At 44.4% G+C, this 133,658-nt stretch overlaps 4 protein-coding genes, 2 long non-coding RNA genes and 1 pseudogene across 10 annotated transcripts; 2 read left to right on the top strand and 5 right to left on the bottom strand.

The window, feature by feature from the left end:
* Positions 1-14,628: 14,628 nt before the first annotated feature.
* Positions 14,629-20,688, bottom strand: LOC124048009. The gene is made up of 3 exons (XR_006841160.1): positions 20,428-20,688; positions 20,184-20,288; positions 14,629-14,922 (listed from the first exon to the last, which is right to left on the bottom strand). It is a non-coding gene; the product is annotated as an uncharacterized LOC124048009 (long non-coding RNA).
* A 431-nt stretch (positions 20,689-21,119) lies between these two features.
* LOC124048201 (ubiquitin domain-containing protein 1-like) lies at positions 21,120-37,847 on the bottom strand. The gene is made up of 3 exons (XM_046368731.1): positions 37,050-37,847; positions 24,561-24,788; positions 21,120-24,299 (listed from the first exon to the last, which is right to left on the bottom strand). The coding sequence occupies exons 1-3, from the start codon at positions 37,135-37,137 to the stop codon at positions 23,917-23,919; spliced, it is 699 nt and encodes a 232-aa protein (XP_046224687.1). The 5' UTR covers positions 37,138-37,847; the 3' UTR covers positions 21,120-23,916.
* Positions 37,848-38,138: 291 nt separating this feature from the next.
* LOC124048199 (MMS19 nucleotide excision repair protein homolog) lies at positions 38,139-63,450 on the top strand. 2 transcript variants are annotated; one of them, XM_046368726.1, is made up of 31 exons: positions 38,139-38,312; positions 38,781-38,829; positions 38,944-39,044; positions 39,142-39,227; positions 39,357-39,431; positions 39,557-39,626; positions 39,732-39,860; positions 40,824-40,885; positions 41,302-41,388; positions 41,614-41,688; positions 41,788-41,865; positions 42,001-42,139; positions 47,479-47,633; positions 47,954-48,023; positions 48,803-48,928; positions 49,166-49,247; positions 49,521-49,618; positions 49,746-49,907; positions 50,383-50,538; positions 50,733-50,826; positions 51,139-51,241; positions 56,933-57,007; positions 57,215-57,341; positions 57,433-57,539; positions 57,870-57,926; positions 58,060-58,246; positions 58,376-58,458; positions 60,784-60,948; positions 62,292-62,351; positions 62,468-62,568; positions 62,772-63,450. In XM_046368726.1, exons 1-31 carry the CDS (start codon positions 38,225-38,227, stop codon positions 62,800-62,802), a joined length of 3,078 nt encoding a protein of 1,025 aa, XP_046224682.1. In that variant the 5' UTR covers positions 38,139-38,224; the 3' UTR covers positions 62,803-63,450. The 2 variants fall into 2 exon arrangements, with proteins under 2 accessions (XP_046224682.1, XP_046224681.1); XM_046368725.1 differs by having other exon boundaries at positions 38,145-38,312; positions 56,930-57,007.
* LOC124048200 (palmitoyltransferase ZDHHC16B-like) lies at positions 63,446-78,804 on the bottom strand. Of its 3 annotated transcripts, none has more exons than XM_046368728.1 (10): positions 78,668-78,804; positions 74,854-75,107; positions 74,257-74,451; positions 74,044-74,132; positions 73,895-73,923; positions 73,550-73,683; positions 67,780-67,865; positions 65,973-66,096; positions 65,812-65,882; positions 63,446-65,734 (listed from the first exon to the last, which is right to left on the bottom strand). In XM_046368728.1, exons 1-10 carry the CDS (start codon positions 78,681-78,683, stop codon positions 65,626-65,628), a joined length of 1,107 nt encoding a protein of 368 aa, XP_046224684.1. In that variant the 5' UTR covers positions 78,684-78,804; the 3' UTR covers positions 63,446-65,625. The 3 variants fall into 3 exon arrangements, with proteins under 3 accessions (XP_046224684.1, XP_046224685.1, XP_046224686.1); XM_046368729.1 differs by lacking the exon at positions 78,668-78,804 and adding an exon at positions 78,106-78,646; XM_046368730.1 differs by lacking the exons at positions 65,812-65,882; positions 78,668-78,804.
* Positions 78,805-82,385: 3,581 nt separating this feature from the next.
* On the top strand, positions 82,386-85,477 carry LOC124047568. Of its 2 annotated transcripts, none has more exons than XR_006841109.1 (3): positions 82,386-82,651; positions 83,115-83,192; positions 85,094-85,477. It is a non-coding gene; the product is annotated as an uncharacterized LOC124047568 (long non-coding RNA). The 2 variants fall into 2 exon arrangements; XR_006841110.1 differs by lacking the exon at positions 82,386-82,651 and adding an exon at positions 82,928-82,973.
* A 1,591-nt stretch (positions 85,478-87,068) lies between these two features.
* On the bottom strand, positions 87,069-91,959 carry LOC124048198 (Golgi to ER traffic protein 4 homolog). The gene is made up of 9 exons (XM_046368724.1): positions 91,456-91,959; positions 90,428-90,506; positions 90,212-90,293; positions 89,958-90,107; positions 89,722-89,860; positions 89,473-89,613; positions 89,295-89,370; positions 89,102-89,174; positions 87,069-88,959 (listed from the first exon to the last, which is right to left on the bottom strand). The coding sequence occupies exons 1-9, from the start codon at positions 91,596-91,598 to the stop codon at positions 88,865-88,867; spliced, it is 978 nt and encodes a 325-aa protein (XP_046224680.1). The 5' UTR covers positions 91,599-91,959; the 3' UTR covers positions 87,069-88,864.
* Positions 91,960-105,546: 13,587 nt separating this feature from the next.
* Positions 105,547-116,587, bottom strand: LOC124048193 (annotated as a pseudogene).
* Between the last annotated feature and the right edge of the window lie 17,071 nt (positions 116,588-133,658).

Below are 133,658 nucleotides of genomic sequence, written 5' to 3'. Positions count from 1 at the left end.
TCGATGATGCTCCTCGGTGGTCCTCACCCGCCTGTCGATGGTGGGGTGAAAGGGAGAGCTGTCCACCTGGGCCAGGATCTGTAGGGTGGCTGTGGCTGCCCTCCTCACCTCACAGACAGAGGAGCTCAGACAGGCCAGCAGGGAGAGCAGCACTATGGAGGGAAGAAACATTTACAACTTTGTTACTGATACACCAGTAATACTACAGACACTTGTCTTGTCTGTGAGTTGTATTACGTCACAAACAGAGCAGGCAATAAGCTCAACGTACCACAATACTGTAGACAGTTCTCTCACCCCAGACAAATGACACATATAGGATCATTCTCAGACTGTGCCAACAAACTCTATGTAAAGCACAATGAAATACAGCAAGCCTTTAAATGATGGGAATTATGAGAGGCTCTGTGTTGTAAAAGAAGCAGTCACTGACCCCATTTGAACACGCTCTTTGGTGCTCCACCCAGAACATTTGGATAGGAGACATCTGTAAAGAGAGGCAGGCCTCCCCAGGGACTGGCCCACCCTCTACTTCTGTCACACACACACACACATTCAGCAGCTTCTGTTGTCATGTTTTGTCATTGATTATCATGCCTTGTCCCTGTTCTTCTCCTTCTATTCGTTTCCCTCTGCTGGTCTTATTAGGTTCTTTCCCTCTTTCTATCCCTCTCTCTCCCCCTCCCTCTCTCACTCTCCCGCTCTCTCTTCTCTCTATCGTTCCGTTCCTGCTCCCAGCTGTTCCTATTCCCCTAATCAATCATTTAGTCTTCCCACACCTGTTCCCGATCCTTTTCCCTGATTAGATTCCCTATTTCTCTCCTTGTTATTCGTTTCTGCCCTGTCGGTTCCTTGTCTAGAATTCACCGTGCTGTGTTTGTGTATCGCCCTGTCGTGTCGTGTTTTCCTCAGATGCTGCGTGGTGAGCAGGTGTCTGAGTCTGTTTGGTTCAAGTGCCTTCCCGAGGCAACCTGCTGTTCACCTGCTGTTCAAGATCGAGTCTCCAGTTTGTCCTCGTCATTTCGAGTGAAAGTTGTGTTTTTTGATTGTATTTACTTTACTGGATTAAAGACTCTGTTTTCGCCAAGTCGCTTTTGGGTCCTCTTTCACCTGCATGACAGAAGGAACCGACCAAGGAATGGACCCAGCGACTTCAGACGCTCGTTACACTGCCGTCAAGATCCAAGGAGCCATGCTCGGCAGACACGAGCAGGAATTGTCTGCTGCTCGCCATGCCGTGGAGAACCTGGCCGCTCAGGTTTCCGACCTCTCTGGACAGTTCCAGAGTCTTCGTCTCGTGCCACCTGTTACTTCCTGGCCTGCCGAGCCTCCAGAACCTAGGGTTAATAACCCACCTTGCTACTCCGGGCAGCCCACTGAGTGCCGCTCCTTTCTCACGCAGTGTGAGATTGTGTTCTCTCTCCAACCCAACACATACTCTAGAGAGAGAGCTTGGGTTGCTTACGTCATTTCACTCCTTACTGGCCGGGCTCGAGAATGGGGCACAGCTATCTGGGAGGCAAGGGCTGATTGCTCTAACAAGTACCAGAACTTTAAGGAGGAGATGATTCGGGTTTTTGACCGTTCAGTTTTTGGTAGGGAGGCTTCTAGGGCCCTGGCTTCCCTATGCCAAGGTGAACGGTCCATAACGGATTATTCTATTGAGTTTCGCACTCTTGCTGCCTCTAGTGAGTGGAACGAGCCGGCGCTGCTCGCTCGTTTTCTGGAGGGACTCCACGCAGTGGTTAAGGATGAGATTCTCTCCCGGGAGGTTCCTTCAGATGTGGACTCTTTGATTGCTCTCGCCATCCGCATAGAACGACGGGTAGATCTTCGTCACCGGGCTCGTGGAAGAGAGCTCGCATCAACGGTGTTTCCCTGCTCCGCATCGCAACCATCTCCCTCCTCTGGCTCAGAGACTGAGCCCATGCAGCTGGGAGGGATTCGCATCTCGACTAAGGAGAGGGAACGGAGGATCACCAACCGCCTGTGCCTCTATTGCGGAGTTGCTGGACATTTTGTTAATTCATGTCCAGTAAAAGCCAGAGCTCATCTGTAAGCGGAGGGCTACAGGTGAGCGCAACTACTCAAGTCTCTCCATCAAAATCCTGTACTACTTTGTCGGTCCATCTACGCTGGACCGGTTCGGGTGCTACATGTAGTGCCTTGATAGACTCTGGGGCTGAGGGTTGTTTCATGGACGAAGCATGGGTTCGGAAACATGACATTCCTTTCAGAGAGTTAGAGAAGCCTACGCCCATGTTCGCCTTAGATGGTAGTCATCTTCCCAGTATCAGATTTGAGACACTACCTTTAACCCTCACAGTATCTGGTAACCACAGTGAGACTATTTATTTTTTGATTTTTCGTTCACCGTTTACACCTGTTGTTTTGGGTCATCCCTGGCTAGTATGTCATAATCCTTCTATTAATTGGTCTAGTAATTCTATCCTATCCTGGAACGTTTCTTGTCATGTGAAGTGTTTAATGTCTGCCATCCCTCCCGTTTCTTCTGTCCCTACTTCTCAGGAGGAACCTGGCGATTTGACAGGAGTGCCGGAGGAATATCATGATCTGCGCACGGTCTTCAGTCGGTCCCGAGCCAACTCCCTTCCTCCTCACCGGTCGTATGATTGTAGTATTGATCTCCTTCCGGGGACCACTCCTCCTCGGGGTAGACTATACTCTCTGTCGGCTCCCGAACGTAAGGCTCTCGAGGATTATTTGTCTGTGTCTATTGACGCCGGTACCATAGTGCCTTCTTCCTCTCCGGCCGGGGCGGGGTTCTTTTTTGTTAAGAAGAAGGACGGTACTCTGCGCCCCTGCGTGGATTATCGAGGGCTGAATGACATAACGGTTAAGAATCGTTATCCGCTTCCCCTTATGTCATCAGCCTTCGAGATTCTGCAGGGAGCCAGGTGCTTTACTAAGTTGGACCTTCGTAACGCTTACCATCTCGTGCGCATCAGAGAGGGGGACGAGTGGAAAACGGCGTTTAACACTCCGTTAGGGCATTTTGAGTACCGGGTTCTGCCGTTTGGTCTCGCCAATGCGCCAGCTGTTTTTCAGGCATTAGTTAATGATGTTCTGAGAGACATGCTGAACATCTTTGTTTTTGTCTATCTTGACGATATCCTGATTTTTTCTCCGTCACTCGAGATTCATGTTCAGCACGTTCGACGTGTTCTACAGCGCCTTTTAGAGAATTGTCTCTACGTAAAGGCTGAGAAGTGCTCTTTTCATGTCTCCTCCGTTACTTTTCTCGGTTCCGTTATTTCCGCTGAAGGCATTCAGATGGATTCCGCTAAGGTCCAAGCTGTCAGTGATTGGCCCGTTCCAAGGTCACGTGTCGAGTTGCAGCGCTTTTTAGGTTTCGCTAATTTCTATCGGCGTTTCATTCGTAATTTCGGTCAAGTTGCTGCCCCTCTCACAGCTCTTACTTCTGTCAAGACGTGTTTTAAGTGGTCCGGTTCCGCCCAGGGAGCTTTTGATCTTCTAAAAGAACGTTTTACGTCCGCTCCTATCCTCGTTACTCCTGACGTCACTAGACAATTCATTGTCGAGGTTGACGCTTCAGAGGTAGGTGTGGGAGCCATTCTATCCCAGCGCTTCCAGTCTGACGATAAGGTTCATCCTTGCGCTTATTTTTCTCATCGCCTGTCGCCATCTGAGCGCAACTATGATGTGGGTAACCGTGAACTGCTCGCCATCCGCTTAGCCCTAGGCGAATGGCGACAGTGGTTGGAGGGGGCGACCGTTCCTTTTGTCGTTTGGACAGACCATAAGAACCTTGAGTACATCCGTTCTGCCAAACGACTTAATGCCCGTCAAGCTCGTTGGGCGTTGTTTTTCGCTCGTTTCGAGTTTGTGATTTCTTACCGTCCGGGTAGCAAGAACACCAAGCCTGATGCCTTATCCCGTCTGTTTAGTTCTTCTGTGGCTTCTACTGATCCCGAGGGGATTCTTCCTTATGGGCGTGTTGTCGGGTTAACAGTCTGGGGAATTGAGAGACAGGTTAAGCAAGCACTCACGCACACTGCGTCGCCGCGCGCTTGTCCTAGTAACCTCCTTTTCGTTCCTGTTTCCACTCGTCTGGCTGTTCTTCAGTGGGCTCACTCTGCCAAGTTAGCTGGTCATCCCGGTGTTCGAGGCACTCTTGTGTCTATTCGCCAGCGCTTTTGGTGGCCGACTCAGGAGCGTGACACGCGCCGTTTCGTGGCTGCTTGTTCGGACTGCGCGCAGACTAAGTCGGGTAACTCTCCTCCTGCCGGTCGTCTCAGACCGCTCCCCATTCCTTCTCGACCATGGTCTCACATCGCCCTAGACTTCATTACCGGTCTGCCTTTGTCTGCGGGGAAGACTGTGATTCTTACGGTTGTCGATAGGTTCTCTAAGGCGGCACATTTCATTCCCCTCGCTAAACTTCCTTCCGCTAAGGAGACGGCACAAATCATTATCGAGAATGTATTCAGAATTCATGGCCTCCCGTTAGACGCCGTTTCAGACAGAGGCCCGCAATTCACGTCACAGTTTTGGAGGGAGTTCTGTCGTTTGATTGGTGCGTCCGTCAGTCTCTCTTCCGGGTTTCATCCCCAGTCTAACGGTCAAGCAGAGAGGGCCAATCAGACGATTGGTCGCATACTACGCAGCCTTTCTTTCAGAAACCCTGCGTCTTGGGCAGAACAGCTCCCCTGGGCAGAATACGCTCACAATTCGCTTCCTTCGTCTGCTACCGGGTTATCTCCGTTTCAGAGTAGTCTGGGTTACCAGCCTCCTCTGTTCTCATCCCAGCTTGCCGAGTCCAGCGTTCCCTCCGCTCAAGCGTTTGTCCAACGTTGTGAGCGCACCTGGAGGAGGGTGAGGTCTGCACTTTGCCGTTACAGGGCACAGACTGTGAGAGCCGCCAATAAACGCAGGATTAAGAGTCCAAGGTATTGTTGCGGCCAGAGAGTGTGGCTTTCCACTCGCAACCTTCCTCTTACGACAGCTTCTCGTAAGTTGACTCCGCGGTTCATTGGTCCGTTCCGTGTCTCCCAGGTCGTCAATCCTGTCGCTGTGCGACTGCTTCTTCCGCGACATCTTCGTCGCGTCCATCCTGTCTTCCATGTCTCCTGTGTCAAGCCCTTTCTTCGCACTCCCGTTCGTCTTCCCTCCCCCCTCCCGTCCTTGTCGAGAGCGCACCTATTTACAAGGTACATAAGATCATGGACATGCGTTCTCGGGGACGGGGTCACCAATACTTAGTGGATTGGGAGGGTTACGGTCCTGAGGAGAGGAGTTGGGTTCCGTCTCGGGACGTGCTGGACCGTTCACTCATTGATGATTTCCTCCGTTGCCGCCAGGATTCCTCCTCGAGTGCGCCAGGAGGCGCTCGGTGAGTGGGGGGTACTGTCATGTTTTGTCATTGATTATCATGCCTTGTCCCTGTTCTTCTCCTTCTATTCGTTTCCCTCTGCTGGTCTTATTAGGTTCTTTCCCTCTTTCTATCCCTCTCTCTCCCCCTCCCTCTCTCACTCTCCCGCTCTCTCTTCTCTCTATCGTTCCGTTCCTGCTCCCAGCTGTTCCTATTCCCCTAATCAATCATTTAGTCTTCCCACACCTGTTCCCGATCCTTTTCCCTGATTAGAGTCCCTATTTCTCTCCTTGTTATTCGTTTCTGCCCTGTCGGTTCCTTGTCTAGAATTCACCGTGCTGTGTTTGTGTATCGCCCTGTGGTGTCGTGTTTTCCTCAGATGCTGCGTGGTGAGCAGGTGTCTGAGTCTGTTTGGTTCAAGTGCCTTCCCGAGGCAACCTGCTGTTCACCTGCTGTTCAAGATCGAGTCTCCAGTTTGTCCTCGTCATTTCGAGTGAAAGTTGTGTTTTTTGATTGTATTTACTTTACTGGATTAAAGACTCTGTTTTCGCCAAGTCGCTTTTGGGTCCTCTTTCACCTGCATGACATCTGTATGATCCACTATGTCATTTAGATAACTATGATATGGAGTTGTGGTCACTTCACATGTCACATTCACAGGGCCCAAAGAGGTTGTTTGTGTAACCTTGGAACATCTAATTTGTCAAGGACCACATATTCATTCAGGGCTTCAATTGTATACCAACAATAATGATAATTTCCACCCAACTTTAACCAAGCAATGTGCTGTCCAACTTTGTTTACATGTGTAATTGTACTTCCAGCTAATTACACAATTATTCTTTTCTCATGAAGATCAGAAGACATTTCGGAGCAGAAAACGTATTGTTCATGCTGGTCTACGACTATGGGAATATTCATCATCAAAATGAAATCTCCCTTCTTGGGAATATTGAGCAATAAGAAGTTACAGCTATATAATTGCATTATAGTCTCACAAAACACTTGGGGCTCCCGGGTGGCGCAGTGGTCTAAAACACTACATCTCAGTGCAAGAGGTGTCACTGCAGTACCTGGTTCAAATCCAGGCTGCATTACATCGGGCCGTGATTGGGTGGCACACAATTGGCCCAGTGTTATCTGGGTTTGGCCATTGTTGGAAATAAGAATTTGTCCTTAACTGACTTGCCTGGTTAAATATATACATTTTTTTTTAACTACAGGAGATGTGGAAGAGGGTGCAGGCCAGGGCCGTGCCCCTCCTTTCCCGGGGGTGAGAGAACGCATTGCTGATAAGGGATGAGGTTTTGGCCGGAGGCCTTTATCAGCATAAATCACAGTCTAGCCCCACTCACTGTGGTGAAGCTGTCCTCACAGCCCAAAGCCAAAACATTATGGCCAGGATGTACATGGTGAGAGGAACGTGATGGATGAGGACCACTAGGATGTGTATTACACTGAACAAAAATAAATTCAACAATTGAGTTACTGAGTTAAAGTTCATATAAGGAAATTAGTCAATTGAAATCAATTCATTAGGCCCTAATCTATGGATTTCACATGACTGGTAATACAGATATGCATTTGTTGATCACAGATACCTTTAAAAAAAGATGGATCAGAAAACCAGTCAGTATCTGGTGTGGCCACCATTTGGCTCATGCAGCGAGACATCTCCTTCACATAGAGTTGATCAGACTGTTGAATGTGGCCTGTGGAATGTTGTCTCACTCCCCTTCAATGGCTGTGCGAAGTTGCTGGATATTGGCGGGAACTGGAACACGCTGTCGTACACATTGATACAGAGCATCCCAAACATGGTCAATGGATAACATCTCTGGTGAGTATGCAGGTCATGGAAGAACTGGGACATTTTCAGCTCCTTGCGACATTGCGCTGTGCATTATCATGCTGAAACATGAGGTGATGGCGGCGGATGAACGGCATGACTTTGGCCTCAGGATCTCGTCACAGTATCTCTGTGCATTCAAATTGCAATCGATAAAATGCAATAGTGTTCGTTGTCCATAGATCATGCCTGCCCATGCCATAACCCCACTGCCACCATTGGACACTGTTCACAACGTTGAAATCAGCAAACCGCTCACCCACATGACGCCATACATGCCGTGTGCCATCTGCCGGTACAGTTGAAACCGGGATTAATCCGTGAAGAACACACTTCTCCAGCGTGCCAGTAGCCATTGAAGGTGAGCATTTCCCCACTGAAGTCGGTTCCGATGCCGAACTGCAGTCAGGTCAAGACCCTGGTGAGGACAACGAGCGTGCAGATGAGCTTCCCTGAGACGGTTTCTGACAGTTTTTGCAGAGATTCTTTGGTTGTGCAAACCCACAGTTTAATCAGCTGTCCGGGTGGCTGATCTCAGGTGATCCTGAAGGTGTAGAAGCCGGATGTGGAGGTCCTGGGCTGGCGTGGGTACACGAGGTCTGTGGTTGTGATGCGGATTATGGTAGAGAAATGAACATTCAATTCCCTGGAAACAGCTCTGGTGGACATTCCTGCAGTCAGCATGCTAATTGCACGCTTCCTCAAAACTTGAGACATCTGTGGCATTGTGTTGTGACAAAATGACACATTTTAGAGTGGCGTTTTATTGTCCCCAGCACAAGGTGCACCTGTCTAATGATCATGCTGTTTAATCATCTTATTGATATGCCACACCTGTCAGGTGGATGGATTATCTTGGCAATTGAGAAATGCTCACTAACAGAGGTGTAAACAAATTTGAGAGAAATAAGCTTTTTTGTGCATGTGGAACATTTCTTGAATCTTTCATTTCACCTCATGAAACACGGGACCAGCACTTTACATTTTGCGTTTATATTTTCGTTCAGTGTAAAATAAAATACCCTGTGAAACTATCATGGACTTTCTTTTGGTAAAATATCCTCAAATAGCTGCCCAGTATTCCCAAAAAGGTTTCTGAGATAGCTTTCTCATTGTGAATTTGGCTGCCCTTTGTCTGGAAAAATACTGCATTCGAAAAACTATTCCCATTTCCTGTTTATTCCCTGTTATGCCTGATATCAGAGTGTTTTAAACGGATTACCATAATTACCTGACAAGGTGATGAAACTGTGGTAATTTATCCCTGAGGGTTGGAGATTACAGACCCTCAACCCCAACCAACCTCTCTTGTTGGACCAGTAAATCCCCTGGCTTTTTGTTTATGCATCAAGACCAAGCTGAGAAACCACGTACATGAACAGTTAGTGGTCTTTTTTTTGCAGTCTAACCCCAGGCTGAGAGGAATGTGCTGATGATTCTGTTTTTTCTTCAGCGTCTCACATTACAGCCCAGACTGAAGACTGAACCTCCCTGACCCAATCCTTATTCCTGCCTCCTTCCCTGCGCTAGTATTGTCATTAACCCTCTATTTCGATGCCCTTGTATCCAGGGCAACTTCACACTGCAAACAGAAGAAGGATAGCTGTCGAGTAAGCAGCCCACTGAACACAGATGTCAGTTCAATGTCAGTTCAATGTCTTGGTTTAACGGTCAAATAACGTGAATTCAACGTAAAAAAAATATGTGTACTAATCATCACCATGTGATTGGATTTAGGTTCAAAGTTGAGTGAAAAAAAATGAATTTCCCTCACATTGATTACTTTTTGGAAATCCATTCAGTTTCCCACATTCATTCAACATCATCACGTTTCATTTTTTGGTTGAAATGATGTGGAAACACGGTTAATTCAACCAGTGAGAGAGCACAGTAGGCTTTGCATTCAAATCAGTGTTTAAAACGGCCAAAGTTAGTGTTCATTCTCTATGTTAACATGTGAAGAAGGAAATGCTTGGGCAGTAGACTACATTAAAAAGTTGTTATTCTCTTGTCAAATAAATCTTTCTTCAAAACATCTTATTTTTGACAAAGTTATGTGCCCTCACTCTGATTTAACACCAAAGCATTTCAAACTTCCAAGATTTCAATATGCTGGGAATGAACTGTTTTTGCTTGTGTCTTGCTGTTTAGTGCGGTAGATTGGAAAGTAGATTGAAGCTGAATTTCATTGAATAGAGTAATGATGGAATCTTTGGGTTTTGAATTCCCTGAATTCACTACTGTCTGGCAACTCTTCTCAGAATATATTGTTTCATCCTTTTTTCTTCAAAATAGCATGACTTAATCATGAGGTTTTGGGCATCATCAGTTGGAAAAACCCAAATACTTCAAGGCCACAGCCAAGTCAAGCATGTGGTTCCTACCACACCTCTTTCTACTCTCTCTCTCTTTCTCCTCTCTACTTCTTTATACTCTCTTCCTCTTTCTACTTTCTCCTTCTTTCTACTCTCTGTCTTTCTCCTCTCTCCCTCTCTCCTCTCTTTCTCCTCTCTCCCTCTTCTTACTATTGCTCTCGCTCTCTGTCTGAAACAGCAGCCACCTCTGAGTAAATGCACAGTCTTGGGTGATTTGTGTTTTGTCCTATAGAAAAGCGTGAGCAACAGTGCAGACACTGTTCCATTCCCACGAGTGGTAGGTCTGGGCCTAATGTTATTGAATGTTGGAATTATAATGTTTTTCTTCTCTCTCTTAGCTTGAATGAATAAGAGTCTTTCTGGTCGGTGGGTTTATACATTGAGCGTTTAGTAACGAGCAGGATTCCTCAGATTAAAAGTTAGGCAGCAAAAATGCCAGCTTGGCTGTGAATAGTATTACAGTACTGTGATGCAAACGTGGCACCCACATCTGCCCCCAGCCCCCCTCTCCCACTCCCCCTTTCACCCTCTCCTCTCTGCCAAAGGGCTGAGAGAGAAAGAGAGAGAAAGAGAGAGAGAGTGAGTGACTGAGACAGAGAGAGAAAGAAAGAAAGAAAGAAAGAGCACACCGGCTCCTGCTGGTAGAACTGGGATATGCTCTACAAAGTCACACGCACAGTTTATGTTCCACCCTCTCCTCCCTTGTCCACTGACAGAACAGGACAGGAGAAACAGAAAACAGAGATAGATAATGTAAGAGGGGATACTAGCTGGGGAAACTAATTGGAAGTAGGCGCAGAACCGTGCCTCGGACGGCTCTGGCTAAGCTAGACTGGTTATGTTGACTCAAACGGTTGTCAGACATTTTGTCAAATGGCCGCCGCCGCTGCCTGCTGGGTTAGACTGACTTTTTTTTCTCTGAGAAAAACAACCACAAGACTGCAGAAATAATTTTGGCATGGTAGGACTTTACTGAATAACTCTGAAAACACACACACACACACACACACACACACACACACACACACACACACACACACACACACACACACACACACACACACACACACACACACACACTGAATTAAATGAAATGCTGTGCACAAATGTGGATACTGCCCATTGGGAGTAAAGAGGTCCACTGGGGAAGCCATCAATATCCAGGACTCCAACAGAAACATATGCTGCTATTTCCCGTCCTTACACAACCTAACATAACAGACTGCATGTAGAGAAACATTCAAAACAAAGCACCATATAAAATGGTGATGGAATAGACCCTTAAAGCAAGCATCAATCAAATTCAATCCCTCACCACAGTCTAAAAAACACTCAAAATGAAAATGAATGCGATCTGATACTTTGAAATGTTGACACAAACCTACAGGTAACTGCCAAAATAAAGGAAACGCCTGAGGCAAAGTATACTGAAAGAAGGTACTTCCTCACAGGTGTGGTTCCTCAGTTAATTAAGCAATTAATATCCCATCATGCTTAGCGTCATGTTCCAGACACTTGTAGAATCTATGCCAAGGCGCATTGAAGCTGTTCTGGCGGCTCGGGATGGCACAAAGCCCTATTAAGACGCTTTATGTTGGTGTTTCCTTTATTTGGGCAGTTACCTGGACATTTTCCACTATCTCCATCATGCGGTCTGCGGAGAAATATTTAGGCCAGTTGCAATTATGTTGTTTTCCCCTCAAGAATGTAACCCTCTACGGGCCCATTCTACCCAATGGTCTCGCAGTATCCTGGAAACAGCAGCACATCCCCAACCACAGCACTCTGAGCGTCCCAAATGACATCCTATTCCTACTTTCGGCCAGGCTCAGGTAAAAAAGTAGAGCACTACATAGGGAATAGGGTATCATTTGGGATGCAGGCCTACCTTAATTCTACAGACAAATACACCGTCACCCTATTAAAAACAATCGCATTAACAGATTAGCTGGCAGAGTTTTAGCAAATGAATGGACCTCAGGATTCTCCTAAGCCTCTGGCTATCAGTAGCTCAGAGGGTGTTGGAGTTGGTTAGGGTTGGCGTCAGAGCAGGAGCCAATACGTAGCGTCCTCATTGGTCCATAGGGCCGGGATAGAGGGTGAGGAGAAGCTTTATTTGGCCTGGGGCAAGTGTTTCATTACGGGGGATGTTATTAATGTTGTTTGTGTTGTTGGTTGTTGGGAGTGCTTGCAGGGCAGGGGGCTCAAGACTTAGACAGGGAGCTGGTGCCACAGCCTTAAGGGGAAAGGATATCTGGCTCTAAGATGGAACTAGGCCACATCGAACTCAATAGCTTTACTACAGTAAGGTGAGATGGACACCCTGTTCTGGCTCCTGTCCCTGTCCCCTGTAATCCAGTAGGGACACAATGTGTGTCAGTGAAATATATGTTAAGTTCACAGGTGTTGATTCCTGTAATTGGCTAATTGGGATTGACTTGTGACTTTTGATGGTGTGATATTGTAATATGTTGCATAGTGAGGGTGGATGGTTTACTTTAAAACTCTGTATGCTAATTTCATTGCTATATTCAAAGACATCTGTGTAGAGAGGTTAGGGAGTTTAAACCCATTTAGGACCGGGGTTTGGTCATTGGGTCCACAGCCCACTTCCTGGAAAGATAAGGTGTCCGGCATCTGCTGTTGTCCTCCCCTGGAGTCACTGAGACCATGTGACATCATATAAGCCCATGGAATCCTCAACACAGGTTTATGCACATTTTTTATTTATTTTTAAATTTAACTAGGCAAGTCAGTTAAGAACAAATTCTTATTTTCAATGACGGCCTAGGAACAGTGGGTTAACTGCCTGTTCAGGGGCAGAACGACAGATTTGTACCTTGTCAGCTCGGGGGTTTGAACTTGCAACCGTCCGGTTACTAGTCCAACGCTCTAACCACTCGGCTACCCTGCCGCCCCAAAATTGTGTTGAGGTGAGCAGCATTATGAGGTGAGGAGCATTAGTTAAGCATTTAGTGAGCGGTGGGGGAACGTTTCAGGCAGCTGGCCACGAGGAGATGGCAGCAGATTAGCATTAAAGCCCCACTAACTCCCCGGGCCTCCAACCCCACACACACTGACTCACATGAACTGTGTTCTGCAAGATATGCTGCCCTGACAGGATTGCTTCTTCTATTCTGGTCAGAAGGCTCTGAAGGCCTTCTGTTATTCTGGACAAAGAGCTGCCCAGTTTGCACAAGATCATAGAGCAACCCTACATGCCCTGCTCCATAGCCCTCCGCCGCGAACAGCTGTGACCTTAAAATCCTTCTTCCTCGTTGACGATGCATACCGATGCCATTTGCTGTAAATCAGCCCAAGCACAGAAGGGATTTACACAAGGAGTAAAACATGAATTGGTTGTTCGCCCGATAAACAGAACCTGTCCACCATTATCTAATATGTTTTGAATCACTCAAATCCTTCATGTATGTTCTTCAACATGCCTACAAGCTATCCCACAAGATTCAGTCAGAGCTCTTTCTCAGAAACGGCAGAAATGTTTATCCCTCTCCCTTAGTATGTTGATACTGCTCGTTCTGAGAAGCTGAGAAATTAGCCCATTTCTAATGGGGTAATTAGGGTAAATTACAGTCAAAGACGCCTACGCAGACTCCAGATTGCTCAGCTGAGCACCTCAACACATTGAAAACTGTTTTGAGCACGTTTGTGCATATTTGATAGGCTCATTCTGGGTCTGTAATGGCACCACAGTGTAGAATGGCCTGATTCCACTCAGGTCCTGGCTGGGCAGCCAACCACAAACTCCTCTTGAGAAATTCCATCAATAGGGCCTTTTTTCAGGGAATTTCATCCGCCCTGTAGTTTGTATTTGCTTTAAGAGGGAGAGAGAGAGAGTACTGTGTATAGTGTGTGTGTGTGTGTGTGTGTGTGTGTGTGTGTGTGTGTGTGTGTGTGTGTGTGTGTGTGTGTGTGTGTGTGTGTGTGTGTGTGTGTGTGTGTGTGTGTGTGTGTGTGTGTGTGTGTGTGTGTGTGTGTGTGTGTGTGTGTGTTTTCTTGTGCATATGTACATGGGAGTCATACATTGGGAAAAATATGAAAAAACCTCAGTCGACTTGTGAAGAAATGTACCATTACTGTATGGTGTTACAGTATAGTTTACTGAAGCATCTTTCAAAAATCTCAATGATCTCTCACGTCCGGGTCAAACACTATCTGTTGGAGTACTTGTGGGACTGTGTCGTGACATTAGGATATTATGTGTGACAGTAGGTTGAGTGGAGGCAGCCAAGCGGCAGATTTGGGGACAGCAGAAATCACAGATGTCCTTGGCTGACCACCTCTGGTACTGTCCTCAGGCCAATTCCAATTCAATACTGGGAATAATATTATATTAATTCATTGTCCATCAGCCTCATGTTACATAAATGGTGAAAACAGTAATGGAAAAAATCTAAACACTTTTGAGTCGATGACTAAATCTGAACATGGTGTATGTTCCTAATACGTTTTATCTCCATGGAACACTTCAAATATAAGCTCTCTCATTTGAAGGAATCGGCCTGCAGCCTATTACTGTACACCGGTTTCCAAGCCAAAAATCCTCCTTGTTCTAACATCTTGTGCACAGTGCCATCTAGTGGTGATGACAAACTAGTGACTGTTTATGAGTCAGGCTGTCTGTTGTGCATGCTACACTGGCTATAACGCTGAACAGAAATATAAAGCCAACATGTAAAGTGTTGGTCCCATGTTTCATGAGCTGAAATTAAAGATCCCAGACATTTTCCACATGCACCAAAAGCGTATTGCTCTCAAATTTGGTGCACAAATTTGTTTACATCCCTGTTAGTGAGCATTTCTCCTTCGCCAAGATAATCCATCCACCTGACAGGTGTGACATATGAAGAAGCTGATTAAACAGTATGATCATTACACAGGTGAACCTTGTGCTGGGGACAATATAAGGCCACTCTAAAATGTGCAGTTTTGTCACACAACACAATGTCACAGTTTTGAGGAAGCGTGCAATGGGCATGCTGACTGCAGGAATGTCCACCAGAGCTGTTGGCGCCTCCAACGTTGTTTTAGAGAATTTGGCAGTACGTGCAACATGCCTCACAAATGCAGACGACATGTAACCACGCCAGCCCAGGACCTGGTGAGCACATGTGGCTTCTTCACCTGGGGGAGTGTCTGAGGCCAGCCACCCGAACATTTGATTAAACTGTGGGTCTACACAACCGAAGCATTTCTGCACAAACTGTCAGAAACCGTCTCAGGGAAGCTCATCTGCGTGCTCGTCGTCCTCACCAGGGTCTTGACCTGACTGCAGTTTGGCGTTGTAACCGACTTCAGTGGGGAAATGCTCACCATCATGGCCACTGAAAACAGCAAGATGACAACGATCTTTAAGTCATTGAGAGAGTACATTAATTCTGTATGTGAATCCATGATAACAATGACAATGAAATCAGATTATTTCGAGGGACAATCAAGGCAGAACAATATCGATGTAGACGGAATTGCAGAATCTCCATGATACCTGGATGGAGTCTGAGGACAAAGTGAGGCAAATTATCTTGGAGAAACTGAAGATAGATCACAGGAAGATTGAGATGGAGAGCGCCCACAGGAAAACCCACCACCGGCCCAGGTGACAGGCCCAGGCCGATAGTAGCTGTTCCTGAGGTTCAAGGACAAGGTAGAGGTTCTGGAAAGAGCCAAGAACTTGAGGGGAACGTACATCTTCCTCAACAAGGACTATACTGAAGCCAGAATAGAAAAGAACTTATCCCGGCCATAAAAGCTGCAAAAGTGTGGGGACATTGCTTACATCCGATGTAAAAGGCTCTTTGTCCACCCTCCCTCCCAAAAGCCTGGAAGGGACAAGAGAGCCAAGCGTATGGGTTCATAGCTTTAACCCCGCACACACACACACTTGTTTGTTATTTTCCATATTATGTCTATCTCTGAGTTACCCAGGAAAGGGCTGAAAATAGCCCATATTAATAAATGTAGACTTAGAAATAAGGTTAATGAAATCCATAACTTGCTAATATCAGAAAACATAAATATATTAGCAATTTCTGAGACTCACTTAGATAATTCCTTTGATGATACAACAGTAGCAGTACAAGGACATAACATCTGTAGAAGAAACAGGAATGCTTATGGGGGAGGTGTTGGTATATATTCACACACTACATGACCAAAAGTATTGAACACCTGCTTGTCAAACATCTCATTCAAAAATAATGGGCATTCATTTGGAGTTGGTCCCCCCTTTTCTACTATAACAGCCTCCACTCTTCTGGGAAGGCTTTCCACTAGATGTTGGAATATTGCTGCGGGGACTTTCTCCCATTCAGCCACAAGAGCATTAGTGAGTTGAGGCACTGATGTTGGGCGATCAGCGGTCCCGTTATGTGAGCTTGTGTGGCCTACCACTTTACGGCTTAGTCGCTCCTAGACGTTTCCACTTCACAATAACAGCACTTATAGTTGACCAGGGCAGGTGGCATCCTATGACGGTGCCACATTGAAAGTCACTGACCTCTTCAGTAAGGCCATTCTACTGCCAATGTTCGTCTATGGAGATTGCATGGCTGTGTGCTCAAATTTATACACCTGTCAGCAACAGGTGTGGCTGAAATAGCTGAATCCACTAATTTGACATGGTGTCCACATACTTTTGTATATAGAATATATTCAGAGCCATATCCCAATAATTCTTAGAGAAGATCTCATGTCAAGTGTTATTGAAGAACCGTGGCTGTAGGTTCACTTTCCTCATCGAAAGCCTATTCTTTTATGGTGTTGCTATAGGCCACAAAGTTCTAACAGTCCGTATATAAATAATGTGTGTGAAATGGTTGATAGTGTATGTGATGTAAACAGAGGTCTACTTTCCTGGGGACATGTATAGTGACTGGTTTTCATCCAGCTTTCCGCTCAAAAGGAAGCTTCTCACTGTAACCTACACCTGTAAACACTACAGGAACAAGATCACCCACCTGTATTGATCACATTTTTACTAATACTGTAGAACTGTGTTCTACAGTGGTTTCCGTAACCATGGTTTCCGTAACCATTGGATGTAGTAATTAGATGCTATATCTAGGAGAACCAAGGATTCAAAAGCTGGGCCTAAAATATAATCATAGAAAAAAAAATTTGCTGTGACTCTTGTGGCTGACGTTGGTCTGATGTGATTAATAAGGAGCATCCAGACGCTGCACTTGATGAATTTATGACATAGCTTCTTCCAATTTTTTTACATACAAGCCACCTGTTAAGAAATGTATTGTTCGAACTGTTAAGGTTCCATGGATCGATGAGGAATTGAAAAACTGTCTGGTTGAAAGAGATGGGCCAGAAGGAGTGGCTAATATGTCTGGCTACAGATCTGACTGGCTGATTTACTGCAAATTGAGAAATTAAGAGCCAGAAACTGTATTATGAAGCCAAGAGCAATGATATAAAGGATTCCGTAGAAAAACAACTTGAGTACTTCACATGAAATTACGGGCAGAAAGACCAATTCAACGACATATTTCATCGATGGCTTACTCATCACAAAACCTTTTGATGTTGCCAAGTATTTGTATTATTACTTCATTGGCAAAGTGGGCAAACTTAAGCAGGAAATGCTAACAACGAATACTGAGCCATCGTATTCATGCATAAAAGAAACAAATGAAAGAAAAGCATTGCAAGTTTGAACTTTGTAAAGTTATTTTGGGACAGGTGTAAAAAAGTATTGTTTTTGATCAATAACAATCCTCCTGGCATTGACAACTGAAACCGAAAGCTACTGAGGATGGTAGCCGACTATGGCCACTCCTGTCTTTCATCTGAGTCTAGAGGAAGGTGTTGGTCCTCAGGCCTGGAGAGAAGCTAAAGTCATTCCGCTACCTAAGAGTGGTAAAGCGGTCTTTACTTGTTCTAACAGCAGACCAATCAGCTTGTTGCCAGTTCTTAGCAAACTTCTTTCACCCAATCTTATGATTGGGTGAAAGAAATGGATAAGCAGATTGTGGGAGCTAAACTGTTAGATTTCACTGCAGTCTGACATTGACCATAACCTGTTGTTGAGAAAACACACACTACCGTTCAAAGTTTGAGGTCACTTAGAAATGTCCTTGTTTTTGAAAGAAAAGCAACTTTTTTGTCCATTAAAATAACAAATTGATCAGAAATACAATGTAGACATTGTTAATGACCATTGTAGCTGGAAACCGCTGGATTTTTTAAATACATAGAGCGACGGTTGCTGATAATGGGCCTATCAGGTACCAAGGTAAGTCCCAAGTGCAGACTGTGTGAAGTAACAATGTCTATTGTAACAGGGGCAGGCAATTGACAGGTCAAGGCAGGCAGGGGTTCGACAATGCAGAATAGAGGCCAATGTACAGGACGGTAGGCAGGTTCAGGTCACGCGGAGGTCGGAAATCCAGAGATGGAACAAAGGACGGCAGGCAGGCTCAGGCTGAGTGGTCAGGCAGGCTCAGGCTGAGTGGTCAGGCAGGCTCAGGCTGAGTGGTCAGGCAGGCTCAGGCTGAGTGGTCAGGCAGGCTCAGGCTGAGTGGTCAGGCAGGCAGGTACAGGGTCAGGACATGCAAGGGTCAAAAACCAAGAGGATGAGGAAGAGAAAACGTCAGGAGGAGCTGAGACAAAAGGCTGGTAGGCTTGAACAAAGAACTGGCAACAGACAGAAAATACACAGGGGATAATGGGGAAGATGGGCGACACCTGGGGGGTGGAGACAATCATAAAGAGAGGTGAAACAGATCAAGGCGTGACAGTAGCTCCCCCCCTCTAGGGACGCCACCCGGAGTTCCATCTGGCAGATACCTGGTTGACTGGGGTGCTGGGGGTGAAATTCGGCGATGAGGGCCGGGTCCAGGATGTCTTTAGCGAGAACCCAGCACCTCTCCTCCAGGCCATAACCCTCCCAGTCAACCAGGTACTGGAAACCCCTGCCCCGTGGTCGAACCCTCAGGAGGAGTCTCACCATGTACGCTGGCCGGCCATCGATGACACAGGGGTTTTGAGACTGCACTTGAAGAAACTCGACATTTTCCGTATTGACTGACCTTCATGTCTTCAAATAATGATGGACTGTAATTTCTCCTTGCTTATTTGAGCTGTTCTTGCCATAATATGGACTTAGTATTTTAACAAATAGGGCTATCTTCTGTATACCTCCCTACCTCGTCACAACACAGCTGGTTGGCTCAAACACATTAAGAAGGAGAGAAATTCCACAAATTAACTTTAAACAAAATAAAAATACAGAAAAACCCTTCAATTAGATGTTCTAAAACATTAGACTGGTAGTGTATATGTATATGTATATGTTTCCAAAATCATGGAAACACTTTTTATTTTACCTTTATTTAACAAGGTAGGCCAGTTGAGAACAAGTTCTCATTTACAATTGCGACCTGGCCAAGATAAAGCAAAGCAGTGCGACAAATAGAAAAGAAATAGAACAACCTATGTACAGTGTGTGCAAATGTAGAAGAGTAGGAAGGTAGGCAATAAATAGGCTATAGAGGCAAAATCATTTACTTTAACGCTAAATTGTAATTAAGGAGGCAAAGTATATTGAAAGCAGGTGCTTCCACACAGGTGTAGTTCCTGGGCAATTCACATCCCCATCGCACTTAAAGTCATCTATTAAAATGCTGGGCAGGCCCAGTTGGCCATTATTTTGGCCACCATTGCTATGCCCCCAGCCCATAGGATGACAATACCCCATCCACAGGGCACAAGTGGTCCCTGAAGGGTTTTATGAACATGAAAACGATCTAAGCCGTATGCCATGGCCGACTTAGTCACCAGGTCTAAACCCAATTTAAACCATTATGGGAGCTTCTGGGGAGGAGCCTGAGACAGCGGTTCCCACCACCATCAATAAAACACCAAATTATGGAATTTCTCGAGGAAGAATGGTTTCGAATCCCTCTAATAGAGTTCCGGCCACTTAGAATCTATGCCAAGGCTCATTGAAGCTTTTCTGGCAGCTCGTGGTGGCCCAACACTTAATGTTTACCACGATAACTACAAATACCTAGGTGTCTGGTTAGTGTAAACTCTCCTTCCAGACTCAGATTAAGCATCTCCAATGCAAAATAAAATCTAGAATCGGCTTCCTATTTCGCAACAAAGCATCCTTCAGTCATGCTGTCAAAACATACCCTCGTAAAACTGACTATCCTACCGATTCTTGACTTCGGCAATGTCATTTACAAAGCAGCTTGCTGTCCTCTGGCTACACCATGGTGCTACCCTACAGAGTGCTGCTGAGGCTACTGTAGACCAGTGTGTTTTAATCAATTATTTGGTGACATGAATATATTTAGTATAGTTTTATCTAAAAAAATATCAACTTTAATGTTTCACAATTATTATTCAATTAACCGAGGATGGTGGACTGAATGCTGCATATCCTGTAACTCAGCACAACCTAATCTGGGCGTAGTGGAGGATCGAGGAAGAGGTCAACTAACGTGGATGGTATTTCCTTCTGGATCAGACAAGCCCAGCCAAACACACAAGACCAGACCAGAGCCTGCTCAGCAGTCATACCTTCTCACTGGGCGAGGCTCACTGGACTCATCAGGGACTCCAAACATACCTTGTTTGAGCCAGAAAGCCCAGTAACACACCAACATCCTTCGCTCATTGTGTCCCATCAAAGTTCAATTTGTTGAAGATATGATCACAATTAAGTGTTCCGGTTCTGGAAAACAAAATGACTGACAAGTAAATTACATAATGTAAGAGAATAGTATATTCAAATAAGTCAGAGATAATGCAGGGGTTTGTAAACTCTTCAACACAGGGTCAGGGAAATCAGAGCCTTTTCAGCAAAAACATACCCATGGTCTTTAGGGTAACAGCATGGTCTCTCATTCATGTTACAGACAGGGAGTACAGCTGAATGGTGGGGATCTGAGCAATAAGCCTGGAAATACTTCAATTAGTGGGAGTAGAATAGATTGCTTAGTCGCCCCACGGGGGGCATATGCCATCATCAACGACTCTACAGAGTACTCAACTTCATACTCTCCGGTCTTCTGCATTATAGTCCAGGACTAGCCGATCTTTCTGCGTCGGTGTCACGTCTCCATGTGCTTTTCGCTCACCCTCTCTTCCTTTATCTTATTTCTATAGAAGAAAGGAAGTGCTCATGTTTCTTTAGTGCACCACAAGAGAATTTCAGTCAATAATCAATACACGAAATTATACTGTATATCCACAAGATGGCAGTATGACCTAAATCAATTACCTGATCTTGCACTGTGTGGGACGAGTCCAGGAAGGTTCATTCAATAAGTATTGAACTTTAAAAAATGGATTACCAAAGGAACACAAACATTTAAACTAATAAAAATTCACTTTGGTTGTTATTCAGAGGTTAGTTAGGATATTCTGGTCCAAGGCCACATACAGATTTGGCTACAGGATAAAATGAAGAGAGATTTCCTTTAACAATAATTGTAATTATGTTACAGCTAAAAACAAGGTTGAAAATCAGCTTATAAAATGTACACGTCACTTGTAAAACGAGTTGTTGTAAGCATTTTTAATTATCAGAAATCTCATATAATAATCACTTATATTTTTCCAAATGACTAAATATATATATATATATCTTTATACATCCTTGTGGACATCAACAAAAACACAATTTGCATGTTTCTGCTTTGAGCAAGGCCTCTTGATCCACCCTGGTGAAATTGCTTGATTAAAATGCAATGGCTTATTGGTATCTGATGTCCGAGAGGAACGTAAAGCAGTGTACATGGTGTCCTAAAGTAACTCAAATAAATATCCATGGCCATATTACCAGCTTTAGTCTACTGCATGACTGAGTCCACCTGCGTACCATGACTAATATATGACTTTACAGAAACATACAAATGAAACTCCTGATCTGACCCCCATATGTTCTAACACGTATCATGCATACAAAACATACTTGTACATTCTTACTAAAACAGAAAGCGTGTCTGATTAATTGCCTGCATAAGGGATCTTTCCTAGACTTGAAATCTCTCCCAACTACTGTGATGGGAGGTTCACAGGCCTCAGAAAACTGAAGGAAGAGCAGAGAAGTCGCTCTCTCTCCTGCTCCCCTGGCCTGGATCGAACCACAGCCCTTGTGTGATGTCATTGCTCGGTGGTATCAGATTTGTCCTTACTGGCAACATCGTGCAGCTCCCTCACATAGATTACATTGAGGTTTCTATTTTTGTGCTGTCCGATGTAGGGACTGTACATTGATGTTAGACCGACGTACCTCGTTACCTCTCATAGCACTAAATGAACCTAGATGAAGCAAACATTTGAGCCACATTCTGCAAGGACGGATTGAGACAAGATGAAGCAACACAGCTAACAGAACATGGGTCTCTGCTGTTTTACACAGAAGAGGTGGGAGACTGTAAAAAAAAGGCCCTATTGCAAAGCTAGGTATTTTTCTGAGCACAAATGGATGTGCTAACCGTCACACAAAGTGGGGGGGGGGGGGGGGGGGGGGGGCAAGAGCCAAGCCAATTCACGCAAGGTACATGATTGTTATAGTGAGGACATCCCATTAAAAGAAAAGTGGCCATTTGAACACTTTTAGAGATGGGACAACATTTCAAAACAGAGATGAAGGCAATATGAAACTCTGAACAAGATCAATGGTTGATTGTACAACAACAAAGCAATCTGAACATAGCAGGCTCCTATGTTGTGTTTGAGAACCTTTACATAGTCATAGCTAATGCTACTGTATATATTAAATAAGGGGAGAATCAAAAGGTACGAGGTCTATTTTGCATTGCACATACATTGTAAGTTGAGAGAAATACTCAAGTTTGCATAAAGATTAACAAATATATTCCCAGCACATTGATCAACTGTTTGATCTAAAAGTTGGATAAAGTTCAAATGCCAATACAGACAACAAACCTAAAATCCTTAAAGGGCATAGCATGCTAGCAGATACCCATAGACTTCCAGTCAGAGCGCTAACACTAGTTAGCATTGGCTTGTGAAACTACCTTTAACTTTCTTCATACTAAACACAAAGGCATAAAAATTGTATCTGCGAGTTCATCCGACACTGGGGAAGTAGATAAATTGCCTCATTGCCAAAATATCCCTTTAAATGATAGTTATGCTATGATGACAATAACCTGGTAACAAGTCTTCCCACCTCCAGCTTAACTATCCACCACTGGGGTATCTTGTTTATGTTATTTTGATGAGGCCATAAAAGAAAGAGGCACAAGCGCTTAGAGAGAGATGGAAAAGCAAAGGACTGATGTGAAGGGTAAAGGAGCACCTCATGTGCAGCGAGGTGCCACCCGAGACAGCCAGAAAAGCACTGTTCCCCTTCCATGACTATATACTAAAACAGAGAGACACTCTCCTATCATCTTCACTGTAGCTCGAGCTTCCCATTTCACCTCAGGATTGTAATGTGGCACAGCATACATGGGCTATGCTCTCGAATCATTGTCACTTTACAGTACATTGACAAATGGGAGCGTGGGGGGCATGCAACCATTAGGGAAAACATGGGGCTAACATCCATGGAAACACCAGTTGTACATTTGAAATGCAATAACTGATATAGAGACAGCTGATCGAAAAACGTAGCAGTATATTTAGGATTTGTATAGATCTATGAAACGATTATTCCTGAATCTAGAGACAGAAGGCTTTAGCAGTAAAAATATAATTTTCCCCCTAAGGATTCTGTTTTGTTTTCTTCCTTGAAGGCACACAAACTACCACACAAGTACAAATCAACTGTGCAAAAAAGCTTTGTTTTGAGATTAACTCAAAAAAAAGAAAGAAAACAATGAGAGAAAAAGTTTTGTATATCACTTAAGGGAGGATTATGGGAAGTATCCATTACAGGGTACCAGAGTAGAGAGCAGGGACAGAAAAACATGTGCTTTACAAACTATGTCAAAGATTCTGCGATTTCAATTGGCACCTGGTTAGTGCAGACGCAGACCCCTTGCACATGCCGTGCGGTGCACACCTGCAGTGTCTGACATCTGGAGGGCAATTCTGCTATGATTTACTTCAAAGTTAGTGTGGTGAGTGACAGTGAACACCCCTTAGGGTGAGTGGTCTGAAACGTCTGGATCGATCAACCAACCGTCCTATAGAGAAGTGACACACTGAAAAGAACCACACTCTTTAATGGTAAACAATGAAACATTGAAAAGCAGCACTTCAGAGTCTCTCCCTTCTGTTGTTCATCTCTTAACTGTAATTCCCCAAATCACCTCTCTGTTTTACAGATCAGCGGTAAAACCATTATCCAGGGCTCCTCCGTCGATCCTCCTTTCATCTGGGACCTAGTTAATGGGGGCCTGCGGGTTGACGATGACCTGGATAACAAAGTCCTTCTGGATCTTAGTGTCCTGCAGGCGGGTCTTGTCCGTGAGCAGCTTGCCTGAGAAGAACCAGCGCTGGTGGGCCGTGTCAATGTCCTCCTGGGCCTGAAGATGCTTCTTCAGCTGCCCGATGGAGTCGGCCATGCTGGCGCTGAGGCGCAGGTCCTTGCCCGTGGAGAGGCGCACCTTGAGCTGGAACTCCTTCTTGGGGGCGGCTGTGGGCTCGGGGCTGTCGCCGGGGTCCTCGTCGCTGCGCTCGGAGATCAGATTGACCGGAGGGGCCAGGCAGTAGACGGGTAGCTGGTAGCGGCTACCCAGCTCATCATAACACTCTGTCAGGGAGCCTGGAACACAGACAGAGGAAAAAAACATGTTCCGTTGCTAAATGTGTGTTACTTCACAACTGCTCAGGAAGTGGTCTTGACTCAGGCATGAATCAGAGAAACAAGAATCAGATTTCATAAATCAGGTCAAGAGTTGTGCAAAAACATCATGGTGTAATATTACCATTGTTCCAAATGTACTGACAGTTCAAGTCTATTCAGATTCCAAATGTGCCCCCAGGTTATCATAGCTTCCCCATATCTTGCGTGTGTGTGCCTCACCGTGAGGCAGTGTGACGCTGGCTCCGTCCACTATGGCCTGAGCAAGCTCGTGGTCGTTGCACTCCAGGGCGACAGTGGCTGCCTTCAGAGCGTCCCAGATCTCCTTTCGGCCCTCAAAGGCCGGGGCTGTGTCCCAGAACTCATCCCTCTTACTGCGGAGCTGGCCCTCCGTCATGGGATAGTCACTCTTCCACTTGGGCTTGTCCTTCTTCAGGGGCTCATTGCGACCTGCAGGGAGGGACACAACAAAAAGTCACATTGTTAGAAGGCTTTTCTAATATCAACCTACAGACTACGTACCAGAATATCGCTACACATCATTGTTTAGTGCATTGAAACGGGTACAGTTTTAGTCACATGCTCAGTAATATATACTGGGTTACATCTCTCTAAAAACCCATATGGTTACATCAAGGGCTAATGTCAAAGTGCCAGATACCCATTCTAGCCTATTTGTTACAAAATATTGTTAAGCTACACAGAACTGTTTTCAACACCTCCCAAAGTTAGATCGTAGGCATGTCCAAGGCAAGGGCAAACATGGTAAACTTGTTAACTCTAGGTTCTTATCTGGGCATGAGGATTATCTGGGTATTTACAATCTAGCATATGATAGGGAATGTCTGCTGCATATATCTGGCCTTTTGACGGTTTTCGGAAGACATGATAGGGCAATGGGAGTACCTCCCACATCATCACTTCTGTCAAGGCTGCAATCCAGGTTCTTTGCCTTCCTCCAACTATCTGTTGGCCACTAAGCCATTTCTAATCCAAGTCACTGGGCTCTGTCATATCCTCACATGGTCTCTCCTATTATTGCTATGCGGATGAAACTCAACTGCTCTTCCCTCCATTCTGACACCCAGGTGGCGTCTCCGCGTGCCTGGCAGGTATCTCAGCTTGGATGTCGGCCCACTACCTCAAGCTCAACAAAACGGAGTTGCTCTTCCTCCTGGGGAAGGCCTTCCCAATCCAAGACCTCTCCATTGTGGTTGACAACTCCACGGTGCTCCCCCTCCCAGAGTGGAAAGAACTATGGCCTGACCCTGGATAACATGCTGTCGTTCTCTGCAAACATCAAAGCAGTGACTTGTGCCTGCAGGTTCATACTCTACGACATCCATAGAGTATGACTTTTCCTCACACCGGAAGCAGCGCAGATCCTAATCCAGGCACTTGTCCTCTCCCGTCGAGAGTCTGGACTACTGCAACTCTGTTGGCTGGGTTCCCCGCTTGTGCCATCAAACCCCTGCAACTTACCCAGAACGCAGCAGCCCGTCTACTGTCCAACCTTCCCAAGTCCTTTCATGTCACACCGCTCCTCCGCACACTCTCAAATCAAATCAAATGTTATTTGTCACATACACATGGTTAGCAGATGTTAATGCGAGTGTAGCGAAATGCTTGTGCTTCTTGTTCCGACAATGCAGTAATAACCAACAAGTAATCTAACTAACAATTCCAAAACTACTGTCTTATACACAGTGTAAGGGGATAAAGAATATGTACATAAGGATATATGAATGAGTGATGGTACAGAACAGCATAGGCAAGATACAGTAGATGGTATCGAGTACAGTATATACATATGAGATGAGTATGTAAACAAAGTGGCATAGTTAAAGTGGCTAGTGATACATGTATTGCATAAGGATGCAGTCGATGATATAGAGTACAGTATATACGTATGCATACGAGATGAATAATGTAGGGTAAGTAACATTATATAAGGTAGCATTGTTTAAAGTGGCTAGTAATATATTTACATCATTCCCCATCAATTCCCATTATTAAAGTGGCTGGAGTTGAGTCAGTGTCAGTGTCAGTGTGTTGGCAGCAGCCACTCAATGTTAGTGGTGGCTGTTTAACAGTCTGATGGCCTTGAGATAGAAGCTGTTTTTCAGTCTCTCGGTCCCAGCTTTGATGCACATGTACTGACCTCGCCTTCTGGATGATAGCGGGTGAACAGGCAGTGGCTCGGGTGGTTGATGTCCTTGATGATCTTTATGGCCTTCCTGTAGCATCGGGTGGTGTAGGTATCCTGGAGGGCAGGTAGTTTGCCCCCGGTGATGCGTTGTGCAGAACTCACTACCCTCTGGAGAGCCTTACGGTTGAGGGCGGAGCAGTTGCCGTACCAGGCGGTGATACAGCCCGCCAGGATGCTCTCGATTGTGCATCTGTAGAAGTTTGTGACTGCTTTTGGTGACAAGCCGAATTTCTTCAGCCTCCTGAGGTTGAAGAGGCGCTGCTGCGCCTTCTTCACGATGCTGTCTGTGTGAGTGGACAAATTCAGTTTATCTGTGATGTGTATGCCGAGGAACTTAAAACTTGCTACCCTCTCCACTACTGTTCCATCGATGTGGATAGGGGGGTGTTCACTCTGCTGTTTCCTGAAGTCCACAATCATCTCCTTAGTTTTGTTGACGTTGAGTGTGAGGTTATTTTCCTGACACCACACTCCGAGGGCCCTCACCTCCTCCCTGTAGGCCGTCTCGTCGTTTTTGGTAATCAAGCCTACCACTGTTGTGTCGTCCGCAAACTTGATGATTGAGTTGGAGGCGTGCGTGGCCACGCAGTCGTGGGTGAACAGGGAGTACAGGAGAGGGCTCAGAACGCACCCTTGTGGGGCCCCAGTGTTCAGGATCAGCGGGGAGGAGATGTTGTTGCCTACCCTCAACACCTGGGGGCGGCCCGTCAGGAAGTCCAGTACCCAGTTGTACAGGGCGGGGTCGAGACCCAGGGTAGCTCAGTTACCTTAGCTTTCTTGGGAACAGGAACAATGGTGGCCCTCTTGAAGCATGTGGGAACAGCAGACTGGTATAGGGATTGATTGAATATGTCCGTAAACACACTGGCCAGCTGGTCTGCGCATGCTCTGAGGGCGCGGCTGGGGATGCCGTCTGGGCCTGCAGCCTTGCGAGGGTTAACACGTTTAAATGTCTTACTCACCTCGGCTGCAGTGAAGGAGAGACCGCATGTTTTCGTTGCAGGCCGTGTCAGTGGCACTGTATTGTCCTCAAAGCGGGCAAAAAAGTTATTTAGTCTGCCTGGGAGCAAGACATGGGCTGGATTTCTTCCTGTAGTCTGTGATTGACTGTAGACCCTGCCACATGCCTCGTCTGAGCCGTTGAATTGAGATTCTACTTTGTCTCTGTACTGACGCTTAGCTTGTTTGATAGCCTTGCGGAGGGAATAGCTGCACTGTTTGTATTCGGTCATGTTACCAGACACCTTGCCCTGATTAAAATCAGTGGTTCGCGCTTTCAGGTTCATGCGAATGCTGCCATCAATCCACGGTTTCTGGTTAGGGAATGTTTTAATCGTTGCTATGGGAACGACATCTTCAATGCACGTTCTAATGAACTCGCACACCGAATCAACATATTCGTCAATGTTGTTATCTGACGCAATACGAAACATATCCCAGTCCACGTGATGGAAGCAGTCTTGGGAGTGTGGAGTCAGCTTGGTCGTTGGACAGACCTCAGCGTGGGAGCCTCTTGTTTTAGTTTCTGTCTGTAGGCAGGGATCAACAAAATGGAGTCGTGGTCAGCTTTTCCGAAAGGGGGGCGGGGCAGGGCCTTATATGCGTCGCGGAAGTTAGAGTAACAATGATCCAAGGTTATTCCACCCCTGGTTGCGCAATCGATATGCTGATAAAATTTAGGGAGTCTTGTTTTCAGATTAGCCTTGTTAAAATCCCCAGCTACAATGAATGCAGCCTCCTGATAAATAGTTTCAAGTTTGCAAAGAGTTAAATAAAGTTTGTTCAGAGCCATCGATGTGTCTGCTTGGGGGGGGGGTATACTTCCGGCGCCGACAGAGATGGCCGCCACTCTGGCTTCCAGTCGATGCTCGCATCAAGACTCTGGTGCCCAGGTTTTATCCCGGGCCGACATATACACTACAATTTGAGACGTCTTTTTAACGTAATGTATCACGATCATAAGGTTGAGGCAGTGGTAATAGCTCGATGCAGAGAAGGCGTTTGACCGGATTGAGTGGAAATATATGATGTCGGTTCTAGAGCACTTCGGGTTCGGAAAGGAACTTATTAATTGGATAAGAATTATTTATGCACATCCGCCTGTTCAAGGGGTGCCGACAGGGGTGTCCTATTTCGCCTGCTCTCTTCGCTATAGCCGTGGAACCCCTTGCTACTCGCATTCGGGCATGTGCCGATATAGCTTCTGTTAAAATAAAGGACACACAGCACAAAATGTCCCTATATGCAGACGATGTTCTTTTGTTTTTGTCCAAGCATAAAACTTCTATTCCACCCTTACTTAACTTGAAACACATTTGGCTCCTTCTCTGGCTACAAGATAAACTGGCAAAAAAGTGAGTTGATGCCAATATCACGGCCTGTGGATATGCAATTTCTGCAATCTACCCCGTTTAGAACAGTGATGGGTAAGTTCACAAGCCTTGGCATTGTAGTGACAAGAGACCTTGATCAGCTATTGAAAGCGAATTGGGACATGAAAATATATCAGCTTAAACAAAATATAGATTTTTGGAAAACTCTGCCCATCTCATTGGTTGGTCGTATAAACGCTATTAAAATGGTTGTCCTACCCAGGTTTCTTTACCTCTTCCAAGGTCTACCCAATTTCATACCACAAAGCTATTTTAAGAAACTGGATTCAATAATAACTCCATTTTTATGGGATAACAACGCAGCCAGAATTTCAAAGAAGCATTTATGCAAGTACAAAATAAAGGGGGGCTTTGGCCTTCCTCACTTTAAATTGTATTATTGGGCTGCTAATCTGAACATTGTGTCTTTCTGGAGGGAAAGCTTACCTGCGATGAGACAGAAGGATATGCCTGCATGGCTTTTGATTGAGCAGGCCTCCTGCCAACATTCCTCACTCCCTGCACTTGTTAATAGCCCATCATATGTGAAGAAATCCACTTATGACTCTAACCCAGTCATTTGTCATACGCTTAGGATCTGGAAACAGATTAGGCATTTTCTTAACATACCCACTGTTTACATTGACAGCCCGATTTGCCTGAATCATGCTTTCCACCCCGCATTGGATGATGTGGTGTTTTCACAGTGGAGGGAGAAGGGGCTCACAACAATTGGTCATCTATACATAGATGGTCAGTTAGCTTCATTTCAACAATTACAGGGAAAGTTCAACATGCCAACAACACATTTTTTCAGATACCTCCAAATCAGGAATTTCGTAAGGACACATATCCCACAGTATGGCATGAAGCCAAATAGTCCTACATTAGATAGATTGATCCTTGTCAAACCCCATTCAAAAGGGTCAGTCTCTAGACTGTATGATGTACTACAGGCCCACATAGAGGTATCCACAGACACCATTACAAGGGCTTGGGAACAAGTACTTGGGTCAGAAATCTCAGATGAGGACTGGGTGAAGCTCTCAGGAATATAAACCACAGTTTAGTGAATGCCAGACACAACCTTGTACAGTTTAAGGTGATACACAGGTTACATTACTCAAAAGTAAAACTGCATAAAATATTCCCGGACACCTCACCACTGTGTGAGAGGTGCAAGCAGGATGAGGGGACGTTGACCCACTTATTCTGGACATGTCCTAAATTACATGTTTACTGGGCTCTCATTTTTGATTATTTATCTAGAGCCTTTGATAGAGTTCTAGCCCCAGACCCATTGACCGCTCTGTTTGGTACAGTTGATGGGAATAACCACGAAGGGAAAGCTGTCTTTCTTTGTACTCTATTAGCCAAAAGGCTCATATTGCAATTTTGGAAACTGGAGACTGTACCTACCTTTGAAATGTGGTTACGGGATTTGGGGAATGTAATACATATGGAAAAGATTTGATACAATACCTCCAATAGAAGTCCAATGTTTTACAAAATATGGCAGCCGATACTGGATAAATGGTCTAGTCCCTCTTCATAACTGGGTTGACGATCTGCTGCTACTGTGCTGTATTCCACTCAATATCTATTTTTGGCTTAACTACACTGCTTGTAATGACTATATGCTGTCTTCTTATACATGTACCACCTAATAGGATTTTGTTTTATTTTGTGTATGTGTGAGTTAAGTTTTGTTTTGTCCTCTAAAATTGGCCATCCCATTCAACAGTACAATGAATGTCATTGTTAGTATTGCTGTCTTTGTTATTTGATTTTTTTTTGTAAAATAATAAACATATTATAAAAATGTAAAAAAAGACTCTGGTGCCTACCCACGGAGAAGCAAGGGGAAATGCCCCTCCTTACTTTCAAGCTATGCTCAAACCCTACACCCAAACCAGAGCAGTCCATTCCGCCACCTCTGGTCTCTCTCCCCTCCCATCCCTAAATGTGCTCTATACTCTATTTTGTAGTCTCACCTCGCTCTGTATGTGAGCGTTTGCTAAATTATTAAAATATTAATTTCCAAGTACAATAGACTAGATAGCCTATTACCTAATGAGACTTACCAGCAGCCATTAATCTCCGACGCAGAGTGAACAACACCCATTAAAGAATGTTAGTAGAGGGGGCTTAGACAATGTGGGGGGCATCATCATGACAGTCATTACCATGGACGAAACTAGAGCAACAATGTCGTGGAGTCTGTCAATGCCTGGAATCTCATTATAATAGGATAGTCTATCCCCTACGTTCAATAAGGTCATCATAATACCACATAAGCAAGTTGTACAAGACACAGAAGACTAGAGCTCTTTAAAAAAAAACAGCCCTAGAAAGATACTTAAGAATCTAATAGACGTTACATGTTTCTCTGGCTATGCCACAGCAGGCCTTTGCAGCGTTAGATATTCCATGAGGACTAGTACACCCAGCGATAATAAACCCTCTTCCACATCATCATGACCAAAGTCCACCGCTCTCTGCCAGATTCAAGGCAGCCAGGTGAGCCACAACATAAACAAGACCAATCTAGGCTCTGCTCGTTTGCATGACAGAGCAAAGGAGGCATTCCCGAGAGCGGGGTGGGGGGTGGGGGTGTTTGGACAATAAAATTCCACCTCCCGCGCCATACACGGTCCAGGATAGCGTAGAGTGAGTGTGTGGCAATCTCAGTTGCACTGGGCGTTCCCATCTCCAAACGTTTCACTAGCACAGATGCAACAGTTAACAAGACATTTATGGAGTATTTGGGCCTGCCCGTCTGGAGAAGTTTTCCCTACATTGCTAGCAAAGACCCCCCCCACACACACACACACACACACACACACACACACACACACACACACACACACACACACACACCTCTATACCCTCAATCGGGGTTTATAATTAGAATATGCAGACAGTATTACACCATGTACATCTGAAAGATAATCCATGCTTAGCGTTGGATTAGCACTGCACACCTATCGGGGAAGCCAGGAAAACACTTTTCAGAATGTGGTATGGAGAGGTAGGTCCTGGCCAATGAGGACTTGGTGTCAAACTGAGCAGCTGAGTTTTAAAGTTGGCACCAGAGTGTGACTTCAGCTCGGTCTGTCACATGGTACTAAACGGGCCCAGTTAGCTAACAAACGAGTGTTTGAATGGTCAAAGAAGAGTCTGCTGAGGCGGCGATTGTTGTCCTAACATGATCAGCGGTATCTCTGGTCTTCATTGACAACTAGGCTAACCAAGTGCAGCAAGGAGGGGCAACAAAGACAGTTGCCAAGTATTTAAAAAAGGGTCACCTTTCAACTAAACAAATTATTTAGAGTGCAGGTAGTTTACAAGGAGTAAACGGTGGTTCATTGTAGGATAAACCGGGAGTAGAGTGTAATAATCTTCATACTAGCACTCAAGCAGAGTAATGGACTAGTCTATGAGAGTTGTTGGATCAGGCAGCATATAGGACTAGGACACAACTGTGTGTGCAACACTATTTGATGTCGTAAGGCACGGTATCCCAAACTCGGTCCTGGAGCCTGTTTTGGTTTTGTCCCTAGCGGATTCAAATAATCCAAGCTTGATGACGAGTTGGTTACTTGAATCAGTTGTGTAGTCCTAGGGGCAAAAAAACAACAACTAAATGTGCACCCAGGGGAGGCCCCAGGACAGAGTTTGGGAAACTCTGTCGTAAGGGACATCATATACTGTCTGTTCAACTCAACATACACGCTGTCTTGGGAAAAAGGACTTGTAGACTTTCCAGTCATCGTATAGCCTAGACTAGGCCTCTGGGAAAAAAAGTGAATAGGTCTAATGTGTTGCCTTGATTACCAGCTAACGTTTCAACATCAGATTAGCAAATAGTTTGGAAATGTGCAGGACTATTTCCAGGTATGCAGATATTGCAGCACAAGGCCAAGGAGCACCTCCACCCATCATGAATCCATGTTGCCGCAGCATTAGAGAAACATTCCAGAGACATGACGCAATAGCAGGGTGTGCTCCTCATGTGGGGCTTGTTGAGGTTACGAAGGGGCAGATAATGCCACACTGGGGTGTTGGTAATATGCATTTTACAGACAGGACTGCATTGCAGATTACGTTATGTATTGTTTCAGGACACGAAGATACACTTGTGATGTAGCGGTGGGCTGTATGTGGCTGTTAAAAAGTATTATCTTGGGACTTGGGTTCAAAATAATAGATTACAATCTTACATCAGAGCACCTCACTCCCCCGATAACACTAAATATAGGGTGGATCTGTTCCTAGATGCCTACGGCCTGCTTTCACCCCTACAATGTCAATGTTGAAGTAGGCCAATTTCAGCCCTGAACCAACATTGCAAGTTAAAAGCATATCCGCAAGACTAGGAAGTACCCATTTCACAGACAGTACAGCCATGTAGGAATGAATTCTATGAAAGTTAAAACGAGGCTTGGGCCAAGCACAAATTCACTGTGAACACACAGTTACCCCTGTAATTGACAATCTTGTCGCCTTTTACAAAACACAGTCGTCCTCGACATTCTGTGTTTAAAGATAAAACTTGGCCTCGCCTGCCAAACCTCCACGGAACATCCAAAAAGCTGTTAGAAAACTGCTATCAACTAGGCTTAGCCCCAGTTGCTAGACAACTTTGATGTGGATATAGAGCTCCACAGTGGAGGTGTCATTAATACCCATTAAAACCTAGCAGTCAAACAGGGAAATGGTTCCAATCATTTTTCCACCATTCATTTTTCCAATAGGGAATATTAGAAACACTTAAAATAAGGGCTGTGTTTCATGTAGGCTTACCCTAGCATGAGGGATAAGGGGACATACATATATATATATATATATATATATATATATATCACCTTAACCATGTAAATCTCTCTTGGACAAGGTGATATATATATATCTCTCTCTATCTATATTGATTACAAGTCCCCTTATCCCTCATGCCAGGGCAAGCCTACACGAAACACAGCCCTTATTTTAAGTGTTTCTAATATTCCCCATGGGAAATATGAATGGTGGGAAAATGATTAAAACCATTTCCTTGTTTGACCACTAGTTTTTAATGGGTATTATGACTCATACTTCGGTACTCTATTGAAAGCATGTGCTTCCACACAGGTGTGGATCCTAAGCTAATTAAGCAATTAAGATTCCATTATGCGTAGGGTCATGTATAAAAATTCCCAGTTGGCCATTATTTTGGCTACCATGGCTAGAAGAGACCTAAGTGGCTTTGGAAGAGGGGTCTTAAATGAGCATAGGGCCGTTTAAAGGGTGTATCATCAGATCTCAACCCAATTGAACACTTCTGGGAGATTCTGGATCGGCGCCTGAGACTGTGTTTTCCACCAACAAAACACCAAATTATGGAATTTCTTGTGGAAGAATATACAAGTTGAATAAAGTACGTATTCATAATTATTTTCATAAGAATAGGTGTTGCATCACTCAATATAGGTTCAGGACATGCAGAATCTATGCCAAGGCACATTGAAGCTGTTTTGGCAACCCAATGCCCTATTCAGACACTATGTTGGTGTTTCCTTTATTTTTCATGTAGCTACAACATGACTTGGCCAAGGTTATAATTAAGCAAATGCTTACACCCAAATTAAGTTCTACACCAAAAAATAAAACAATACTTCCACCCACATATCTCACTGATCATCCCTAAAGCAAATTCCTCATTTGGCTGCCTTTCCTTCCAGTTCTCTGCTGCCAGTGATTGGAATGAATTGCAAAAATCGCTGAAGTTGGAGACTTATTTCCATCACCAACTTTAAACATCAGCTAATCGATCGCTGCAGCTGTACATAGTACATCTGTAAATGGCCCACCCAATCTACCTACCTCATCCCCATACTGTTTTATTTACTTTTCTGCTCTTTTGCACACCAGTATCGCTACTTGCACATCATCTGCTCATTTATCACTCCAGTGTTAATCTGCTAAATTGTAATTATTCGCTCCTATGGTCTATTTATTGCCTACCTCATGCATTTTGCACACACTGTATAGACTTTTCTTTCCTACTGTGTAATTGACTTGTTTATTGTGTTGGCTTGTTTATTCCATGTGTAACTCTTGTCTGTGTCACACTGCTTTGCTTTATCTTGGCCAGGTCGCAGTTGTAAATGAGAACTTGTTCAACTAGCCTACCTGGTTAAATAAAGGTGGGGGAAAGAAAAGGCAGCAAGTCGTCCTTAACTTAGCACCCTGGTATTCATTTCTAGCAATAATGGGAGACATGGCACTGAGAAACATCGGTCTTCTCCTTGCTTTCACATGGCACACTGCATGCCGGCCTGGTGCACGCTGCCCCGGTGGAACAGTTGTCGTAGGGCAGTGGTTCGCAAACCTCTCCTCAGGGACCCCCGGACGTTTCACAATTTTGTTGTAGGCCTGAACTCACTCAGGCCTGAACTCGCTCACTGACTCATGCAGTCAAGGGCTTGATACTTAGTTGACAAGTTGAATCAGGTGTGCTAGCTCTGGAATAGATCAAATACATGGAATGGCTGGAGGTCCCCAGGGAGAGGTTTGAGAACCACTGCTGTAGGCCACATGACACGACTTGTTCTTATTACCGGCCTGGGAGTGCCTCTAGTCTACCTGCATCAAACGCTCACTGCTCCTAAGGTAGCGTTTCGCAAACTCGGGCTGCACATTTTGGTTTTTGCCCAAGCACTACACAGCTGATTCAGATAATCAGCTTATCACCATTTGAATCAGTGGTGTAGTGCGAGGGCAAAAAACAAAATGTGAACCTCTTGGTTTGGTAAACACGGTCCTGAAGCCTCTACAAATCATTGTTGGCTCTTCAGTCAACTTTATAGACTAGGTCTTCTGATATCTTTTGTTTTTATTTAACTAGGCAGAACAAATTCTTATTTACAACGACGGCCTACACCTGCCAAACCCGCATGAAGATGGGCCAATTGTGCGCCACCCTATGAGACTCCCAATCACAGCCGGTTGTGATACAGCCTGGATTCAAACCTGGGTGTTTGTAGTGACCCCTCTAGCATTGAGATGCAGTGGCTTAGACCGCTGCGCCAACTCAGGAGCCCTGTTCTATAATACACCAAGGAAGTCTAATGGCACATTGTGACTAAAGACCGTACAGTATGAAGAAAGACAAACTGCTTCTCCAATAGAAATCCCGATCACACTTGAAGGTGATGTTGGCTAGGAAAGCTCATGCGTAGAAATGCATCATCGGGTCATCACTTATTGACTTCTCAAACCCTGGGATGGTCTGTTTTGCAAGCTTTCCCAGAAGTCTTGCGATGTTGCGCCTCTGGGTTTAGAAACTGTGTTATGACAGTCCCACAGTCCAGTGTAAGATTGCATTTTCTAAATTAGACTGAGGTGTTGATAGGTCCTATGTGGCAGAGGGATCTTACTGCTTTCCGTGTCTCTTGGAAGTTTCCAATTTGTGTTTCATTAGACCTATGCTATTTGGAGCCTGTAGCTTTAGTCTTTATGCAAAGTGCTTTAGCAGCAATCTACATTCCATCAGTCACTAAACGCCAACAAACTATAACAGGTTAAACATGGCAGTCTGCTCCTATTTTTCTGCAGAAAATAATCATAGCAAGGTAATGGACATGCACATGAAAAATCAAGATAACATTGTTGGTGAAGAGTCAGCTCAACTACTATGATGTATTATTGACAGTAAACCAAATGGTGTTTTCCCTGATCAAATCAGGTTTAGCCTAGTTGTGTTGGTAGCCATTTATACAGCCATTGGTTGGTACATTTGAGTAATTTAGCAGATGCTTTTATCCAGAGCGACTTACAGTAGTGAGAGCATACATTTTGTCTGTACTGGTAGAGGGGTAACAGGAAGGAACTCGTGTCCATTTGTGTCCTGCACGATGGGGGAAGGGAAATTACAAATGTATCCTACAGATATTTGGGCACAGTCCAGATTGGACACCCGTGTTATTAAGAGTGAGAACCATAAGGATGAAATCCATATTTCTCTGGGGGTTAATGTGTTGTAGTAATGAAATGGGTAGACACGGTACTACATGGTAAACATTTACCATGTAATGTGTTTAACTGTGTTCCTATTCGATGCACTCAGACAACAAAGTTACCATTACTTACTTCCACGTTTTCGGTGTGCTCCTCCACTGCTTCTGGATGCTCCGTGGTCCCGTGTGTCCTCACGTTCTCGCCCAACACATCCTCCCATGATTATTATCAGTTGGCTAACTATGTCGGGGCCCCATTATTAGCCAACCGCTACCTAGTTCCAAAACAATTAGATACAGCCAGATCCGCTGTACAAAATTATCTCGCTCGGTCAACGTGCTCTTCTTGATAGCAGAGTCCACAAATTAGCGTTAGATTGAATGTGAACACTGGTCGCACAACTAAATTGTAAGCACGGAAGAGCAGGCTAGCTACTTCTGCTTTATTATTGTTTGATGCGTTCCAACATTCCAAAAGGAGTAGTCACGTGCAGACTCGCTAGCAAGCTAAACGGGATAAATGTCAACAATAATTGATTGCATTATGCCTAGACTGCCCTCCATACATTCTACTTAGACAAGTTAGCGTGCCAACTAGCTAGCTTCGTGGACAACAATTTGCTAAGCAACTTGTTAGCAAGCTCACACCACCATCCGTCGTTGCGCGAGACAGCCCTAGCTAATTTAGCTAGTTAACATTAGTAAACAACCTTTCACGTACTCACGACCAGGTAAGTATTCTAAACGGATAGCTTAGCTTGTAAACCAAAATTATTGTTGATATGATTCTCCGTTTAACACCGTGGTCAATTTCAAACCTTTTTAATTTTTCTCAGGCAGGTTTTTAAATCCCCTTGTCTTCCTGGTGCGGGTAGCAACAGTAACTTTTTACGCCTGCGCGTGCTCAAGGCCAGGGGTGTCAGATTGTGGCACGTCACGACTTCCTCCAGGGGTGGGGAGCATCCCTTGAACAAATGAAAGTCCTCAACCATGCCAAAACTAACTTTATATACATATTTTTTTTTGCAGATGAACGGTCAAATGATAAATAGAAATATAAACATTTCCATATATAACATTTCTTTAGAATATGCACATAGCCATGCAATTCCACAACAGTTTTATGTATTATTTGGTTAGTAAATAATGTACAGCTTTAATACATTGCAAAAAAAGGTTTTGCACATTTATGCATGGGGTTCAATATCATATTTGATATTATTACTTTTTTTGTGACTGCTCTCAGGGTAATCGCAAGAACTTTCCACGCATGCTCACTTCAGTTTGGTTGAACCAAGGCTGTTCGTGATGGCTGCGAGTAGTGCCTTGCTAGTGGGCTTGGTAGAAGAATTTGTTTCGGGACAACAGGACAGCAAGGCCGCAGACACCGCAACAGGTATTTCAGCCACCTTTCTCTCTGATTTGGTTTTTGAGATGACCGTCAATGAACGATACAGAAATCGCGCGTGACTGGTGGCCCAGCATGACTTCTGGCTAGCATGCTAGCTAGCAGCAGGCCATCAAAACTCTTAACGTTACTTTCTGTGTTTAACCCGTCATTGGTTCAAGTGCATACTACAAAAACGGACAACAACAGCCTGTTCAGTAGCTATCAACGTATACAAAGTGGCAAGCAATGTCTTTGAAGTCAAGCGAATGAACATATGTTGTTGGCCACAACTTACTTGCTAACTTTCTAACCAGCCTGCTGTGAAAAGGGTTTTTGTCAACATATTAGCACAGTGTCTTTGACATTAGACTCTGAACCTACTTCCCTGTCCCCTAAAAGTGTCTGCATGATATATCCTACTCATTGACCACTTGTCTTTCCTCTGGCTGAATAAATTCATTTTCCTTTGATTAGGACTCAAGGCTGGACAGTTTACAATACTACAGTTGGTTGAAGCGTTGGGGTAATGTTTAAGTTACATTAATCATTATTGTCCCAGTCACTATCATTGTCATCAACTTCAATGTCATGCCGTTTCAGCCAACACTACCACACTGACCATCTTGTCTCTGTGCAGCTTGCATCTGGCCAGCTCCCAACCCCAGACCCGAGCCCGTGGTGTCCAGCTCCTCTCCAATGTCCTGCAGCAGTGCCACGGAGACCTCACAGAGAGAGAAGGTAAACAGCACTATAACACATCTGTTTCGTTTTGGTTTGTGGGTGCTATATGTCCTGTCATTGGCTTTTGATTATCGTCTATTTGTTTTGCCCTCAGTGGACGTCCTTCTAGCGTTTTATGAGAACAGACTCAAGGACCACTATGTCATCACACCACATGTCTTAAAGGGGATGAATGCGCTGGTAAGTCTTAGTAGCCTGATGTTAAGTTTGACGTGAATGTTAGATAGAAATGCGAATATTGTCAAACGTGAACTGACAGACGAGTATATCTGGCCTATTCCTGACCAACGTTTTGAAATACCCTCTCAGACAAAATGCTCAGTGTTGCCGCCTGGGTCTGCGGTGTCCATTCTGAAATCACTCTTCCAGGACGTTCATGTGCAGGTGAGCACATCCAACCTGCCCTGTCAAGTGTCAACTCTCCTAAATAATTAGCATACAGATGGAGCCTCTATGTTTCTTGTACTGCATTACCCCTGACCCTGTTTCTGCTTTCTGTGTCACTACAGTCCCTGATGCTGGTGGAGCGGTCATGTGTTTACAACATCCTAACCCAGCTTATGGAATCCAGAGAGTCAGGTAAGAGCTGAGGTAGAGTGGTAGCTATCATGGAGAAACCAGCATGCTCTGTATGTTTCTTATCTGCAAGCTGTTGAATTGCTGGACCACTTTCCCATCCCACAGAGCTGAAGGGCCTGGGTGCAGACTTTGTCTTTGGGTTTGTCCAGTCAGTGGATGGGGAGCGGGACCCACGCAATCTTCTCCTGGCCTTCCAGATCGCTAGGAAAATCATCCATGGAGGCTATGATCTGGGTGAGAACACACGCGTTGTTATTCCAGACTTTACAAACGTGTTTTATGTACCTTTTTTAGTTGTGCTGTCGTCTTGTGTTTCAATGTTGCTCAGGTTTACTGGGCATTCGGTGAACTTGTAACACTTTCATCTTAGTTTAATTGCTTCCTCAGTAATGAGGTGAAGGCAGGTTGTATTCAATCAGGAACAGGGAAATTACATTTCTTGAGCAAATTGATCAGCTGTGTCTTAGGAGAACGTGCTATGACGACAAGCAGGGAAAAAAGACCCTCTAATCGTGTGCGGCACACAGGTGACCAAAACTCACCATCAACACGGTGTCCGGTAACAATAGCGACATGGTGTCAGGTAACAATATCAACACGGTGTCAAGGCGTGATATGAACCCTTGACTTTTTGTTGTGGATTAACCATGTCCTGGTTACGAGAAATGAAGCATTGGCTTCTGCTTGTTTAGTCTGTGGTGAGTGACAGATGGACAGTCTAATTGAAGGTGAGTCATGTTTCAGAAGTGAACATAGTTTAGTCTCATGAGTGCTGCTCGTGTTGTTTAGACTACCAGTGTCTTTCTCTCCGGTAAATGAAATTGTATCTGCAAATTGCAGAGATTAGGGTGTGCGGAGGCATGGAAAACCCTGCATGTCATGACTGAGAACAGCTCTCCTGAGAGCTAGCCATATGGAGCGGAGTTCCCGCGTCACTGGTTTAGATTGCATTTCTGCTTGTACATGTTGGATGAAACGTATGTCTTGAAGCATACCAACTAAGTAGCACTGTGAATGATTTCATAAGGTGATTGCAAAAATATATATGTATATTGCGTGGTGCCGCAACAACATTATTGTGCGACCAAATCATGGGCTGGTGTCACCAACTGAAAGTGTTAGAGATTTAATACATGTATTATCTAGCGGTTCCTCAATCCGTAGACGGTAATATTATGTCTGTGTTTCTTTATTCAGGTAAATTCACAGAGGAGCTGTTTGAAGTTACATCCTGCTATTTCCCCATAGACTTCAGCCCGGTAAGTGTTTGTTTGTGCAGCTGTTGTGGACTTAGACCCGCCAGATGAACCTACCCAGGAGACAATGCGTATGTGACTCGCTGTCCTATGTGCTCTGATACCTGAGCCGTGTGACACCGACTAGCATCTGGCAGAGGATTATAGGAAATGGATAAGCCCTGAGTCTAAACACTTTGACAGACAGCTTGTATTATTCCATTTTTTTGGGGGGGGGGTTGATTCAGATTGACCTTGATAGTGGAGATCACTCAGAACTGTACTTGATGAACATTCATTTTTAAGAGTTAAGAGTATTAAGGAAGGTCTTTTGATGAGCTGGAACTAAGTTCATTCAATAAGTAAAAAGGGAATGTTAGTTGTTCCGTGTTTTGAAATGGTTGACATCCATGGCTGTCTCTGTGTGTGTCGCCACCCAGCCACCCAATGACCCCCACGGCATCACCCAGGAAGAGCTGATCCTCGCCCTGAGGGCCGTGCTCACTGGAACACCACGCTTTGCAGAGGTGGGGAATATGTACTGTACTGCACACTACACACAATGCGTCGTCTCTTCCCACATCTGCCGTGTCTGGCAAGCGAGACCACACAACATATAGCCTTTTAGAATGTTAAAGGACATCAGATATAGTCCTTGTGTATGGTTGTATGTTTGTGAGAGACAGAAAGTGAACAAGTGAAAGCGTTTGGGTGTGTGTCGTCATGATTTGTTGATTGTCTCACTTCAACAGTTCCTGCTGCCGCTGATCATTGAGAAGCTGGACTCAGATGTTCAGAGTGCCAAGGTGGACTCCCTGCAGACTCTGGTAAGACCATGTTTGTCACCTCAGATCATCTTTGTGGTTTATATATAAAGTAAATGGCATTCATGTCTTAATGAGCTGTGTTTCATCCTCGTGTTGCAGACTGCCTGTGCTTCTGTGTATGAACATAAAGAGCTAGCCGAATTCCTACCAGGCCTTTGGGCCTCGCTGCGCAGGGAGGTGCGTTTCAATGAAACCTGGGGGGCTGGCAACATCGAAAATGACTATTAGAATCGTGTGAAAGTGTCTTGAACAGTACACGAGGCATCTTGATAGTCTGAATGGAGAGTTTGATTGGCCTCCATCCCTGTGCAGGTGTTCCAGACAGCCAGTGAGAGGGTGGAGTCTGCTGGTCTAGCTGCCCTCGGTGCCCTGACAGCCTGCATCTCCCGCTCCGTCCTCAACTCTGACTCTGAAGACTACCTCACTGTCTTCCTCGACTTGGTCCTCAAAGGTAACCCCTCAAACAAATCTGATTCTGGGAACAGGAGCCAACTAATGTCGAAAGGTGTTTGTCTATTTTGTTATTGTGTGGGGTCAGTGTATTTAGAAATGTGAGAGGGAGACAGACTTGGCAGTTGTTCTCCTCAGTGCTTACCACAGTAGGAGAGGTGTTGAGAGAGTAAAAAACAGAGTAAACTAGAACGCTATTTGGCCCTAAACAGAGTACACAGTGGCAGAATACCTGACCATTGTGACTGACCCAAAATTAAGGAAATCTTTGACTATGTACTGTGAACATAGCCTTGCTATTGAGAAAGGCCGCCGAAGGCAGACCTGTCTCTCAAGAGAAGACGGGCTATGTGCACACTGCCCGCAAAATGAGGTGGAAACTGAGCTTGCACTTCATAACCTCCTGCCAAATGTATGACTATATTAGAGAGACATATTTCCCTCAGATTACACAGACCCAGAAAGAATTTGAACAAATCCAATTTTGATAAACTCTCATATCTATTGGGTGAAATACCACAGTGTGCCATCACAGCAGCAACATTTGTGACCTCTTGCCCCAAGAAAATGGCAACCTGTGAAGAACAAACACCATTGTAAATATAGGTTATACTTAGGTTTTTTTATTGTTCTATTTGCACATCATTACAACACTGTAAATATACATAATGACATTTGAAATGTCTTTATTCTTTTGGAACTTTTGTGCGTTTAATGTAAACTTTTTTTGTTTATTTCACTTTTTGTTTATTATTTACATTTACATTTAAGTCATTTAGCAGACGCTCTTATCCAGAGCGACTTACAAATTGGTGCATTCACCTTATGACATCCAGTGGAACAGTCACTTTACAATAGTGCATCTAAAACTTAAGGGGGGGTGAGAGGGATTACTTATCCTATCCTAGGTATTCCTTAAAGAGGTGGGGTTTCAGGTGTCTCCGGAAGGTGGTGATTGACTCCGCTGTCCTGGCGTCGTGAGGGAGTTTGTTCCACCATTGGGGGGCCAGGGCAGCGAACAGTTTTGACTGGGCTGAGCGGGAGCTGTACTTCCTCAGTGGTAGGGAGGCGAGCAGGCCAGAGGTGGATGAACGCAGTGCCCTTGTTTGGGTGTAGGGCCTGATCAGAGCCTGGAGGTACTGAGGTGCCGTTCCCCTCACAGCTCCGTAGGCAAGCACCATGGTCTTGTAGCGGATGCGAGCTTCAACTGGAAGCTAGTGGAGAGAACGGAGGAGCGGGGTGACGTGAGAGAACTTGGGAAGGTTGAACACCAGACGGGCTGCGGCGTTCTGGATGAGTTGAAGGGGTTTAATGGCACAGGCAGGGAGCCCAGCCAACAGCGAGTTGCAGTAATCCAGACGGGAGATGACAAGTGCCTGGATTAGGACCTGCGCCGCTTCCTGTGTGAGGCAGGGTCGTACTCTGCGGATGTTGTAGAGCATGAACCTACAGGAACGGGCCACCGCCTTGATGTTGGTTGAGAACGACAGGGTGTTGTCCAGGATCACGCCAAGGTTCTTGGCGCTCTGGGAGGAGGACACAATGGAGTTGTCAACCGTGATGGCGAGATCATGGAACGGGCAGTCCTTCCCCGGGAGGAAGAGCAGCTCCGTCTTGCCGAGGTTCAGCTTGAGGTGGTGATCAGTCATCCACACTGATATGTCTGCCAGACATGCAGAGATGCGATTCGCCACCTGGTCATCAGAAGGGGGAAAGGAGAAGATTAATTGTGTGTCGTCTGCATAGCAATGATAAGAGAGACCATGTGAGGTTATGACAGAGCCAAGTGACTTGGTGTATAGCGAGAATAGGAGAGGGCCAAGAACAGAGCCCTGGGGGACACCAGTGGTGAGAGCGCGTGGTGAGGAGACAGATTCTCGCCACGCCACCTGGTAGGAGCGACCTGTCAGGTAGGACGCAATCCAAGCGTGGGCCGCGCCGGAGATGCCCAACTCGGAGAGGGTGGAGAGGAGGATCTGATGGTTCACAGTATCGAAGGCAGCCGATAGATCTAGAAGGATGAGAGCAGAGGAGAGAGAGTTAGCTTTAGCAGTGCGGAGCGCCTCCGTGATACAGAGGAGAGCAGTCTCAGTTGAATGACTAGTCTTGAAACCTGACTGATTTGGATCAAGAAGGTCATTCAGAGAGAGATAGCGGGAGAGCTGGCCAAGGACGGCACGTTCAAGAGTTTTGGAGAGAAAAGAAAGAAGGGATACTGGTCTGTAGTTGTTGACATCGGAGGGATCGAGTGTAGGTTTTTTCAGAAGGGGTGCAACTCTCGCTCTCTTGAAGACGGAAGGGACGTAGCCAGCGGTCAGGGATGAGTTGATGAGCGAGGTGAGGTAAGGGAGAAGGTCTCCGGAAATGGTCTGGAGAAGAGAGGAGGGGATAGGGTCAAGCGGGCAGGTTGTTGGGCGGCCGGCCGTCACAAGACGCGAGATTTCATCTGGAGAGAGAGGGGAGAAAGAGGTCAGAGCACAGGGTAGGGCAGTGTGAGCAGAACCAGCGGTGTCGTTTGACTTAGCAAACGAGGATCGGATGTCGTCGACCTTCTTTTCAAAATGGTTGACGAAGTCATCTGCAGAGAGGGAGGAGGAGGGGGGGGATTCAGGAGGGAGGAGAAGGTGGCAAAGAGCTTCCTAGGGTTAGAGGCAGATGCTTGGAATTTAGCGTGGTAGAAAGTGGCTTTAGCAGCAGAGACAGAGGAGGAAAATGTAGAGAGGAGGGAGTGAAAGGATGCCAGGTCCGCAGGGAGGCGAGTTTTCCTCCATTTCCGCTCGGCTGCCCGGAGCCCTGTTCTGTGAGCTCGCAATGAGTCATCGAACCACGGAGCGGGAGGGGAGGACCGAGCCGGCCTGGAGGATAGGGGACATAGAGAGTCAAGGGATGCAGAGAGGGAGGAGAGGAGGGTTGAGGAGGCAGAATCAGGAGATAGGTGGGAGAAGGTTTGAGCGGAGGGAAGAGATGATAGGATGGAAGAGGAGAGAGTAGTGGGGGAGAGAGAGCGAAGGTTGGGACGGCGCGATACCATCCGAGTAGGGGCAGTGTGGGAGGTGTTGGATGAGAGCGAGAGGGAAAAGGATACAAGGCAGTGGTCGGAGACTTGGAGGGGAGTTGCAATGAGGTTAGTGGAAGAACAGCATCTAGTAAAGATGAGGTCGAGCGTATTGCCTGCCTTGTGAGTGAGGTCAAAAGAGGAGAGGAGTGGAAAGGAGGCAGAGAGGAAAGAGTCAAAGGTAGACGTGGGGAGGTTAAAGTCGCCCAGAACTGTGAGAGGTGAGCCGTCCTCAGGAAAGGAGCTTATCAAGGCATCAAGCTCATTGATGAACTCTCCGAGGGAACCTGGAGGGCGATAAATGATAAGGATGTTAAGCTTGAAAGGGCTAGTAACTGTGACAGCATGGAATTCAAAGGAGGCGATAGACAGATGGGTAAGGGGAGAAAGAGAGAATGACCACTTGGGAGAGATGAGGATCCCGGTGCCACCACCCCGCTGACCAGAAGCTCTCGGGGTGTGCGAGAACACGTGGGCGGACGAAGAGAGAGCAGTAGGAGTAGCAGTGTTGTCTGTGGTGATCCATGTTTCCGTCAGTGCCAAGAAGTCGAGGGACTGGAGGGAGGCATAGGCTGAGATGAACTCTGCCTTGTTGACCGCAGATTGGCAGTTCCAGAGGCTACCGGAGACCTGGAACTCCACGTGGGTCGTGCGCGCTGGGACCACCAGAGTAGGGTGGCCGCGGCCACGCGGTGTGGAGCGTTTGTATGGTCTGTGCAGAGAGGAGAGAACAGGGATAAACAGACACATAGTTGACAGGCTACAGAAGAGGCTACGCTAATGCAAAGGAGATTGGAATGACAAGTGGACTACACGTCTCGAATGTTCAGAAAGTTAAGCTACGTAGCAAGAATCTTATTGACTAAAATGATTAAAATGATACAGTACTGCTGAAGTAGGCCAGCTGGCAGTGGGTGCGTTGTTGACACTACACTAATATTATCTATTTCACTTGCATTGGCAATGTAAACATATGTTTCCCATACCAATAAAGCCCCTTAAATTGAAACCTTTTTAAAATTGAGAGAGCGAGGTGGGGGAGATGAGAGACATCTCCACAGTGGCAGCTTGGCTACAGATGATGGCAGATAAATCTCAGGCTCCTTGCTACCTGTCTGCTCTCGATGCTTACTCACAACCTTCCACCTTCGACTCACCACACTGTGCCTTATTTACACCCAGATAGGTGTAGGTATACATACTTCATATAATCCAGCACAATGTCCTCCTGATACCTAGAATATGTGGACATCTATAAGTACCTAGGTGTCTGGCTAGACTGCAAACTCTCCTTCCAGACTCGTATCAAACATCTCCAATCCAAGATCAAATCTAGAGTCTGCTTTCTATTTCGCAACAAAGCCTCCTTCACTCACGCCGCAAAACTTACCCTCGTAAAACTGACTATCCTACCGATCCTCGACTTTAGCGATGTCATCTACAAAATAGCTTCCAATACTCTACTCAGCAAACTAGATGCAGTTTATCACAGTGCCATCCGTTTTGTTACTAAAGCACCTTATACCACCCACCACTGCGAACTGTATGCTCTAGTCGGCTGGCCCTCGCTACTTGTTCGTCGCCAGACCCACTGGCTCCAGGTCATCTACAAGTCTGTGCTAGGTAAAGCTCCACCTTATCTCAGTTCACTGGTCACGATGGCAACACCCACCCGTAGCACGCGCTCCAGCAGGTGTATCTCACTGATCATCCCTAAAGCCAACACTTCCTTTGGCCACTTTTCCTTCCAGTTCTCTGCTGCCTGCAACTGTTAAAAGTTGGAGACTTTTATCTCCCTCACCAAATTTACACATCTGCTATCTGAGCAGCTAACCGATCGCTGCAGTTGTACATAGTCCATCAGTATATAGGCCACCCAATTTACCTACCTCATCCCCATACTGTTTTTTTTATTTACTTTTCTGCTCTTTTGCACACCAATATCTCTACCTGCACATGTTCATCTGATCATTTATCACTCCAGTATTAATCTGCTAAATTGTAATTATTCACTCCTATGGCCTATTTATTGCCTACCTCCTCATGCCTTTTGCACACACTGTATATAGATTCTTTTTTTTCTACTGTTATTGACTTGTTTATTGTTTACTCCATGTGTAACTCTGTGTTGTTGTCTGTTCACACTGCTATGCTTTATCTTGGCCAGGTCGCAGTTGCAAATGAGAACTTGTTCTCAACTAGCCTACCTGGTTAAATAAAGGTGAAATAAAAAATCAAATACACGCGCCATCACCAATGTACCAACCCAGCCTAATGTTTTGTAGACTGTCAGCACCACCTGTGTGAGCCGGACCTGAAGCTGGTGTGGCCCAGCGCCAAGCTGCTGCAGGCCACCTCTACCGCCTCCTACAGGGCGAGCCACAGAGTTGCAGCCGCCATCATGCCGTCCCTCGTAGAACAATACAACAGCCGAACACAAGTGAGTCACACCAGCCAGCTAGGTCGTTCCATTCCCATCAGTGTTGACGCCAGTCTCCCATTCTTGACTGTTGGTAATGATTTGAGTCAGTTCCGCGAGTGAGATTTCTCACATTGTGTGTTTTGCTGGCTTCCCACATAGTCAAAATCAGTGTTACTGCATTGTAAGTTATGTCCTTTTGCTGACCCAATACTGCCACTGGACATGTAGGCGGCCCAGCCTGTTGTAAGTATCTTGGTTCTGGCTTGGTTCCTACAGGCATATGGTTCCTTGGTTCCTACAGAAATCTTAAATATCTGTCTGTGTCCTCCCCCATGTAGTGTGCTCAGCGGCGCACCCTACTGGAGGTGTTACAGGGATTCGTCCAGCCAGTGAAGTCTTCAGAGGAGAGTAAGTGTAACGTTCATTACTGTCCCGCTCTTTGTGCCACGTTCATTAAGAGCCGTGCGTCAGTCTAGGTAACATAATAAAATAATCTCTATCAAAACCCGTCTGACATGTCTTTTTTGTTGTTGTTGCATGGGCTAACTCTCAATCCGCCACATCCTCCTATGTTGGCCTTGCGCATCTGCGGTGGAAGGCGGCCGAGCTACAGCAGTGTTTGTCAGCCCATGAGAAGTTGGTCTTCTCACGAAAACGTCTGTAATGATGGTGTTCTCTGTTTTGCTTCATTCATTCATTTTGCTCTGACCCCACAAGTGTCCCTGAACTCGTCTGATTGTAACCCATACAAACCAATGGAAGTACGCAGGTAGTTCTGTGGGTTAAATATTTCATCATCGCCCACCCCCCCAAACGGCTTAGACTTTTAGAGATTTAATGTCCCCTGTTCCTCCTTTCAAGTTCTGCCTCTGTATCTAAACAAGTGATTTACAATGCTTAATTTCAGGGCTCCATTTGGAAGAGTATTTGAAGCAGAACGCCGTTAGAACTTGCCCAAGCATAATAACTATTCATGCTTTAGGAATGATGAAAATATCCAGCCTTCTCTACTGTACAAGAACTCAGTCCCTCATGAAATGTTCCCTCCTGGTTCGTGTGATATGTGGCGGTGTGAATTATTCTATTAACCTTTTCCCTCCACTCTCACACCTCTTCTTCTCTCTTCCTCCCTTTCTCCTTCCCCACTTTCTTTGTCCCTCTCTCTCTCCCCTCCTCTCTCTCGCCAGATGAGAGTGTGCTGTTGGACTTCAGGCAGTCTCTTTGCAGTATAGTGTTCTCTGCTCTGTCTGAGAACAGTGCTGGGCTCCAGATCACATCACTGCGTGTGCTCACTGCCCTGAGCCAACAGACAGGTGAGACTCCTGACCTCGCAATCCCTCTTCCAATTAACATACCTGACCAACACATTTGAGACCTTTTGAGCTCATCTCACTGCTACACAGGATTGAATTGAAGTCAGAATGAGTCTTTGTACACATGCTGTTCAGCTTATGAGATAGAGAATACATTTAATTGGCCATTCAGATTGTGCTACATCTCCCCTTACTATGCTGAGAAGTATAGGTTGACCTCTCCCACCTCTCTCCTAGTCCTGCTGTTAGAGTCAGATGTGGAGCTGGCTGTTGACCACCTCACCAGGCTCATCCTGGAGGAGGAAGATGCTAAAGTCAGGTTAGTACCAGTTTTCAGTTCTTCTGGGAAGGCAATCAGAAGTCGGTGGCCACGTTTACACAGGCAGCCCACTTCTGATCTTTTTTATTTCACTAATTGGTATTTTGACCAATCAGATAAGCGCTGATAAAGATCTGATGTGATTGGTCAAAAGGCCAGTTAGTGAAAAATAACCCATCAGAATTGGGCTGCCTGTGTAAACACAACCTGTGTGTGCCTAATCAATTAACACAAGGGTTTGGTTCTTCTCTCTGCCTCTCCCTGTCTGTCCAGCCTGGCTGTGGTTGAGTGTGCAGGGGCTCTGGCTGGTCTGCATCCTCTAGCCTTCATCTCTAAGATGGTTCCACGGCTGAAGGGGGAGATTTTCTCAGGTGGGTTAGGGTCAAAGGTCAAAACGAAATAATGTAAACAAAGGTCTTTATCATTACGTTCCTTCAATGACATCATTCCAACCGGAGGAGGGTTACTGAACTGAACCCTTTCCTGTCCTGTTCCCAGAGTCCATGGCACAAGGGGACAGCGCCACGCCGTCCCAGGAACATTCCCAGCAGGCCGTGCGTCAGCGGTGTTTGACAGCGCTGGCTGCGGTGTCGTCCCGGCCCAGTGTGGTTCAGGAGAGCACACCTGTCCTGCTACAGGTTCTCACCTCCTCACACACTGGTATGTGTCACTACCACACACTCTTCTGTCTTTTTATAGGTAGACCCTTTGTAAATATGTCTTATGTTTCGTTGTATAGGTAAACGCCACTATCTCTCTATGTTAAAGCTGCAATATGTTAACGTTTTGGGCGACCTGACCAAATTCACATAGAAATGTGAGCTATAGATACGTTATTCTCATTGAAAGCAAGTCTAAGAAGCGGCAGATCTCTTCTATGTGCACTATTTCGATGCTTCCCGTTTCCGTTCTGAAATGTACTTTCGGTTTTGTACACCAGCTTCAAATAGCTGAAAAACATAATTTTTGTGGTGGTTGAAAATATATTTCCCAGCAGTTTAGATGGTACAATGGTTCCCTACACAATACATTGCTTGAACTTAGAATTATATCAACCAAGAAATGGCGGAGCAATTTCTGCATATTGCATAAGTAGATTCTGATGACAATGAAGATGTAATCTCACCCCCAACAGGCACTGGCTCGTTTTCATTGGAGGAGGTGATCTCTGTGTGCCACAATCTGCAGAGGATAGCAGAGCATGCCCAGGACACTGAAGAGACCGGCCACGTCTTCCATGACATCATCATTCCGCGCCTGCTCGGACTGGCCTTGCAGGCAGCTATGCGGGGTGAGAATATTCTGACCAACTAATGGCTTCAGGCCTCTGCAACACATTGTAATGTTTTGATTAATGTAACCTTTATTGAACCAGGAAGTCCCTTGAGATAAGGAATCTCTGGTTCAATGGAGAGCTGTTCTGAATGCAGAAGACCAAACTCTTTTTGACTGATGTTTTTTTTCTGCTCTGTTTTATATGTGAAGGGTCCTCAGACCATCCGAGTCCTTTAGTGGAGGAGTCTGTCCTATCAGCCATGGTACCAGTCATCAGCACCACCTGTGCCCGACTACAGTCCCAGTGAGTTGGCATCACTGAGAGAGCTAGCCACCCAGTCAGACGAGAGACACACGCACACATAATTGATGACGGCACATGTATTATGTCATATGTAAATATATTGGCTTGGTGCTAACCACTAGGGTTGTAAAACTCTAGGAACTTTTAATACATTCCCTGGTTTTTCCAAACTCCTAGTTGGAGGATTCCCAGATTCAGGTGGAAACAGGCAGGAAATCCAGATTCCTCCAACCAGGATTTTTGGAAAACAATGGGAGTTTATTGAAAGTTCCCGGAATTTTGTAAACCTACTAAGCTCTGCTGTGTCACCAGACTGGCGGGCCAAACAGCCTCGCGGGCGGTGTCCCTCTTCCTGGATGGTGACATGTCCTTCCTGCCAGAGAATGCCTTCCCCACCCAGATCCAGCTCCTCAAGGTCAGGGTTCAATGCTAAAGACACCCAGCCGTCTCCTTTATCAAAATACACTACTACTGAGGATACTCAAGGGACAGGATGCATACTGGGAGTAAATCGAGCATTGTATCTGTGAGTGGTACATTGAATCAAATCAAATCAAATCAAATTTATTTATATAGCCCTTCGTACATCAGCTGATATCTCAAAGTGCTGTACAGAAACCCAGCCTAAAACCCCAAACAGCAAACAATGCAGGTGTAAAAGCACGGTGGCTAGGAAAAACTCCCTAGAAAGGCCAAAACCTAGGAAGAAACCTAGAGAGGAACCGGGCTATGTGGGGTGGCCAGTCCTCTTCTGGCTGTGCCGGGTAGAGATTATAACAGAAAATGACCAAGATGTTCAAATGTTCATAAATGACCAGCATGGTCAAATAATAATAAGGCAGAACAGTTGAAACTGGAGCAGCAGCACAGTCAGGTGGACTGGGGACAGCAAGGAGCCATCATGTCAGGTAGTCCTGGGGCACGGTCCTAGGGCTCAGGTCCTCCGAGAGAGAGAAAGAAAGAGAGAATTAGAGAGAGCATATGTGGGGTGGCCAGTCCTCTTCTGGCTGTGCCGGGTGGAGATTATAACAGAACGTGGCCAAGATGTTCAAATGTTCATAAATGACCAGCATGGTTGAATAATAGTAAGGCAGAACAGTTGAAACTGGAGCAGGAGCATGGCCAGGTGGACTGGGGACAGCAAGGAGTCCTCATGTCAGGTAGTCCTGGGACATGGTCCTAGGGCCCAGGCCAGTTGAAACTGGAGCAGCAGCATGGCCAGGTGGACTGGGGACAGCAAGGAGTCATCATGTCAGGTAGTCCTGGGGCATGGTTCTAGGGCTCAGGTCCTCCGAGAGAGAGAAAGAAGGAGAGAATTAGAGAACGCACACTTAGATTTACACAGGACACCGAATAGGACAGGAGAAGTACTCCAGATAAACAAACTGACCCTAGCCCCCCGACACATAAACTACTGCAGCATAAATACTGGAGGCTGAGACAGGAGGGGTCAGGAGACACTGTGGCCCCATCCGAGGACACCCCGGACAGGGCCAAACAGGAAGGATATAACCCCACCCACTTTGCCAAAGCACAGCCCCCACACCACTAGAGGGAAATCTACAACCACCAACTTACCATCCTGAGACAAGGCCGAGTATAGCCCACAAAGATCTCCGACACGGTACAACCCAAAGGGGGAAACCCAGACAGGCCGACCACAACAGTGAATCAACCCACCCAGGTGACGCACCCCCCAGGGACGGCACGAGAGAGCCCCAGCAAGCCAGTGACTCAGCCCCGTAACAGGGTTAGAGGCAGAGAATCCCAGTGGAAAAAGGGGAACCGGCCAGGCAGAGACAGCAAGGGCGGTTCGTTGCTCCAGAGCCTTTCCGTTCACCTTCCCACTCCTGGGCCAGACTACACTCAATCATATGACCCACTGAAGAGATGAGTCTTCAGTAAAGACTTAAAGGTTGAGACCGAGTTTGCGTCTCTGACATGGGTAGGCAGACCGTTCCATAAAAATGGAGCTCTATAGGAGAAAGCCCTGCCTCCAGCTGTTTGCTTAGAAATTCTAGGGACAATTAGGAGGCCTGCGTCTTGTGACCGTAGCGTGTGTACGGCAGGACCAAATCAGAGAGGTAGGTAGGAGCAAGCCCATGTAATGCTTTGTAGGTTAGCAGTAAAACCTTGAAATCAGCCCTTGCTTTGACAGGAAGCCAGTGTAGAGAGGCTAGCACTGGAGTAATATGATCAAATTTTTTGGTTCTAGTCAGGATTCTAGCAGCCGTATTTAGCACTAACTGAAGTTTATTTAGTGCTTTATCCGGGTAGCCGGAAAATAGAGCATTGCAGTAGTCTAACCTAGAAGTGACAAAAGCATGGATTAATTTTTCTGCATCATTTTTGGACAGAAAGTTTCTGATTTTTGCAATGTTACGTAGATGGAAAAAAGCTGTCCTCGAAATGGTCTTGATATGTTCTTCAAAAGAGAGATCAGGGTCCAGAGTAACGCCGAGGTCCTTCACAGTTTTATTTGAGACGACTGTACAACCATTAAGATTAATTGTCAGATTCAACAGAAGATCTCTTTGTTTCTTGGGACCTAGAACAAGCATCTCTGTTTTGTCCGAGTTTAATAGTAGAAAGTTTGCAGCCATCCACTTCCTTATGTCTGAAACACATGCTTCTAGCGAGGGCAATTTTGGTGCTTCACCGTGTTTCATTGAAATGTACAGCTGTGTGTCATCCGCATAGCAGTGAAAGTTTACATTATGTTTTCGAATAACATCCCCAAGAGGTAAAATATATAGTGAAAACAATAGTGGTCCTAAAACAGAACCTTGAGGAACACCGAAATGTACAGTTGATTTGTCAGAGGACAAACCATTCACAGAGACAAACTGATATCTTTCCGACAGATAAGACCTAAACCAGGCCAGAACATGTCCGTGTAGACCAATTTGGGTTTCCAATCTCTCCAAAAGAATGTGGTGATCGATGGTATCAAAAGCAGCACTAAGGTCTAGGAGCACGAGGACAGATGCAGAGCCTCGGTCCGATGCCATCAAAATGTCATTTACCACCTTCACAAGTGCCGTCTCAGTGCTATGATGGGGTCTAAAACCAGACTGAAGCATTTCGTATACATTGTTTGTCTTCAGGAAGGCAGTGAGTTGCTGCGCAACAGCCTTCTCTAAAATCTTTGAGAGGAATGGAAGATTTGATATAGGCCGATAGTTTTTATATTTTCTGGGTCAAGGTTTGGCTTTTTCAAGAGAGGCTTTATTACTGCCACTTTTAGTGAGTTTGGTACACATCCAGTGGATAGAGAGCCGTTTATTATGTTCAACATAGGAGGGCCAAGCACAGGAAGCAGCTCTTTCAGTAGTTTAGTTGGAATAGGGTCCAGTATACAGCTTGAAGGTTTAGAGGCCATGATTATTTTCATCATTGTGTCAAGAGATATAGTACTAAAACACTTGAGCGTCTCTCTTGATCCTAGGTCCTGGCAGAGTTGTGCAGACTCAGGACAACTGAGGTTTGGAGGAATACGCAGGTTTAAAGAGGAGTCCGTAATTTGCTTTCTAATAATCATAATCTTTTCCTCAAAGAAGTTCATGAATTTATCACTGCTAAAGTGCAAGTCATCCTCTCTTGGGGAATGCTGCTTTTTAGTTAGCTTTGCCACAGTATCAAAAAGGAATTTCGGATTGTTCTTATTTTCCTCAATTAAGTTAGAAAAATAGGACGATCGAGCAGCAGTAAGGGCTCTTCGGTACTGCACGGTACCATCCTTCCAAGCTAGTCGGAAGACTTCCAGTTTGGTGTGGCGCCATTTCCGTTCCAATTTTCTGGAAGCTTGCTTCAGAGCTCGGGTATTTTCTGTGTACCATGGAGCTAGTTTCTTATGAGACATTTTTTTAGTTTTTAGGGGTGCAACTGCATCTAGGGTATTGCGCAAGGTTAAATTGAGATCCTCAGTTAGGTGGTTAACGGATTTTTGTCCTCTGGCGTCCTTGGGTAGGCAGAGGGAGTCTGGAAGGGCATCAAGGAATCTTTGTGTTGTCTGTGAATTTATAGCACGACTTTTGATGTTCCTTGGTTGGGGTCTGAGCAGATTATTTGTTGCAATTGCAAACGTAATAAAATGGTGGTCTGATAGTCCAGGATTATGAGGAAAAACATTAAGATCCACAACATTTATTCCATGGGACAAAACTAGGTCCAGCGTATGACTGTGAGAGTGAGTGGGTCCAGAGACATGTTGGACAAAACCCACTGAGTCGATGATGGCTCCAAAAGCCTTTTGGAGTGGGTCTGTGGACTTTTCCATGTGAATATTAAAGTCACCAAAGATTAGAATATTATCTGCAATGACTACAAGGTCTGATAGGAATTCAAACTCAGTGAGAAACGCTGTATATGGCCCAGGAGGCCTGTAAACAGTAGCTATAAAAAGTGATTGAGTAGGCTGCATAGATTTCATGACTAGAAGCTCAAAAGACGAAAACGTCATTTTCTTTTTTTTGTAAATTGAAATTTGCTATCGTAAATGTTAGCAACACCTCCGCCTTTGCGGGATGCACGGGGATATGGTCACTAGTGTAGCCAGGAGGTGAGGCCTCATTTAACACAGTAAATTCATCAGGCTTAAGCCATGTTTCAGTCAGGCCAATCACATCAAGATTATGATCAGTGATTAGTTCATTGACTATAATTGCCTTTGAAGTAAGGGATCTAACATTAAGTAGCCCTATTTTGAGATGTGAGGTATCATGATCTCTTTCAGTAATGACAGGAATGGAGGTGGTCTTTATCCTAGTGAGATTGCTAAGGCGAACACCGCCATGTTTAGTTTTGCCCAACCCAGGTCGAGGCACAGACACGGTCTCAATGGTGATAGCTAAGCTGACTACACTAACTATGCTAGTGGCAGACTCCACTATGCTGGCAGGCTGGCTAATAGCCTGCTGCCTGGCCTGCACCCTATTTCATTGTGGAGCTAGAGGAGTTAGAGCCCTGTCTATGTTGGCAGATAAGATGAGAGCACCCCTCCAGCTAGGATGGAGTCCGTCACTCCTCAGCAGGTCAGGCTTGGTCCTGTTTGTGGGCGAGTCCCAGAAAGAGGGCCAATTATCTACAAATTCTATCTTTTGGGAGGGGCAGAAAACAGTTTTCAACCAGCGATTGAGTTGTGAGACTCTGCTGTAGAGCTCATCACTCCCCCTAACTGGGAGGGGGCCAGAGACAATTACTCGATGCCGACACATCTTTCTAGCTGATATGCACGCAGAAGCTATGTTGCGCTTGGTGATCTCTGACTGTTTCATCCTAACATCGTTGGTGCCGACGTGGATAACAATATCTCTATACTCTCTACACTCGCCAGTTTTAGCTTTAGCCAGCACCATCTTCAGATTAGCCTTAACGTCGGTAGCCCTGCCCCGGGTAAACAGTGTATGATCGCTGGATGATTCGCTTTAAGTCTAATACTGCGGGTAATGGAGTCGCCAATGACTAGAGTTTTCAATTTGTCAGAGCTAATGGTGGGAAGCTTCGGCGTCTCAGACCCCGTAACGGGAGGAGTAGAGACCAGAGAAGACTCGGCCTCTGACACCGACCCGCTGCTTAATGGGGAGAACCGGTTGAAAGTTTCTGTCTGCTGAATGAGCGACACCGGTTGAGCGTTCCTACAGCATTTCCTACCAGAAACCGTGAGAAAGTTGTCCGGCTGCGGGGACTGTGCCAGGGGATTTATACTACTATCTGTACTTACTGGTGGCACAGACGCTGTTTCATCCTTTCCTACACTGAAATTACCCTTGCCTAACGATTGCGTCTGAAGCTGGGCTTGCAGTACAGCTATCCTCGCCGTAAGGCGAGCACAGCGGCTGCAATTAGAAGGCATCATGTTAATGTTACTACTTAGCTTCGGCTGTTGGAGGTCCTGACGAATCGTGTCCAGATAAAGCGTCCGGAGTGAAAAAGTCGAGGAAAAAATAAATATATGAACGGTAATTAAAAAGTGAAACCCGTAAAGTTGTCAGGTAGCAAAATAGGTTGGCAACAAAACGCACAGCAATTTGAAAACAAGCCTGCAAGTTGTGACCGGAAATGACGTCTGTTGAATGGGTTGTCCTTTGACCTTGTCCTCCAGAAGCAGGCAGGTGACTCCTGGAGCCAGTCCCAGATGGTGTGTCTTCTCATGGGCTGTGTGTGCTCACTGCCACGGAGTGTAAGAACGCCCTAAAATGTCTGCTACTCATCACAGGGCCTCAAAACCACACTGTAACCGTGTTTGTACTGTTAAATGTTCATACAACGGATACCGGGATAACGCGTTACGCCGGATACTCGGGTGTTGCATTCTTAAGATATCCTGACATTGAATGGCTTAATTTAGCCCGTTATCATTGACCGACTGACCGTGTGTCCTGGACAGGTGGAGGTTCCACAGATGGACAGGCTACTGTTAGAGCTGGAGGAGCTGAGCTGTACCTGTGTACATCCCTTCTCCTACACCTCAGCCGCCAAGTGCTACGCTGGGCTGGTCAACAAGAGGCCTGCAGGTGAGTCCTCGAGTCCTGTCCTTGATCTGAATGAGGATTGGTCAAGTGAATGTTGGTGAGATGGTATATTTAATGTTGTGTGTTTCTACAGGAGAAGCCCTGGACTCTCTAATAGACGGGACGTTAAAGAGGATCTCCACTGAGCTGGACTGTGCGTCCTCCTCGGTCCGAACGCAGGCGTTCACGCTGCTGCTCTGGGTTAGTATATTTTATCCGTTCACATCCGTTTATGATTTCCATATGTTCTCTTTCGTTCTCCGTTCCCCTCAGCCCATACTTAGCTTACTGACCTCCCCACACTACGACCCCCCGGTCTCTAGACTAATGGTCTCGATATCTCTAGACTCCTGTGGTCTCTAGACCCCCTAACTGGTCTCTGATACTCCTACGAACCCCCCCTGTGTCTCTAGACTAGGCATCTCTGATACTCCTACGACCTCCTCTCATTTGGGGTGAATGGTGACTTGCCAATTGTATGGTGTTCTGTCCATTCATTCATCAAGTTGTGCATGGCTTTCTTGTCTTTAGGTGGCCAAGGCTCTTCTTCTCCGCTACCACCCTCTGTCCACAGCCCTGACAGACAAGGTAAAGGACAGGAGTCCTCTGTCCTCCTACACACACAGTCTGTCGTTTTAATTGTTTCGTCTCTTCTCCCCTAGAAAAATATCTATACCTCATTAACCTCACACACACAGTAATAACTCGGTGTCGTTCTCAGCTTTTCTCCCTGCTCAGTGACTCAGAACTGGGTTCGTTAGCTGCCGATGGATTCTCTCTCTTGATGAGCGACTCGCCGGACGTCCTCAACCGCGGTTGCAACGCCGACGTGCGCATCATGTACCGCCAGCGCTTCTTTACGGAGAACTCGGCCAAGCTTGTCCAGGGCTTTAACTCTGCAGCACAAGGTACCGGAAATGGACACATTGTCAATGCACTACAGATACTGGCCACGTGTTGAAACTTGTTAACCAGTTTGTGAGAGTCCTGTTCATTGTACCGATTCTTAACTCTCCCTTCCTTCTCTCCCTCTACAGAGAAGAAGTCTGGCTACCTGAAGGCACTGTCTCACATAGTGAACTACCTACCCAGACAGGTTCAGCTCACTGAGCTACCAGCGGTAAGTGGAGAGGACCAGTGAAACAGTATAGATAAGTGCAAGACAAGGGAGCAAAAACAGGAATATATTCCTTAAATATATCCCTTAAATCTGAAATACATATCTGAGAGAGGTGTGGTATATTGCCAATATACCATAGCTAAGGGCTGTTCTTAGGCACAACACGAGGTGACTGGATACAAACAGTAGCGATGGATATTGGCCATATACCACAAACCCCCGAGGTGCCTTATTGCCATTATAAACTGGTTACCAACATAATTAGAACAGTAAAAATAAATGTCACACCAGTGGTCTGATATAACACTGCTTTTAGCCAATCAGCATTCAGGGCTCAAACCACCCATTTTATAAAATTCTTATTTTATACATCTGTGATGAGCATTATATCCCACTATGGTACTGTTACAGTGCCTTCAGAAAGTATTCACACCCGTTGACTTTTTCTACATTTTGCTGTGTTACAGCCTGAATTTAAAATGGATTACATTACCATGTGTCAGTGATCTACACCCAATAATGTCAAAGTTGGAATTTTGTTTGTAGAATTTTTTACGATTTTTATTTTTTAATTTTTTTATTAAAAGCTGAAATGTCTGGAGTCGATAAGAATTCAACCCCTTTATGGCAAGCCATACATTCAGAAGTAAAGGTTAATAAGCAAATAACTCCCATAATAAGTTGCATGGACTCTGTGTGCAATAATTGGGGTTAACATTATTTTTGAATGACTACCCCATATCTGGACCTCACACATACAGATAATTGTACGGTCCCTCAGTCAAGCAAAATGATGTCACCATTGCCCTTGAATCTAAGCAATGTTGTGCTGCTATTTTTATTGACTCTGCTGACCATTCCATTCTTGCGGGCCGGCTAAGAAGTATTGGTGTCTGATGGGTCTTTGGCCTGGTTTGCTAACTACCTCTCTGAGTGCAGAACATCTGCTGTTTCAGCCACTGCCTGTAACCAAGGGAGTACCCCAAGGCTCGATCCTCGGCCCCACACGTTTCCCAATTTATGTCAACATAGCTCAGGCAGTAGGAAGCTCTCATCTATTTATATGTAGATGATAGTCTTATAGTCAGCTGGCCCGTCCCTGGATTTTGTGTTTAACGCTCAACAACAAACCTTTCTTAGCCCTTAACCCGAGTGGTACAGTGGTCTAAGGCACCGCGTCTCAGTGCTAGAGGCATCACTACAGACCCTGGTTCGATCCCGGGCTGTATCACGACCTGCTGTGATCGGGAGTCTCATAAGGCGGCACACAATTGGCCCAGTGTTGTCTCGGTTAGGGGACGGTAGGTAAACCCTCCGTCCCCTAGTATGGCTAGATGGAACACTGGCTTTTTCTCAGCACATATCAAAAGCTGCAGGCTGAAGTTAAATCTACACTTTTTCCTCAATCGCAATCGCTCCTCTTTCACCCCAGCTGTCAAACTAACCCTTCAGATGACCTTCCTTCCCATGCTAGATTACGGAGACATCATTTATAGATCGGCAGGTCTATAAATGCTCTCGAGTGGCTAGATGTTCTTTACCATTCGGCCATCAGATTTGACACCAATATTCCTTATCGGACACATCATTGCACTCAATACTCCCCTCTATCTGAGATACCTACTGCAGCCCTCATCCTCCACATACAACACCTGTTCTGCCAGTCACATTCTGTTAAAAGGTCCCCAAAGTGCACACATCCCTGGGTCGCTCCTCTTTTCAGTTTGCTGCAGCTAGCGACTGGAACGAGCTGCAAAACATACTGGACCGCTTTATCTCCATCTCTTCATTCAAAGACTCCATCATGGACACTCTTACTGACACTTGTGGCTGCTTCGCGTGATGTGTTGTCTCTACCTTCATGCCTTTGTGCTGTTGTCTGTGCCCAATAATGTTTGTACCGTCTTTTGTTCTTCTACCATGTTGTTGTGTTGCTACCATGTTGTGTTGTTGCTACCATGTTGTCTGAGGTCTCTCTTTATGTAGTGGTGTTTCTTTTCGTGGTGTGTGTTTTGTCCTGTATTTTATTTTTAATCCCAGCCCCCGTCCCCGCAGGAGGCCTTTTGGTAGGCCATCATTGTAAATAAGTGTTAACTGACTTGCCTATTTAAATAAAATACAAAAAAGACCAGGAATGTTTTCCAATGCCTCAAAGAAAAGGCACCGATTGGTAGATGGGTCAAAAAAATAAATGACAAAAAAATGACTTAAATCCATTTTAGTCGCACTTTGTAACACATCAAAATGTGTGACTACTTTCTGAAGGCACTGGATCTTAAAGATGTGGTGATGTCCTCCTTTTTATATTCTTCACTGTTTGGTCAGCTCCTGCCACTCCTGCTAGAGGCCCTGTCCTGTCCAGACCAGGCGGTGCAGCTGTCCACCCTGTCCTGCCTGCAACCTGTCCTCATGGACCCCCCCTCCGCCCTCATCACTCAGCTGGAGGCGCTAGTAGGCCGCACCCTCACCCTCACCACAAGCCCTGCTATGGTACGTATCATACTTTATCACTTAGTGTATGTGGACACCTGCTCGTCAAACATCTCATTTCAATATCATGGGCATTAATATGGAGTTGGTCCCCCCTTTGCTGCTATAACAGCCTCTTCACTCTTCTGGGAAGGCTTTCCGTTAGATGTTGGAACATTCAGCCACAAGAGCATTAGTGCGGTCGGGCGATTAGGCCTTCATCCCAAAGGTGTTCTTCCACACCGATCTCAACAAACCATTTCTGAATGGACCTTGCTTTGTGCACGGGGGCATTGTCATGCCGAATTAAGGGCCGTCCACAAACTGTTGCTACAAAGTTGGAAGCACAGAAGCGTCTAGAATGTCATTGTATGCTGTAAGATTACCCGCCACTGGACCTAAGGGGCCTAGCCTGAACCATGAAAAACTGCCCCAGACCATTATTCCTCCTCCACCAAACTTCAGTTGGGTCTACGCATTGGGGCAGGTAGTGTTATCCTGGCATCCGCCAAACCCAAATTCGTCCATCGGACTGCCAGATGGTGAAGCATGATTCATCACTCCAGAGTCCAATGGCGGCGGGCTTTAAACCACTCCAGCCGACGCACAAACTGTTCTTGTGCTGACGTTGCTTCCAGAGGCAGTTTGGAACTTGGTAGTGAGTGTTGCAACCGAGGGTGGACTATTTTTGCGCTCTTTAACACTAGGCGGTCCTGTTTCACAGTTAACCCGGGCAATTCTAGCAGGGCAAACTGACTTGTTGGAAAGGTGGCAGGCTATGCCGGTCCACGCTGAAAGTCAATGAGCGCTTTAGTAAGGCCATTTGACTGTCAATGTTTGTCTATGGAGATTGCATGGCTGTGTGCTCAATTTTATACAGCTGTCGGCGAAATAGCCGAATCCACAGGGTATGTTATGAGACACCACACACTATCATTATAAACGTGACATATGCCAATGGGACAAGTATTGAGAAACCTAAATATCAGGCAGATGTGTTCTCTCTGTGACATTAGTGTTGTCGCACATACCTTGTATCTCATTCCTCTGTGCCAGAGGAAGTTGATTCAGCCCCGCGAGCATTCAATAATATGCCATTTAGTAGACACTTATCCAAAGTGACGTACAGTCATGTGTGGTCCCGGGAATCTAACCCACAATACATCTGCAAATGAAATGCTGTTTGACTGTACCGGTGTGGTCTTTAACCTGAAATGCAATTGTCATAAACCGCAGAATGCAACTCAGCGTTTTTGAAATCTGGACTATTCAGCTGCAACATGAAACAAGGTAACCTTGAGTATCATTGTCCCCAATCCCCATACACAAGGTTTTTTTGTCTGTCTCTCTCCTTGTCCTCACAGAAAGTGCGGATAGCCTCTCTGCGCTGTATCCATGCCCTCTCCCGCTTTCCAGAACATGAGGTAAGACTCAGTCCTGGACTGCACAGAACCTAGTCAGCCAACTGGCTACACAGATGGGGCTTTAACAACCGATTCCTATAAACTGGTCATAAACAAACCCACCCTTCCTCTGGCAGATCATGCCTTTCCGTGCGAGGGTGCTGCGTGCCTTGGCTGTGCCCCTGGATGACCTCAAGAGGATGGTGAGGAGCGAGGCAGTGGTGGCACGCAATGAATGGTGAGGCATTAGATTTCCTCAAACATTTTCACAACTACAAGGGTTAGTCATTTCAATCGGTTGATGTAACATTGGTGAATCCTGTTCCATTTCTAACAGACCAGAAGTCAATGACACAAAAGCTTAACAGTGAGAAAAACAGGCCCTGAATTTCTCTCCATTGTATCAATGGAAGTTTATTACAATATGTGTCTCATGTGAAGGTTCCTACTGGGGAGTCCAGGGGGAAGGTGAGTTTGGCCCCACCATTACGGACTGGTTGTAGGAGGGGACAGAGGGACCGCCTGCTCCTGAGGAAGAGGCTTTGGATCCAGGCATGGGACCCTAGTTTTGCCCTTGGAGTCTGGGACATCTCACCACCACCCACAGCACTTCACCTTTTACACGTCCATTTTTTTGTACTGCCACTCTGACCACCACTGCACGGTGGCGTGGACCTATAGGTGACCGTCCACCATGGAAGGACTCAGAGCTGCACTGAAACAAGCTTGGCACAGAGAACCATTTCTAGCTACAATATGCCTTGAAATTATGATTTGCAAGTCTAACAGTTGACCTCACCCTGCCAGTTGTGTACGAGAGCTACTGATTTAAGTACATTTTAATTGACTATCTAACCATAGAGGACAATAATGTGTTTAACATCCCTCGTGACGATGCTATTATGAAGAGTCAACATTGTATTCAGTATTGGAAGGATTGATGCAGCTGGCAGGCTGCACATTTAATTTCACTAGGCTAACTTTGAAACTCACAAGAACATATGCCGAAGATATGTGGACAATATTTAAATGTCTAACTTAAGCTGTCAATAAAACAATTTTTGTAAACGAATCAGTGCTTTAAAAAAATCAAGAGCTCAATAAAAGAAGCTGAATGAAGTTTCCAAAAACAATCCTTTATCAAATATTAAAACAATACAAGCTAATATCAATCGTAATGATAGATGTGCGCAATATAGTGAAACAGTTTCTATTGGTCATGTCACAGCAGCCAACCACACAGTCCCTCCCATTTACAGGCTGGCCACATATCCCGGTCATTCTAGGAATTCTAACTGGTGGCCATATTCGAGACAAGCAAGGAGGAAGTCCGCAGCTTCCAGAGCGCATGACCATGTTAAGTGATCTTAATGTTGGTTAAGCCGGGTGTACACTACACAACTTTCAGAATTAACGTCGCTGAGCCTCTCAAATTAAAAACCTCAAGGATCTGACCCATTTTTTTCTAATTCAATTTTCACCTAAAATGACATACCCAAATCTAAACTGCCTGTAGCTCAGGACCTGAAGCAAGGATATGCATATTATTAATTCCTTTGAAAATAATGTAGGAGAATAACACAGATCTGGTCAAATATTTTTTTGAACTTTTTTGTATTCTTTGAAATGCAAGAGAAGGACCAATGTATTATTCCAGTTTAGGTGCAATTTAGATTTGCCACTAGATGGCAGTCTGCAAAGTTTTAGACTGATCCAATGTGCTTAATTGGTTTGATACATTTAAGTACCTAGCTGTGCACTCTCCTCAACAATAGCATGGGATTCTTTCACTAGTAGCTACTGTCAATTGGACATTGCAGTTAGATTAACAAGAATGTAAGCTTTCTGCTCATCACGTTAGCGCAACCATCCCCCGGGGGGAGGACACCAATTCCGTAGAGGTTAAATAACCGCTTTCCTGTAGTTGTCTTGCCAACGTAGTGGTGCGCACTAAACGATGTGGCACAGACGGGGGTCAAACACTACAAGATAATTCACTTGTTTGAGGATTCTAGATACCACGCTATCTCGCAAAAATAATGTTATTAGATTGAATGTAGCTACAACGAGCTGTCTTAACAGCCTCAAACGTTTTCAGTCAGACTTTCACGCTGTAGCCAAATTGTATTTGTCCATGATTATAGACCTGTCTTTTGACACTATGATGAGTCACCTCGCATTGTTTGTCATTATACCCTGATGAAAACAGCTTGTCGAAACGTTGGACATAAATAGTTTTGCATCTGAGCTCCTAGAGTGTGCGGCTCTATTTAAGACTTTCACGCTTGCCATACAGAGTTGAAATATCTAGCCAACATTTTGAATTTAATAACATTGCTTGTCAACTTCAGAGCTGTAACGACTTGACGCGTTGGTTAAAGGGAAGTACAAACGCGTACTAATAGTATTCACGGATCGAGCACCAACACATTGTGTGATGCGAAACGTCATCTCACTGGCGAGCTCTCATTGGCTATTATCACCATTCTCAAAACTTGTTGCACATCTCACACTACACGATCATTGCTGGTTTTGTGCCGATATAGTAATATCCATGTTTGAAAATACCGATCTCAAAAACGTGACCGGGACAGCTATCGGGACCAAAATCGTGTAGTGTACACGCCGCTTTTTAGTGGGGAAATCAATGTGGGAGAGGTTGGATAATAGTAGAAAATACATAACTCTACTTTGCATTAGTGCCTGGTAATTAACAAATAGAAAACAGGTTAAAGATTTAACATAACAAGGCACATAGCAATGTTTTGACAATTCCTAATATTGACAGGGGCACTGCTCAGTAACATGAGCACCATAATCTAACTGGAGCCTGAATGGTAATATTGTTTATGTAATTCTGTCAGTCTCCAGACTACTCACCCATAGTTGGACAATGGCCAAGGCATGTGGTTATCTAGCTCGAACCTAGCCTTTGGTGGAAAGCTGTTCTTTGGCACTGAAAAAGTCCAAACTGCTTCTTCTGTGACTTCAATACAATTAAAAAGCACACACTTCACATCAACTTTGGACAACATACCTAACAGTACAAAAACAGTCAGTCCACAAGACAAGTAGACTATTAAAGACAGGACCATCAGTTCCCTTCACATGACAGTGACTGGAGGTCAGATTAAGGTCCCTGGACTCATGGGCCACAATAAACACCAAATAGTCCACTCCTCAGAGGCTAAAAGAAGTCTTCTGTCTACCCCACCATCCAGGGGCCAGGGCTATAGCAGTGATCATGGCCCATAAAGTGGAGATGAGAAACTGTCCAGCAGCGAGTAGTGGGAGGTTAGATGGTCATAGGGTCTCTTCTGGTGAGAGCCCGAGGGCATTCCCATATCAGTCCATCTTCATGGGGAACGTGGTTAGACGGCAGGAGGACTCTGGTCAACCAGTGACTGTGGGAAGAGGAAGACAAACCAACTCTGTAAGAACAATCATGCATGTTTCACAACAGCCTAAAAACAAGGCTTACCTTGTCTCCTCCACACCAAACAAAACTTTCCAATTGTTTATTTTCCCATAGTGGTATGGATTTCGGAACACCTTACAAAAGAGAAACAGGCTTTACTCACTAATTCTGAACTGGTACACCATGTTGATATTTTGGTAAACCCAGAGTCCAATAAGCCTCACCTTTCCTTTCTCCTTTAAACGTCTGATTTCTTTCTTGTTTATGTGCCTCTCCACACTGGTCTCTCCTCGAGTGATGAGGATAGCATGCCACAGGGTCAGACCTCCCAGAGCAACTGCCACCGAACTGCAGGGCATACAAACAGCGATCATGACCATCTGTCAATTGTACAGTCGTTGTGGCCAAAAGTTGAGAATGACAAATATTGAATTTCAAAGTCTGCTGCCTCAGTTTGTATGATGGCAATTTGCATATACTCCAGAATGTTACGAAGAGTGATCAAATTAATTGCAAAGTCCATCTGCCATGCAAATGAACTGAATCCCCCCCCAAAAAACATTTCCACTGCATTTCAGCCCTGCCACAAAAGGACCAGCTGACATAGTGATTCTCTCGTTAACATAGGTGTGAGTGTTGATGAGGACAAGGCTGGAGATCACTCTGTCATGCTGATTGAGTTCAAATAACAGACTGGAAGCTTCAAAAAGGAGGGTGGTGCTTGGAATCATTGTTCTTCCTCTGTCAACTATGGTTACCTGCAAGGAAACACGTGCAGTCATCATTGCTTTGCACAAAAAGGGCTTCACAGGCAAGGATATTGCTACCACTAAGATTGCACCTAAATCAACCATTTATCGGATCATCAAGAGCGGTTCAATTGTTGTGAAGGCTTCAGGGCGCCAAAGAAAGTCCAGCAAGTGCCAGGGCCGTCTCATAAAGTTGATTCAGCTGCAGGATCGCGGCACCACCAGTACAGAGCTTGCTCAGGAATGGCAGCAGGCAGGTGTGACTGCATCTTCACACACAGTGAGGCAAAGACTTTGAGGATGGCCTGGTGTCAAGAAGGGCAGCAAAGAAGCCACTTCTCTCCAGGAAAAACATCAGGGACAGATTGATATTCTGCAAAAGGTACAGGGATTAGACTGCTGAGGCCTGGGGTAAAGTCATTTTCTCTGATGAATTCTCTTTCCGGATGTTTGGGGCATCCGGAAAAAAGCTTGTCTGGAGAAGGTGAGCGTGGCCACGACTACCATCAGTCCTGTGTCATGCCAACAGTAAAGCATTAGGAGACCATTCATGTGTGGGGTTGCTTCTCAGCCAAGGGAGTGGGCTCACTCACAATTTTGCCTGAGAACACAGCCATGAATTAAGAATGGTACCAACACATCCTCCGAGAGCAACTTCTCCCAATCATCCAGGAACAGTTTGGTGATGAACAATGCCTTTCCCAGCATGATGGAGCACCTTGCAATGAGGCAAAAGTGATAACTAAGTGGCTCGGGGAACAAAACATCAATATTTTGGGTCCATGGCCAGGAAACTCCCCAGATCTTAATCCCATTGAGAACTTGTGGTCAATCCTCAAGAGGCGGGTGGACAAACAAAACCCGACAAACTGCAAGCATTGATTATGCAAGAATGGGCTGCCATCAGTCAGGATGTGGCCCAGAAGTTAATTAAAAACATGCCAGGGCGGATTGCAGAGATCTTGAACGGTCAACACTGCAAATATTGACTCTTTGCATCAACTTCATGTAATTGTCAATAAAAGCCTTTGACACTTATGAAATGCTTGTAATTATACTTCAGTATTCCATAGTAACATCTGACAAATATCTAAAGACACAAAGGCAGCAGACTTTGGAAATTAATGTCATTCAAAACTTTTTACCATGACTGTACTTAACACAACTCAAGATGAGGTCTATTTGAGAACACACACAGAACAGCCATAGCAGTTCACCACAAAAAACAGTTGACTAACTACTATAAAACCCTAAACTTTTAGCGGTTACAAATTTGTCTCACCTTGTCAGCACCCAAATGAAAATGACACCATTGTGGACCATCTTTTCCCTGAAGGAAAACAGTGCTGGTGGGGTCTGATAGTAGCTCTAGAAAGAACGCAAAACCAAACAATGTAAAGACCCTACATGAAAATCAGTTTAATTGTGGGTCTTGCACTGCAAAAATCCCAGCTTAAATTTTCAACCTACTTACGCACACTACTCCTCCTATACCGTTTAAGCTAGAAACTAACTTTAAAATGTGTAGAATGGCCTTACTCGAGTTGCAGTTCAATTAGTAAATGTGATATCAATGGGTATTCCACAGGGTTAAACTAGAGGTCGACCGATTATGATTTTTCAACGCCGATACCGATTATCGGAGGACCAAAAAAGCCGATACCGATTAATCGGCTGGTTTAAAAAATATATACATTTGTAATAATGACAATCAAATCTAAATCAAATCAAATTTTATTTGTCACATACAAATGGTTAGCAGATGTTAATGCGAGTGTAGCGAAATGCTTGTGCTTCCGACAATGCAGTAATAACCAACAAGTAATCTAACTAACAATTCCAAAACTAGTCTTATACACAGTGTAAGGGGATAAAGAATATGTACATAAAGATATATGAATGAGTGATGGTACAGAGCAGCATAGGCAAGATACAGTAGATGGTATCGAGTACAGTATATACATATGAGATGAGTATGTAAATAAAGTGGCATAGTTAAAGTGGCTAGTGATAAATGTATTACATAAGGATGCAGTCGATGATAGAGTACAGTATATACGTATGCATATGAGATGAATAATGTAGGGTATGCAACATTATATAAGGTAGCATTGTTTAAAGTGGCTAGTGATATATTTACATCATTTCCCATCAATTCCCATTATTAAAGTGGCTGGAGTTGAGTCAGTGTGTTGGCAGCAGCCACTCAATGTTAGTGGCTGTTTAACAGTCTGATGGCCTTGAGATAGAAGCTGTTTTTCAGTCTCTCGGTCCCAGCTTTGATGCACCTGTACTGACCTCGCCTTCTGGATGATAGCGGGGTGAACAGGCAGTGGCTCAGGTGGTTGATGTCCTTGATGATCTTTATGGCCTTCCTGTAACATCAGGTGGTGTAGGTGTCCTGGAGGGCAGGTAGTTTGCCCCCAGTGATGCGTTGTGCAGACCTCACTACCCTCTGGAGAGTCTTACGGTTGTGGGCGGAGCAGTTGCCGTACCAGGCGGTGATGCAGCCCGCCAGGATGCTCTCGATTGTGCATCTGTAGAAGTTTGTGAGTGCTTTTGGTGACAAGCCGAATTTCTTCAGCCTCCTGAGGTTGAAGAGGCACTGCTGCGCCTTCTTCACGATGCTGTCTGTGTGAGTGGACCAATTCAGTTTGTCTGTGATGTGTATGCCGAGGAACTTAAAACTTACTACCCTCTCCACTACTGTTCCATCGATGTGGATAGGGGTGTGTTCCCTCTGCTCTTTCCTGAAGTCCACAATCATCTCCTTAGTTTTGTTGACGTTGAGTGTGAGGTTATTTTCCTGACACCACACTCAGAGGGCCCTCACCTCCTCCCTGTAGGCCGTCTCGTCGTTGTTGGTAATCAAGCCTACCACTGTTGTGTCGTCCGCAAACTTGATGATTGAGTTGGAGGTGTGCGTGGCCACAGAGTCGTGGGTGAACATGGAGTACAGGAGAGGGCTCAGAACGCACCCTTGTGGGGCCCCAGTGTTGAGGATCAGCGGGGAGGAGATGTTGTTGCCTACCCTCACCACCTGGGGGCGGTCCGTCAGGAAGTCCGGTACCCAGTTGCACAGGGCAGGGTCGAGACCCAGGGTCTCGAGCTTGATGACGAGCTTGGAGGGTACTATGGTGTTGATTGCCGAGCTGTAGTCGATGAACAGCATTCTCACATAGGTATTCCTCTTGTCCAGATGGGTTAGGGCAGTGTACAGTGTGGTTGAGATTGCATCGTCTGTGGACCTATTTGGGCGGTAAGCAAATTGGAGTGGGTCTAGGGTGTCAGGTAGGGTGGAGGTGATATGGTCCTTGACTAGTCTCTCAAAGCACTTCATGATGACGGAAGTGAGTGCTACAGGGCGGGCGGTAGTCGTTTAGCTCAGTTACCTTAGCTTTCTTGGGAACAGGAACAATGGTGGCCCTCTTGAAGCATGTGGGAACAGCAGACTGGTATAGGGATTGATTGAATATGTCCGTAAACACACCGGCCAGCTGGTCTGCGCATGCTCTGAGGGCGCGGCTGGGGATGCAGTCTGGGCCTGCAGCCTTGCGAGGGTTAACACGTTTAAATGTCTTACTCACCTCGGCTGCAGTGAAGGAGAGTCCGAATGTTTTCGTTGCAGGCCGTGTCAGTGGCACTGTATTGTCCTCAAAGCGGGCAAAAAAGTTATTTAGTCTGCCTGGGAGCAAGACATCCTGGTCCGTGACTGGGCTGGATTTCTTCTTGTAGTCCGGGATTGACTGTAGACCCTGCCACATGCCTCTCGTGTCTGAGCCGTTGAATTGAGATTCTACTTTGTCTCTGTACTGACGCTTAGCTTGTTTGATAGCCTTGCGGAGGGAATAGCTGCACTGTTTGTATTCGGTCATGTTACCAGTCACCTTGCCCTGTTTAAAAGCAGTGGTTCGTGCTTTCAGTTTCACGCGAATGCTGCCATCAATCCACGGTTTCTGGTTAGGGAATGTTTTAATCGTTGCTATGGGAACGACATCTTCAACGCACGTTCTAATGAACTCGCACACCGAATCAGCGTATTCGTCAATATTGTTATCTGACGCAATACGAAACATATCCCAGTCCATGTGATGGAAGCAGTCTTGGAGTGTGGAGTCAGCTTGGTCGGACCAGCGTTGGACAGACCTCAGCGTGGGAGCCTCTTGTTTTAGTTTCTGTCTGTAGGCAGGGATCAACAAAATGGAGTCGTGGTCAGCTTTTCCGAGAGGAGGGCGGGGCAGGGCCTTATATGCGTCGCGGAAGTTAAAAGTAACAATGATCCAAGGTTTCCACCCCTGGTTGCGCAATCGATATGCTGATAAAATTTAGGGAGTCTTGTTTTCAGATTAGCCTTGTTAAAATCCCCAGCTACAATGAATGCAGCCTCTGGATAAATGCATTCCAGTTTGCAAAGAGTCAAATAAAGTTTGTTCAGAGCCATCGATGTGTCTACTTGTGGGGGGATATATACGGCTGTGATTATAATCGAAGAGAATTCTCTTGGTAGATAATGTGGTCGACATTTGATATGTGAGGAATTCTAAATCAGGTGAACAGAAGGATTTGAGTTCCTGTATGTTTCTTTCATCACACCAATGACAACAATACGGAATTGACACTTATTATGTGTATAATGAAACATGTTCAATTTCGTTTAAACAATGCAAAAACAAAGTGTTGGAAAAGAACATAAGTGCAATATGTTCCATGTAAAAAAGCTAACGTTTCAGTTCCTTGCTCAGAACATGAGAACATATGAAAGCTGGTGGTTCCTTTTAACACGAGTCTTCAATATTCCCAGGCAAGATGTTTTTGGTTGTAGTTATTATTGGACTATTTCCCTCTATATCCTTTGTATTTCATTAACCTTTGACTATTGGATGTTCTTATAGGCACTTTAGTATTGCCAGTGTAACAGTATAGCCTCCGTCCCTCTCCTCGCTCCTCCCTGGGCTCGAACCAGCAACACAACGACAACAGCGTTACCCATGCAGAGCAAGGGAAACAACCACCCCAAGGTGGTCACACCAGCCTCATCTCGGGAGTTGATAGGTTTGAAGTCATAGATAGCGCAATGCTTGACGCACAACGAAGAGCTGCTGGCAAAACGCACGAAAGTGCTGTTTTAATTCATGTTTACGCGCCTGCTTCTGCCTACCACCGCTCAGTCAGATACTTGAATGCTCAGTCAGATTATATGCAACACAGGACACGCTAGATAATATCTAGTAATATCATCAACCATGTGGAGTTAACTAGTGATTATGATTGATTGTTTTTTTATGAGATAAGTTAGCTAGCAACTTACCTTGGCTTACTGCATTTGCATAACAGGCAGTCAGTCTCCTTGTGGAGTGCAACGAGAGAGGCAGGTCGTTATTGCGTTGGACTAGTTAACTGTAAGGTTGAAAGATTGGATCCCCCGAGCTGACAAGGTTAACCCACCGTTCCTAGGCAGTCATTGAAAATAAGAATGTGTTCTTAACTGACTTGCCTAGTTAAATAAAGATTAAATAAAAAGGTGTAAAAAATAAAGAAATACATTTTTTTCGTAATTAAATCGGCGCCCAAAAATACAGATTTCCGATTGTTATGAAAACGGCCCTAATTAAATCGGCCATTCCGATTAAATCGGTCGACCTCTAGGTTAAACCACCAACCACAAAAAGCCTAATCACAAACAGTAGCTGGGTTAACAAAGGAGTACATCCACGGTTCTCAGAATGTAACTAGTGGCAAATCAGCAAAACTCTAGATCCCAAGTCTGTAGCCAAGGGACCTAGAACTAACTACCAATCACATGGGACTTTGCCTGGCTTGAGGAGAGAGCTGCAGTCTCACTGGGCACATAGAAGGCCCCAAACTACACATTGAGACGATTGCCTAATTTTTGTCAAATGTTGATTGTTAATTGACAGTGGGACCCAGTGTTGCCCAGTGGACCTTTGCAGTCTGTAGTACTACCCTCTACAAATTAATCTGCAGTTTTAATTTTGGTCAACACACCAGGGCCCGGTTTCCCAAACAGCCTTCAGATGCTTTTGGAAAACCAGGCCCTGTTCTGAGTGCTGTGATTTCAAGAACCTTTTGTACTACATGGCCAGACTGAGAAGCAGTCTGTCGCCTACTCTTATCACTGGCTCCCTCTGTGGCTCCCCATTCACACTGCTAATGGATCAATGTCAATACACACACTCGTTATATCCCAAATCGCACCCTATTCCATATGTAGTGCACTACTTTTGACCAGGGCCCACAATGCTCTGGTCAAAAGTAGTGCACTATATATAGGGAATAAAATACCATTTGGGGGACAACAGCCAAATGCAGGAGAGAAGTTAGTGCCGTTGACTAGCTAAATCAGAACTCATAATAGTGAGAAACTATTGACTAGACTGGTTATGGGTTATCATCATAATACCTCTGTAGCTAGAGAGAATTTATCACACAGCGATGGAAGCATTTGTAAAATCTAAAACAGTGAGGTGTTGCCTAAGAGCCATAGAATCTGTTACTATATAAACTCCCATCTTACCATGGTGGACTGATGTCAAAACAGTAATTGATCTTGATCCCGGAGACTTTAAATTGCATTAGACAAACAGCCATGAGCCTTCTCAGTGGACTTGACAAGAAACAAGTGCTGTTAATGTTTCATCTGAGGTCTTTGATTCCTACATTCCAAAGCCCCCATGGCGCTCCGTTAGCCAGCTTTGCTTGGCTGCTGTTTTTTTTGCCTGTCTCTTTAGCTAAACTTGCGGCAGCTCAACTTGACACCATGTTCAGAATGTATGGCCTTTCGCTTACCTATACGACAAGCCCACGCCTCACCTAGCACATAAGAGGAAAAATGTGGCAAAGACATGCCAGACTCTATCCAAACAGTCATGAACCAAGCGGCCTCACTCAATCAGGGTGTTTGGTCCACATGTCAATAACAAGGCATGATTTACGCGGAGGGCAGTACTCCGAATACTCTTTGAAAGTCAAAATGTCAAGCCTTCTAGAACCTCTAAGAAGCTGACATTCTTCCATCTGTTGATCTCCCTCACCTCGACAGCGTTGTAAGCCTCTATGAACATGTCTTTGCAGCTGACGCTGCAGTACATGCAGCCCATGGTCATGTACAGGCAGAAGGAGAAGAAGTAGCGGTGGTTAAAGTGGCCCACACAGTTGTTGAGCCAAGCTGGCGTCACAAGGCAAGTTAAGGTCAAAGTTAATGGGGCAGATCTAACAAAGATAAAAACATTTTGGAATGCGAGAGATTATTCAATTGAATGACTGTCCCCCCTTGGGTTTTAACATGTATTAAATTCAAATAAAAAGATTACACAAAAAAAAGGAATCTGACAGATGAGATGTTGAAGACTGTTTGTGGGTCTCGATATAAAGGATACGACAGTGGTGATCCATCTTCAGAATACACCTGGAATGAAAGAAAGTCACTCATTGTGATTGACCTGTGCCATGGACTAGAGCTAACCAGTAGAGGTTTTGGATTTCTTGATGACATCATCTAACGACCGACAGAGAGTCCTTAACTTACGTATTGCAGATGCTGCAGTGGTGAGTCCTGGCTGGTTTGGGGACGATGCATTTCTTACAGATGGTCACTGACGGTGTATCACTTTTAACCTGAGAAACAAACCCCCAAAAAAAGGAAATAGAAGACCGTTATTTCACAACCACACCTAAAACTGCCTATTGCCTGTGTCTTCACAAAACCAATTTTCTGCAGGCATTAGAGCAGGCTCCTCACCTGTGGTGGGTGTCCAGGGGAGGTGGTGGTGGCCTTGTAGTAGTGGAAAAGGACCATCATGAGGACCCAGTGGCCATAGGTGAGGTGCCAGATGATCCACAGCAGTGGGTAGGTGTTGAGGATAACAGGCAACAGGCACAGGTAGACAACGACCACCACAGAGCTGGTGAGGGCAATCACCAGGCACACAAATACCTGGGAACAGAGGAGAGGAGGACACGGACAGAGGGAACAACTCATGAGGGAGCGTGAAAGGCGAAAAAACTGTGGGAAAAAAAATGGAAGAGCAAAAAGGTTAATGTAACCAAACATGGGATATTTAATTAACTTTCCTATATTGAATTAACTACATTAAAACAAAGCTATTTGAATGTACATCTACAGACAGGGCAGCAGATAGCCTAGCAGTTAAGAGCGTTGGGCCAGTAACCGAAAGGTTGCTGGTTTGAATTCCCAAACCAACTAGGTGAAAAGTCTGTTGACGTGCCCTTAAGGCACTTGACCCTAACTGTTCCTGAAAGTTGCTCTGGATAAGAGCATCTGTTAAATGACTCAAATGTATATCAAATGTATCAGAAAGGTGATCTATTGACTTACCACCCCAAACCAGCGAGTCACATTGTCCACAATCCAGTAGATTGGTTCAAAGACACAATCCAGGTAGGTGTCAAAGTTGGTGAGGCTGTTGAAGTAGAGGGAGTTGAGCAGCAGCTTCCAGTAGCTCCACAGCTCTCCTAGCTTCCTCCGGGGCTTGCTGGGGCGCACCCCTCGCTTAGGACACAGCCGGCACCAGCACAGACAAAGGCTCATCATCCTGGAGAACTGCCACCTCCAGCTGCGCATGGCCCAGTCTTCCAGAGACACACAACACAGAGGCAGGTGGAAAAACTACTACGACCGGAAAGAAGAACTTGGAATGTACAGTCATCCATATTGCAGATTATTTCATCGACGTCACTCTCTGAGAAATACAACCCACGGTTGAGTGGTGACACTCCCAGCTCGACACATACTGCGACTTCGGAGACCAGGGTTCAATCCCCGCATCCACCCTTCCTAATGTGTTCTTCTCCTCACCAAGATCCTCCATTAATTCTAATCTGTCTAATAAAACATGTGTACAATACAAAGAGGGTGGAATTCTACTCTCCTTAAAAAAAGAAAACTTTAGAACCTCATCTTATCTCTCAATTAAAGGGATACTTCAGGATTTTGGCAATGAGGCCCTTTATTTCCCCAGAGTCAGATGAACTCGTTGATACCATTTTTATGTCTCTGCGTGGAGTTTGAAGGAAGATGTTAACAAGCGAAATTGCTAACTGCATTAGCTTGCGAAACTACCGCCATCTTCCTTCATACTGGACACAGAGACATAAAGATGGTATCAACGAGTTTATCCGACTCTGGTGTAGATAAAAGGCCTCGTTGCCAAAATCCTGAAGTATCCCTTTAAATGTTTAAACAACCAGCTCTCCAGGACCTAGAGAGACATCTGCTCAGCGCAGTCTTCCTCTCCACAGAGCGAAGACAGGGCAATAAAGTAATTAAAACCAGGTGAGTGCCGTTCCCAACGGAACCAAAGGATGCATGTTCAGAAAACGGGACAGGGCTATCAGGTAATGAGTGCGTCCACTCTCACAAAACTTAGACTGTTAATAATTCATTAGAAATACAGTTCTGTTGCCGAGCCTTCTATTGAAAGACCTTGGGTATGCAAAACCAGTAACCTTATAAGACACCAAAAGCCCAAGGATGAATTTCCTAAGAGGGGAATAAGTGGACAGCCATTCGGGGCATCAATTTCATGAAAGTGAGTATTAGTTACACTGATAAGGGGGAAACATTGGTTAGGCTCTCCAGTACACTAAGGCCATACACATTTTGTTCAATGTTTTACAGATTATTTTTGTTGAGTTGAGGCGAGGGAACAACAAGACCGAAGTAGACCATCTTGTTAACATACTATAGCAACCTTAGTTCAACATCCAGCGACCAAATATTTTTGCCTTTTTGGAGGCTACATTAGGCAAGGTTCAGCCATAACTTGAGGGGGAAGTGGTTTCCCTCTTCACCGGAGGCTTGGGGACATCATTTTTCACTTTAATTGTGCAATTTCCAGAAAAGCGAAGAGAGGCATTCATTCCAACTTTTAATTACATTTGTATGGCCTAATCATCAATTATAATGCTGGGACCTTCACTGTGGCCAGCTGTTTGGCCTACAACTGCCCCCTCGGTTGTCAATATGCAGAGTATGTAATCCCTCTTTACAACCTGCACAGATAGAATGACAGAAATCTAATAATGCCAACAGGTGACCATGAAGTCACCCAGTATTACGTATGGCAGCATGCCAGTCAGAAAAGCTGCATGGAACTGGAAAAGATTAGGGGTGATTTCCTGCCAAATCGACAGGCTGTTGTTGACTACCTACCAACTACACATGAATTTCCAAAAGGTAGAGTTCAGAGAGACATATTGGAACAAACCAATATGAACTAAATGTGAACATGCAAACAATCTCTAAACCTGATCATCACCATCAGAAAGCTCGTTTTTCCTCAATCTCAGATTAACCCCTTAATTCTCAGTTTTAAAACACAACAATTAAACTCTTTAAGGCAGTGAGGGCAGTCTCTATGGCAACCTCCAAACCTGCCCAGCAAAGAAATAGTCTCCTCTGCTCTGCCAGGGTAAAAAGCCTTGCCCGGTCTGTCCCTGAAACAGGCTTAACATATTTGTGTGCAGCACAGTCCTTGCAACTGGCAAGCTGCACTGACAACTCTAAACAGACACTTCAGTCTGTCTGTTGCTTCGGGTCAAAACTTTTCTTTCTCTGTGCCATTGCTGTCTCTTCGTTCAGACCTCAGGGTAAACATTTACACCGGTGTTGACAGCACTGGGCCCAGGGAATGATGGAGTTGTTTATTGGGGTTATTGTACTCCAGAAAATGGCATCATTCTACAATCCGAAAGGATGCAAATGACATAGTCACATATTAAGAAAACCATCCGCAAAATAGAATGTTAATGCAGTCAGGACTGAACAGTACGTTCTACATCCTAAAGTACTACATTTCTATTATCACATTCACACCATCAACACAATATTTGGAATGTCTGCAGCTCTGCGCTGACTGCACAACGAACATAGCCCTAACTTCTTTCTAGTCTTCATTTGACAGGGTTCTCTAACGTTAAAAAGGGGCAATATGCAGTTACTACATACATTTTGGACATCAATTAATTACATTTACCAATCAATTATTGAAGAATTTCACTTATAAATGTCTCATTAGCTTGGTTCAACTGTCGCACCCCATCCCGAACCATTACTCAAATGTTTGAAAACAAACCCTATACAGCCTCAACGTGGTTAAAACGATCATTTTGATGCCATGGATGGCTCAGTCATTGTGTCCATAGCTCTGCTGATTAATTTGAGATTGAGAGTTAACATTTCTCCAGACCCCAGACCCATCTCTCAGCCTTTTTCCCGAATTTCACGAAAAAAGGTGGCAGGACTAGGGGGAGTATGTTTCTTGTTTCAACCTCCGATTGCCGCTTTAAGGCACAGACAAGCATACTCACTGTCATGATAATATTTGTTGCCGCTGGCTACCACAAACGACAAACAATGTTGATAGGGTGCCACCAGCCTGGCAATCTTGATTGCTGAGTTTTCCGCTGGCAGGCCGCTCCATGACATTTGATTACAATCTGAGATGTGTGTTGATTGCAAAATATTACCATTTTATGATGGCTCGCTAGCAGCTAGGTATGATAACTAGCTGGCTAATTAATAGTACTGACCCCATTGATAAGCCAATAATCAAAATATTTCACTCACCTTATCTTCCGAGAAAATAGGACCAGCTAGGTTAAATGCATTGACATTCAAGTCATTATAACTGTGAAATGTTAGCTACACTCAAGAGATTTCGCAAAGTGAGCAAAACATTATAAATCGCGCGCGGAAGCAGACTATCTTATTTTCTTGTGTCAAAAATCCTCGAGACGTCGCGCCCCTTCGGACATGCATTGGATCTTGGGAAATGATTTTTTTTTTTTGTACATTTCAACATGTCAATAAAAACCGTTCCCTGCTAATCTGTTGATTGATTCAAGCTGCGCTACATCATCCATCCTTTTGGGATTTTCATGTTTAATGAGTACCATAAATGATATCTGGAAACATTTCTTATTAGAGGAGAAAACAGCGTTGTCTCAAAATTGGTTCTCCAAGCAGGAAGTAGAGACGTCATATGACTAGAGAGATACGGCATCTGTGCAGATGCCTATTTTCTAATCAAAAATCGGTATTTGCAGTTCTTTAAAACTTAAGAGTATAAACATCACATTGAAATAACATAGCTAGATGCATAACATCAAATTCAAATGCGTGTACTTGCCTGATCTTGCTGGCATGATCTTGCTGTCATAACTAGTCAGAAGCCGTCAACTTTTTTTCTTTTTTTTTTCTCGAAGTCAGCTTTCTAACAAACAACATTCAGCATCAACGTATAGTCTCCACCCGGCACAGCCAGAAGAGGACTGGCCATCCCTCAGAGCCTGGTTCCTCTCTAGGTTTCTTCCTAGGTTCCTGCCATTCTAGGGAGTTTTTCCTAGCCACCGTGATTCAACATCTGCAATGCTTGCTGTTTGGGGTTTTAGGCTGGGTTTCTGTATAGCACTTTGTGACATCGGCTGATGTAAAAAGGACTTTATAAATACATTTGATTAATTGATCTGCATTAATACAAGCACACTGCAATATTTGCTAAATATATATATCAATATATATAAAAATAATGAGGTTCCTGCACTTAAGAGAAGTGGTTTTTTATTTCTCCAGATTTTAACGGTACATGGCCAAGATTTTCAAACGTTCATAGATGACCAGCAGGGTCAAATAATAATAATCACAGTGGTTATAGAGGGTGCAACGGGTCAGCACCTCAAGAGTAAATGTCAGTTGGCTTTTCATAGCCGATCATTCAGAGGTAGAGAGAGCAAGTCCAAACAGCAGGTCAGGGACAGGTAGCACATCCGGTGAAAAGGTCAGGGTTTCATAGCTGCAGGCAGAACAGTTGAAACTGGAGCAGCAGCATGTCCATGTGGACTGTGGACAGCAAGGAGTCATCAGGCCAGGTAGTCCTGAGGCATGATCAAAATTTTGTGGTTCTTGTCAAGATTCTAGCAGCTGTGTTTAGCACTAATTTAAGTGTATTTAGTGCTTTATCCAGGTAGCCAGAAAGTAGAGCATTGCAGTAGTCTAATCTAGAAGTAACAAAAGCATGGATTCATTTTTCTGAATAATTTTTGGACAGAAAGTTTGAGATTTTTGCAATGTTACGAAGATGGAAAAAAGCTGTCCTTGAAATATTATTGATATGTTCGTCAAAAGAGAGATTAGGGTCCAAAGTAACGCAGTCCTTCACAGTTTCATTTGAGACGACTGTACAACCATCAAGATGAATTGTCCGATCCAACAGAAGATCTCATTGTTTCTTGGGACCTAGAACCAGGCATCTCTGTTTTGTCCGAGTTTGAAAGTAAAACATTTGACGCCATCCACTTCCTTATGTCTGAAACACAGGCTTCCAGGGTGGGCAATTTTGGGCCTTCACCATGTTTCATCGAAATGTACAGCTGTGTGTCGTCCGCATAGCAGTGAAAGTTAACATTATGTTTCTGAATGACATCACCAAGAGGTAAAATATATAGTGAAAACAGTAGTGGTGCAAAATCAGAACTTTGGGGAACAACTACATTTACAGTTGATTTGTCAGATGACAAACCATCCACAGGGACAGATAAGATCTAAACAAGGCCAGAACTTGTCTGTGTAGACCAATTTGGGTTTCCAATCTCTCCAAAAGAATGTGGTGATCAATGGTATCAAAAGCAGCACTGAGGTCTAGGAGCGGGAGGACAGATGCAGAGCCTCGGTCTGACACCATTAAAAGGTCATTTACCACCTTCACGAGTGCAGTCTCAGTGCTATGATGGGGTCAAAAACCATACTGAAGCGTTTCATATACATTGTTTGTCTTCAGGAAGGCAGTGAGTTTCTGTGCAACAGCTTTTTCCCCCAAAATTGAGAGGAATGGGAGATTCGATATAGGCCGATAGTTTTTTATATTTTCTGCGTCAAAGTTTGGATTTTTCAAGAGAGGCTTTGTTACTGCAACTTTTAGTGAGTTTGGTACACATCTGGTGGATAGAGAGCCGTTTATTATGTTCAACATAGGAGGGCCAAGAACAGGAAGAAGCTCTTTCAGTAGTTTAGTTTGAATAGGGTCCAGTATGCAGCTTGAAGGTTTAGAGGCCAATACTATTTTCATCAATGTGTGAAGAGATATAGTATTAAAAAACGTGTGTCACTCTTGATCCTAGGTCACGGCAGTGTTGTGCAGAATCAGGACAACTGAGCTTTGGAGAAATACACAGATTTAAAGAGGAGCCCGTAATTTGCTTTCTGATGATCATGATCTTTTGATCATAGAAGTTGAATTTATCACTGCTGAAGTGAAAGCCATCCTCTCTTGGGGAACGCTGACTATTAGTTAGCTATGCGACAGTATCAATAATACATTTAGGATTGGCTCTATATAATAAGGTCATCGCCAAAGTGCGCAGTGCACAGGTGCACAACAAATAATAACCCTATTAGACAATGAAGACATGCTTGGTGGTGCACATGGACAAATGGTCAGGTTGTAAATGTTACCTTCTCTTATTCCAGGATCACATCAACTGTGCTGAGATCAGGGTGGAGTTCACCTGTCGTCATTTCACTGTGGGTGTTTTAATAGGATCCCCATTCGCTGTTGCAAAAGCAGCAGCTACTCTTCCTGGGGTCCAACACAAAACACGAAACATGACATAATACAGAACATCAATAGACAAGCACAGAACTACATTAAAAAAAAACGTTTTTACAAAAAAAGCATAAGTCGCCTACATATCAATGCACGCACACAAACTATCTAGGTCAAATAGGGGAGAGGCGTTGTGCCTTGAGCTGCTGCTTTATCTGTTTTTGAGACCAGATTTCCTGTTCACTTGAGCAATATGAGGTGCAACGGAGTTCCATGCAATGGCTCCATATAATTATGTACGCTTGAATTTGTTCTGAATTTGGGGACTGTGAAAAGACCCCTGGTGGCATGTCTGGTGGGTTAAGTGTGTGTGTCAGAGCTGTGTGTAAATTGACTATGCAAACAATTTGGCATTTTCAAAACAATGTTTCTTCTAAAAAGATGAAGTGATGCAGTCGGTCTCTCCTCAACTCCTAACCAAGAGAGTCTGGCATACATAGTATTTATATCAGCCCTCTGATAACAATGAAGAGCAAGACATGCCGCTCTGTTCTGGGCCAGCTGCAGCTTAACTAGGTCTTTCCTTGCAGCATTGCACCACATGACTGGACAATAATCAAGATAAGACTAAACTAGAGCCTGCTGGACTTGCTTTTTGGAGTGTGTCTGCTTTTTTTGACACCAATCTCTTTATCACAGACAGACCTCTCCCCATCTTTACAACCATTGAATCTATGTTTTGACCATGACAGTTTACAATCTAAGGTAACGCCAAGTAATTTTGTCTCCACAACTTGTTCAACAGCCATTCCATTCATTACCAGATTCAGCTGAGGTCTAGACCTTAGGGAATGATTTGTACCAAATACAATGCTCTTAGTTTTAGCGATGTTCAGGACCAGTTTATTACTGGCCACCCATTCCAAAACAGACTACCAATGAAAGAGTTGTAAGCATCAGGGTCTCCAAATGATTCATGCTAGTATAATCCTTATTTCCTATTTCTCTCAGAAACGTGAGGTCAACACTCTGCTCTCTGACATCATCAAGCACATTATGCCGGATCGTGCCTTTGAGGATGCTCATGCTCAGCTCCAGTCCGTGATAAGGAAGATCCTCACCTACTTTCATGACTTCTCTATCTTCTTCTCCATGGTAGGACTTGGTTTGATATTCTCCAATCTCACACAATCACTCATGTTTGTCAGTGGATCGATCTAATTCGTTTCTCTATGATTCTTCCTTAGGCACGTTTCCTTCCCTTCGTGGACATGTCCCAGAAGGACAGCGTCAGGGTGGAGGTGTGTCTCTCCATCATGGACATCTTCATTAAGTATGTCTGGTTTAGGCAACACATTCGTTGATGTCATGCTACGTGGCTAATGACACCCAAGCTAAATATCTCTTCAACTCTTTTCTATGTGAACTCAGTTTGCTTCTGTGCATGTATCCATATGTCTATCCCGAATGTCTGTCTGTCTGTCCCTTCAGACACCAACAGGAGCACACTAGAGACCCTGTTATCCTCCATGTTCTACTGCACGTCTGCAAGACCATGCACAACTCTGTAAAGTAAGTAGTCAACTGTGGGTGGGTGTGTTATAAAGTGACCCTACTCTCTCTGTGTCTTTAGCGCGCTGACTCTGATCAATGGCTTCATACGCATGGTGAGTGTCTGACTGACTACCCCTCCTCTGGGTCCTCATGCACTACTTCTCCTCCTGCATTTCCAAGGCTGACAAACAGTGATCCCCCGCCCCCCTCCACGTGAGAACAGCCAAGGGGCCAACCATACTCCCTCATAAGCCCTTATCAACATCGTCTTATCTGTGTGTGCACATACATACACGCGACACCAAGACCACACCTAGACATGGTTGACCTTTATTAACTTGTATGTAGTTCTGTAATTGCAATACAAACCGACTTCTTTTGACAGTTGATATCGATCTAGTTAAACGTTGTAATAATTTCCCAAAGGTTACACACAGAGCGCATACTGTACATGCACCTCAACTTATTGTCTTCTTTTCAGGCTGTGAACCAGCTGGCCGTGGAGACAAGCCGTGTGATGAGGGGGAGCCACTCCCATAAGACTGCTGCTTTTGTCAGGGTTTGTCACACCACAGCACTATCTACAGTACCAGTCAAAGTTTGGACACACCACATTCAAGGGTTTTTCTTTATTTTGTACAACTATTTTCTACATTGTAGAATAATAGTGAAGACATCAAAACTATGAAAAACAATTATGGAATCATGTAGTAACCAAAAAAATGTTAAAAGATATTTTAGAATTTAGATTCTTCAAAGGAGCCACCCTCTGCCTTGATGACAGCTTTGCACACTCTTGACATTCTCTCAACCAGCTTCACCTGGAATGCTTTTCCAACAGTCTTGAAGGAGTTCCCACATATGCTGAGCACTTTTTGGCTGCTTTTCCTTCACACTGCGGTCCAACTCATCCCAAACCATCTCAATTGGGTTGAGGTCGGGTGATTGTGGAGGCCAGGTCATCTGATGCAGCACTCCATCACGCTCCTTCTTGGTCAAATAGCCCTTACACAGCCTGGAGGTGTATTGGGTCATTGTCCTGTTGTTGTCATTGTCCTGTTGGGTCATTGTCCTGTTGGGTCATTGTCCTAAGTGCAAACCAGATGGTATGGCCTATTATTTTAAGGATATAACCTACAAAGAAATACATTGTGAAGCATTTGTGTGTGAGGTCCTGAGCACTCAGGAGCATGTTTTTTATCAAGGATCTCTCTGTACTTTGCTCCTTTCATCTTTGCCTCGATCCTGACTAGTCCCCCAGTCCCTGCTGCTGAAAAACATCCCCACAGCATGATGCTGCCAACACCATGCTTCACCGTAGGGATGGTGCCAGGTTTCCTCCAAACGTGACTCTTGGTTTTGCGACTGCACTTGAATACTTTCAAAGTTCTTGAAATGTTCCGGATTGACTGACCTCCGTGTCTTAAAGTAATGATGGACTGTCGTTTCGTCTGTATACCACCCCTACCCTGTTGTTGCTCTATACCACCCCTACCCTGTTGTTGCTGTATACCACCCCTACCCTGTTGTTGCTGCATACCACCCCTACCCTGTTGTTGCTGTATACCACCCCTACCCTACCCCACCCCTACCCTGTTTGATGTCTTTACTATTATTCTACAATGTAAAAAAGTTGTTTTTTTTATTAATAAAAAAAATACTTTGAATCATTAGGTGTGTCCCAACTTTTGACTGGTACTTTATACCAACAACAACATTTTGCAGACCCTTTTATCCAGAGTCTGTCCTACAACAGAATGCATTCAACTGAAATGTGTCTTCCGCATTTAGCCCAACCCCTCTGAATCAGAGAGGTGCGGGGGGCTGCCATAATCGACATCCAAAGACACCCGGGGAACAGTGGGTTAACTGCCTAGCTCAGGGGCAGAACAACATATTTTTACCTTGTCAGCTTGGGGATTCGATCCAGCAACCTTTCAGTTACTGGCCCAACGCTCTAACCACTAGTCTAACCACCTGCCGCCTCATGCTTGCATACATTTTAAGTACGAGTGGTCCTGGGAATCCAACCCACTATCCCGATGTTGCAAGCCCATGCTCTACCAACTGAGCTACAGAGGACCATATGATATTGATTTCTCAGAGTACACTTCAGAAATATAGAAGGGAAATGAAAGAATCATTGGAGTCAAAGTCGCTGCTTATACATGTTCTTTGTATTTTTCCATAGAACATGTTTTACTTAACTGTCCTCTCTTATCCCTTCGTGTTCTTCCTCTTTGTGCCATAGAGTGTTCGTAGACAGGGTAGTCTAGCCTTCTCTGTTTGGCTGCCTCTTGGCTCATGGGGAGCTACGTAACAACAAACTCAACTTGTGGAATCTGAGCCACACACGCACCTCTCTGAGTGCAAGAACAAAACATGGAGAGATATTCACTATCTCTATATACACAACACAGAATATGGTTTATTTCTTAGTTGCCCTCTTTTTCTTGACAGGTGAGGACACTAGAATTCATCAAGCGCCAGGCCCAGCAGCCAGACATGGTTCAACACCTCACCCTGCAGTCTAGGACCTGAGGCCATCACATTTACATTACATTTAAGTCATTTAGCAGACGCTCTTATCCAGAGCGACTTACATCCCCTGTCCCATACATCTACAGGGCCTTCAGAATGTTTTCACACCCCTTGACTTTAGCATTTGGTGATACAGCCTGAATTGTAAAATGATTACATTTGGATTATTTTGTCACTGGCCGACACACAATACCCCATAATGTCAAAGTGGAATTGTTATTCAAAATGTTTACAAATGTATAAAAAATATAAAGCTGAAAAGTATTGAGTCAATAAGCAGTCAACCCCTTTGTTTTGTCAAAAATAAATCAGTTCAGGAGTAAAGATTTGCTTAACAACTCACATAAGTTGTATTGACTCCCTTTGTGTGTAATAAGTGTCTAACGTGATTTTTTTGAATGACTCAGACATTGAATATCTGTTTGAGCATAGTGAAGTTATTAATTACACTTTGGTGTATCAATACACTCAGTCACTACAAAGATACAGGCGTCTTTCCTAACACAGTTACTGGGGAGGAAGGAAACCCCTCAGGTATTTCACCATGAAGCCAGTGGTGACTTTAAAACAGTTACAGAGTTGAATATCTGTGATAGGAGAAAACTGAGGATGGATCAACAACATTGAAGTTACTCCACAATACTAACTTAATTGACAGAGTGAAAAGAAGGAAGCCTGAACAGAATAAAAATATTCCAAAACATGCATCCTGTTTGCATCAAGGCACTGAATTAATGCTGCAAAAAATGTGGTAAAGCAAGTTAACTTTTTGTCCTGAATATAAAGTGTTATGTTTGGGGCAAATCCAATAAAACACATTACAGAGTACCACTCTCCATATTTTCAGGTATAGTGGTTGCTGCATCATGTTATGGGCATGCTTGTAATCGTTGAGGACTGGGGAGTTTTTCCAGAATAAAAAATAAACGGAATGGAACTAAGGACAGGCAAAATCCTAGAGGAAAACCTAGTTCAGTCTACCTAAAACAGAAGGCCAAATCTACACTGGAGTTGCTTACCAAGAAGACAGTGAATGTTCCTGAGTGGCCTAGTTACAGTTTTGACTTAAATCTACAAGACCTGAAAATGGTTGTTTTAGCAATGATCAACAACCAATTTGACAGAGCTTTAAGAATTTTGAAAATAATGGGCAAATGTTGCCAAAGGTGCTTCTACAAAGTATCAACTCAGGGGTGTGAAAAATTATGTAAATTAGATGCCTGTGTTTCATTTTCAATGAATTAGCAAACATTTCTAAAAACATGTTTTCACTTTGTCATTCTGAGGTAGTGTGTGTAGATGGGTGAAACAAACATTTTTTTAAATCAATTTTGAATTCAGGCTGAATAAGTCAATGGGTATGAATACTTCCTGAAGACACTGTACATCCCCTGTAGAGATTGTCTCACCTTAAAACTGCATCTGTTTAGTGCCCACTAGGTGTCAACTAGGCCCCTAGAGGACTGTACACTTGCAGATTTAACAGTATTTCATTTGGACCTAGTAAACTAGGTTTGTTGCCTCCAGCCAATAAGTTACATCAATTGATCAATTCATTTCCAGATTGATATGACACTCCCTCTTCCAGTCTAGACTGATCCTAGATAGGAAGGGCTCCTTACTATGCCATGAACGAACATTATAGATAACTGATTCATACAGTGACGTTAAACTTTACTCCATTTCAAATGATTGTATACTTGTGTATTTCTACTGAAATTACATTTCTCCATTCTGCGCTAACATTTTGTATATTATTGTAATAATGTCTGAACATACATGATTGAGAAAAAAAAAAACTAAATAGTGATATTGGGTATTTGTTTTGGCTCCTCCGAAAGCAACCAACTCATTCAAGCACAGCACTCTTTAAAAAGACTGAGGACAGAAAAGCTATCACCATTTGTGTTTATTTACTCAATTAGTGAATCATTTAAAAAGGCAAACAACCCCCATTTGCATTCAAATTAAATAATCAAAAATCAAATGTTATGTTCACCATGCTGGCTTGCTTGCCAGAGCCCTGGTCTGTCTAAAAAGCCTTTGATGACACATATTCCTCAACTCCGGTAGTGTTCCCTAAATATTCTGCGCATTACCGTACATACTCACACACCAGAAGGAATAATATATATTCAGGCCTTTAATGCTATCCAGGCAACTTATCTTGTTGAGTTTGTGCATTGAATAATGATGTAACCAATGGCATGAACTTATTTTTTAAAGATGAGATATTTGTAGTGATCCTTTGTGGCTCAGTTGCTAGAGCAACACGCTAGAAAAGCCAGGGTAGTGTGTTCTACTGCTGGGACCATCCATATGTAAAATAGACGCACAGAGTAGCTTTGGATAAAAACGTCTGCTAAATGGCATATGTTATAGTAGTAACACTTATGGACATCATGGCTATTATCAAAGATGTTACATTACAATAATATCTGAAGGATGTGTCTGTTAGCTTGGAAGAGTCACGTGACAATTTCAATAGCAGTTATAATTCCAAAATAGATAAGAACCTTTCACCACTCTTCTTAAACATGAATTCAAGAAATTCCCAAAACACATAAAGTTAGTTAAGTGGAAAATGTCAAAGACCTGGCTTAAACAACCACTGTATACACGCAAAAGGAATCTTCATGTTGGATACTGGGGTATATTTAAACAAAACCATGTGAGATTAATAATTAAGCTTCTGGATATAGACAATATAATTCCACAGTAAGCTGGGATTTTTTTTGTTTTTATCTTAGTATTTTTAAATTTCTTTTTTTTTCTGGTCTCAAATATCTGGACTGACAAAATGGCGAAGTCACCAACTCAATCTGACAATGTATTGGGGGGGGGGGGGTTCTGATTCGCATTCACATGAGCATGCCAAACACATTTAACACACACAGGTATATGACCTGAGCATACCCATCTACCTGTGGAGGTTGCTGAGGGGAGGATGACTCCAAATAATGGCTGGAACAGCGCTAATGGAATGGCAAACGCATAGAAACCATGTGTTTTATACCATTCCCCTCGAGCCATTTACCATGAGCTTGTCCTCCCCAATTAAGGTGCCACCAACCTCCTGTGCCATCTACCCGCCTACTCCTGTCGACGTAAACACACGTAATCTTTCATATGGATTATGAGTAATGGTCAAGTCCGGCTTTAGCTTGCAGCCAGGTGTACGATGCCTGACAGGTATGTCTCTACACCATGCAACTACCACATTACAAGTTGTTTATAGTAATTCTTGAATAAAAATTACTACCTGCACCTGTGGAAGATGCATGGTATATGAGGAGAAAAAGCAGCACTCCCTAGAATGAAAAGGTTCTTTGTTGTTGTAGTATCCCAGGCTGATGTGTTATTTTACGAGTTGAATTATGACTGAAATGAATACACAGCCATTGTTGAATCTTTTCTGTCCCTGTGGATGAGAGAAAATAAGTCCAGGGAAGGAAGGATTGCAGTTGCTCTCTTATCCTTTTTAAAGAAACAAACCTACACAGAGAATTGTCCAAAAACGAAGAAACAAAAACTATATAAAAAAACAAACATAACTCAAACGAAAGGAGTTTGCATTTTGGCGCAGTCCAGGCAGTACTGAGGGGATAGTTTGGCCTGCTCTTTGTTCAGGTTCTTGTTGGATGTGGGGGGGGGGGGGGGGGGGTCAGCCTTGCACTACCCTGTGTTCTCTCAGTCCAGCTCAATTGGGCTGCCGTGCTCCTGTGCTTCCTCTCCCTCCTCATCCTCACCCTCACCTGAGCCCATCAGGCTGTTCAACAGGTTTCCTGACAGATACAGAACATACTTGAATGAAACACATAAACATACCGTTTCACCAAAGTAGCTTTCAATGGTGATCAGAATGAGTTTGTAAAAATACTGCTTAGTTCATGCCTGGTATTTAAGTGATGAGTCACAATCACTTACCTAGCAATCCACCATATGATGAAGACTGTTTGGGTGGCACCCCGAAGAAAAGCTGTCCTATCCTGTCGAGATACTGATGCAGCAGGCAGTCAATGTAACAGGAGGGGTAGAGGAGAAATGGAGGGGGAATCATTAGACACCATGCAGAGTTACATTGCTACATGAGGAACACTCATTAAAGGGTCAAGCTCACCTCATTATACATAGGGTCCCTCTTCAGGGAAGGCTGATACTGCTCACATAGCACTGTGAACACTGTTAATTTGCCTCTGCAGAGGAAAACAGAAAAAGTTGAGGCATATTTATGAGAACCTGGAAAAACACGGTTTTATTCCCTGAAGGTTTTGGTGGTTGAATAAATAAGGCCTTACCCATCCACTGCCAGCAAGAGAAACCAGATAAAGTTGAGCAAGGGCTGCACAAAGGGAGGATCCTTCTCTATTGAGGGGTGTTTCTGTGTATATGTGCTGAACACTACAGACGCACTGTTTTTGTTCTTTAAACAGAGGAACCTGAGCAGGAAGAGGGAGGGGCAGAGGTAAACAAGCGATTAAACAGCAGAACAAGCAGCTTTTGTTGACAGATTGAAAACAGATGAGGGTGCAGGGAGACAGACTTACTGCAGTACGGCCTGTGCCACAAACATGTCCACCTCACTGCGAAAGCCCCGCTGCGTTGAGTACTCCACCAGCATCTGGGCACATCCCTCTCCATCAGAGGAGTGCAAGAAGTGGTAGCGAGACTCACTGTAGTTTTGCTCTAAAACAGATAGAATTATATCATATGCAACCTCTGTTCAAGGAAACATGAAAATGATAACCTTGCAGTTTAATGTTCAGAGTTTTCTACTGAATACCTTTCCACAAGGTGACTGCTAGGAGCTGATGCAGTTTGGGGGCGCCCAGCTTCCCTGAGCCACCTGTGGACCACTTGAGTGCGCGGGACACGAATGCTACTCTCTCTGGGGAGTTGGGGTCCATCAAACTGAACAGCTTAGCCAGGTGCTCTGAAATTACAACCCAGAGGAGCTTAACACAGCGACTACGGCACACTGACACTGTGTTCATACTGTTTAACTACAATTCATTATATACACACACGTTAGCTCACCTAAGTCTTCATCCTCCACCTTCGCCTCAGATTTCTCCAAAGACTCTAGCACCAACATTGACAGGTCTGCAGCACTGTTAAGCTGTGGATGACAAACACCTGTAATTTGCCACAGAACTCACAACTGTTTAGCTGTGGATAATTAAAATTGCTGTAGCCAATGCCACAAAAACAGCCGAAATGCAATGAATGCCCCAGCGTCATGACTTCTTATACCTGGTTGTAGCTGAAGAAGAGCTGGGCGCCATTGTACATCAACTCCCTGGCATCGGTGTGCTTTGCTTGTGAAATATACCTGTGTCAAACAGAGATGGCAAATGTCATGTCACTGACAAACTGAATTGAAACCAGGCTAAGCAAGTGACAGTATCAAACAAATGTATTTATAAAGCCCTTTTTACATCAGCCGAGTGACAGTATGGATGTTAGTCTGGAGGTCCCCCTGCCTATGAAATAATGAGGGCCGAAAAGTAATAGTCAGTCACTGGGCCAACATTTCTCAATACACGACAGTGAATCGCAGTTAACTGTCAGTTACTAGGCACACACAGTTCTCATGTGAAGTTAGGCTACCTGTCATGACAGTCAAAAACATTTAAGTACAACAGTAAGTGAATGAATTACACCCAATGACTGATGACACCATCGCTATTACAATAGTGATGGAAGGTTAGGAACCATGGGCAATACCAACACCCATAGCTAAATTGATTGTGACTGTGTAGCAAAGACGACTAGCTAGCTAGTTAGCTGGTTAGGACATGTAAGTTAGCTAAAACAAACTAGCCTGCTCACGTTGGCTAACTACACACACTCTAGCTAGCGAGACAGCCAGCTAGCGTTAGCTACTACTTGTATCTGACATGAATGTTACTGGGCTGGAGATGACAGTCTGATTATCAGTGTGTCAGGTCAGTGAACTGTATCTTTACTAGACAAAGAAATACACTTATGGGTAACCAGTTAGAAAAACGAGATGGACTGGCTAGCTAGCTAGCGTATATTGCGACATTAGCTAGGCTAGCTCGCATGCTGTGTCCCATTTTGTGACTTGGAGTGATTGACGCAAAAAACTGTCCAAACAAAAATAAGGACTGACCCGAGTGGGTGGGGCAGTACCTTGAATATACCAATCATACACTAAAATGTAGGCAGCAAGGTTAACAAGCATAACGATCTGGAGAGGGGAGGCCCAAAAGCGAACTAATAATCTCACCGGGCTAACGAAAATTGAAATGTCTTACCTAAAAAATAAGGTTCTGTACATCTGGTGAGCTTCATAGTAATCTCCCTTTTCCACACTGGCTCGCAGTTTCCCTTCAACCCGCTGCGTCCCTCCACGGTTTCTTGCATTGGAGCACTTCAGAGCCTCCTGCTCCGACATCATTATTGTTTGTTCCCAGCAACTCGGCCCAACAACCAAACGTTGACACTGACAGTGCAGAAAGCGGATACACAAAAAATACCTAGCATTGACCCATTTTACTTGCCGTAGTTAGTTATGGTTATGGCACAGACAGAATGGGCAACACAGACACGCCACAGGGGTTATAAAGCTGAAGCATCCGTTCAGAACGTTTTCTCACCACCAAATATGGTAGAGAGGAAGTCCAGTGGCAAGTAGTGGGAGATGATGGAACTGGGTGAAACTGTGTCGACATTCTGCAAATGTTCTCATCGATGAATACATTTTCGGTTCCGAAAACGAAAATCTGTTACGAACACAATGCATTAAGTTTTATAGACTTTACTCTTTGCCAAAGTCTTAAAAAATAACGTTGTTTAGAAGGAGTGCAAGGTTTGTGCACATGCGCACTTCACAGAGGAGGCGTTCCCCGAAGGAAATCTATAAATACTATATCTTTGGCTATGACCTTGTGTTGTTTACATCCAAGTCAGGTACTATCAAATAGAGTCTGGGGTGTTAGTGACCAGATTCCCTTCTAAAGTTAGGCCACTTTAATTTCACAAATTTGGGGTTTTAACACATTTTCACCGTTTTATTACAGTTACCTTTTTTATGTGATAAAATGTTGTTTAAAAAAAATGTACGGTCACAATGAGATAGGGTGCAGGCCAGTTTAGTTGAGTCTGCCACTAGCACAGTCAGTGCAGTCAGCTCAGCTTTTTATAGAGACAGTGCCTCGGTCTAGGTCCGACAAAACTTAACATGGCAGTGTTGGCCTTAGCAGTCTCACTGGATAAAATACCTCCTCCGTTCCTGTCGATATTGAAAGAGATTGTGATCAGTGGAGATTTTAGCATGTAAATCTTGGTGGGGCAAACAAACAAAAACATGTTTTAGATGCCAAAGCCATGACACAACACTAAACAATACATTAATTGCACTGTAACGGTTTCAAACGGTGCCCACAAACTGTTAGGGCCTACATAAAGCTGTCCCAACAGCAGAGCTTTCTTTTCAGCACCATGGAGTGAATCCTTACCACTGCTACACCTGGCTATCAGCGGAGCCTTGTCTGGCACAAAAACAGTTCATTCAGCCTCATTTACGGCCTTAAAAAAACACAGCTGATATGGCTGACTTGCTTAAACAAATGTGGTTTCTATTGACAATTAGGATGTACAAACTATAGCATAAGGGGACAACGAGCAGATTAGAGGCAATCCGTAATTTCGATTAAGACAGAATGAGCGAGCTAGGATGGACATAGTCAATGTAACTATTTGTTCAGCACTTTTGAAATGTACAGCAACATAATTCAGAACATGGGCTGTTCTTACAGTATTCTCCCTGTGCACCAAGTCAGAACCGTAGGATAAATAAAGGGGTCGTATAAGCAAACAATGAAAACTCTTACAATATTCAATGATTACATTTCTCTAAAACAGGCTATAGGGAGAAAAGGGACCAAATTATTAGGGTGAGGCACATAGGCTGCTAACAGCTTACTACACAATATACACTTACTATTACTTTCTTAGCTACAGTATACATATCTCCCTGGCATATTACATCATATATGCAGCAGCATACAATACATTTTTGGACTCACCTTGCTGTGCCTTGCTCACTTGAACAAGAAGGTGGCACGCGGCTGTCCTTGTGAGCAAATTTTGTCAACACAATTTGTCATCAAGGACTGGCATTCTCTGGATTTATGGTGCTTTCAGGACAACTGGGGGGGGCAAGGTTGAATCATGACGTCAGTGATCTTCAGGTCGGGGGTCTAGAAAGAGGCCTAAGTTCCAGACTTGGAATTCTGAGTTGGATGACCTTTCAAAATGTATTTTCCCAGTCTGAGCTCATTGTTTTCTGAGTTCACAGGTGTCTTGAACTCACTGAAGTCTGAGATTTCCCAGTTCCCGAATTTCCAGTTGTTCTGCACCCGACAGAAATCATGCTGGATTGACAGCATGAATGTTTATCCTTTTAAGCTTGGAAATGAGACCCTTAAACCCAGACTTGGACCACATCCCACTCCACTGATTAGCACACTAGTGATTGGCTTTAGTAACACTTGCAGTTAACCGCCACTGATTCCTTCCAAACCACTCATTGTTGAACTTGTCCAATGGCCGATGAGCATGGATACGTTTTATCTATAATTTATCTTCATATGACAAGGATTGAAAATGATTTTGAAAGTATGATGTTGACCAGATCATTCCATTAAAGCTTTTTTATACCCCTTTTTCATGGTATCCAATTGGTAGTTACAGTCTTGTCTCATTGCTGCAACTCCCGTACGTACTCTGGAAAGGCGAAGGTCGAGAGCCGAGAGCGTCCCCCGAAACACAACCCAACCAAGCCGCACTGCTTATGTCAACTTAAACCGGAAGCCAGCCGCACCAATGTGTCGGAGGAAACACTGTAAACAGGCAACTGTGTCAGCGTGCACTGCGCACGGCCCGCCACAGGAGTCGCTAGTACGTAATGGGACAAGGAAATGCCTATCGGCCAAACCCTCCCCTAACTCGGACGATGCTGGGCAAATTGTGCGCCGCCCCATGGGTCTCCCAGTCGCGGCTGGCTGCAACAGAGCCTGGGCTCGAACCCGGAATCTCTAGTGGCACTGCGATGCACTGCCCCACTCGGGAGGCCTCATTCCATCAAAGCTACGGTAGATATAATGTGACTTGACATCATTTTATCTGTGGCCATTGACCTTGAGCCTTCTTGGATGGGCACTTATAATGTAACTCTATGGCAGCACTCAAGGAGCTTCAATTTTCGAGCTCTCCCCATAGATTTTGCGGTGACGTAGTGTCCCCATGAGTGGGAAAACACTGAGCTAATCACTATGCAACTAGAGAACATTACCAACCACTTCGCTCCGTATTTTCCGCTGGCTGCCCCACCACCACAGAAAGCACTGAGCTAGGATGAAACACCTGCATTTTGGAGCTGCCTTACTCAAGAAAGCATAAAAGAGACCATATTTGTATGAAGATTTTTAAAATTGCTTGCAAACTGATATGGGACACATATCAATGACAAAATAACATGCTAAACAGGCAATAAAATATCTCTATTTATTTGTTTTTTTTGCTAAACAGGTGGGGCTTGCTCTGAATGACGGGTTGTCACAGATTGTGATAATATCTCACATCTCAAAATAGGACTATGTAATGTTAGATCCCTTACTTCCAAGGCAGTCATAGTCAATGAACTAATCACTGATCATTACCTTGATGTGACCTTAATGTGATTGCCTGACTGAAACATGGCTCAAGTCTGCGATTACTCACCTCAGAAGAGTTTTTCATCAATGAGTCGGACGGGAGGGATAACCTACAGATATCCGACCAGGCCCAGATCCCTGTCATTCGCTGAAGAAGGAAACAGAGATTTTTCATAACAAGATCAGGGTGCCTTGTGAGGATCAGGCGACGAGTAACTAATCAGCCTTTGCCTTCTGTCCCGTTCAATCGCTAGGAAAATAAATGGGACGAACTGTAAGCACGTATATCCTACAAACGGGACATTAAAACCGTAATATCTTGTGTTTACCCGAGTCGTGGCTGAACGACGACATTAAGAACATACAGCTGGCGGGTTCTTAACTATATCGTCAGGATAGAACAGCAGCCTCTAGTAAGACATGGGGCGGGGGCCTATGCATATACGTAAACAACAGCTGGTACACAATATCTAAGGAAGTCTCGAGGTTAAGTGTCTCATGACTGGATAAGAGCGTCTGCTAAATGACTTAAATGTAAATGTAAATGTAATAAGCTCTAGGCCACACTATCTACCTAGATAGTTTTCATCTGTATTTGTCGAAGCTGTCTACATACCACCACAGACTGATGATGGCACTAAAACCGCACTCAATGAGCTGTATTCCGCCATAAGCAAACAGGACAACGCTCATCCAGAGGAGGTTCCCCTAGTGGCCGGGGACTTTAATGCAGGGAAACTTAAATCAGTTTTACCTAATTTCTATCAGCATGATAAATGTGCAACCAGAGGGAGAAAAAAATTCTAGAGCAACTTTACTCCACACACAAAGACACGTACAAAGCTCTTCCTCGCCCTCCATTTGGCAAATTTGACCATCATTTTATCCTCCTGATTCCTGCTTACAAGTATAAGTGCATCGAGGAAGTCCGTCCTCATGGATTACAGGCAACATTCGCACTGAGATAAAGGGTAGAGCTGCCGCTTTCAAGGAGTGGGACTCTAACCTGGAAGCTTAGAAGATATCCCGCTATGCCCTCTGACGAACCATCAAACAGGCAAAGGGTCAATACAGGACTAAGATTGAATCCTACTACACCGGCTAAGACGCTCGTCGGATGTGACAGACTACAAAGGGAAGCATAGCCGAGAGCTGCCCAGTGACACAAGCCAACCAGACGAGCAAAATAATTTCTATGCTCGCTTTGAGGCAAGTTACACTGAAACATGCATGAGAGCATCAGCTGTTCCAGACGACTGTGTGATCAAGCCATCCGCATCCGATGTGAGTAAGACCTTTAAACAGGTCAACATTCACAAGGCCACAGAGCCAGACGGATTACCAGGATGTGTACTCTGAGCATGCGCTGACCAATTGGCAAGTGTCTTCACTGACATTTTCAACCTCTCCCTGTCTGAGTCTGTAATACCAACATGTTTCAAGCAGACCACCATAGTCCCTGTGCCCAAAACACTAAGGTAACCTGCCTAAACGACTACCGACCCATAGCACTTACGTCTGTAGCCATGAAATGCTTTGAAAGGCTGATCAAAGCTCACATCAACACATAGGCAACACCTACAGTGCCTTGCGAAAGTGTTCGGCCCCCTTGAACTTTGCTGAGCTCGAGCTGTTTTGCAAGGAGGAATGGGAAAAAATGTCAGTCTCTCGATGTGCAAAACTGATAGAGACATACCCCAAGCGACTTACAGCTGTAATCGCAGCAAAAGGTGGCGCTACAAAGTATTAACTTAAGGGGGCTGAATAATTTTGCACGCCCAATTTTTCAGTTTTTGATTTGTTAAAAAAGTTTGAAATATCCAATAAATGTCCTTCCACTTCATGATTGTGTCCCACTTGTTGTTGATTCTTCACAAAAAAAATACAGTTTTATATGTTTATGTTTGAAGCCTGAAATGTGGCAAAAGGTCGCAAAGTTCAAGGGGGCCGAACACTTTCGCAAGGCACTGTATGTGAGAATGCTATTCATTTACTACAGGGCAGCGTTCAACACCATAGTGCCCTCAAAGCTCATCGCTAATCGCTAAGCTAAGGCCCCTGGGACTAAACACCTCCCTCTGCAACTGGATCCTGGACTTCCTGATGGGTCACCCCCAGGTGGTAAGGGTAGGTAACAACACATCTGCCACGCTGATCCTCAACACAGGGACCCCTCAGGGGTGCGTGCTCAGTCCCCTCCTGTACTCCCTATTCACTCATGACTGCATGGCCAGGCACGACTCCAACACCATCATCAAGTTTGCTGATGACTCAACAGTGGTAGGCCTGAACACAGACAACGATGAGACAGCCTATAGGGAGAGAGGTCTGACTGTGTGGTGCAAGGACAGCAACCTCTCCCTCAACGTGGTCAAGATAAAGGAGATGATTGTGGACTACAAGAAGAGAAGTACCGAACACAGCCCCATTCTCATTGACGGGGCTGTAGTGGAGCAGGTTGAGAGCTTCAAGTTCCTTGGCGTCCACATCACCAACAAACTAACATGGTCCAAGCACACCAAGATGTTCTGAAGAGGGCACAACAAAACCTATTCCCTCTCAGGAGACTGAAAAGATTTGGCATGGGTCCTCAGATCCTCAAAAGGTTTTACAGCTGCACCATCGAGAGCATCCTGACTGCTTGCATCACTGCCTGGTATGGAAACTGCTCGGCCTCCGACCGCAAGGCACTACAGAGGGTAGGGCATAATTCCCAGTACATCACCGGGCCAAGCTTCCCTCCATCCATGACCTCTATACCAGGCGGTGTCAGAAGAAGTCCTAAGAATTGGCAAACAATCCAGCCACCCTAGACATAGACTGTTCTCTCTGCTACCGCACGGCAAGCGGTACTGGAGCGCCAAGTCTAGGTCCAAGAGGCTTCTAAACTGCTTCTACCCCCAAGCCATAAGGCTCCTGAACAGCTAATCAAATGGCTACCTCCCCTTCTACTCTATGGCTACCTCCCCTTCTACTCTTCTGCTACTCTCTGTTATTATCTATGCATAGTCACTTTAATAACTCTACCTACATGTACATATCACCTCAATTATCTCGACACCGGTGCCCCCGCACATTGACTCTGTTCCGGTACCCGCTGTATATAGCCCCGCTATTGTTATTTACATCTGCTCTTTAATTATTTGCTATTCTTATCTCATACTTTTTGGGGGGGGTATTTTCTTAAACTGCATTGTTGGTTAAGGGCTTGTAATTAAGCATTTCACCCTAAGGTCTACTACACCTGTTGTATTCAGCGCATGTGACAATTAAAATTTGATTTGATTTGAATTTACTGTGTTAAATGAGGACTCTCCTCCTGGTTACACTAGTGACCAAATCTCCCTCCGCATCCCAGTAAGGCGGAGGTATTGCTAAAATTTATGACCTCAAATTTGAATTTACGGAAAAAACATGACTGCGTTTTCGTCTTTTAAGCTTCTAGTCATGAAAACTATGCCGCCTACTCAATTACTTCCAACATGTCTCCAAACATACACATCGCCATAGTCATACCCTGGATCTAGTTTTGTCCCATGGAATAAATAGTGTGGATCTAAATGTTTTTCCTCATAATCTTGGACTATTGGACCACCATGTTATCACGTTTGAAATAGCAACAAATAATCTGCTCAAACCCCAACCAAAGATTATCAAAAGCTGCGATATAAATTCTCTGACAACCCAAAGATTCCTAAATGCCCTTCCACCTACCCAAAGTCTTCAGAGTACAAAAATCAGTTAACCACCTAACCAAGGATCTAAATTGAACCTTTTCGTAATACCCAGAACTGCCAGGACATAGGATTTCTTTAATCCTGTATCTTTCGACACATTCACAAAAATAGTAATGGCCTCTAAACCTTCCAGCTGCCTACTTGACCCTATTCCAACTAAACTACTGAAAGAACTACTTCCTGTGCTTGACCCTCCTATGTTGAACATAATAAACATCTCCCTATCCTTTGGATGTATACCAAACTCACTAAAAAATAAAATATAAAGCCTCTCCTGCAAAAGCCAAACTTAAAAAAACATTTTTTTTTTACTATCAGCCTATATTGAATCTCCCTTTCCTCTCAAAAATGTGAGAAAAATCTGCCTTCCTGAAGACAAATAATGGATACAAAATGCTCCTGTCAGGTTTTCGACCCCATCATAGTACTGAGAATGCACTCATGAAGGTGATAAATTACCTTTTAATGGCGTCAGACCAAGGCTCTGCATCTATCCTCGTGCTCCTAGACCTTAGTGCCACTTTTGACACCATCGATCACCACATTCTTTTGGAGAGATTGGAAACCCTAATTGGTCCACAAAGACAAGTTCTTGCCTGGTTTAGATTTTATCTGTCGGAAAGTTATCAGTTTGTCTCTGTGGGTGGTTTGTCCTCTGACAAATCAATGGTAAGTTTTGGTGTTCCTCAAGGTTTTAGGACAACTGTTGATTTCACCATATATTCTACCTCTTGGTAACTTCACTTAGTACGAAATACGGCAGCTAGAATCTTGACTAGAACAAAAACATTATATCATATTACTCCAGTGCTAGTCTTTCTGCACTGGTTTCCTGTTAAGGCAATGGCTGATTTCAAGTTTTTACTGCTGACCTACAAAACACAACAAGGACTTGTTCCTACCTATCTTTCCGATTTGGTCCTGCCGTACATACCTACACGTACGCTATGGTCACCATACGCAGGCCTCCTTATTGTCACTAGAATTTCTAAGCAAACAGCTGGAGGCAGGGCTTTCTCCTTTCGAGCTCCATTTTTATGGAATGTTCTGCCTATCCATGTGAGAGATGCAGACTAGGTCTCTACCTTTAAGTTTTTACTCATCTCTTCAGTAGGTCTTATGATTGAGTATAGTTCTGTCTGGTTTTGCACCCCCTCTGGCTTTTGTGGTGGACAAGAGTTTTGTGGGCTATACTCAGCCTTGTCTCAGTGTAGTAAGTTGGTGATCTGTTGATATCCCTTCAGTGGTGTGGGGGCTGTGCTTTAGCAAACTTGGTGGGATTATATCCTGCCTGGTTGGCCCTGCTCACCAGATGTGCTACCTTGTCGTGCTGCTCCAGTTTCAACTGTTCTGCTTGCGGCTATGGAATGCTGACCTGTTCACTGGATGTGATACGTTGTCCCCGACCTGCTGTTTTCCACCCTCTCTCGCCCTCTCTCTCTCCCTCTCTACCGCACCGGCTGTCTCGACCTCTGAGTATTCGGCAATTGAAAGCCAACTGAAATTTACTTCTGAGGTACTGACCTGTTACACCCTCTACAACTACTGTGTTTATTATTTGACCCTGCTGTTCATCTATGAACGTTTGAACATCTTGAAGATTGATCTGGCCTTTTAATGGCCATGTACTCTTGTAATTTCCACCCGGCACAACCAAGAGAGGACTGGCCACCTCTCAGAGCCAAGGTTTCTTCCTAGGTTCATGTCTTTTAAACAGTTTTTCCTAGCCACTGTACTTCTACATCTGCATTGCTTGCTGTTTGGGGTTTTAGGTTGGGTTTCTGTATAAGCACTTTGTGACATCTGCTCATGCAAAAAGGGCTTTATAAATACATTTGATTGATTGAAATGTCAGCAAGCATGAATACATACAGTACCAGTCAAAAGTTTGGACACACCTACTCATTCAAGGGTTTTTCTTTATTTATACTATGTTCCACATTGTAGAATAATAGTGAAGACATCTACACTATGAAATAACACAAATGGAATCATGTAATAACCAAAAAAGTGTTTTATAAAAAATATATTTTATATTCTTCAAAGTAGCCACCCTTTGCCTTGATGACAGCTTTGCACACTCTTGGCATTCTCTGAACCAGCTTCACCTGGAATGCTTTTCCAACAGTCTTGAAGGAGTTCCCAAATATGCTAAGCACTTGTTGGCTGCTTTTCCTTCACTCTGTGGTCCAACTCATCCCAAACCATCTCAAGGGAGCATGATTATCCACAATAGTATTGAAGAGTCCTTCTGTAGCTCAGTTGGTAGAGCATGGCGCTTGTAACGCCAGGGTAGTGGGTTCGATTCCCAGGACCACCCATACGTAGAATGTATGCACACATGACTGTAAGTCGCTTTGGATAAAAGCGTCTGCTAAATGGCATATTTATTTTATTTAAGACATCTGCAAAAAGGCTGAAAGATAAATCAGGATCAGGGATAGCGGAAATATAATCAAGATCACATGTAAAAAACCCTGTTCACTGTAGTTTTTAAATAGCCTCTGTGATGACACAAGGCTCAGATTTGTGTATTCTCACATCTCTAACACAAACAACTGGGTAATGGTATCTAGTGTCTTGCGTGAAGCCTCCAGTAGAAACACACTGAGTATACCAAACATTAGCAACAGCTTCTTAATATTGAGTTGCGCCTCCCTTTTTACCACAGAACAGCCTCAATTCGTCAGAACACGGACTCTACCAATTCTTGATACACATGAGAAACTGTTGAGCGTGATAAACCAAGCAGCGTTGCAGTAGTTGAAACAAACAGGTGCGCCTGGCACCTACTACCATACCTTGTTCAAATTCACTTCAATAGTTTTGTCTTGCCCACACATACACAATCCACGTCTCAATTGTTTCAAGGCTTAAAAATAATTCTTTAACCTGTCTCCTCTCCTTCATCTCCACTGATTGAAGTGGATTTAACATGTGACATCAATGAGGGATCATAGCTTTCACCTGGTCAGTCTGTGTCATGAAAAGAGTAGGTGTCCTTAATGTTTTGTATGCTATGTAGATTTCTCTGGTGTATTTGTTAAAATAAGATCAATCAGAGTTGACTTTGAAAGATCTTTAGGGTTGGACCGTGTAGGCTTAGTCACCAGCTGGTTTAGGTTTAGTCAGGTTTTTCATCATTACACGTCTTTTAGATTGTCTGAAGCCTGCATTTACCAATCATAATTTAGGTCACCCAGGATAATAACTTCTGACTTAGTAAAAGAAGACAAGAAACTAGTTAACTCCTCAAGTGCACAAAAGGTTAGCCGAGGGAGGACAATAGAACCATATAACAGTTATGGATACATTTTTCCCCAGACAAAGGCTTGAAGATAGGGGCAAAAAAAGTTGGCAGAGGTAAATGAATTTCAGTTAATAAGAAACAGCAAATATGTTTTATACGAATGGCCACTCCACCACCTCTACCCTCTCTGTCAGTGCTGAACACATTATAACCCTCAATATTAAAGATGCAATATGTCACTTTCTGGGCAACCCGACCAACTTCACATGTTTATTATAGTTCTGTAATGCTCATTGAAAGCAAGTCTAAGAAGCGGTAGATCTGTTCCATGTTTTTTTTGTTTTGAGTCTTGTACTTTCGGTTTTGTACACCAGCTTCAAACAGCTGAAAATACAATATTTCACACGGGTTTAGATAGTACAATTATTCTCTGTTATACTTGCTTGTTTTGTCACATAAACTTATATTAGGTGAACTATTAGAATTTAGCAACCAGGAAATGGCAGAGCTATTTCTGCATAGTGCATCTTTAATTTCAGAGTCCAGAATATCTCAAGAGTTCCAAGTTTCAGTCAATACCAGAGTGTCTAGGTTCATCTGCATAGCCCAGATCTTGATGTAATCTAGTTTAGGAAGTACAGTCCTAATGTTCAGATGCATCAACCCAAGTCCTTTACGATTTTTAAAGTCACGAGAAATCTCCAACTTTCAGTAGGTGGTTGCAGGCCCTGTCTGATGGTTGATATTGATATAGTTGGTATGGCTATAAAATTGCATAGAACTGCACCATTTGGTCTATCCCTATTAGTAATAGAGGAAGGAGTAGAAATTGGAATGACTTTTCCAAGGTTAGTACAATAGGCCCTGAGGCAGCGGCCAATGTCAATATGAGGAACTCTCAGAGTAACCAATGATGGAATGTTAGAAACTGAACTACGTGGGTTTTGGTTGCTATCATGCAATAGCCCAAGCCCTCTATGTGACTTGAAAACCGAGGGGGTATTCAAGTTTATAGAATTCACATTGCACTGGGTGAGAAGACTACAGGTCTAAGAGTGGAATTCAAAGGAATGGGTACAAGATTACAATGGGTACAAGATTATAGACAGTATAGACAACACCCCTGGTAGTATAGACAGTATAGACAACACCCCTAGTAGTATAGACAGTATAGACAACAACACTGGCAGTATAGACAGTATAGACAACAACACTGGCAGTATAGACAGTATAGACAACACCCCTGGTAGTATACAGTATAGACAACACCCATGGTAGTATAGACAGTATAGACAACACCCCTGGTAGTATAGACAGTATAGACAACACCCCTGGTAGTATAGACAGTATAGACAACACCCCTGGTTGTATAGACAGTATAGACAACACCCATGGTAGTATAGACAGTATAGACAACACCCCTGGTAGTATAGACAGTATAGACAACACCCCTGGTAGTATAGACAGTATAGACAACACCACTGGCAGTATAGACAGTATAGACAACACCCCTGGTAGTATAGACAGTATAGACAACACCCATGGTAGTATAGACAGTATAGACAACACCCAAGGTAGTATAGACAGTATAGACAACACCCATGGTAGTATAGACAGTATAGACAACACCCCTGGTAGTATAGACAGTATAGACAACACCCCTGGCAGTATAGACAGTATAGACAACACCCCTGGCAGGAAAGACAACAGTACGGCGATGACGCTTACAAAGGATGGGAGGTATTACCTGAGCTGGGCTTAGTTTGTCTCTGAGTCAATATTATAGGAGTATAGAATATACAGTGTATATAATAGTATATTTTATCACCACCTCAATAAAGATTATATCACAAAAAGCTTAGTGTGGTTAGGCTAGAATTTCTATGCTGTAGTTCATGAGTTCATCACCGGTCCACTGATGGCTAATTTCCAATGAGGATTTACCTGTCACAGATGATCCATTATGCAGTATTGACTAGATACTCAAGTGGCCAGTCTAACAATGAAATAAGCGTCTTAAATGGATGGCTGTCTGGAGTCGGCAAGACCAAGTGGGACCATTCTAGTCAACTAGAGGGCAGACACACTGTGAACAATGGGCACAACTCAGATATAATGTGTTTTTTCTCAAAGTTGCCGGGATGTCACGTGTCCTACTTACATCAGTACAGTTGTAACAACCTAAACATTACTCAACTTCTATTTGATCAAATAAGCCGCACATAGCAACTAAGCCATTCATTTGTTTGTTAATTAAATTCAACACTCTCATTGACCTCCGTACAAAAACTCCTCGCTTGGTGAGCGGAAAAAGCATCACCTGCTGGAGAACACCGATTTTGGGCCCAGTTATCCCTCTCGCTTCGCCTCTTCCTCTCTGTCCCAATGTTTAACCCAAAAGGCTCAGACCTTTGTTTCCATGTATGCAGGCCATGTCTCAAATTCAAATTAGTATCATGTTACCTTTGGTGTGGTTACATAAGACAGAAGGTTACTTAAACGAAAGTAGGGTTGGTGGGTGTATGAAGAACATCTAGCAACCCAATGGTTGCGAGTTAAAATCTCACAACAGACAACTTTAGCATTTTAGTAACTACTCACTACTTTTTAGCTATTTTGCAACTACTTAGCTAACCCATCCACAACCTAAACCCTTTAACCTAACAATGCTAACATTAGCCACCTAGTTAATGTTAGCATTAGCCACCGAGCTAACATCAGGAACAACAAATTGTAATTCGTAACATATCACACGCATTGCAAATTTGTAACATATTGTACGAATTGCAATACATAACATAGAAATTATCATTTGTAACATATCATACAAAATGTATGGACATCACAAATGAATACCATTCCAAACGTAACATACATAGTTACGTAGTATTTTCTTTGACTATGTCATGTCTATCCAGGAGTCCAGGGTGCACTAGGCCATGGCTCCAGCAGACCTGCTCTGACTTGGAGCCAAGGTTAGGCCCCTGGTACATTTCAGCATTCTTTTACATAACAATGGCTAACTGTGAACATGGATTTACATCTTCGACGGTTAACACCTTCTCAAAAAGCAACGGTCTTGATTATGCAGTTATTGATCCAGCTCTTCACAAGTCCTCACTCTCAAACCTAGATATGGAAACACTTCGCTAGTAAAATCAGGGTGTATACACTAGTGTAACACTGCTCTAACAGTCAAAAAGCAGCATGAGTCGTATTTACTGAGCAGCTCCTTGGAGAGAATATAGCTACTCTTTGCTACTGCTGCCCTTCCCTTGAGTATAGCGACCCCTACTGGGCAAGAGATACTACCACACCAGATGACTAGCTACATTTACATTTACATTTAAGTCATTTAGCAGACGCTCTTATCCAGAGCGACTTACAAAGCTACGACAAGTGACTGCTGCATTTGAGAATTCTGCACCGTGTATTTTCTTCTCTGTTCAGTCTAGGATATAAAAACTGTCCATAGAGCATTATTGTCATTTACTGGACATGATGGGTCAGAATTAGTGTGAATGGGGGCACACTTCAGGAAGATGGGTAGAGAATCAGACTTTAACCAAGCTGTACCTGTGGGGCATGATAAATCAAAACATCCACATTTTTTGAAACTTCTCAGCCTAACATTTCCTTTCAAAGTTATTTAAAAAAGCAAAAATACTTTTTTAGAATCAATGACCGTTACTTTACAACAACTGGCAATGAAGGTCTTTATTTGAACATTTCTTACAAGTTACAAAAGACAAAAATAAAATTATATATATATAAAAAAACACCTGTATAGTCCCAAGCCAATTTTACAAATAGTCTGAAAAGCCTTTACAAAAAATATATTACACAGATTGCTAAATCAGGGCAAAAAAATAAATAATGAGATTTACAACTGGGCACTTGTAGATTATCGATAAAAGGTTAATGGTCAAAGCCTGATTTCTGTGGCTGAAGGGACCAGTGCAAGATATCCCTAACTTACTTACTTCCCTTTAAAAAACAAACATAATAAACATTTAAATAAATGCAGCATATACATCTTTCAAAGCATTTGACATTAGTAGACTTAAAATGACATACTATTGACAAAATGTACACGTCTACATTATTCGTAAGAGAACATGCTAAAACCTGGTTTAACCATGTGCGAGAAGGGGCTCAACACTCAAGAATCCAGTTTGGTCTCAGAATACGTATAGCTCATGTCTAAATAGACTGAGAAAAATGTACTTGAAACATTTTTCGACCAATAGTAAAGCACTGTTTGTCATCCAATCATTTTTTGCATAATATGCCTCCAGTCATCTGCAGAACATTCAAATGTAGGCAGGGTGGTCTACTCTGTGCCATCAGTTGATACTGGGCTGACCGTGCACTCTGATGCGGTAGAGGCAGGTGTACTCCGTGTGTCCCCAGTTGGACAGCACCCGAACCTCTATGATCTGATAGGCTTTATCGTTCTCCTCCTGTGGATAGATGGCAAAGGACACTCAGTTTACACTCAAGTAGCAAGACCTATAACTTGCCAAGTCCCCATCTCTAGTATTGCTAGAGATAAATGCCATGTGGACAGTGTCAGGAAAGCTACTCTGAAATCATAGTTTATCAAACTACCAATTACTTAAGATGCTAAACCAAGCTAAATATACTGTAGTTTACTTAACTAAAGCTACTTTGAAACAGTAGTTCACTACAGCCATGCTACTTTGTGATAAATGATCACATCTAAATCTGAAATGTCATAGACAAACAATTGCAAGAACAGATCACTCTGGAATCAGATTTTAACACAATGTGTAATTGAGCCTATTAAACACAAAAATGTGTTTTCACGTGAGAAATAGGAAGGTCTGGTAGTGAAAAAGGACATTATTTCATTTTCTTTTTGCAAAAACAGTGTGTAGTTCCAGTAGTTAGTTACTTTTTTGCCGTGTAGCAGTATAACTACTGAAAAAAACACCAAGATTTGAATAAAGTTCATCTACCACCAAGCTACTGCAAAATGTAGTTAAACAACATGTAGTTCACTACTCCCCAACACTGCATGTGGACTACTTACATAACATCTACATCTGACCAATCAAGCCCGTTGAGGCAGGGTTAAGTGTACTTACGGTGACGGGATAAGTCTGTAGCGCGTCACCATCCTCCTGGTAGGTATAGCTGCCAAGTAGCTTACCCTCCTCCTGGTATTCATCATCCAGACCCTGGAAACCGACGACACAGTTAGAAAACAGCAGAGAGCCACAGCAGTAAGTGTGTCAATCAGTACTGCTTCACCAGAGCACATTCACAGTAAACGTGACTGACTTGAGCATCTACTAGGTGTTCTTCTGAATGGCTTGTAAAGACAGCAATAACAAACATGTGGCATGTTAAATTGGGTAAGCAGTGTGGCTTACATAGACGTTAAACTGGCGTGGGGGCGCTGTCGATGTTGCCTGTTGGCGACAGGTCTTTGGGGATGTGCTCCAATGAGAAGGCAGAGGGCACGATCCTCATGGAGAGACGCATCACCAGGTAACCATGGGAACCCTGAAACGCCCAGCAGTTCCCTGGATGGACGTCGGGCTGCAGTGGAAAAGAGAGAGAGCGTTGATCAGACCAGTGGCTGAATGTGTTGGCTAGGCAGCATCAGGAACTAAAACTCTCCCAATATAATCCATTAATGTAATCACCAAGCCATCAAAAAGACTAGTCTCATGTGGTGACTTGAGTCGTACCTGTATGACCACACGAGGAGACTGTGAGAAGTACCAGAGTGGGAGGCCGAACAGACTCATCAGTGCAGTCTTTGTCTCAAACGTCTCAGAGCAGCGAGTGCCCAGGATGTTGCCACCTGCACACACGTAGCCATGATGTCACTTTCACGACCGTGCACAATGTCAGCCACCCTCACAACGAGGGCATAGCTGAAGCCAGTCATAGCAGAAACAGTGTACTGTGCAAAGCCAAAACAGATCATTCTAAATAATAGGCAGTAGACAAAACAGTCAACGTAGGTCTCCACGCCCCGCCACCACAACAGCTGTGAAACTTTACCTCCAGACTCCAGAGCGTAGTCCACCAGGCCGGTCCGATCCTGGGAGTAGAGTTTCAGAGCATTCTTCACCATCAGCTGCACATGCTGGAGGAGCAAGAGGGGAACAGAGTTGTTGGGTGAGGAACTGGAATAATGCAGACAGACAAGAAATAAGAAATTGAGAACACCAAAACACGATATTAACAAAAAGTATATATGGCCTCCCGAGTGGCGCAGCGGTCTAAGGCACTGCATGGCAGTGTTGCGCCATAACTTCCGGCCGTGACCTAGGCTGTGTCACAACCAGCTGTGACCGGGAGTCTGATAGGGCGGCGCTCAATTTGCCCAGCATCGTCCGGGTTAGGGGAGGGTTTGGCCCGGGGGAGGCTTTACTTGGCTCATCGCACTGAAACAAACAACCTACCTCCTCGGACATCCCGGCCCCAACAGTGTGCATCACGGTCTGAGAGACCGTCTCAGTGCTGAGCATCTCCTGCCTGGCCCTGTTCTCCTCAAGCTGCAAGCTCACGTTCTGCAGGATGCTGAGCTCCAGGGAGGCCAGAGAGGCCTGCAGGTCTGCCCCGCTCACATAACGCTCAGAGAGCCACTGCATTAGTGACTCAGGGAGTTCCTTCTCCCCGGGTTCGGAATCTCCGGCCTGCTCACTGCCGTAGAACAGGATCCGCAGTTCTCGCCTCACCTGAACAGACACCTGCTCAGACACCTGTTACGACCACAGAGGTCAAGGGTCGACAGAGGAGATTTATACAAAAGATCTTCAGAAAAAAATATTATGCTGAGATTCAGTCAGAGATAATATTGTGTGTCTATACAGGAACAGCTATTCAAAGCAATGGAAGAGGCCATCTGGAAAGGCACATACTGGAGCAATGCATGTAAGAACAGAGAGAGCGCAAGCAACTCACCATGTCATGGAGATGGTTCAAGCGGTCCCCCATGCCCTGGCATCCCATCACCCCCTGCAGGTCCTGCCTAATGCTCCCCAGTGCCGCCTCCAGCCGTTGCACCTCCGCCAGCATGGCATCATGTGACTCACTGTCCACACCCACAATCGAAGGGCACACACAGGGAGCAATATTCAACACCACTCGTGATTTCATTCAATTATTACAATCCAAAGGGTTTTGTGCTGAACTCACCTGACTGGCGCAGGAACTGGCGTGGCACTGGCAGTCTCAACTTGCCTCCTCTGCACCTCCTGAAGACATCATCAACATAACATGGATATATGACAACAAATACATTTCATACAGGTTCTACAGTAAGGTCTGTACATTTATATAAAATAGTTTACCTCTATTTAACCAGGCAAGTCGATTAAGAACAAATTCTAATTTACAGTGAGGGCAAAAGGCCTTCTGTGGGGACGGGGGCTATACATAGAACGTAGTATAGGATCTATGGATGTGTACCTCTGTCTTGGCAGCCAGTGTCTGCAGTAGAACCTCTAGTTGAGCAAGACGAGACTCTTGGCCCTGCTGCTGCACCACAACCTGCTCCTGCACAACACAGGAAGATATTAATGAGCATCACATCCTGCTCCTGCACAACACATGAAGAGATTAATGAGCATCACATCCTGCACAACACAGGAAGAGATTAATGAGCATCACATCCTGCACAACACATGAAGAGCAGAGGTAAAAAAAGAAGAAAAAAAGTATATATATATATTTTTTTAAGTTACCCAAGTAAGCGGACCAAATTATATACTCATTTACTTTTCATTACAAGCACAATTACTATCTGCTCCCTGAAATGGACCCCTGACTATCCAACCTGGAGAATCACCTGTTCCCTCTGCAGTACTGCATCCTTCTCCATCTCTCTCCTCAGTAGGGTGAGTCTCTCCTCCAGCAGGCCAGACACCCACAGCCCCATGCCGTCCCTGTCCGCCTGAGTGTCCAGCTGCTCTCGTAGAGAATGGTAGAGACCCAGCACTTCTCCGTGCTGCTGCTCCTGCCTCTGGCCCCCTCCCTCCACCTTCTCCCACAGTTGGGCCAGCCTCAGCTCCAACTGGGCCAGGCGCTCAGAGTCCACAGACACGGACACACTGCCTGGCTGTTCATATACAGGGGAGGGGGATAGGGGTCAGGTCAGCTATACACAATATCAGCCCTTATCCATAAAATTGGAATGTCTTAAGGAAGCTGACAATTATATAATGGTTGATTGAATACGTGCATCAACACCCCTGCTACCTGTGAGACAGCTGGTGGTAGTGGTGGTGGAGTCATGGTGGACTGCCCGTCTTTGGTCTGGGCTTGGGCAGAGGTAAAACTGAGGGAGTAGGCCGTCCTCCACTCAGTGACATTAACGGCAGGCAATACAGACAGCAGGCTGGATGGACCCCAGTGCCACAGAGCTGGGAGAACATCGAGAACGGAAGATTTAGGAGACGGAAGAGGTCACAGTGGGTGATTGTTCAGTACTATGGATAACCAGCATGAGAGTGGTGCTACTCACCCAGGAGGATGAGGAATGGGAGCAAAATCAACAGGAGTTTGAGGAGCTTGGCAGGGTAACTACGACAACAGAAAAACACTTGTTAGTGTGATCACATATTATGGAGCTCCAGCCACTACCACATACAGGTGACTGCCAAAATAATGGAAACACTACATTTTATGTTGGCGTTTCCTTTATTTGAGCAGTTACCGGTTCCTTGAGTATTACTCTCAGGCCCAAAAGACTCACCGTGTCAAGACGAAGACGTTGAGCAGAGAGAGAAGGGTAACCAGATGGTACCATCCAGTCCCAAGCCACCAGAAGATCCCCGTCGCTGCCTTGCCTGTACACACAAAGACCGACAGACAGGGAGCAGATTAGTGAGCGTTCTTCAGGAGGCGGGAGGGGTAGATGAGGCACGTCCACACAGCACTAAGGATTAGAGAATCAAGTACATTCCCCAGAGGAGGTAAGAGACAAGGACATAAATGCAGTGCAACAGGTTGCGGGGTTAGTTACAGACAGAGGTGATAAAGAAGGCTAAGCAAAAGTGTTCTCTGTCAGCGTAGATGCACAGTACAGCAGAGGGGAGCCTTTTTTAAAGGAGAGCACAGCTTTAGCAAATCGCACGACTCCATCAAACTCCTGTACAGTGTGACAAATCGCTCCCGTTCTTGGCGCCAACTTTAAAATGCCCAGAGAGACAGAAGCAGCAGCCAGAGGGGGGATCAGTTCTGCAGACAGTCTCTGCAGTTTCCTAGCCTAACGCATAGAGCAGTGAATTAGAAATGATGAGACGCAAAAGAAACGGCAGCTAGTCATCTTAAATGGGAAAAGGTTAGAGATAGATCTACTCCAAGCCACCATTCTAATGGGTTTCACGTTAGGTAGGCAGACACACAAACTAGCCATGGGGAGACTAGGACTAGGAGGTATCATGCAGGGGTGTATCTGGAGGCTGGTTACACACGGGAAAATTATGACCTGGGGACCTAACTGCCAACCAGGGAACCGACAGCATCCTCCTCATCACGGCCCAGACAGCTGAGCCTGCCTCCTGCCCAACCCACAACACACTTGAGCCTGGGGACCAAAACATAACTTCATCTACTTACATACAACAGTAAAATAAGGACTAAATGTAGAACTTGTTTCAAGTATATCAGGATAGGCCAGAGTTTGCTGGATTAATAGGTAACCTGTGTAAACAGCGGCGAGCCACAGTGCTCCCAACACGTGGTGTGACCGGGAGGCCCATGTGGTGCAGGTTGCGCGTGTCTCCGCGTGCTGCTTCCGTTTGCAGTCATCACCTATTAGCATCAGCAGGGTGGGTGAGCAGCAAAGGCAGAAAATACATGAAATAAAAATGTTTTGAGAGAGAGAGAGGCAGGCTAAAAAGGCAGGTAAGCCTAGCAGTTAAGAGCTCTTGGCCAATAACCAAAAGGTCGATGGTACGAATCCCCGAGCCAGCGAGGTTGAAAAATCTGCCGTTCTTCCCTTGAGCAAGACATTTAACCTCCCAACAACAACAACTCTTCCCCGGCGCCGAAGACGTCGATTAAGGCAGCACCTCTCTGACTGAATGCATTCAGGTGTGCGATTGACATTTCCTCTACCAAGAGCACACTAACAAGAAGTACGTGGCAAGGGGGGGGTGTGGTCACAAAGGTTAGGAGAAGAGTTACATGAAAGATCATACCAAGTCACGTTCTATTATCGTAGTACATAGTCAAGGGTTCATGCACAAACAACTATAGTCGGTGTGGAGGTCAGTTACTCACACAGAGAGCCAATCAGATTCATGTGCTTCCCGTCAGTCCCCAACTCCTTTACACGCATGCTTCCGCAGTGGCTGGAGAGAGCTGCAACCAATAAGAAAGAAAATCAGATAAAAACTAGCACAACTACATATCGCTGGAGCATCCCTCTTTCCCTTCCGTCACCTGAGCGCAGAGCGAGAGAGCGAATTTGCATGTCACCAGGGCAATAGCCAAAGCGAAGGTAGCCCATTTGTTTGGGAGATAGAGGGCGAAATCTGTGGGGTAAAAGTGCCATACAAACACCCGAAAAGGAAGGTGGGGTGAAGTTAAAAGGAGTGAGAAAGCTGTAGGCAGGAAAAGCTGTGGTAGTGTCAGCCTCTGTCCCCCGGTTGAGAAAGATAGAGGACAGTCCAGAAGCAGGTGACGAGAAGTTTTAGGTTAGTCAGTCAGCAGTGAGAGCCACCATGGTCATTCAAACAAGCCACTGCAACCCCCTGTGTCAGTGCAGATTCAGTACAGTGCAAGAGATCGGTGGACTGCAACCAGGGGTATTCCTAACATCAAGTTTCAACCAGTGACAACTAAGCACAGTCCCATGCAAATCATGCAACACCTGACTTGTGGATGCCCAACCCCGATGAATAATCCTTCAGCCTCTAAAAAAGCTAAGTGGAATACTTCCATCAACAAATTTCCTGCCCCCACTGCCCATCTTCAGCAGAGCAGCCTGTATGAGCCCAGTCACTACAGACACTGTAGAAGCAGCTGCCCTCCTACCCTCCGAAAGAGACAGAGTATATGAAAAGGGAATAATCCAGCCTCCCGAGTGGCACATCGGTCTAAGGCACTGCAGTGCGGTGTTACTACAGTCTGGGGTTCGATCCCAGGCTGTGTCATTACCGGCCGTGACCAGGAGTCTCATTGGGCGGCGCACAATTGGCCCAGCGTCGTCCAGGTTAGGGGAGCGTTTGGCCGTGGTGGGCTTTCTTTAGCACTCTAGCGATTCCTTGTGGCGGGCCGGGTGCCTGCAGGCTGACCTCAGTTGAACGGTGTTTCCTCCAACACGTTGGTGCGGCTGGCTTCCAGGTTAAGCGAGCAGCTGTTAAGAAGCACGGTTTGGCGGGTCATGTTTTCGGAGGATGCATGACTCGACCGTTGCCCGTTGGGGGAGTTACAGCGACGAGACAAGATCGTAATCACGAAATTGGGGAGAAAAAGGGGCCAAATAATCCAGATTGCATGATTATGTTGTGCTTTAGCAAAGCATTGTCAGATTTCCTGACAGCCTATGCAAATCATGTGGTGGTAGCCTATCTCAGCACTACACCGCTGTTAAGAGTGCAGGAAAAAGTTGAGACCCACCTAAAACGATGAATTGTCCGTTATCCGCATTATTTATGACACAAACGTGGGATGCTGCAAGGCAGATATGAGAGAGACAGAGTGAAAGGCAACGCTGGCGCTGTAAAGACAGCAAGAAGCCGAGCCGGCGCAGAAGCTGATACCTTCACCATTCTTGTGTGTCCTCATCAGTACACTCTTTAAGAGCAGTGAGAAGACGTATGCCACAGAGGCTGCTGCCCTCCTGCTCACACGCACACAGGTGTCCGAGACGGACACCAGCAGACCTGAACCAAACCAATTCAACTTGATTGAAAATGCACAAAATCACAATGAATGTCAAATGTAAGAAAATGAAAATTGACACAGTCATGCATCAGCAATGACAACAACAACAACAACAACAACAACAACAAAACACTGTGGATGATATGCCTTCAAATGGAATGGGAAGGGAAAACACTCCCAGATACAACACATGCAGTACTGAGCACATACATATTATAGTACTTGGCTCTCACCCGTTTTGTGCTTGCGGCTCTTGTCCCTGGCGTAGACCGTGGAGGGAGGGGACATACAGGAGGCTGTCAGGGCCTGGTAGCTGGTGGCAGAGCAGGCACCAGTGGAGGACGAGGAGTAGGTGCTTAGAGCCTCATGTCTGTCCGAGGGGATAGGGAAGTCCTTACAGAAGCTACCGTTCACCATGGAGGTCTGGGTCTGTACTGAGTTAATGTCTCCATTGGTCCTACACATACTGTGGTCTACCGCCATGGTCCGCTCTGTAACGCACAGACAGATTTGATAATGAAACACAAAATTGGCCTTTTTAAAAGGAATCCATTCAAGACACTGATGTCTCAGGCATGACAAGTAATTGTGATCGATAAGGTCGGAAAAAAAGGGAAAAAAGGAAGACCTTTATCTTCCGAAGCTTCATCCAAACCCCAGAAGCTGCCGACCAGCGTGCGCTCCTGGATGCACGACTCGTCCAGCATGGAGGCGTCACTGGCCATCACGTTGCTGTTGTGCTGCCGGGAGCCATGCTGGCTCTTACGGGGCGTGGTGCTGAGCAGAGACTGGGTGCAGGAGACAGAGTGCTGCTGAGACCTCCTGCTCTTCAACCCCCTGGGAGAGGGAGAAGTGAACAGTCAGATTAGACATGGAAACCATTGGCTGTAATACGCAGGCCCAAATCCATAGAAGGAACCCCAGGGCAGCAGCAGCATCACTTACTTGGACTCTCTGCGACTGGCTCCTCCTGCGCTGAAGGAGGCACTGTGGTACACATTGTGGTTCAGATTAGAGTCTAGGCTGTCGTCGCCATAGAGACCAGTGATAGTGTGCAGACGCAGGCTCCGCCGAGACATCCTGGGAGACTCGAAAACACTGGAGTGATCATGTGCTCCTTCTCAAAGTCCAGGGCTGTTGTTAAGAAGCTGGGAAAACAAGGGTGAAAAGACAGGAATGCATTTAGATTAAAATTCATATAATAAACATTTTATTTTCTAAGCAACAGTACATAATTTGATTGGCAACATCAATGATTCTAATTCTAAAATCATACGTCACACAAAAATACCAAAATACATCCTAGTATTTAACTTCCTCTTCTTCTAGCATGCAGACAAAGCATAGAAGGCGCAATTGTTCCCCAATGGCAGCAAACGTTTTACCGTAATGGCACGGTCACCCTCTGCTAGTAGTGCAAAGCTTAAGTTGAGAGGCTGCGGTTGTTCTATTCCCCTGTAACCACACAGGGCTGGTTTGACAGGAAATGAGCATTGATGCTCCCCCATCACAGTAAAGAACACAGGAAGAGAAATGAGGCCACATGATGGGGCCTTCTCTAAACATGGTGATATTACAGCAAGAGTTGGGGACCTACATCTACTGGCAGCTGCTATAGACACACTTCTCCCATATTCCTTGCCCAGAGTCGGCCCAGATTTCAACAGAGACGAGTTATGCTCAACATAGCCCTGCCAAGAAAAAGCAAAAAAAGCTCACTTTTGCTGCCATCTCTCAAGGAACAATCCCAGCATTCATATTGTTCGCCTTTGAAACCGTTTCTAAATCTGTACACGCGACTGATACCAGAAACGATCATTGGGCTGACTGAAGTCCCTGTTGGGAATAGCACAACGGTAGGACAACGGAACGGTAACTTTCCATATAACAATGCATGGCAGGCTATTACAGCCTGAAACCTAATCTCTATAATAAAACACACAGACACACAGAGCAAACAGGAGTAACCCTGCCTGCTGTCTAAAAATAGGCAAGCGCACAGACAAAGAACATAATGAAAGAGGATGATACATACAGATCCCCCCCGTCACCCAGCTCACCAGAGTCCACCTCTCGTCACCATCGCTCATCCCAGGGAAAAGCAGACAAACATCACAGACACTCACCCAGACACTCACGCGAGACAGGAGATTAGGCAGCTTAACACTACTTAACACTGTATGTAGCCAATGCTTCGTGTTTACTTCCAGTTGCCAGCGATAGACAAGCCTATTAGAGATTCAACTCCCCCTCCCTTATCCACCAATCCATGAATTATGCACTTTGACATGAGTGATGTCAGTCCTTAGGTGCAACTGACTGTACAACAAAAAGGAGGAGACTTGTTAAAAAAAAAAAATTACATATTGGGATGTTCTTTTTGATGATATATTGTATTGCAATATTATTTTTGCACTAGTGGTCTTACCTGCACCAAAACGCCATAATTTTTTCCTCCATAACTTTTTCTAAAATAGAGAGCCAATTTGTTTAACACTTATTTCCATGACTGATCAAAACTCATTCTCATGGTTGCCTCTTGTTGCTCTGCAGCAGACATGGTGAGTAACATGTTTGGAACATGATCGAATCGCAACACACATCGTATCGGCACCTAAGTATCGTATCGTGAGGTCCCTGGCAATTCCCAGTGTCCATATCAGTATCACAGAGTTAATATCGAATATGATTTCATAAACAAAAGGAGAAACTCTCCAGGGCCCTTGCCCATGTAAAAAACCCAACAAATCACCCTGCTCTCCGGTTCTTTCCCTCCAGGTCTTTCTATTCATGTCCTAAATTAAGCCGACAGGATTACAGAGGGCCTTGGCAGAGCCAATTATGTGCTTTCCGCTGCTTTGTCTGTTGCCCCTCCTGCCCCCTGCTAGGGGCGCTCTATGCCCCTCCTGCCCCCTGCTAGGGGCGCTCTATGCCCCTCCCGCCCCCTGCTAGGGGCGCTCTATGCCCCTCCTGCCCCCTGCTAGGGGCGCTCTATGCCCCTCCTGCCCCCTGCTAGGGGCGCTCTATGCCCCTCCTGCCCCCTGCTAGGGGCGCTCTATGCTCCTCCGTGGGGCAGCAGTGAGTCCTCAGCAGTCTCACCCAAATCCCCAGTCTGGGCCAGGGGAGCCAGGCCCAGGACAGCTGCAGTGAGACCAGGCTGATGGGTACAGCAGTCCCTCTACGTCTCGTACTCAGGGGAAAAACGTACAAGACATGTCTGTCACGGTTCTCACCCATCAGCTCCTGCACACACACCAAGTTGGTTTTAGTTCAGACTAGAGGTCTTCTCACATTTACATTTACATTACATTTACATTTAAGTCATTTAGCAGACGCTCTTATCCAGAGCGACTTACAAATTGGTGCATTCACCTTATGACATCCAGTGGAACAGTCGCTTTACAATAGTGCATCTAAATCTTAAAGGGGGGGGGAAGAGGGAATACTTATCCTATCCTAGGTATTCCTTAAAGAGGTGGGGTTTCAGGTGTTCTCGGCTCCAAAGAAGTTGCACGCGGACAGACCCCGGGACAATCAGACCCAGACGGACCCGACGACAACAAGACCTAGACCCGATCCGTACCCTAATGGACCAGTGCCAAAATAATACTAATAAATGCTCCCTGTTCAAGAATAGGTCTTTATATATGTTGGCTAGACCTTCTATAAGTCAATTAATAGGCTATGCAGAGCAGTGGTCAGGTCCATTCGGCTGTAGTTACAGAGACCCAATGACAAACAAACATGACCCCACCCTGAGGGAAAAGTTTTCATTTTGGACCTGGACCCGTGAACACCTCTGAAACAGACATTCAATCATGACATATAAAGGTTACTCGACTCCAAAACATAGTGAGTATGTTTACATGCACACTAATAATAATTTGATATTAAACTGATTATGGCAGTAGTCATGTAAACTTCACTCTGCTTATTAAGGTCAAACTCGAAATAAGCCGTTTAAATCGGAGTTCCAGCGCTAGCGCAAGCCTCCCTCTTCTCCGCCAGCACCCCTCTTCTCCGCGAGTGAAGGGAATTCGGAAAAACTGAAATTATGCATTTTACAAATACTTTTCACATATAGGGTTCCAAAAATAACATAGTGGCTGTGGTAGAACGTATATTTTGATTGGCAATTTCCTTAAAACCAAACTATTATATTTCTGATGATTCACAATATTGATCGTGTGCATGTAACAGTACACTGTGATACAAATAATCAACCGCAGGACTCCGGAAAAACAGAAACTGCTATGTACACAGAATAACTCAATGCCATTATCATTGCCTGACACACTGAATTCTTCCGTTGCTCTATCATTCGCTACATACTTCAGTCTGCCATAATCTAAAAATGGTTTGTTTTGTACAGCAGGATTGTACAAAACAAAGTAATCAGCGATTGGACCAGTATCTATAACCAGTATCAAAAGGCAATGACATTTTCAAAACGTTGCTTTACCCACGTGTGTTCTGGTTCTGGCCCAAACCATCAGTTTCTGGACCCAATCAGACGGTTCGAATGCCTTCTATAAGGGTCCGGGGGGGCGGAGTCAAATTGCGGTGAAGAAACAAAAGAGCGTTCCGCCGGAGCAATGAGTCTGGGTAACCAGGCAACCATTCTTGGTCTATCACAAATTTTAGGGTTCATCGATGGTCCAACTCCCGAAAATGCTAAATAGAGCTTTAGGGCCGATACCAGTATCGCGATACTTGTTAGTATCCTGGCAAGGAAACAAAACACGAAGCAGATTTCACTTATTTTGGAAAGCAGCCCTCATGTTGGAAGAAACATGTCTAATTTATTTTCCAAGCTATAGCGCACAATATTTTTCATATAGCAGTTTGTTTAAAGGACCGAAGAGTTAACCTCATCTCACCACACAGGTCTACATTTATTTCCAAAAGCATGTCTATAATGAAGTATGCCCAACTGTTGTTTGAGAAGCTCGTAAAGCATATGAGGAGGTTGTATCAGGTCTTACTCTTCACATAAGAAAAAGACCAATAAAGAATGAGAAATACAATTACAGAATTCACTGACTAAGAAATAAAACGCAGATTAAATAGAAATGTTGACACCCTTCAACAGTTGAACACGTTGAAGCTTGAATTATAGCATAATAAAAAAACACCTGGTCTGCAGAGATAGCTGCCCTGAAATCCAAACATTGCTGAGCAAGGTAAAAGTGTGGGGAAAATGCTTGCTTAGCAAATTAGGAAAGAGGACCAGGAATGTACCAGCGACCCCATTAAAAACCCCAATGGAATTTCTGAAATTAACTCAGTTTTTAAAACATTTGATCAAACCGTATCAATCTGAAAGTTCAAAGAGAGACAAATTCCTTAATAAGCCCAAATGTACAAATTATAACTGAATCAGAGAAAAATTGTATGATAGGGAAATGTTTCCCTAAGTGAGCTGTTGGAGGCGATAGACTACAAAATGGGAAATCTCCTGGTGATGATTGATTCCCAGTGAAATTTTACAGACACTTTCATCCCAAATCACTAAAGCCTGTTACATACGCTAACAGCAACTCTAGAGAAAAATGTACTTACCCAATCACTGTTTGGCTTCAAATCACCTAACTTTAAAAAAAGATAGATAAGGATGCATTGTCATTGCGGAACCTTCCGCCCAGTATACTTTTTGAATGTGGATTATAAATTAATTGCTAAGGCATTGGCATTTGTCATAGAAGTAGTACACTGAACAAAAATAAAAACAACATGTGGTGTTGGTCCCATGTTTCATGAGCTGAAATAAAATACATTTTTACACAAAGCTTATTTCGCTCAAATTTGTTTACATCCCTGTTAGTGAGCATTTCTCCTTTGCCAATATAATTCATCCATCTGACAGGTGTGGCATATCAAGAAGCAGAATAAACAGCATGATCATTACACAGGTGCACCTTGTGCTAGGGACAAAAGGCCATTAAAATGTGTAATTTTGTCCCAACACAATTCCATAGATGCCTCAAGTTGAGGGAGCGTGCAATTGGCATGCTGACTGCAGGAATGTCCACCAGAGCTGTTGCCAGAGAATTGAATGTTAATTTCGCTACCATAAGCCGCCTCACAACCACAGACCATGTGTAACCACGCCAGCCCAGGACCTCCACAACCAGCTTCTTCACCTGCGGGTCTCATCTGAGACCAGCCACACAGGCAGCTGATGAAACTGGGTTTGCGCAACCAAATAATTTCTGCACAAACTGTCAGAAAGTCTCAGGGAAGCTCACCTTCGTGCTCGTCATCCTCACCAGGGTCTTGAACTGACTGCAGTTCGACGTCGTAACTGACTACAGTGGGCAAATAGTCACCTTCAAATGGCCACTGGCACACTGGAGAAGTAGGTTCTTCACGGATTAATTCCAGTTTCAACTGTACCTGGCAGATAGCATGTAAGGAGTCATGTGGGTGAGCGGTTTGCTGATATCAATGTTGTGAACAGAGTGCCCCATGGTGGGGTTATGGTATGGGCAGGCATAAGCTACTGACAACGAACACAATTGCATTTAATCGATGGCAATTTTAATGCACAAAGATACAGTGACGAGATCCTGAGGCCCATTGTTGTATCATTCATCCGCTGCCATCACCTCATGTTTCAGCATGATAATGCACAGCCCCATGTCGCAAGGATCTGTACACAATTCCTGGAAGCTGAAAATGTCCCTGTTTTTTCAGGGCCTGCATACTCACCCATTGAGCATATTTGGGATGATTTGGATCGACGTGTACGAAAGCATGTTCCAGTTCTGGCCAATATCCAGCAACTTCACACAGCCATTGAAGAGGAGTGGGACAACATTCCACAGGCCACAATCAACAGCCTGATCAACTCTATGCGAAGGAGATGCATGAGGCAAATGGTGGTCACACCAGATTCTGACTGGTTTCCTGATCCACACCCCTACCTTTAAGGTTTATGTGACCAGCAGATGCATATCTGTATTCCCAGTCATATGAAATCCATAGATTAGGGCCCAATGAATTTATTTCATTTGACTGATTTCCTTAAATGAACTCAGTAAAATCATTGAAATTGTAGCATGTTGCATTTATTTTTGTTCAGTGTAATAAAACACTTGATTCACTTAGATCAAACAGGGTTCATAAGGAATAGGATTTTCGTCATATCAGGAACTTGAACTTTCCAAAAGTGGCAGTATCATTGGATGCTGAAAAAGTATTCGATAGAGTGGAATGGGCATATTTGAAAAAACACACATTTGGTCTGGTATTTATTTCCTGGATTGAGCTATTGTATAAATCCCCCAAAGCAGTGTCATAATGTTGTCCTCTTTGAGTACATCGAGCACCATCCCCCGCTCTCTGTTTCTACAACCAAACTGCTGTGGGCAGAGTGAGGTCGTAAATTCCTAAGGAAGACCCTGCCTCATGGACGCACTTTTTTGAGAGTAGTTTTCATGGAGGAAATCCCACCACCGCATAGAACGTGAGGTACGAACAAATTTCATGTTCCAGAGAAAGTGTAAAAGATCGGTGAAGAATCCAGCTAGAAATGGTGCGTTTGGAACAACTTGGGAAGCTCAAGAGAGACGGTGTGGCCACATTACCATAACGCTGTTTATATGATAGCCTCAGATATGAGGTTTACATCTAATTGTTGTATAAGATGAATGAGTGAGGATGATACTGTTTGAATAATGGTGTAAGATTATTGTGGACTGTTTAATGAAGAAAAATACAATTCCCCTTTTGATTTGAACTAAATCAGAGGACTGCCCCTGAGCCAGTTAGGGTCAGACATCCTGGGACAGCCCTCTTCTGCCATTCTGGATAAAACCCCACTTTGAGGAATTATCAGCAGATTTTCTCCAGTAGGAGAGGGACTGAAGGTTGTAGACCATTGCTGAATCTTTTAACCATACCACGTGGTTAAAACTCTTAGACTATCGATACCGACAGAATAAGAATAAGTCTTTGGTACTAATTACTAGTCTGCAGCTAGGAATTTGGCATCATTGAACGAGAAGAACGACAACCGCCGAAACATCCATTCTATAATGAATGTGACTCTGAACAATCCCCTCTAACCACAACCGAGAGAGGGAGAGAAACGGACAATTCTGCAAAATAAATTAACTTTTCACCAGCGATCAAGACGACACACTGAGCGTAAATATATATTGATTGCAATTGTTCCCGAATGAGTGAGCGTTCATGTGTAAGGGATTAGCATTTTAATTGTTATAATTAACTCTGTAGGGACTTGTTAGTCGACCCACCATGTCTAACAAGCTGCCATGCCGGGTCAGCCCACTAGGGCACATTCTATCATTTCATGTAACCATATTTACTGTTTGTTTATGCATTTCTGTGAACTTCTTAGTTAGTAATAAATAAATGATTTAAGACAATTTATGTCTTGGGGCGGCAGGGTAGCCTAGTGGTTAGAGCATTGGACTAGTAACCGAAAGGTTGCAAGTTCAAATCCCCGAGCTGACAAGGTACAAAATCTGTCGTTCTGCCCCTGAACAGGCAGTTAACCCACTGTTCCTAGGCCGTCATTGAAAATAAGAATTTGTTCTTAACTGACTTGCCTAGTAAAATAAAGGTAAAATAAATAAATAAAAAAAAATGGATGGATGACTCATAGTCAAGACTGGGTTCGTGCAGATAGCCAACAATTTACGACGTTTGGAATGAGACTAATGTGAGGTAAAATAAATAAATCATTAATCAGAAGACTATTGATCAGATATGAAAATATCTGAAAGGTTATTATCAGAAATTATAACTTTGTAATCTGAATACTTTCCTTGGTGCCCCCTATTTCCTAGTTAATTACAGTTACACGATTAATTACTTTGATTGCGTTATACTAATTACATGGAATCTTTGATAAAACTATGTCTTCAATTTAATGATAGTAAAGACACGACAGCAGGTAGAAGTACAAATGGACTAATCTCAGCTCCATTTAAATTAAGAGGAACAACACAGGGATGCCCTCTGTCCAGTTATTTATTTTCTTTAGCCACGGAACTCCTAGCATCAATAATCAAACCCATTGCTCAATCCTGGGAATAGAGATTGGTGGATAACAACATGTGATATCATTGTATGCAGATGACATTTTACTGTATTTATCTGAACGAGAACATTATGTCAGCATTTATTTTGCAACTGTTGGACACGTATGGTACTGTGTCAGGATTAAAAGTATATTGGGAGAAAATTAGAAAGTGGGAATTATTTAAGTTCACTTTTCAAACTTGGAAAGTAGATTTCTGTGGAAATGGACAAAGGCACATGCCATGGGTGTTTTGATACCAAACAATTTGGAGGAGGCCTACTCTCATTTATTAGATAAGATTCAATCCGATGTTCAGAGATGGAGAACTCTTCCCATTTCTATGTTAGGTAGGGTGAACATAATCCAAATTAATATATTACAATAGTTGCTGCATTTATTCCAAGCCTTACCAGTTCCAGTTCCATCCAACTTCTGTTAGAAAATAAAATAGCCTACTCTCCAATTTTATTTGGAATGGTAAGAACAAGAGCCAAATTTAATGTTTTACACTTACCTAAAAGCGGGAGGTCTTGGACTGCCTCCTATGAAAATGTATTACTGGGCCACACAACTGTCTTCACTTAAACTATGACTATCCTGGTGCTTGTAGGAGTATTGAAGCCATAAATGTAATACCCCATGAAATAATATATATATCACTACTTTGGGTTGGTCCATGGCATAAAAGAAAAAATACAACCCAATGATTTTCATTCAAACTTGGGAAAATGTACATAAATTCATGAAACGGAACAAACCCATAGCGCCGGGCATTACTTTTTGGAACAGCCCAACATTATCTCCAGCATTTAAAGACAAATATCTTTAAGTCCTATTCCCTAAGTGGCATCATACATTTTGAGCATATGTAATATAATGGCTCCCTTTCATTAAATAAATTACAAGAAAACGTGGGTATCTAAGAGCAATTTCTTTAAAAATTCTTACAACTAAAGAAATCTTGAAAAATATACAAAAAGAAGCTGTAACGCCAAAGTTGACTGCAAAGTTAGTGCATTCGTAAAATATTCAGACCCCTTGGCTTTTTCCATATTTTGTTACGTTGCAGCCTTATTCTAAAATGGATTCAATTGCCCCCCCCCCCTCAATTTACACACAATACCCGATAATGACAAAGCAAAAACAGGTTTAGACATTTTTGCAAATGTATTAAAAATAATGAAATATACACTGCTCAAAAAAAGAAAGGGTACACTTAAATAACACAACCTAGATCTGAATTAATGAAATATTATTATTAAATACTTTTTTCTTTACATAGTTGAATGTGCTGACAACAAAATCACACAAAAATTATCAATGGAAATCAAATTTATCAAATCATGGAGGTCTGGATTTGGAGTCACACTCAAAATTAAAGTGGAAAACCACACTACAGGCTGATCCAACTTTGATGTAATGTCCTTAAAACAAGTCAAAATGAGGCTCAGTAGTGTGTGTGGCCTCCACGTGCCTGTATGACCTCCCTACAATGCCTGGGCATGCTCCTGATGAGGTGGTGGATGGTCTCCTGAGGGATCTCCTCCCAGACCTGGACTAAAGCATCCGCCAACTCCTGGACAGTCTGTGGTGCAACGTGGCATTGGTGGATGGAGCAAGAATTGATGTCCCAGATGTGCTCAATTGGATTCAGGTCTGAGGAACGGGCGGGCCAGTCCATAGCATCAATGCCTTCCTCTTGCAGGAACTGCTGACACACTCCAGCCACATGAGGTCTAGCATTGTCTTGCATTAGTAGGAACCCAGGGCCAACCGCAACAGCATATGGTCTCACAAGAGGTCTGAGAATCTCATCTCGGTACCTAATGGCTGTCAGGCCAGTAGCGAATTTGCCAATCTTGGTGTTCTCTGGCAAATGCCAAACGTCCTGCATGGTGTTGGACTGTAAACACAACCCCCACCTGTGGACGTCGGGCCCTCATACCACCCTCATGGAGTCTGTTTCTGACCATTTGAGCAGACACATGCACATTTGTGGCCTGCTGGAGGTCATTTTGCAGGGCTCTGGCAGTGCTCCTCCTGCTCCTCCTTGCACAAAGGCGGAGGTAGCGGTCCTGCTGCTGGGTTGTTGCCCTCCTACGGCCTCCTCCACGTCTCCTGATGTACTGGCCTGTCTCCTGGTAGCGCCTCCATGCTCTGGACACTTCGCTGGCAGACACAGCAAACCTTCTTGCCACAGCTCGCATTGATGTTCCATCTTGGATGAGCTGCACTACCTGAGCCACTTGTGTGGGTTGTAGACTCTGTCTCATGCTTCCACTAGAGTGAAAGCACCGCCAGCATTCAAAAGTGACCAAAACATCAGCCAGGAAGCATAGGAACTGAGAAGTGGTCTGTGGTCACCACCTGCAGAACTACTCCTTTATTGGGGGTGTCTTGCTAATTGCCTATAATTTCCACCTGTTGTCTATTCCATTTGCACAACAGCATGTGAAATGTATTGTCAATCAGTGTTGCTTCCTAAGTGGACAGTTTGATTTCACAGAAGTGTGATTGACTTGGAGTTTCATTGTGTTGTTTAAGTGTGCCCTTTATTTGTTTGAGCAGTGTATTTACATACTTATTTATGTAAGTATTCTGACCCTTTACTCAGTCATTTGTTGAAGCACCTTTGATTATAGCCATGAGTCCGCTTGGGTATGACGCTACACACTTGGCACACCTGTATTTGGGGAGTTTCTCCTATTCTTCTCTGCAGATCCTCTCAAGCTCTGTCAGGTTGGATGGGGAGCGTCGCTGCAGCCATTTTCAGGTCTCTCCAGAGATGTTAGATCGCGTTCAAGTCCAGGTTCTCACTGGACCACTCAAGGACATTCAGAGACTGGTCCCGAAGCCACTCCTACGTTGTCTTGGCTGTGTGCTTAGGGCATTGTCCTGTTAGAAGGTGAACCTTCACCCCAGTCTGAGGTCCTGAGCGCTCTGCAGCAGGTTTTCATCAAGGATCTCTCTGTACTTTGCTCCATTCATCTTTGCCTCGATCCCAATTAGTCTCCCAGTCCCTGCTGCTGAAAAACATCCCCACAGTATGATGCTACCACCATCATGCTTCCCCGTAGGGATGGTGCCAGGTTTCCTCAAGACGTGACGCTTGGCATTCAGGCCAAGGAGTTCAATTTTGGTTTCATCAGACCAGGGAATCTTGTTTCTCATGGTCTGAGAGTCCTTTAAGTGGAGCTTCCGAGTGGCGCAGCAGTCTAAGGCACTGCATCTCAGTGCTAGAGGCATCTCAGTGCTAGAGGTCGTGATCGGGAGTCCCATAGGGCGGCGCACAATTGGCCCAGCGTCGTCCAGTTTAGGGGAGGGTTTGGCCTTCATTGTAAAATATGAATTTGTTCTTAATTAACTGACTTGCCTAGTTAATTAAAGGTTAAAACTCCAAGCGGGCTGTCATGCGCCTTTTACTGAGGAGTGGCTTCCGTCTGGCCACTCTACCATAAAGGCCTGATTGTTGGAGTGCTGCAGAGATGGTTTTCCTTCTGGAAGGTTCTCCCATCTCCACAGACGAACTCTGGAGCTCTGTCAGAGTGACCATTGGGTTCTTGGTCACCTCCCTAACCAAGGCCCTTCTCCCCCGATTGCTCAGTTTGACCAGGCAGCCAGCTCTAGGAAGAGTCTTGGTGGTTCCAAACTTCTTCCACTGCGTTCTTGGGGACCTTCAATGCCACAGAAATGTTTTGATACCCTTCCCCAAGCCTGTGCCTAAACACAATCCTGTCTCCGAGCTCTACGGACAATTCCGTCAAACTCATGACTTCGTTTTTGCTGTTCCATGCACTGTCAACTGTGGGACCTTATATAGACATGTGTGTGCCTTTTCAAATCATGTCCAATCAATAGAATTTACCACAGGTGGACTCCAATCAAGTTGTAGAAACATCTCAAGGATGATCAATGGAAACATGACACACCTGAGCTCAATTTCGAGTCTCATAGCAAAGGGTCTGAATACTTATAAAAAATGTAATAAAAACATTTACATAAATTTGCAAAAATGTATAACCTGTTTTCACTTTGTTATTATGGGGTATTGTGTGTAGATTGAGTAAAACAAATATTTTCATCAATTTTAGAATAAGGCTTTAATGTAACAAAATGTGAAAAGGGGAAAGTGTCTCTATATTTTTCGAATGCACTGTAAATCATTTCAAATTCCTTATATTAAGCAAATGTGCACTATTGTCTTGTTTTATTTACAGAGTCACAGGCACACTCCAACACTGATTTACAGACAAAGCATGTGTTTAGTGAGTCTGCCAGATCAGAGGAGGTAGGGATGTTCTCTTGATAAGTGTGTGAATTGGAACATTTTCTGGTTCTTCTAAGCATAAAACATGTAACGAGTACTTTTGGGTGTCAGGAAAAATGTATAGAGTAAAAAGTACATTATTTTCTTTAGGAATGTAGTGAAGTAAAAGTAAAAATTGTCAAAAATATAAATAGTAATGTAAAGTACAGATACCCCAAGAAACGACTTTGAAATCATTTTTACTTTAGTACTTTACACCACTGCTGCAAAGTAGGCTTACCTGGCAGAAGTATATCATGAGTAAGTATATAATTTGTATCTATTACTTGTAATTTGCAAACTTTGCCATAAAATGAGCAGCAGCTGTACAGACAGAAAACCATTGCTAGACCGGCAAAGACAGCACATTCAGCAGTTACTAGACTCGCAATTAAAAGGGCCAGATGCACAATTAGAAGGGAATTATAACCATTGACTTGGACTCAAAACATCCAATTGCATTGTTTCTCTATGAACAATGCAATTGAGAGTGATTTAAAAAACTAAAACCAGTTAAAATAAAACTGAGAAAACAATTTACGGGAGAAAAAAATAAAATAATTTTGGGCCCCCTTAGAGCTGTTTTTTAACCATCATTTTACCAGATATATTGGCAGAAAACAGTGCACTATTTTCACTTGTACACCAAGGACTGGTGGAATAGTTGCAGGGGATAAAAGAGAAGAATGCCTATTTGAAAGACAGAAAAACAATGTAGCTCCCGACATGTTTCACCCCCCCCCCCCAAGTAGCTCTCATGCTAGAAAAGGTTGGAGAACACTGGCCTAAAACTACCCAATCTAAATATTATCTATCCCTCAGGATTGGAAGTGGCCACAACAGTTATAAACTGTTAAAATTCCAGTCATTAAAAATATTAATTCCAAAATGTCTAACCCCCAACAAAGTGGGAGAAATAGCTACTAGGTGTTGCTTGTTCTTTCCTCCAGAATTTACAACTCATGTAGCAACACACAACCAAGCATATTTGGTAAATTGTGAAGGAAGAATGTCAAATGTCACTTCAGTAGCTTTTTCAAACTTGAACCAATCAGTGAGGGAGTTCGATTAAGCTGAACCGCGGTGCACCAGTCTATGGGCAAAAGTGTATCATCTCCCTTCTCAAATCGAAATCAAATGTGACTTGTCGCATGCTTCGTAAACAACAGGTGTAGGCAAACAGTGAAATCCTTACTAACATGTTATTTTCCAAAAATGTAGAGTGAAAGAAAACAGTGACAAGGAATAAATACACAGTGAATAACTAAAAACAGTGACTGATGAACAGTAAATAATGAAGTTATCTGCGAGGTCAGCCATGTTGTCAAGGCTGAATGGTGCATCATTCGGAAACATACACCTCTTTTCCATATAACATATGAATTTCAGACTCGTCTTCATTTAGGGAGACAGTTAAATCGTTGATATGAAAATAAACTCATTATTCCACGTTCTTAGCCTACATCACCACAGTTGCGTTCAGTTCGCGTAAACGTTTGCTATGTTGCAAAATGGTTAGTACTGAACGACGTTTCATCAAAACGTCATTGTACGTTTTTGAAGTGACTACGTTTGCTCTCGTTTTGTGGGTGTGGCTTGAAGCAATGCTTGGCCATAAAAGGGAAGTGGCCATACTGCCAGGGTTAATTAACCAAGCCAACCCCTCCCAGTGTTTCAACTGGTCATTTAGGACAGCACAGTTTCCGTTCAATTGAACTATCCAGAACGAAAAACTTACTCAACGCCGCCCTGGCCTATACCCGGAAAGCAGCCCGGTTCAAAAACGAATGCAATCACTTTTCACCCGATACAATCTCCTACACAGTGACACCCCGGGACAGATAATCGAATCCCCTCAATCAGCGCAATGTTCAAGGGAGGCTGAGACCCAACACCAAATAGTAATTTGCGTTGGGCGGGATTACGCGAAAAATGAACTGTCAAACAACAGTATCTCTACTTGCACACTCATCTTCTGCACAGCTATCACTCCAATGTTTAATTGCTATATTGTAATTATTTCGCCACTATGTCCTATTTATTGCCTTTACCCTACCTCATTTGCACACTGTATAAAGACTTCCATGTGTTATTCCATGTGTAACTCTGTTGTTGTTTGTGTCGCACTGCTTCGCTTTATCTTGGCCAGGTCGCAGTTGTAAATGAGAACTTGTTCTCAACTAGCCTACCTGGTTAATGAATATGTATATATACATTGTCTGACTGTCTGGATGTTTCCACTTACCTGGCTGGGCTGATGGGACAGGTGATGCGCAGTGATTTATCAGAACAGTAGCATTTCTCCGTCCTATACCAAGCGTGAAGGTGTACATTAGCTACTGACGTTAGTTTGACAAAGATGCTTGATAAACTCTCAAAATAAAACTAATCTCTGAATCCTTACAAACCAAAGTAACGTTTCATTTACACGTGAGTCTCAATATAACCCTTAAAAATATCTCACAAGAGTAAGGTTATCGACATTTCTCTAATCTCTACTATTTCGCGGACCACGGTGTCCGTGACTCAACCACATCAATTATATTCTGATGTTTTATGAAGGCGGGAAATAAACTTCACAGGTGCTTTATCGCCACTGGACTGGAGTAAAACAGGGTACTTTTGTTTTCTTATCTAGACGAACAACAGTTTTTTTTATGTTATTTGAATAATCTAAAATGACTGCTGTGCATTTTTCACTACATTGAATAAGAAATAGAGAATGGTTGTGGTTTGGCCACTTTGGTTTTGAAGTACATTTCGTGAATCGGAAATCAAATACCGTTAGAATTGGCCTGAGTAATGTAGTAGCGAATAACTGCTGTTGTCAAAGCTGTACGTTTATAAGCTAGCATAGGCTAGGCTGGCAGCCGGTTGAAAAGATGGCGGAACTGGAAGTTGATGTGGTGCGTAAATATAATGGCGGGGAATCAAGGAGAATTGGAATATGGGAAACGTAGAAAAGTAGCATACAGTGATGGAAATGCCCCTTCTTATCTTGTAGGAGTAGGAGTTTGTAGGAGTTTGAGGAGGCGGGCTTGCTTTGACATTTCGCTCTTTTGGATCAGAAGGATCTCAAGGTGGTAAATTCTGGCGTTTCGTGGGAAGTCGATGCTGCAGAGATTTAAAATATTCCTGGAGTGATTGATGCTTGTCGGATGAATCGTGGGGTGAAAGAAGAAAAAGTTATCTGTTCTTTTGTTTTTTGATATGGTCTCTCCTTACTCCAGTGCAGTTGGGATATATAAACTACAAAATCAGAGCATTGGTTCCAAGACTAATGCAGTGTGACCACTGTAAAACTTTTGGACATGTTTCAAGAGTTTGCAGAAGGGAGAAGCCGAGATGTCCAAGTTGTGGAAAAGATCATATCATGTGTTTTGAAAATGTGACATGTTGTAATTGCGGAGGGAACCATGAAGCCACATCTTTGGAATTCCCCACAAGGGTGAAAGAATGAGAGGTGGCCACAAAGTCAGGGCTGTCCAGAGTTTTTCATTTGCAGCAGCTGTTATAAGGGTTGAGAGTTTGAGTGGGCTTGAGGATCTCCTAAGCATCGAGCCTGCTTTCAGTGAGTTCCAGGAGACCCTCTTCAGCCAAGCCTAGGTGGGCCTGGAGCGCGGTGTCCAGTCCAAGGAGGTCAATGAGAAACCGGACACAGGCATCTTACTGTTTCTCGCACGGCCGTCTCCACACTTCCTGCACAGAAGTGCATAGAGTGGCTTATACATAGCCCCCCCATGGATAACTTGTCAGAGGGGTTGTTTTTAGTACTTCCGAGAACTGAAGTTGTCTCACTGCTATGAAAGCTTAATGTAAACTGAAAATAGCTTGACATTTTGTCTACTGGTATTTCTTTTCTGTAGCCCTCACAGATTCCACATCCACCTGTATAATGGGGAGAGCCTGCTTTCCTGTGTGTTGCCCTTATTACGAGACTATGGTGTATGTAAGTCATTCAGTTAAAGGACCCCACTAACCCATTGAAATTGGCTGGAGGGGCTTCAGGTAATTGTTATGTGATTTATAAACATAACTATTGGAAGTTGACAGATTTATTATTTTTCATTGCATGATCAGCATGTCATCAATGGTCCTGTATGGCTCCGTTGATAGAGCATGACGCTTGCAACGTCAGGATTATGGGCTCGGTACCCTGGACCACCCAAACGTAAAATGTATGCACTTATGACTATGTCCCTGTGGATAAAAGCGTCTGCTAAATGGCATATAATATATTATCAATGATCAATATATTTAGATTTCCTGACAGAAACCAGGAGTTCCCTTTGGCCAGAGGAACCCTAATCACTGACTGTTACAAAGACTTGGGCTTCATGGTTTTCATCTACACCCTGGTCACTAAGTCAATTAAGGTAAACCCAATACACTGCTTTACGTCTCCATGTTTCCTCAAGTATCAAGCACAGCCTCATCTTGACCTGTTAGTCATTTCTGCAGGCATCTTCAGAAAATTCTGGAAACTGCCCAACTTCGAGTGTTTTTCTCTTTCCATGCGTCCACTATTAGTACCGGTTCGTTAACACTTCTTATTGAAGTTAAAAAATGTAACCATAAGAGGTTGTTAACAGGTTAAAACTGTTCAACTCGTACTGACCCTTTCCTTTGTGTCCTTGACAGACTACAAGGCTTCCACCTACATGAAAGTGTGCCAGCTCGTTGTGAAGGTGGTCGATGAAGTCCCAGCTGGTGGACACCCTGGCCCTGCAGATCAGCAAGTCACGGCAAGGAGCCCGTGCTGCCCAAAGTGGGCCTGGGCTGCCTCATCGTCCTCCTGCAGAACCAAAATGAGGGCATTGTTGGCCTAAAGTGAGTGAAGAAGAGGCATTGAAAGAATTTTACTCTGAGACTATTTCATCACTTTGTCATCTTAGGCCCTATATTGTCAGAATTTTTGTGTTGCTTCATTGGCGCTCTTTGTTGTCTTTGTGCTCTTTAGAACCTCTAGCCAGATGTGTGCTGTGACTCCTTTGGTCCCCACCCTCCAGGCCACGGCATCATGCCTTTACTCTGCTGCCTGGTTCACGCCGTTGTCTCCTCCAGCACTGGTGAGTAGAGGGTTGTGCGGTATCCAGATGTTCATACCTTCATACAGTTTTTTTTGTACCATACCGGGGTATACAGTATTACCAAATGTGCACACAAGGGGCGCTATAAAAAAAACTGAGGCAACAGGGATCTTGATCCAAGAGGGGATTGAATGTCTCTGCTCTAACCAAGAAGATTGATCTTGAAATCTAGCCACTTAGCTAGCAAGTTAGCAAACCAAATGCATAACCGAAGCCTGCACTGGATATAATTTATTTGACACATTTCAGATTTCTTATAGTTGTACTTAACTTATAGTTATAAACAGGGGTGTAGCATGTAGCCCTCGCTAGGCGGAGGTGCCCCCAACCCAAAACATTTAAAATACTTAATTATTTTTACGGTATTAAAAAATAATTCTGTTGGTATTTCTAAATACCCCGGTATAAACTCTATATTGCCTAAGCCTAGTGAAGAGCAGTGCTATACCTGCATCTGACTAACTGTAGGATCAGTTCACCCTCCTCAAAGCCATTATGTGTTTCTTCCTTTTTCTTACCCTCTGCTGTCTTTTGGCTGCAGATCCTCAGGGACTCGACACCCCCCTCCTGTTGAGCCTGAAGCACCCGCTCCCCTCCCTGAGGCACACGGCTGTGGAACAGCTATTGGGAATTGTCACCTCGGGACAGGAGGGCTTTGACCGGGCCTTCCTATAGGAGGCTCTGTTGGAGCGCATGAAAGAGGACGGCCCGAGGTGGTGGCTGCAACATTGAAGGCTCTGGAGGTGAGTGGCTGGAACATTAGACTTTCAGGTACGTTTATATTGGAATCTACTAGGATTAAACCAAACTCATCCTATTTATCCTCCTCAGCTCTTTCTTGATCCAGAGGACACTGTTTCATGTCTACTCACTGCTGCCATGCGTAGACCTCTCAAAGGCTGGGAACTGGTTAGTACTCTTCTCACCTTTTGAAATGTACATCAATCCCCAGGTATCTCCGTAACCATAGTATGATAGTGAATGGGTTCTATGTGCTTCCTCATAGGTGTCCACAGTCGGAGGCAGTGAGGGTTCTGGAGGAACCCAGACTGGTTGATGGGATCTCTGACCTGAGGGCCCGTGTCGTCAGGATCTATTGCCCTTCCTTGTGGTCATCTCGGCCCTGCCGGACTCCCCAGACCTCCAGATGGCCACTTGTGTGGCCCAGTCTCCACCCTCTTACACCAGCACCACCGCACTCAGGGCTGGGCCCATGGTAAACACATAAGACCATGGAGTTTTACAATATAGGTCATTTTTTTGTCTTTGATGACACTTGGCAATTGCTTACTGAGAATGCTATGGAGGATACTTTTGTAAACAGAGGGATCAGGTATACTCGAAACTCGCTGCCACTAATATAAAGTTCTGCTTGTTAGGATTATTGACTTCCAGACAGTAAGGTTGTCTGTGTACTAACTACATCCTATATCTGCTCTCAGCACTCAAGGACGTGATGGAGAGGATTTCTCAGCCAACCAGCATCTCA

Source organism: Oncorhynchus gorbuscha, linkage group LG11 (genome assembly GCF_021184085.1).
Source record: "Oncorhynchus gorbuscha isolate QuinsamMale2020 ecotype Even-year linkage group LG11, OgorEven_v1.0, whole genome shotgun sequence".
NCBI classification, from domain to species: Eukaryota; Metazoa; Chordata; class Actinopteri; order Salmoniformes; family Salmonidae; genus Oncorhynchus; species Oncorhynchus gorbuscha.
The sequence above is the reverse complement of the archived record's forward strand: the minus strand, read 5'-3'. Positions and strand labels throughout refer to the sequence as shown.

Excerpts from the sequence above, each read along its gene's own strand:
- LOC124048201 (XM_046368731.1), bottom strand. The coding sequence starts at position 37,137 with ATGGGAGGATGTGTTGGGCGAGAACGTGAGGACACACGGGACCACGGA. Across the intron at positions 24,789-37,049 it reads AGCACACCGAAAACGTGGAA|GTCGCAATGAGCCCCTGAAG; the intron begins GTAAGTAATGGT and ends CCCTCCCTGCAG. Across the intron at positions 24,300-24,560 it reads CAGCGTCACACTGCCTCACG|GCTCCCTGACAGAGTGTTAT; the intron begins GTGAGGCACACA and ends TCTGTGTTCCAG.
- LOC124048200 (XM_046368728.1), bottom strand. Across the intron at positions 67,866-73,549 it reads AGGCTTACAACGCTGTCGAG|AGCTACTATCAGACCCCACC; the intron begins GTGAGGGAGATC and ends CGTTCTTTCTAG. Across the intron at positions 65,735-65,811 it reads TTTGGTGTGGAGGAGACAAG|TCACTGGTTGACCAGAGTCC; the intron begins GTAAGCCTTGTT and ends CTCTTCCCACAG.
- LOC124048198 (XM_046368724.1), bottom strand. The coding sequence starts at position 91,598 with ATGATGTCGGAGCAGGAGGCTCTGAAGTGCTCCAATGCAAGAAACCGT. Across the intron at positions 90,507-91,455 it reads TACAGAACCTTATTTTTTAG|GTATATTTCACAAGCAAAGC; the intron begins GTAAGACATTTC and ends TGTTTGACACAG. Across the intron at positions 89,614-89,721 it reads GTGGCACAGGCCGTACTGCA|GTTCCTCTGTTTAAAGAACA; the intron begins GTAAGTCTGTCT and ends CTTCCTGCTCAG.
- LOC124048199 (XM_046368725.1), top strand. The coding sequence starts at position 38,225 with ATGGCTGCGAGTAGTGCCTTGCTAGTGGGCTTGGTAGAAGAATTTGTT. Across the intron at positions 58,459-60,783 it reads AGCTCACTGAGCTACCAGCG|CTCCTGCCACTCCTGCTAGA; the intron begins GTAAGTGGAGAG and ends CTGTTTGGTCAG. Across the intron at positions 62,569-62,771 it reads GTGGTGGCACGCAATGAATG|GTTCCTACTGGGGAGTCCAG; the intron begins GTGAGGCATTAG and ends TCTCATGTGAAG.